We start from the raw sequence: 120,212 nt of genomic DNA on the forward strand, positions 1-120,212 counted from the left end.
GGAGATACATGCGAAAAAAGAAGAGTGTTTGTTTGTTAGCTTTTTATGAATTATACCTTTCTCCGTTAGAGACTGCACAGTTATTTGTTTTAGACTGTTTCTTTCTCTGACAGCACTTTAAAACACACATTTTTACTATGAAACATTTTTGGATATAAATCGTTTCTGACACTCGGCCCTAGACTAACAACTAGTCTCTGAAATGAACATATTTTACTGAAAAAAGTTCATAGTAAAAAAAAAAATATATAATGAAAAGGAGCCCTGAGACTTTCTTCATTTTCCTGAAGCTGTGGAAATCTAGACTTGCCACATTTTCTAGACTTGCGCGGGCTTTCTTGGATATATTTGTTTCAGGGTCTGCACGACAGACTAACTCGGCCCCGTAATACTAGTATACGGCGGCCGGTGGTGAAGCCTATTGGTTGAAGCGTGCACTCGTCACTCCCAAGCGCCGGTTCGATTTCTCACGTGGATACAAACTCACTCACTAAAAATTGGGCAGTAAAACCCTAATTATAGTGCTATTTGACATTCATGAAGTGAGTGAGTGAGTGACATAGGCGGATCCAGAGAGGTGGGTGCGCCCCTCCCCTTTTGTCCTGAAACGTTAATTAAATGACTTTTGCAAACGGGTGAATATGAAGCGTGGTACCCACCCCTACCCTTCTCAAGAGCAGGGGACACAGGCGGCTGTTGAGTGTTACTTTATTTCTCTTATTAATGTCGGGTTCGACCCCGACCGCGTCATACCAAAAGACGTTAAAATATGGTACTTATTGGTCCCTGCCTGGCGCTCGGCATTAATGGGTACAACAAGGACTGGTCGGCTCGGAGTCAGTATAATGTGTCTGAGTGGGGTATTCATGCTTCACTGCGGTATGGTATCTCAGTGGGCTAGCACTATAAAACGAGCTTAAGTCTGGGCTAGTACAAGCAGCCGCACATACACATACACACGCACGTCGTCATATGAGCGAAATATTCTCAAGCACGACGTTAAACCCAATTTCACCTCATCTTACTAATGTCGGACTAAGTAGTTCGCGTGTATTGATATAACTGAATTAATTTTGAAACGCGTTCACCCACGCGACTACCAGGCCACACGACGTAACCAACAAATTCACGTTTCCACTGGGCCACAACAAGCGAATCGTGTACTGGGACCCATTCCGCCCCGGACACTAAAAAACTGCTAACCGTAAATGCAATATGATAAAAATAGATCACCTGAACATACGACCCTTGAACACGGAAGTAATTTCATTAATGTATGTGTGTGCGAAGCAAGATGCTATTCAACGACACAGTGTTCTCTTCGTGAGATATATATAAACGGATCCAATTTCATAGACAACCACTTCATTGAACCGTAGCGGGAGCGACTTGGGCCGACACCGGTTGATAAAGCGCCATCTGCAGGCACCTGTTGAGAGTTTAACCATGGCGGGGATACACGAAGGTCCCGAGTATGGGATCGGAGACTTTGTACTGCTGCGAGAACTTACATTCGATGCTTTTATGGAAAATCTTAAACTCAGGTAGGCATTTGTTGGTGATAGTATGAATATGTGTGAATTTCGTCGTATGACAAGTTAGAAAAACTCATCATACCGCGCTCTAAGTTCATGTTGACTGGCGAACTTCATTTGATAGTGAGTCACCTCTTGCCGACTCCAGCACATTACATTCCACAGCGAAGATTCACACGGACTGACGAGCTCGGAAATACAGTTAATTACTTTGTACCAATGGTCCCAACACTGAATATGGTGAAAGTTTTCTTGCCATCTCGTCGGCTTTGTATCAATCGGACAGGTGAGCAGCCATACCTGCCGTGTTCAGTTTTTAATTTGAAAGTGCAGGTTGACATTTTTGACGTCTTGGACTGTGTGAAGAATATATTATCAATTGTTATATTTGACATACATAAAGACTATCAGATCTAAGATACCATAGAAAAAATAACTTCATGTACTCAAAAGACATATTACCGTAGTTACTCTGAAATGTGTGACAGTATTATGACAGAATTGGTGTTCTTTAAGTGATGTTTAGTACACGCACAATCACCTGCTTACACACATGTGTACACACACACACACACACGCTCGCAGACTTACACACATGATAAAATTACTTATAAATTCAAAACAGGCTGAGAATAGTAGTATCATGAAGATAAGATCACCTCATGTTTAAATATCTTTCAACCTTCAGGCTTGTGTGGGTCAGTAGGGTAGCCCAGTGGTTAAAGCATTTAACCGTCACGCTGAAGAACCGGGTTTGATTCCCCACATGGGTACAATGTGTGAAGCCCATTTTTGGTGTCCCCTGCCGTGATATTGATGACATATTGATATTTAATAAAAGTGGGGTCAAAGTAAACTCACTCACTCACAGTCAGGCGTTTGTGTTGTAGGTCTCTCCGCATCAATAAATCTACACCTCTATGATTGTCATAAGCCCATGTGTTAAAGAGTGTGAGTTAATATCTTGGAGTTGGACCGCTTTGTGGGACGAGGCCTGTCACTAGACCAAACTATAGCATTTCCAGATATAATGTTTCTACAGTTCTATATGAAGTAGGGTCACACTTGCTTCAGTATTCCATCAGTTATTAAACACAGGGTGATTAAAACTGCAGAACATTATCAACATACCACTTGAAATGAGTCACTATACAAGGTTAATAACTCTAATGGGCCAAGTGACCGCCTCCGTGGTGTAGTGGTTAGAGCGTCCGCCCGGAGAGCGGAAGGTCGCGGGTTCGATCCCCCTCGTCATACCAAAAGACGTTAAAATATGGTACTTGTTGGTCCCTGCCTGGCGCTCGGCATTGATGGGTACAACAAGGACTGGTCTGCTCGGAGTCAGTATAATGTGTCTGAGTGGGGTATTCATGCTTCTCTGCAGCATGGTATCTCAGTGGGCTAGCACTCTAAAACCAGCTTAAGTCTGGGCTAGTACAAGCAGCCGCACATACACATACACACGTATGCACGTCGTCATATGAGCGAAATATTCTCGAGCATTACGTAAAATCCAATCTCACCTCATGGACCAAGTAAGAGTAATTAGGCCTAAAAAAAAAATATGTCGTGGTTCCGATTAACAGACCGACCCTTGAATTCTGGTGCCAACCCTAATTTTTTTTATTAGGTGTGAATAAAATAAGCTTTCAGATACCATTGTTTTTTTCCCATCACCAGCGGACATCAGTCATTCTGATAGAGAAAGTCGACATGATGGCCGCAAGCTTGATTGAATAACCAATTACACATTGATAAATGTGTTATTAGTTCGTACTTTGCTACTAAAAAAAATGTATTAAAAAAAAAATTCTTCCTACCTACCTACCCTAATTGACGTTCATCTTCATCACTACCGGACGATGATTGGAGCTCAGATGTCAGAGAACTCTCCATTGAAACATCCTTACTCTTGCTTTCACTGATGATGTCTGAAACTAGGTTTATATGAGACTGAGAGTCTTGTGTCCGGGGAAATTCTGATGGTTTGTCTCACTATGATATTGCTTCTTGCTCTGAACTGAAAACATAAAATCCAACGTCCTCTGTTTCTTTTGTTTCTTTTTTGGTCATTTTCTGCCAAGTCAGTATCAACACATTTTTTCTCAGTATCCAAACAAGCAACAAAATGATTTGGTGAGCAGTTCTTAGTATTTGTATTTGTACAATGTGTCCACATGATGCAGACAGGTTCCTCCTCCGCATCATTCAGAGGGTGTATTGTTTCATTAAGTACATGTCTGTTTGTAGCCACATTTTGGATTTTGGGATAGATAAACTGATCTGGTCGTTTCAGAACATTTGGCAAACTAAACATGTGTAAAACTGATGAATATTCTTTATTTCTTGTTGTTTTCATCACTAAATGTCTGTAACGCTGCATGTTGTCACCCTCTGCAGACTGACTTTCGGATGACGTCAAAATATACTGTAACAGTGATCCGTTACCTTTGGCTTCAGAAACAGTTGTCAGTTTTGATTCATTTAAGTAATGTTCTTCATTGATGATAAGATCAAAAACACCTCTCACTCGAAGTTCAGTATAATAATCTTTAAAACCAAAGCAGAGTTGAGACGCTGACCTCCAAAAACAGTTTCCATCTCCATAACATCTGACTGGGGTAAGATGTGTAGGAGCATCATCTGGATATAACATTCTAGCAACATGATCAATACTGAATTGCATATTGCTATAGTTTGGCAAATGATTTAAATCCAGTTCAAATTTGTTTGTGTTTGACTTTGCAATTTCTCCACAAAGAGTGTCCCAGCCCTTGTTTGCGGCGTTAGAATACTTCACAAGAAGGTCTTCATAATAACTTATTCTCTCTATGTTTGGTCTTAAATATCTGAAAAATAAGAAATTGGCGTCACTGTCATTTTTTCCTTATGATAATCATATTTTGGGTGCTGACAAATAGAATAATAGTTTACTGAAATACAATTGTTTTATACTATAAATATATTATATTTACATTCCTACGCCTATGAGTAACATAGGATACATCTTGGGGAGATATTGGCCATATCATCCCCCCTGCTGTGTGATTACAGACATTTAGTGTGCCATGTCACCATGACCTGTATAATATTGTCAACAAATCCATGGCAAGTGTTACAATGTAGTTACAGGCAAAATGATCAAGTGAATAGATTTTAGGCTTATTTATTTCACCCTGATTAAGATTTGAGGCCTTGAGGAATGTTTGTTAAAGACCAGATACATATTTTGTATCTACTGCTTCTAAACACACATACTTTTCTGTGAAAGGAGTCAATGAGTTAATTTTATATTCTATTCACAACACTCTTTTTCTCTGGATTTTATTTGTTTAGGCCAGACCAATTTTATTTCTTGGTTTATGGATTTTTGTCCTCAGAAAACCTAAAGGCAGGAGGAAAAAAATAAAATAAAAATCACCAGTCAAAGTAATATTACTTTTAAATACTAAAAGTGTTTTACTTTTGGCAATTCATGAAATGTATATGGGGCAAAAACAATTTCTTTTTTTTCTCTCTCTCTCTCTCTCTCTCTCTCTCTCTCTCTCTCTCTCTCTCTCTCTCTTTCCCCTCCCCTCCCCATAATAAAAATAAATAAATAAATAAAATAAATTCTTTTTTGTAAGTTTACATGTTTGGCCAATAAAACATTGATATTTTATTTTTTGAGCTGGGAAAATTAATTTTTGTTTTTTTTCTTATTCTCGAAAAAATATGACCGGCTGATCTGTAAAACAAAAAATATAAATGGTCTGGCCTTATTTATATTTGTGGGTTTAAACCCAGACTAATTAACCTGAAAACTGTTTGAAATCAACTGGTGCTTACAGATCTCTTGTGGTCATTACGAATGATGTGTTTGTAATTATCATGAAAGATAATACCTTTTGATCCTCAGTAAGTTCCCTTTTCAAAGCTTCCTCATGGAAGCAACATCTTCACATAACTCTTTTTACAGACATAGCACCTGATTTCTCTCACTCATCAATAAAATTAAATAATGGTTATTTTCATAGCTAATAGTTCAGGGTATTTAACGTAATGGAATAGAGATGCTATTCCCTGGATACATGAGGATGGTATCATAAGTTTTAACATACTATTCCGCAGTTCATTTCTGAGGATTATTGAAAGTAAATTGACTATACTGATATAAATGAAAAATATGGTCCCCCCTTTTTTGTGAGTGTCAAGACTTGTTAACCCTTCCCTGCTCGTGGTGTAGTGGTTAGAGCGTCCGCCCGGAGAGCGGTAGGTCGTGGGTTTGATCCCCGACTGCGTCATACCAAAAGACGTTAAAATATGGTACTTGTTGGTCCCAGCCTGGGGCTCGGCATTAATGGGTACAACAAAGACTGGTCAGCTTGGAATCAGTATAAAGTGTCTGAGTGGGCTATTCTCAGTGGGCTAGCACTATAAAACCAGCTTCAGTTTGGGCTAGTACAAGCAGCCACACATACACACGCATGCACGTCGTCATATGAGCAAAATATTCTCAAGCACGACGTAAAACCCAATTTCACCTCACCTTCCCTGCTCAAAAGAAAAACTCATTTTTCTCACTGATATACTTATCTCATGACTTGTGTATGAAACATATTTTTACTTGACATTGCTTGATGATATGATATACCACATCACTGATATTTTACCGTATGTCCCAAATTGTTGCCAAGCTAACAAGATACATGTTGTGAACATGGGGGCAAGGTGCTTTCTGATCAAAATCGGGGACTTCTTGAGAATGTTTTATAGCAGAGTGTTACTTATCACTTGTTGATCATGACACCATATAGGAGAAGGATATATTTTCAGTGAATAATTTTAAGTACTAGTAAATATGACCAGTTTCACATAGAAATACGTGAATAGATGAAGAAATATAAACTGAAAGTATCAAGTTATTTATTAAACTATTTGTTAGTCATGATTAGTCATGGATTTGTTTAAAACTAAGCATTACGTTCAAAGGATCTTTCTTATTATGATGAACGTATTTTAGTGAGTGAGTATGATTGCACATCTCTTGGCATTTTTCCTGCAACATCATGGTGTCATTGTACCCATGTGGGAGTCAAACCAGGTCTTCACGATAATGTACTAATGTGCTAGGCTAACCCACCGTCCCTGATAGTGTCTTAGAAAGTATGGGTTTGGTTGGGAAAAGATTCTAGCAGTAAAACCAAGCAACCTGGGCAACCAGGTTTTGATATACTTCCCTTGTTTGAACAGAAGAACTGAGTATGCATTCCAGTCTTGAAGATCCGTAAGGATCAGGGTCAGTAACCCATACTTGTCGAGGCAACTAACAGGATCGGGTGGTCAGGCTTGCTGACTTGGTTGACACGTCATCATATCCCAATTGCTTAGATCAATGTTCATGCTGTTGATCACTGGATTGTCTGGTCCAGACTCGATTATTTACAGACCGCCGCCATATAGCTGGAATATTGCTGAGTGCGACGTAAAACTAAACTCACTCACTCCAATCTTGTATTGTCAAACATTCCCATACAAACTTATGATACATCACACAAACTAGTAGGAAATGATGAAGTACAAGTCTGAAACCTCTTGCTACACCTTAACAAAGTTGCACTGGTGACAAAGTTATCTAACACCCTACAAATAGCTGTGCAGAAGTTGTGTCTAGGGCTGCAACGGTTCACCCAGACCTCGATTTAATTTTTCGATATTGCACCCTCGATTCAATTTTGACGTATACCTAAACAAACTCACTCTTTAAAATGGAAAAGGAGCCTCATTAAGATGGGAGATTCTGAATCCGAGGAAATCTAGCCTTGCTTCATTTAGGACTTCAGCACTGCAGAAGATCCGAGTTGAAGGGGAAAATGGGGTTCACTGACTGTGAGGCAGACACGGACCCCATGTTCATACCTGTGAATCCAAAATTGTAACTAGGAGTCATCTGGGTTACACCCAGGTACATTATTGGTTAAATCATCTGAAGGAAATCTGATATCGCTGTTACATTTGTTGATTGTAATGTCGATAAGGTGAACATGTAACTACAAACACTCAGGGAACTGTGTATTGAAGCACTGAATTATTGATCAGTATTGATTTGGAATGTCTCAGGGATCAATATAAACCCATATCAGGGCCAGTCGAAACTATAAATACATTATAATCTCCCTCAGTGAATAAACACAGCACTGAAAGATTGCCAAATTTTGAAAATGATGTGGAACATGAACCTGGACATGTCTCTTCAGCATCTTCAGAAGGTGGTGGGGCGGTGGGTAGCCCAGTGGTTGAAGCATTTGCTTGTCATACCGAAGGCCCGGGTTCAATTCCCCACATGGGCACAATATGTGAAGCCCATTTCTGGTGTCCCCTGTCATGATATTGCAGGAATATTTCTAAAAGTGGCGTAAAACCCAATTCACTCACTCACTCACTCAGAAGGTGGTCTATAGTCTTCCTACTGTTAATGTTGCATGGTCTTCAGTGGAAAACCTCCAACCTGTCCTAACTTGAAATTCCAAAATCACATTATGTTTACAGTCAAACACTGTTGTGTCAAACTTCGATGTGTCAAACCTGGTATTCTCGAAGTGATAACTTTGTGCATGTGTATTCTGGTTTTAGTCATTATATTGTGGTTGTGTTAAACTTTAGATAAATTGATGTATTGGTGCTGGTCCCTTGACCTTCGATACATAGCGTTCCACTGTATTACTACTGGGATTTCTGGGTTACAGTAGGTATCCCAGCAACGTAAGATGGTCGTCAGTGGCAACATTGTTAGGTTATCTGTGTGTCATCATAACCATCATGGTTCATTTAGCGTAAAATAAATATATCACTGTGTTTTATTTTCTATACTTGATTATTATACCACTCAACTTTTAACATAGACGGTCATGATAATCAGGAAGGAAGAGACATTGCCATATCAGTGGCAAACACTTGTGTATCATAAAAATTCCCCTAAGGCCTAAACAATTTTGTTGTGGTTTCGATTACCCGACTGACCCTTGAATTCTGGTGCTGACCCTATTTTTTTTAAGAGGCATGAATATATAAGTCTTCAGATACCATTGTTTTTCCCCGGCAACGACGGACATCAGTCTTTCTGATAGAGATAGTCCACTTGATGGCTGCAAGCTTGTTTGAATAAACAATCACATTGATAAATGTGTTATTAGTGTTCGTACTTTACTTCTAAAAAAAATGTATAAAAAAAATATTCCTACCTACATACCCCAAATTTTAAAGAGGTGTAATCGGAACCACAACATTTTTCTTTTATTTGGCCTAATTTGGAGTTTGATTCTACACACATACAATTCGTTATGTGAAGCCAGAAATTCATTAAATCTCACATTGAGGTCGGAGAAAGTTTTTTTTTTATTTTCAGACCTCTCTTTTAAAGCTGACAAGGGATAGACACCATTAGTCAAAACATCTAGACTAAGTTTTAATTCAGAGTAGTTGCTAGACTTTGGCAGAAATCATCTAGTGCCTCTTAAATTGCACTAGTCCCAGACAAACTGACCAGTGGTTCAGAATCTTACTAAAATCATATAACATTCAGACCTAGGCATGTATGAGAATTAAAATTAATGATGACAAGTATCTTTTCAAAGTTGGCCAAAAAAGTTAACTTTAGTTTTGCTTTTCCTAGTTTTACAAAGACAATTTTTGTTTTGCATACTGTCAGTCGGCATGCTATCAATGAAAGTGTAGATCCAGGCTGATTATTCTGAGTTTAAACACTCTTTATCCCAGGACAATACTCTACATCTCTAACTCTGACCGATTAATGACAGCATGTTGACTGTGGGAATCAATACAGCAACAAGAGGTCCTAGCAAACACATGGCAGACACCACATGGCAATTGTGTGGTGGAAATGGATATTTGATCACGATCCCTTAGTTGAATAATGATCTCAATACATTCATGATCAGGGCTGAATATGAACTGATGATGTATATTAAACAGGAATGGACACACAACAAAAGCTGACAAATGTGACATGATCTGTTTGACTGCTGGAAGTGCCCCCTCTGTTCTCCTTACACTGTTGGTAATGCTGTGGAGTTAGAATAATCATTACTGTATGTGTTTGTTTGGAGCTTACAAGAATATCGGTCCTGGTTCAGGTTCAATATTGACCTCATTCCACAGCATGACCAAATACTCCCATGAGAGGGTAGTGTCTCAGAATATTCCCAAAACTTAGACCCAGCTATTTTTTATGATTGTTTGATCGGCATTCTAGAAGTTGGTGAGTCAATGGTATAGCATACAAATTTATGGATAACACACCTTGTTTATTGCACAGAGCGACATTTCGGTGTACATTCTTACACCATTTTCAAGCTAAAAGTGACTTTTACTTTCACTTTGAGCTTGAAAATGGTGTAAGAATCTAAACTGAAACATCGTTCTATACTATAAACATGATGTTTTCCATAAAGTTGAATGCTTTCTTTATCATTTTTGATGACACTACATTTTTTATGCTACCTTGATTTTCAGTAAATTTCAAAGTTTGCCAGGTTATTTTAATTTCTTCAGATTGATATGTCTTCAAAGTAGAATTTTATTTCAAGTGTACCATAAACACTGTGTGATATAAAAGCAGTTGCCAGGCCGCCATTAGTACCCACTGACTTCCGAAGCTGCAGACCCTGTTCAGGCCCTCAATATCAAAGTGGTATGAAACTTAAAATGTTTGATTTTTTCTTTTATAAGGAATCTGAATGAAATTACTGAAAAAGATGAATGCTTTGTCAAACAAGAGCCATGAACCAAATTCTTCAACCCTTTTTTGTCTTAAACATTCTTTTCCTTCAGTTGACGTCCTACTCTGTTTGTTTCTGCAAAATATCTTCCGTTGATTGATTTGTGTTTTTTCTTCCACCGCATGGTGATTTGTGGTGAACTCTGCACAGCACGTTCTGAGATTAAGGCCTAAGAAAAAAAAATGTTGTGGTTCCGATTACCCGACCGACCCTTGAATTCTGGTGCCAACCCTAGTTTTTTTAGAGGTATGAATAAAATAAGCTTTCAGATACCATTGTTTTTTCCTGGCACCAGCGGACATTGGTCATTCGGATAAAGAAAGTCAACATGATGGCAGCAAGCTTGATTGAATAACCAATTACACATTGATAAATGTGTTATTAGTTGATTTATTTGTAAAAAAATGTAAATTAAAAAAAAAGAATTCCTACCTACCAACCCTAAATTTTAAAGAGGTGTAATCGGAACGACAACATTTTTTTTGTTTGGCCTAAATGCAACCGTTCTGCCTAGACAGTATCAGCTTGTATTATTTACTGGTTAAGTAAAATACCAACAGGAAGTGATTGCAGTGAGGCCAAATAGAAAAAATGTTGTGGTTCCGATTACACATCTTTAAAATTTAGGGTAGGTAGGTTTTTTAAAGTAAAGTACAAACTAATAACACTTTTATCAATGTGTAAATGTTTATTCAATCAAGCTTGTGGCCATCATGTTGACTTTCTCTATCAGAATGGCCGATGTCCTTCGGTGCCCGATAAAACAATGGCATCTTAAAGCTTATTTTATTCATACTGCTTTGAAAAAATTAGGATCGGCACCAGAATCCAAGGTCGGTCGGGTAGTCGGAACCACAACATTTTTTAGGCCTGAGTAGCTATACAAATGAATGTTCAATTTGAAGTGTATGTAAAGGGACTGGTTGTACATATTTGTCATGAAATTCAAACCAGAGAACTTTTAAAATATGCATCCGATCGTGACAAAAGGGGACAAATCCATTTACAGCAGGCCATTAAGACCTAAATTTAAAACAACAGGATCGATGTGAAGTCTTCCTACCGGTGACCTGTGGGCAGAAACTGGATACTTTCTAAGGCTGGCCATAAGGAACTCAGAAGGATATCATCAAAAAGTGTTTTAATGATTACTCTGACCCAACCTCAGACAAGCTGAGTGTCATGTCACCAAGCTAGATGATAAGCAGTTCTTAAGAATGTTCGTCATTTCCTCTTCTTTAATACTTACGTCATGCCACTGCTAGCTTCAGGAAACACTTTAGCCAACACAAAACAATATTATACTTAAGTGAAGTCTTCCTTTCTTAAGGATGCTGTAAAATATGCGGTCGTGTTTTGTCTTATATCGCAGGACTTTCGATTAAACGTATAATTCAGGAGTTGAAAATTGTATTTATTTATCTTTTTATGTCCCTTTTTTATACAAAGTCAATATAGTCCACTGTTTTAGACATTTCCTGGAATTTTGATAATGATCTTCCAGATGTAGAGAGAATATGAATTTATTCGTATTTATTTGTTTGTTTTCCTAGTTGTTCAAATTGCTTCATTCAGAAATATTCCATGTATAGTCATGTCACTATAACCTTCTAGCGCCCTAACAGGCAGCTTGGGTTATCCGGGGTAATAAGAATCAGATTCTGATTAAGCGCTGTGAGCAATCATTTGGTGTTTGGAGACTGTGCGCTATAGAAGATGACTTTTTATTATTATTATTATTTTTATATGGTCTTAGCCTAACAATACTTCAGTCTAGACCAAACAATCCAGTGATACTGTGAGCATTGATCCATATCACCAGGGTACAATGACACACAGTCAAACAAGGCACCGAACTTGACCACCTGTCCTCAAACTACCAGCATAGGTTGCTAGGGACCCGTTCTAATGTCGCAATATAGCTGAATATTGCTAAGTGCCGTGTTAAACAACAACGAAAACAAAAACAAACCCATTCTAACCTGGAATGCATACTGGGGTGATTTTTTCGTAATGATGACAAATATTATTGTACGATATAACAAAGATACAGAAAGTGTAAGAGAATGTGGGCTCCCGAGGGGATGTCAAGGTCAGGGTTTTAACTTTTACCTTGACACAAATATGGGGGTCTCAGGGACCCCAATTACTAGTTTCATGGGCCCTTGCAGGCAATGTTAGCTTCCTGTAAAGTAATGGTGTAGAAAACTGTACATTTTGAAAATATCTTTAGAGCCTGGAATGAATCATTGATCATGTGGACTGATGGATGAAATGATGCACGTTACTGCTCTGACAGAAACAACCAAACAATAAGCAAGGTCACTGATGTGTTGTGGGTACAGTGAATGGTATTGTATGTCCCTTTGGATTTTCTGCATCCATTCTGCACATTTCCGTGTCACGTAAAACCCTGCATGGAATATAGTGTGAGTTCATTTGTTCAAATTAAATATTTGCCATGAACATTTATCTCTGTCTTCTGATAATCGCCAACCAACTGCAAGGAATGCTTTAAGATTGACTTCCCAGAATGGCAGCTCTTATGAAGTGTTATCTCAAGCATGTCAAATTAAATGTTAATTGGAAGGCCCTTTGGGATTCCAAGTTAGAATTGGTCCAAAGCTGTCTAGGTTGTAAGAGTTTGTACTTTAAATGCCGCACACAGCAAGATTCCAGCTATATGATATCAGACAATCCAATGATTGGCATCCAGGGCATTGATCAATGCCATTAAGGATGCCATTGTATGCATCAACTTTTTCTGCCTGTTTTGACTTGCAAGGTTTCGCTGAAGACCAGTTCTAACCTAGGTCTTCACAGAGTCGATTGTAAAAGGGCATAAGATAATCAAGTGTTTTAGGCTTGATAGCATGTCACTGTATCCTGTGTCAAGGATCATTGCTCGTAATATTGATCATTAGTCCAGTCGCCACTGTATATAGTCAATGAATAGGTTTTTCACCACTTTAACAATTATTCTGGTCACATCACAATGTGTTAGCTTCACAAGGGCAGAAAACCTGAGGATGATAACGCTTAGGTGAAACCCAAGTACATGGGAATGGTGCAGACAAACGAAGATTCATCTTCTTAGCGAACAAAGATTTGAACCCACATTATATTGAATATTTCTGAGTGTAGCTTTCAGTGAGTGAGTTTACTTTAATGCTGCTTTTAGCAATATTCCAGCAATATCATGGTGGGGGACACCAGAAATGGGTTTTACACATTGTACCCATGTGGGGAATTGAACCTGGGTATTTGGAGTGACGAGCAAATGCTCACTAGGCTACCCCACCGCCCCTTGTAGCTTTTAGCTACAACCAGAGACCATATGATAAATTTTTATTCTCATGTGGTCTCTGCTACAACTAACAAAACAAGTACACGTACAATACATAATGGCAGGTTTGTATGTACTGTTCCATGTTGCAGGTATGAGAAAGGCAAGATCTACACGTACATCGGGGAGGTGGTCGTCTCCGTCAACCCATACAGGCCAGTGGATTTATACAACCAGAGTTTCGTGGAACAGTACCGAGGACGGGAGATCTACGAGCGGCCTCCACACATCTTTGCACTGGCTGACAATGCCTACAAGACCATGAAGAGAAATGCAAGGGATACCTGTATTGTCATTTCAGGTAAGTCATTTACGGAAATCAAGAACCTAAACATTGTGTAGATTTGGGTTAATTCATCCACCAATGGCTTCAATAATGCTGGCATTGTTTATGTAATTTTCCTTTATGGAAGTATTGCATCATTGAAAATTCAATATCTCCCATTGATCAGTGAGTGTTGACATAGGCGAATTGGACTTAAGTACACCTTTCCCAGGTAAAGACAACCATAACATTCAGCCTACCATTGTTGTAACACCTGTCACTTCATCGGTTATGTAAGAGCATCGATAGGGACCATCTCTTAGATATTTTGGAACCGCCTCCGTGGTGTAGTGGTTAGAGCGTCCGCCCGGAGAGCAGGAGGTCGCGGGTTCAATCCCCGACCGCGTCATACCAAAAGACGTTAAAATATGGTACTTGTTGGTCCCTGCCTGGCGCTCGGCATTAATGGGTACAACAAGAACTGGTTGGCTCGGAGTCAGTATAATGTGTCTGAGTGGGGTATTCATGCTTCACTGCGGCATGGTATCTCAGTGAGCTAGCACTATAAAAACAGCTTAAGTCTGGGCTAGTACAAGCAGCCACACATACACACGCATGCACGTCGTCATATGAGCGAAATATTCTCAGCACGACGTTAAACCCAATTTCACCTCACCTCACCCTAGATATTTTGGTGACTAAATATAGTCATATGAACATTAAGTGTCCAATTTTCTCTTTGATTCTGTGGCCAATGAGGGATGTCTTGTGTTTTCCCGATGCAGTATTGTTAAAATTTCATGTATAAAGTGATGCCCCGTATAAGGCGACCCCATTGTACAAACCTTCAAAATTGATGTTAATTTAAATGCCCAACTGTAAAGCAACCTTGAACATCATCAGCACATACACGATCCCCATATTTGCATTTAAATTGTGTTTGTTTTTCTTTGTTGTTTTTTGTACGTCATACTTGCTAACTCTAGCACATGGCACCATTTTGTGTGTTGACCTTTTTAGCTCTGAAGTAAGATTGAAGAAGGGTCTCTTTCCTGTAATTTAATCAATAATTATGTAAGTTTCAGTTTTGGAGGGCTAGTTTTGTTAAACTATAAGCATGTTTCTATTTAACAATCACAACAGGAACTGATGTCGGGTTCACTGGTAGGGTCATGTGAATGGTCACATGAGCAGTTGATTGGGGACGTCTCAAGTTATTAAATTTCTTCTTTTTTAACAGCAATATGATTACATATGTATTTATGGAAATGCAGGCATGATTTAAATGAAATATATTTGTAAATTAAACTTTTATGCCATATTGTATCTGAAAATTTGAGATGATCCCGCTCATGGTTACTTCCAGCTCTGTAGGACTGGAGAGCCTGTTTTCACTGTGTCAAGACTGGTTCGATTCCCCACATGGGCACAATGTGTCGCCCATCTGGTGTCCCCCAGAATTGCTGGAATATTGCTCATTTAAACTCAGTCAGTCAGTCAGTCCAGCTTGTAGTGCTTGAGACTGTTTTTTCACTGTGTCAATATCGGGAGAATGCTCATTGTATGAGGAATAATGAACAAGAAATTCACATGCATTGGGAGTTTATATACCAAAATAATCCATGGAATAGTTATTTCAAACAAAATCCTGTCAAGTTTCCTGTCAAACATCAGTGGCTATCAGACATTGGTTGGTAATGCCAGTCAGGAAATATTTGAGATCTTCCACCCTGTGTATAAAGCAACTCCCCAAAAATCTGATCAGACTATAAGCTTTAACATCTGGAATGAATTATTCATCTCAGTTAGGTTAATATTTGCTTACAGAATATTTTCATGGAAAACTCATTATATTTTTCCACATTTATACGTCAGGGAAAATTGATATAACATCAAGGATGTTACATGCCCACTTCCTATGATGATCTAATCAAGCAAAAGCCTATTAATATGTTCACTTAGTTCCCCATCATGCTGTAACATCTTAAAACATTAATCTTGCTGCAATCTGGCTTCATTTCCTGTCTGCTGTTAGTTAGTCTGCACATCGTGTACCGTCCGTTACTTGTGAGACATTTGTTATCAATCACCTGTTGTTGATGTTAATCATCTGCCGATAACCTCATGTCATATCCTGATATAGATACACCTCTCATCACTTCATCGTACTCATTCCAGCTTGAGAGCAGTGTAAGAATGTGTGTAGGTGATGCAGTAAAACAGAACTTGTTATTCATAAAGTGCATTTGCTTATTACCTGTACATGTCCAGGTTAGAATTGGTCTTCAGTAACCCATGCTTGTCATAAAGTCGACTAACGGGATCGGGTGATCAGGCTCGCTGACTTGCTTGACACATGTCATCGTATCCCAATTGCGTATATTGATAGTCATAACACAAATCACTGGTTTGTCTGGTCCAGACTCGATTGTTTGCAGACTGCTGCCATATAGCTGGAATATGGCTGAGTGCTGCATTAAACAACAAACCAAGCTTTTCTTATTTACTCATCATCTGCTAGAGAGTGTAAATCAGCTAAATGTATCAGTATATACTCCAAATATAATCAGTATATATTAGTGGTGGTCCGATTAATTGAAATAATCGAAGATTGGTCACAGTGACTCAACGACCAAGCAATCGATCATGTTTTCTCATAATCGAACACAAACAATTCCTGAACACTTTTTGCATTAACAATATTTTCACAAGGTTGGTTTTGTCTGTTACATTTCATGAGAACTACAAGCTCGTTCCAAGTCATGATTGAATTTATCTTCAAGACCCCAAGAGAGTTATGTTCCTAACATACTACTGTATTCATACTTTCAAGATGTGAAATTTGCCAAAAACCCCCAAAGAACTACATGTTTTTTCTTTATGTTTTTGTGCATTAACAAAACTAACCAGGAAAAATTCCTAAATGACGCTAACCAACTATTTTCGATGATTGATCAGTTGTAATGAAGCAATCATCAGTTATGAGAGTTTTACCAATTCCCAACACTAGTATATATTTCAAGTATGATCAGGAACTGCTCCAAGCCATTCCTTGACCACACTGACATGGCACCAAGATGTTGATGATGAAATGTGCCTCAGTACGGTTCCAGAGGGGTGGGATAGTCTTGTGGTTAAAGCATTCACACATCAGGCTGAAAACCTGGGTTCTATTCCTCACATGGACAGTGAGTGAAGCTCATGTCTGGAGTACCTCACTGCACTGTGTTTTTTCTAAAATATCGCTAAAAGCTGTTAAACCACATTCACATTTTTCAATACATCAATCATGATATGATGACATGTTTTCGAAGAAAATAAGAATATCATGACTTGTTCTTGTTTTACTAATGGAAATTGTCTTCCAAATGAAATTTTAGCTTTTCTTGCATCCGTTAAGCATTTTTTATTTTTTTTTGCTACTTCCAGGGGATGGTGATTAGAGGAAACAGTAAAAAGATTAGTTTCACTCATGTTTACGAGAAAAATAATTGTTCGCAAGGACATGCTGGTTGTCCTGGACTTGTGAAGAAATGTTTGCCTCCATTTTCAGCAAAAAAAAGCATGTTTTGAAGCACTGACCGACAAAATGTCCTGTTTGGCACTCAAATCTCAGTCTTACACCCCCACATAGAATATTAACTGTAGGAGTGGGGGAACTGTTCCACAAATATTGCTCCCAACATATGTAGGCCTCATTAAGGTATTGAACAAGTGTACACAATAGGGTATTAATGTTTTGATACCAAAAGCACATACAGCAACTTTGTCGACTTGTTCGCAAGTTCTCCATTCTCAGATGTGATGTTAACGCGAATATTTAAAACATTGATGCGGTCATTTTGAACTCTTGTAAGTGATCAGGGATTAGTTAGTTTGCCGAATGGTGATGTGTAAATGCTTCTCTTTGTAGAAAATCTGTTTGCTGAGTCAATAAATGTCTTTTCAGTATAGATTTGGTATATTTAAAGTAAATCTCTGTGTTGTCAGTGTTTCCTTAAAGGTACTGTATGTGCTAAAAAATCAAATAATCCATAGAGTGTTTTTTACCGACACAGTGTCAATTTCTTTGTGTGTGTGTAAACTACAGCTTGTTTAGCAGGCTGGAGCTATTTGTTGTGAGTTTTGCCCCAATAACCTGTGTTATTTGCCACCAAATAAATATTTGTAACCTGTGTGTTGACAATCGGTTCCCTTCCCTGAGGTCGAAGTAGCAGAAAATAGCTTGCAGTTCATGCTTTCCTGCAGCCTGGCCTGTCTGAGAAGCTGGTGGCAGCTAACTAGCAGGGTGATAATGAGCCTGGCACTGGTTTGGGCAGGAACCTTATACAGTTGGTGCTGTGTGATCAAAATTAATGTGTTGTTGCTAGAAGTGTTGCACATACAAGACATGACGATGCTGGGATTGGTAATGGTGTAAAGATGGATTCCAGTTGGTCTTGTGTTTGGATGTGGAGGAAGGGACTTGTTGCCCTGAAGGTAGCAGTAATTCTCTGCGGCAGTGGTGTACTTTGGAACAGCCATGTTCTGTTCCCATGTATTTCAATGGCGCTGTTTTGTTTGTGATGTTGCTATGATTACTTCACCTTTGGCATAATGTGTGATGGGGTCGGAAGGGATGTGGGGTGGCCTTGTGGTTAATGTGTTCACGCGTCACGCCGAAGACCTGGGTTCGTTTCCCCACTTGGGTACAATTTATTAAGCCCATTTCTGATGTCCCCCGCCGTGATATTGCTGGAATATTGCTAAATGAAAGCACTCACTCACTCACTCACTCACTCACTCACTCACTCACTCACTCACTCACTCACTCACTCACTCACTCACTCACTCACTCACTCACTCACTCACTCACTCACTCACTCACTCACTCACTCACTCACTCACTCACTCACTCACTCACTCACTCACTCACTCACTCACCCACTCACCCACTCACTCACTCACTCACTCACTGTCATGTTGACCTGTATACATTTAAATCTGGACCAGACGAATCACTTTTCCAATGTATTTTCCTTCATTGTAAATGGGAACCTGTTCTAACCCAGCCCTCTCGGTAGTTCTTATGCCCAAATCTGCTTCTCTAGTGTAGAGGCCAACTTGTCAGAAATCTCATACAAGCTGTCGTCAGTGGCTCCTTGTGGTACATATCACTTAAACCAAGAGGTACTGGTTACCTTTCTAGTCACAGATTAATTAGGTTTTCATCAAATTTGCATACCTTGAATATTTGTTGAACATTTAAAATAATGACTCCCCAATGATAAGTTGTTAATATCCACATGTTCTGAAACTCCCGGCTGAAATACTATTGCTACCTTGACATGAGTGAGTGAGTGAGTTTGATTTTACGCCGCTTTTAGCAATATTCCAGCAATATCACGGCGGGGGACACCAGAAATGGGCTTCACACATTTTACCCATGTGGGGAATCGAACCCGGGCCTTCGGCGTGACGAGCAAACGCTTTACCCACTTGGCTTTACACCGCCCCGCTACCTTGACATGACGAGAGGGTGCTGGATTGTCTGAATACAAGAACAGAACATCTGAATGCAACGATTTACAGGTTACTGTGATGTAGGATAAGTGAACAAAAAAGTAAGCATGAGTAGTTTGGGATGCTGCTATGAAGCGAAAATATTTCGGAGTGCAGGTTTATACAACCTATAAACAAATACAATAAATCCAATGAAATTTACAACTCCAAAATTGTATTTCAAAGGATGATAATTTAAAGTCATGCAATATACAACAAAACACGATAGAACAGTTTTATGGTGCCTTTAATAAAGGAAAACTTCACTTAAGTTTAATCCTGTTTATGTTGGACGAAGTGTGGCCTGGAGAATGTGAATTAATGGGCTGACTTCCTGATACAAGAAAGTTGTTAACCTGTGATGTAAACTGAGAGGGCACGGATGTTTACAGAAGGATGGGACTGCTCACTGCAGAATGACTTATAAACATATCTCCAGTAAGCACCTCCAAGGCCAAGTAACATATATCAAACATTAGACTAATGCTTAGTCTCTGAATATATATAATTTTGATAGTAACAAACAAGCCCATTGAAATTGAAAAGGAGCCCCAGGGAGACCAGAGATTCAGAGACTTAAAAAATCTGCATTGGGGCTACATGTGGTGGGGTCATTACCAATTTGAAATCACATCATGCAACCAACAAATAACGGCATAAGTGACAGGCATATTTATTGGCCCTCTTGTCCTATCTCTATGCTGTCATCACCTCATGTGGGCCAGTCAAGCCCCGACTGCATATCATTTTACAATTGGGAAACTTGCAGCCCACAATGTCACTTGGAGATGTGCACAAATAGGTCCCTGCAATATGTTGACACAGTTTTACTGTTGAGCAATTAGATAAAAAGAGATACTCAAAACACACCAGAGTTTCACACAATAATCCTATATCAGGAATAAGAAAAATAACCCTTGTTTTAATTACAATTAAAACCTTAACCGCATTTACAATTGGGCTGCTATGTGTGGACCCAAGTCAGGCAATGAAACAATACTTTCTACAACATAACATTCAGGAGGAACCTTTCCCCAAGATTTTGCTTGATTTGTCTCTTCAAGACCAGAAACTGTGCACAAGGCCTCCACTATAGCTTCATGTCACCCAATGTGCTTGTTAATTAGGAGGGCGGTGGGGTAGTCTAGTGGTTAAAGCGTTGGCTTGTCACTCCGAAGACCCAGGTTCGATCCCCACATGGGCACAATGTGTTTAGCCCATTTCTGGTGTCCCCCGCCGTGATATTGCTGGAATATTGCTAAAAGCGGCGTAAAACTAAACTCAGTCAGTCAGTCAGTCAGTTAATTAGGAGTTGACAGAAGAAAATGTGAAGCAAGATTCCAGATAGACTAACAACTAGTCTCTGAAATGAACATATTTTACTGAAAAAAAGTTCATAGTAAAAAATAAAAAATATAATGAAAAGGAGCCCTGAGACGTTCTTCTTTTTCAGAAGCTGAGGAAATCTAGACTTGCCACATTTTCTAGACTTGTGTGGGCTTTTTTGGATATATTTGCTTCAGGGTCTGTATGAGAGACTAGATTCCAGACCACTGGTGAGGATGTTGATCCGGCCAGCCATGGTAGTTAGATATGTTTACTTTGAGGAAATCTAGACTTGCTGTATTTTGGGCCTTAGCGCTGCAGAGAGGGCTTGGCAGTAGGGAAATTAATGTGGTTCAGGGACTGTGAGACAGACTAATCAAACATGATCTTGAGGGATTGGGGAATAAAGGGATTAAGGCCAGTAGATGTGAAACAGTGGTTCACATGAGTATAGGTGCCTACTAACACAGGAGTAGCAGTACAAACAGAAAACAAACAAATTATGTGGAAAGGCCTTTGTCCTTCCTGGGGTACAGGTATGGCTGCAACGATTCATCCAGACCGCAGTTCGATTCGATTTTCGATATTAGACCCTTGATTTGATCATTTTCAATATGATTCTTCATACAAGTAAAAACATCAGATTTCATTTAACTCGCAGAGTTGGCTTTTTTAGCGTGAAATCCATCGTCAACTTTGTGATGTCTACTGGATCACTGGATTGTCTGGTCCAGACTCGATTATTTAGAGACTGCCACAGTTGGAATAATGCTGAATGTGGCGTTAACAAAAAAACACAACAACCAAGGCTACATCAAAGGCGCCAGCTTGAACTCATCGCCTGCGCTGCGAATCCACGTTGTATCTGTCTTCACCTCTGTGTATCAGGTTTAGGTGGAGGGGGAACTCCTGACAATTAGGAGATAAACGCCACACACATACAAGATTGATTGAAATAAGCAAGTTTTGACCCATAATAGCTTGGAATGTACAAGATTGGATTGAAATTAACAGTTTTGACCTATAATAGCTTGGGAAGTACAGATTGGATTGAAATAAACAGTTTGGACCCATAAAAGCATGGAACGTACAATATTGGATTGAAATGAACAGTTTGGACCCATAATAGCTTGTGAAGTACACGATTGGATTGAAATAAACAGTTTTGACCTATAATAGCTTGGGACGTTTCATGTTGATCTAAAATTATCTCAAAACTAGGACAGAAATGTCAATTTTTTCAAGTGCGCAATAGGATACACAGAATCGTGTTTAAGTGTCCTGATTGGAGTTCAAGTGTTTCCACAAGTGAGAATTATCACGTGTCATCCTTTTCTGGAAAAAGTGATACATCATATCTGTCATTGTGAACATTTTTAATATTATGTCACAGTTATATTTTGTCCCAGAAAAGAAGTTTGTTTTGTTTGTTTGTTGTTGCTCTCAGCAATGTTCCAGCTATATGACAGAGGTTTGTGAATAATCAAATCTGGACCAGACATTCCAGTCATTAACGCATAAACTTATCTTACATAAAACTTTGTATGCAAAGTAACACAGATGCCAACCACTCTGATTTGGTCGGAGTTACTCTGATTTTTTAATACAAAATCTGCTCTCCGATTTCTCCTTAAAAAGCTCAGATTTTTAAGAAAAATTTTGAAATAATTTTTGCGCTATACAATTTCATGTCACCGGTGATTTATTTGAGTGAACACTGGTAAAAGCATTGAGAAGCTTAGTGTGTCATCCAAAGGTTCACAAAGTTTTTCTGAATGCATGTCATAGTCCGTATGAAAGTGAAACAAAATGGCAGAACCGACCACGCGCCTCACCCCCAACTCACACCTTTGGTGCTCAGGCCTGGCTTTCAGCCAGTCATGACTCTGTTTTCCTTAGATTCAGGGTTGGCATCTCTGAAGTAACAATGTGCAATTCCAAATGGAGCCCAGAGCAATGCTGAATTTCAGAGCTGAGTCTAGACTTGCTAGATTATTCCAGACTTTAATTGGATTCATTTTTAAATGTATTCTGATGGACCTGAGACACAGACAAGTGACAAGCAAAACAAGGATTTTCAGATAATAATGTGTTTTAAATCATTGTTAGTCTATTATGTACTATTTTATGACACTGATCATAGAACAGGTTCAATATTATTTGTGATAACTCTGCTCTATGCAAATATTAGTCAGCCCCTTAACCATTCATACCTACAGCACAAGGAAGTGGCCAGCAGGCTGTTGATAAGAATTATATGTAAAATGTCATACCAGTCTGCCACAGTTTTGAGCGTGTCAGGGAGTACTGATAAGAGATCTGATAAATGATGAGGTCATGTCAGTAACTCCTGTGTTGTTGGGCAGGCCATATGCAGGATATTTACGTCAATAGAACCTTATCCACGCCCATAAGGCTCTAGTCTGCCATACCGACCCTCAACTTGACTAATTTTTTTTCTCTGAATACATATAATTTTGATAGAAACAAACATTTCTTTTTAAACTGAAAAGGAGCTCGCATGAAAAGGAACCTGGGCAAATCTATGCTTGCTTCATTTTGGGCCTTAGCATTGCAGAGATGGCTAGGCAGGAGTGAAAATAATGCAATTCAGGGACTTTGAGACAGGTTAACCCAGAAGTAGTGGTGGTGTGGCATTGTGAGTAATGTGTTCCCCCCTTATGCCAAAGATCTGGGTTCGATCCTCCACATGGTCACAATGTGTGAAGCCCATTTCTGGTGTCATGATATTGCTGGAATATTGCTAAAATACTCACTCACAGACCTTGAAAACAATATATAAACAACCCTTGCAAGTGCACAGTATTTGGCACGTCTACATTACTGCAGTTTCTGAAAACGAAAGTCTCTTGGCTCCTTTTCATTTTTTTTTATGACAATAATTATTTTTTTTCTATAAAATATGTTCATTTCAGAGATTAGATATATGTAAATGATAACATTGAAAAGTTGAGCCTAAAAGACTCAGGGCCGTTGCTACCATTATGAAAAAAAGCCCGGGCTTACATGTGAGTTTGAAAATGAAAGGTGGGCAAGCTCTCAATACAATCTAAATATACAGCTTTCGGGCTTACACGAAAAAAATGGCTTGCCACGTGCCTGAAAATCAACAGTTTTTGCAGAGAGACTGGATAGATTTCATCTCAAATACGAAATCATTGTTATATAATAGATATCTTTTAACAATATATATCTAAATGAGATGACAAGGAAGAGCAATTTAATATCAGGATTGTATGGCGCTACCAGTCTGTGCTGAAACCATTGCTAGAATATTCTAGTTTTATTCACTTGAGTTTTCTGGGGATTCATCTCAGCTCATTTAGGTCTTGTAGTTCGGACTGTTGACATGCAAATCAAGTGTCACACAGTTGGTGATTATCTTGTTTCACAGTTTATTCCTGATTTCCTCATCACGGTAATACATGGGAGGAAGTTACCCTGACTTTACAGGTCACAATTTACTGCTTTTTATTCCTGATGTTACAAGGTGAAGAGTACTGTCCTTTACACATGGCAGTAGGGGTTTATCTCAACTTGGGTGCTTCAAGGCTCATACTTGACCCCAAATCTGCAGCAAATGTAAATAAATAATCCGAATTGGAACAAGAACTCAACATGTACATAAGGCTACTTAGTAATAGTGTGTTTATATCAGGGCTCCAGATAAGGGCCGTATCGGCATTTGTACGGATAAAAAATATGCATGATACGGGTGGAAATAATTTAGAAAATGTAGCACATACGCACCACAGCAATGCTGTACAGTCTTGGAATCATTTACAGACGTATTTATCTGAAAGAGTGTTGTTTTATTGTTTATTGACCTGTTTACACAAGACGAGCAATGTTGTGGTGCATATATGAAACGGAACACAAGATTACTGATACGCCATTAAATTCCATTCAGTACTCAAAATGTACTCTTAAGTTTATCCAGTACTCCTATATTGAAAAAATAAGGAGTACGTACTCCTAATGTTGAAAAATTATCTGGAGCCCTGTTTATATGTTGTATCATGTGTATGTAAGTAATATTTTGCATCCTCCAAATTTATTGGAGAAACTCCCTTCTAATGCCATAAGACTGAGGGACGCATCTGTGAAGGTCTAGGTGAGATTTTGTCTGCAGCACCTATGCTTGTTTAAGAGGCAACTAACAGGATCCAGTGGTCAGGTGTGCTGACCATATAGATTATATATACATCAATGCTTATGATGTGAATCAGTGGATTGTCTACTCCAGACTCCATTATTTACAGGCTGCTGTGTGTGGCAGGGATATAGCTGAGTGAAGCACATAGTCAGTACATGATCCCACATACGTGATAGGCCATGGTGAGATCTACAAGTTGGTTTACTTTGTTTGTTTGTTCTTTAATGCTGCCCTCAGCAATTTCCAAGCTATATGACGGGGCCTGTAAATCATCAAGACTGGACCAGACAATCCAGCGATCAACATCATGAGCATTGATCTACGCAATTGGCATATGGTGACATGTGTCAACCAAGTCAGCGAGCCTGACCACCCGATCCCGTTAGTCGCCTCTTACAACAAACATGGGTTGCTTGTTACCAAGTCTAACCTGGATAGTCTCTGGTCCCTCACCAAGTACTCATAGTATATGAGTTCATGATGTCTGTATCTTTAAATAATACCTTATCACAGCCTATTGACATTTTTTTTAAAGTTTACTGCTGAGCATTTTGTTGTTTTTTCATATATTTATTAATCATGGTGATCTGTGAAAACTGCTGGTAAATTTTGGAAACAGCTGAACTGACTACCTTGACTAAGATTTGCCCTCAAAGCCACGTTACCAAAACCCAACTATATGACTTTAGTTTGGTTATTAGAAGTGACATATTCACTGTAACAATTAATTTACCCAAGAGAAGTAAAGGGCCATCCAGTTCTTTCATATTATTAGCTTATCTGACATGCAAGGAATTGTCTTTTTGAGTCCTGGGTTAACAGAATTGAGGGCTGTGAAAACTCTATGCCTAACTTCTCTGATTCATTACATGAGTTGGACAGTGTGATAAAAAATTAACTGCAGTTGTCTGCAAATGACCATTAAATAAATTGAAACCTTGTTCCATAAGGGGCGGTGGGGTAGCCTAGTGGTTCAAGCGTTCGCTCGTCATGCCGAAAACCTGGGTTCGATTCCCCACATGGGCACAATGTGTGAAGCCCATTTGTGGTGTCTCCCGCCGTGATATTGCTGGAATATTGCTAAAAGCGCGTAAAACCAAACTCACTCACTCACTCACTTGTTCCATAAAGTACAGGAGTTAAGATGACCTTAGCACCAAGATGGCTTTGTAGAACAGGGCCAAGGCTTTTAACCACTCTCAATCAAGACATCATTTCTTATTTTGATTGTTGTTCAATGCCACACACAGCAATATTCCAGCTATATAGCGGTTGTCTGTAAATAATCGAGTCTGGACCAGACAATCCATTGATGAACATCATGAGCATCGATCTACGCGATTGGGATGTGATGAGGTGCCAACCAAGTCAGTGAGCCTGACCACCTGATCCCGTTAATCACCTCTTACGACAAGCATGGGTTGCTGAAGACCAATTCTAACCCTGATCTTCACAGTTTTGTAACTTGTGTAAACCTCATGAGTAAGTCAACAATACAGTGGATTGTTTACTTCCTTGTTTATACTTCAGTCACACTTCTTTGTGGTTCGTCAGGGTGATATCCCCCAATATATGTAACGAAATATGCAACAGTTATAAATCATGGCTGGCAAGACTGGTTTTCAAACCAAATGGTTTGTGTTTGATTCTGAAATAACATGAGTTCAAACTTATTAAGTCACAAAAATATGAAAATTGTACATCAAGGCCAGAAAAGTGTTGGCAGCAGAAAAAAACTTCTGTCGTAAAAATTCAATAATCTGGACAAATTGACTAGGTCTACACAGAGACCATATACCGGTATATGGTCTCTGGTCTACAGGAAAACTCGATTTGACTCTATTAAGTAACCTGTTATGAGTAAGACACAGTTTGATCATGTTGATAATTGGAAAGCTCGGGGATTATTGCCAGAATCAAATTTCTGAAGTAATAGTGAGCTCACATGTTTGAGGAATGAGTAGGGAAGAAACGGGTTCAGCTTCCTACTTGTCCGAAGATACTTCCTTCAGCCGTGTTAAGCGATACATATATTATAAAAGGATATTTGTACATGTCACGTTTATATTGGTTTATATTTCATTTAATGGTCAATATTATTACCTCAACTTTTGACACAAGAGGAAACAATTGTGGTGATTGATATGACATATTCTACTCAAAGAAGTTAAGGAACTCTGAGTCTCTCATGTTACTATAGGTAATATGTCATGGCATTAAAGAATAACTGTAGTAATAAGAATTGGTGGTCTTAACTCCTTTTGAGTAGTATATATTAGGGCTGGGACGGGTAACCCGGGACGGGTGGGTAATGAGTTGGACCTGGGTACCCGTTATGATCATGCGACTTATAGATTAAACAATGTAATATGTTATTCTTTCATGATTTAAAGGTTGTAAAGTCTTTGAAGATTTAGACACAATTACAGTCACCTCTTTTGAATATAATACACGGTTAAGATGTTGAAAAACTTGATATTTTAGCCTCAGAGCTGAAGAATATATTGTCATTTCTTACAAATTTGATGTCAGGAAATATCATAACGGGTATCCGGGTAGGGTAGGGTAATAGGGGTTGGGGTACCTGGGTAGAATATTTGGACCCCTCCCAGCCCTAGTATATATCAATTCTTTCTGTTTTTGATAAATATGTAGGATATGAAATCTGATATTTCATTGGTGTGTGGATATGTATCATTTTCTACGATTTCACAGTATAGCGGGATGTTTAGTATTTTAGAATTCCGACCTAGATTAACACATGTAACATACACTGAAAATGTTCTCAAGAATTTCAGGAATTTCAATAATGTACCAGCTTACAATGCCCCACCTGATTCCTTACGTCACTGTGCAGTTCAAGCATCAAGACAAATAGGAAATCTGTGAAAAGTTTACAATGTTCAAATTAAACAAATAGCTGGGAAATACGTCTGTAGGACAATTCAAGCCCTTTGTTGTGAGAGACAAGTGTCGAGCACATTGACAGCATGTAACACTAGACGTAAACCACTGTTTACTCTGGTGAAACACGACTTCAGAGCTCCTGCTCGTGCCTGTTTCACGGAAGTAAGAAGCTGTAATAACGTGTGGACGGCTTCAATAAATGCTGGAATCTCACGCCCTGGTCTGATATTTTGTTCTTATATCCCATGACTCGGCTAGTGGAGCACCCTATTGTTCTTTGATGTGGGCGGAAACAGGAAACCCATGCATGTCATTGACACTGAGATGAACCTGATCTGGACAAGCACCTCTTGTGAATTTCTTTCCTTAAATGTAGCTGGTCAGGCTCGCTGACTTGGTTGACACATATCACCAGTTCTCAATTGCACAGATCGATGCTGATGCTGTTGATCACTGGAGTGTCCGATTATTTACAGACCGCCGCCATATAGCTGGAATATTGCTTAGTGTGGCATAAAATTAATCTCACTCAATCACTCACCTTAAATGTAGCAATTCTTTGTTTCCATTGCTTGGAGATATACTACTCGAGAAGTTAGGGACTACCCGATTCCTTCAAATTACAATATACCCGTGAAGGTCCGGGTTAGAATGTGCCTTCAGTAACCCATGCTTGTCAGGCTCGCTGACTTGGTTGACACATGTCAGCGGTTCCCAGTTGCGTAGATCGATGCTCATGCTGTTGATCACTGGATTGTCTGGTCTAGACTCGATTATTTACAGACCGCCGCCATATAGCTGGAATATTGCTGAGTGCGGCGTAAAACTAAACTCACTCACTCACTCAAATTACAATAAGTCTGCCATTGCTTTAGTCAGTATGTCATGTATTATCTGTGTAAATGAATAAGTTTGGTTTTATGCTGCTTTTAGTACTATACCAGTAATATCATGGTTGGGGACACCAGAAATCGGCTTCACATATTGTAAGGATATATGGAATCAAACCCAGGTCTTCGGCGGGACAAGCAAACGCTTTATCCACTGGGCTACCCCACCACCATGGTACAATCTGTAATGCCATGACAGATTAACTATAGTAATATAAACAAATTGGATGATCCTTAACGTTTTGTGAGTAGTATCAATTTTCTTTGAGTGGCATTTATAGAAGTTGGAAGTCAGAGATAGAACAAGTATATATGGATGACAACTTCTTTTGTTCTAGAGCACGACGTTTTGATACAGGTTCGTGTATCGTTTTCAAGTGAGAATGGTACAGGGAGAGAACAGGTGATGTTAATTAGTCTTGTTGTATATATATCAAGGTGGGCCTTGTGTAACATTGGCTTCCGAAGGCCTCTATGTTTATCCCTGTAATCCTCTGTTATCCCTTTATTTGTTATCATCACATTGTTATTCCGCCTTGCCTTGTTAATTAGTCTTGTTGTATATATATCACCTGTTCTCTCCCTGTACCATTCTTACTTGAAAACAATACAAGAACCTGTATCGAAACGTCATGCTCTAGAATAAAAGAAGTTGTCATCCATATATACTTGTTCTATAGTATCAATTTGTCAGGTCACATCAGAGACCGATGGTTATGAGAATCTTAGGGACTCTGCCTATGTCTGTCTACTTATGTATTTACTCTTAGCTTTGTTTGCCAAGTGATTGACCTAGTATTCAACAGGGGTAGTCGATCGTCACAATGCTCACTCAACCCACCCTGGAATCAGGTTTAAATCTTTACTAGAGTTGGGTATTGATTATTAGTTGAAGACTGAATGGTTTCAAATAAGAATTGGGGGCAGTGGGGTAGCCTAGTGGTTAAAGCGTTCGCTCGTCACACCAAAGACCCAGGTTCGAATCCCCACATGGGTACATTGTGTGAAGCTCATTTCTGGTGTCCCCAGCTGTGATATTGCTGGAATATTGCTAAAAGCGGCGTAAAACCAAACTCACTCACTCACTCAAATAAGAATTGAATGATTAATGAGTGAATGAGTTCAATTTACACTGCTTTTAGCAATATTCCAGCTATATCATGGCGGGGGACACCAGAAATGGGCTTCAAACATTGTACCCATTTGAGGAATCGAACCGGGTCTTTGGTGTGATGAGTGAACGCTTTAACCACTAGGCTACCCTACAGACCCTGATGATTAATGAGTGATCATGCAAGAAAATAATAAACTCAGTACTAAAGTATGTACATGTATCCAGAATATTGCTGATGTGGTGTTAGATAACATTCACTCTATGTTTAACAAACAAACTCTCTATCGCTGAAATATCATTTTGCTAGGGTTATGTAAAACCATTGATAATTGGAAATATGGTCGATGGGAGGAATTATCAATGATTATGGAGATGATTGTGCTGGTTATCTGTTAATAAATGTATCACCAGGGCTACAGATAAGGGCCGTATCGGCGTGTGTACGGATAAAAAATATACACAATACGGTAGGAAATAATTTAGAAAACGTAGCAGATACGCACCACAGCAATGGTTTACTGTCTTAGAATCATTTACAGACATACTTATCTGAAAAAGTATTGTTTAATTGTTTATTGACCGTTTACACCAGAGTAGCAATGTTGTCATGCATATATGAAACGAAGCACAAGTTTAATGATACACCATTAAATTCCATTCAGTACTCTAAATGTACTCTTATTGTTTTCCAGTACTCATATATTGAAAAAAATACTGAGTACATACTCCTGATGTTGAAAAATTATCTGGAGCCCTGTATCACCCCTCACCAATGATGTGAAAATTGAAATACAAGAATCGGTACTTTTCTGAGAAAGTGTAATCCCACATATAACATGAAATAAAAATGTTACTTTATTTATTACACTCAGCCACAACTCTTTCTGACCGCTGGTTAACCAGATAACCTCGCTGATATCAAGATACAAGTCATGGTGTAATGTTTGATCACTGATGATAACGTTAAGCTATTATTACACAAAAAACATGCATGTAGGAAGTGTAAACACACATACAAGAACCACACCCCATATAACCTGTCCCAATATGAATAAACTGTTTGTTAATGGCTGTACCAGTGTATTGAGGTCACGTGACCATGAGGACGGAGTCTACCTTATCAGCTGTGTATATTGTTCATAGTGCGTGTTAGTGTTGTGCAATGGTGGTACCACCCAGGGGAGGTTGATGCAATGTCACCTGACGTGAGTCAACAGCCAATGATGTCCTCCACAACTTGGGCTGTGGCCGCCAAGTCATTGATTCTTTATTTCGGTATTTTTGACCTAGTGGCCTGTAGTACTGATCTATTTCTCATAATCGAACACAAACAATTCTGACATAAACATATTTTTATAGTTCTAGTCATTGTGCATCCTCAGCAATCCAGAGATTAAAGGGTGTGTCGGGAATTCACGACCCAAAAAAGTAATGGTCACCTGATTCTTTGATATTACAACATATCTGTGTGCGAGAATCAGATGATTCTTTGTAAATAACAACTATGCTTTGGGGCTGCTGTTTTATTAAAATGGACATCACCAGTTCATGTGTATGCGTCTGGTGATCCTCAGTAAAAAACGACCATTGTATGCAGGGCTCCTATTCCATTTAAAGGACATCACCAGTTCAAAACATATATAAAACATAACACTCCTGAACACATTCAAATTCATTTGGTGTAATTGTCTTCAGTGAACGGGCGTTAGGGTAGCCTAGTGGTTATAGCGTTGGCTCGTCACGCCGAAGACCCGGGTTCGAATCCCCACATGGGCACAATGTGTGAAGCCCATTTCTGGTGTCCCCCGCCGTGATGTTGCTGGAATATTGCTAAAAGCGGCGTAAAACCAAAACTCAGTCAGTCAGTCAGTCAATCAGTCAGTCAGTCTTCAGTGAAGTACTTTTATAATGAACTGATGTATGTACGGAACTGTTTGTGGGGTTTTTCATGGTCACACGTTATATTTTAGTTGAAATGTATGTAAAGAACTACGGTCATAACAAACTAAAATTAGTGGTCCCTCTGAGATATTGCTGAGTGTGGGCGTTAAACAGCAAACACAACATTTAATTTAATCACACACCTTCTCACTTCTCAAACTGTTCATGACCCCATGAGAAAGTAATGCAAAATTATCAATGTGCATGTTGGTATATACATGCAGCCTGTGCCAATTTGTGCCATATCTTAATGATCTACACGACTCTAGTATTGATTCAGTATGACAATGTTGCATTGGCTAGGTCATGCGGTTGTAGCTCCAGTCATGCTCTGGTAGGCTTTATAGCTGTCATGAAATACCAGGGTATTGTGTTTGACCTGTGACAAGGCAGTATAATAATCTGACTGCAATCATGACAGCAAAGGATCTAAATCATCAGGGCATGGTGACATGCTATTCAGCCTGATGGCCACACCCATTTTACTGATATGGCTAAGCAGCATGAGTAAAGATTCAAGATGTTTTATTGTATCAGTGAGTGAGTATGGTCTTGTGTTGCTTTTAGCAATATACCAGCAATATCATGGTAGGAGACACCAGAAATAGGCTTCACACATTGTACCCATGTGGGGAATCGAACCCGGGTCTTCAGCGTGACGAGCAGATGTTTTAACCATTAGGCTACCCCTCCGCCCTTTTTATTGTATCAAATGGCACGCTATGGAATATATACAAGTAGCTTAGAACTACCAATATGGTGCTTGGAGCAGTTTTGTGAGAGAGCTGAAATGAGTATGCCAAAATTACAGACACCAGAAATGGGCTTCACAGTTTACCCATGTGGGGAATCAAACCCTGGTCTTCAAGCGTGGTTAGCAGACATTTTAACCATTAGGCTACCCCTCCGCCCTTTTTATTGTATCAAATGGGACGCTATGGAATACATACAAGAAGCTTAGAACTACCAATATGGTGCTTGGAGCAGTTTTGTGTGAGAGCTGAAATGGGTATGCCCAAATTGATGCCGCTGTTTCTTCATGGTGTAGTATCTACTCCTCGTATTACTGAGTCAGCACATTTAGTCTTAGGTTTTACCTAGATTTACAGAAGTGGGAGACCAGGGGACCCACTAGACTAACAACTAGTCTCTGAAATGAACATATTTTACAGAAAAAAGCTCATAGTAAAAAAATATAATATAATAAAAAGGAGCCCTGAGACTTTCTTCATCCTGAAGCTGTGGAAATCTAGACTTGCCACATTTTCTAGACTTGCGTGGGCTTTCTTGGATATATTTGCTTCAGGGTCTGTATGACAGACTAGGGACCCACATCAATAAATGTTACAGGGTCCTTGATGGTTCAGTCCCTGAACCACATTATTTTCCCTACTGCCAAGCCCAGGTCTGTGCAGTGCTAAGGCCCTAAATAACGCAAGTCTAGATTTCCTCTGAATCTCTGGTCTCCCTGGGGCTCCTTTTCAATTTAAATGGGCTTGTTTGTTACTATCAAAATTATATATATTCAGAGACTAAGCATTAGTCTATTGCTGGTAGTACACGGATCCTGTGAAGTATTGAAATGGTGTAGTGTACTGTATGTTCAGATAATGGAATGTATCAGTGGTCATGTAGACAGTGGCCATGACTGATGGGTGAAATAACACACAAAGATAACTACTCCTGATGTGCTGTAGGTACGCTCTCGGTATTTTTGTGTGTCACTCCAGATGAGGTATTTGGGGTTTTCTGTGTCCATTCTCTACTTTTGGGCAAGGCATAAAACCCTGTGTATGTCGTCCTGTATATCTGTATGTGCATATAGGCCCAACTCAGGTAGAGTCGAGTGCAGTGTCTGTATGTACATGGTTTGAGACAGTCCCTAATTTGTTTAAGATGAAGTAAGGTATCTCTATGTACATGGTTTGAGACAGTCCCTAATTTGTGTAAGATGAAGTAAGGTATCTCTATGTACATGGTTTGAGACAGTCCCTAATTTGTGTAAGATGAAGTAAGGTATCTCTATGTACATGGTTTGAGACAGTCCCTAATTTGTTTAAGATGAAGTAAGGTATCTCTATGTACATGGTTTGAGACAGTCCCTAATTCGTGTAAGATGAAGTAAGGTATCTCTATGTACATGGTTTGAGACAGTCCCTAATTTGTGTAAGATGAAGTAAGGTATCTGTATGTACTTGTTTTGAGACAGTCCCTAATTTGTGTAAGATGAAGTAAGGTATCTGTATGTACTTGTTTTGAGACAGTCCCTAATTTGTGTAAGATGAAGTAAGGTATCTGTATGTACATGGTTTGAGACAGTCCCTAATTCGTGTAAGATGAAGTAAGGTATCTCTATGTCCATGGTTTGAGACAGTCCCTAATTTGTGTAAGATGAAGTAAGGTATCTCTATGTACATGGTTTGAGACAGTCCCTAATTTGTGTAAGATGAAGTAAGGTATCTCTATGTACATGGTTTGAGACAGTCCCTAATTTGTGTAAGATGAAGTAAGGTATCTCTATGTACATGGTTTGAGACAGTCCCTAATTCGTGTAAGATGAAGTAAGGTATCTCTATGTACTTGTTTTGAGACAGTCCCTAATTTGTGTAAGATGAAGTAAGGTATCTCTATGTACATGGTTTGAGACAGTCCCTAATTTGTGTAAGATGAAGTAAGGTATCTCTATGTACTTGTTTTGAGACAGTCCCTAATTTGTGTAAGATGAAGTAAGGTATCTCTATGTACTTGTTTTGAGACAGTCCCTAATTTGTGTAAGATGAAGTAAGGTATCTCTATGTACTTGTTTTGAGGTATCTCTATGTACTTGTTTTGAGACAGTCCCTAATTTGTGTAAGATGAAGTAAGGTATCTCTATGTACTTGTTTTGAGACAGTCCCTAATTTGTGTAAGATGAAGTAAGGTATCTCTATGTCCATGGTTTGAGACAGTCCCTAATTTGTGTAAGATGAAGTAAGGTATCTCTATGTACTTGTTTTGAGACAGTCCCTAATTTGTTTAAGATGAAGTAAGGTATCTCTATGTACTTGTTTTGAGACAGTCCCTAATTTGTGTAAGATGAAGTAAGGTATCTCTATGTTTTTGAGACAGTCCCTAATTTGTGTAAGATGAAGTAAGGTATCTCTATGTACTTGTTTTGAGACAGTCCCTAATTTGTGTAAGATGAAGTAAGGTATCTCTATGTCCATGGTTTGAGACAGTCCCTAATTTGTGTAAGATGAAGTAAGGTATCTCTATGTACTTGTTTTGAGACAGTCCCTAATTCGTGTAAGATGAAGTAAGGTATCTCTATGTACTTGTTTTGAGACAGTCCCTACTATGGTGTTGGTTACAAGGAATGTAAGTATATCTATTCTGCCCAACATCTTAACTCCACAGTACTTTGAGGTCAGCCCACTGGCCACACCAACAGTAGATCAAACCACTGACCAGAACCATGCTATCCATATCTGGGGACCGTGTCAAAACACTTTTTGTTAAATAATACAGTAGTATGTTTTCCTTTCATACTATTGTGGATTCTGTTTTAAAATCAAAAGCATGAAATTATTTTTGCATGTGGTAATGTTTCATAGTCTTACTCAGTCTAATTCACTGTGACTTGTGGTGGCTAGGTAGCCATTTTCTGGAAGCAGCTGGTGGTCCGGTCCTCTCAGGGTTCAAGTTCCAAGATATGTACATTGAAGACTGTATCACCTTTCACGTATCCTTGGTTGGTTCTATTGCGATGTTGCTGAACTTGTGCTGAGATTAGCATAATGCCACCCTGACTCTCATCCTTTATTACTTGCTGCAGAGAAGCTGAACTGAGGTGTGGGCTTGTTGGCCATCCCAGCAAATCAGATTCAAATTGATGAAATACTAAACTCAGTTGTTATGATATGCCTGTTCTTGATAACCCATGCCTGTTCTTGATGGGGCACGGTGGGCGAGCTGGTTAAGGCGCCAGGCAAGTGATCCAGCGGGGTTGAGGTGTCGGGATCGAGCCCACCTGTGACCGGGTGTAAAAACCTTGGAGTCAACTTTGTGTGCAGACTCTCTCAGTGTTGTCACAACCCCTAGTGTACAGTACACAACCCCGTGCACTTAAAAGAACCCACGAATCCGTTGGTATTTGACCAGATGGTGGCCACATGAATACGTGCAAACACCTAGTTGCGGGTACAGCAACGTGCAGTGAACATGGACAAAGTACTGTGACTATGTGTCCCAGTCCACCCAGCTGTGAATGGGTACCTCGTTGGGATGAGAAAGCCACAATAACTCGGTGCGCCTAGTGGCTGCAAGAGTTATATACTCCCAAGAGAGTTGAGATTGATAATGCGATGTGCCGTTGAGATTGACCTCCAATGATCGAGGGAAAACATACCAGCGCCTCGAGCATGCACTAGTGCGTGGATATGTGCGCTATATAAATATCCTATAATAAATAAAAATAATAATAATAACCCTGCACCACCTGGTAACAGCATCATATTGTGTCTCACTTGGCAATGGCTTTGGTGCAATAAAGTCTTCATGTTATTGAGTTATTTGTCAATCTTTGTTGAACATCTAAAACATGTTTTTTGTTAAAAAAATATTTGCTACTGCTAATGGAGGTAAGAACAGCCTTGTGGATAATGCATTTGTTGACCATGGTTTGATTCTCCAAGTCTCTCTGTCTGGTGTACTGCTTCAGCTCGAGAATTAAACAAACTTGAGTGAATTAATTAAATCAATGCCTTCCACCTATTGCTGTTCTGTTGCTAACCCGACACGGGAACTCAGTGGGGTGGTGGGGTAGCCTAGTGGTTAAAGTGTTGGCTCGTCACGCCAAAGACCCGGGTTCGAATCCCCACATGGGTACAATGTGTGAAGCCCATTTCTGGTGTCCCCCGCCGTGATGTTGCTGAAATATTGCTAAAAGCGGCGCGTAAAACTAAACTCAGTCAGGAACTCAGGAACTTGCTGAGGAACAAACAAGGGCAACAGGGTAGCAAGGCCTGAGATGTGGTGTCAGTATTCAACAATAGATACTTGTGTGTACTATTGATGAGATTCACACTGTCCCATGCTGCTGAGGACAGTGACTAACAGGGCAGATACTGGTTGTGCGAGATCACTAAACCATCTGACTTCCTGGGGCACTTGATGTCACCTTCCACACAATTCATCCACAGGAAGACGTGGGATGTGACGAGACAGTTTCAGTGGGAGGACCTCTCTAAACCTGGTCTACAACTTGGATGTTCACATCCGACAATGAGTAATGGGAAAAACCTGGAACATGATTGGTTAGTTTCTGATGGGAACCTTGTCGATACAGAAGATTAGATAAAACTTATGGACATAAGTGTATTTACTTGGTATTTTAAAGGAGATTTCAAATTGAAGTTATTTTGCAGCTTTACTAGAGGAATTGTGGCAAATATGCAGTCTCTACATGTAATTCTTTAAAATGGTGGGTTGATGTTTGAAACCCATTAATTTAAAGCTTTTTCTATGACTGGAAGGGGTTGTGGGGTAGCCTAGTAGTTAAAGCGTTCGCTCGTGATGTCGAACGCCTGGCTTCAATTCCCCACATGGGTGCAATGTGGGAAGTCCCTTCCTGGTGTCCCCTGCATGATATTTCTGAAAGAATACTAAACTAAAACCCCTAACTTACTTACTTTCTCTGACTGGTAATTATACACCCTATCTTGGCATAAGATCCCCTAATGAAGACTGGATGGTCCAATTTCTGACCCATTAATAGAATGTTGTATCCTGATCATTTAGACTGATCGTAGTTCCAACTATCAACCACTGGTTTGATTGTAAATGGACAAATTTCAAAAACAAAGTTTGATGTTGATCAACAAAGCATTTGTATAGCTATGACAGTGTAAATTATGAAGTTTTATACAGAATTATGTGTGCTAACATCTTTGAGTCTCATTGTTCTAATGCATCTCAAGCATTGTGTTTAGTTGAATTGAGTGTTGGCATACTACTCAAAAAAAGTTAAGAACAACCATATCTCATTTTATCAGGTGGTCCTTAATGTCTTTTGTGTAGTATACATGGATTATAATTGCTGAACTTGCTAGACTGAAAGAAATCTGTCTATTCTTGTGCTTTGGACAAGGAGCTTAATTCAGGAATGTCGCCCAGAAGAACAAGGGTTGGTATAATGGCTGACAGCAAGAGGCTGTGGGGATGATAAGGTGTATGAGATACCTGTGGAGGAATGTGACCTCCTGCCCATGTCAACAGTGTGATGATAGTGACAGCTGCGTGACAACATCTCACCAGTGACCAGCTGACTGGGACATGCTATATTTACTCCATATGCCTTTATCACAGCAGTGTGGGCACTGAAAATAGATGGCCATTATCCTGGGGATCATATCAAAACTGGTTTGGTCTTTTTTCAGTTTGGACTGTGAATATTTTTCGTGTTTATTGAGCTGTAAACCTGAAAACAACTGTGTCCATATTAATTTTATAGATCCTAAAGGCAAAATCGTTAACTCTATAAATGAGTAAGTCAAGCATATTAACTTCACCATTACAGTACATAGACCTGCACAAAGTTTGTGGAATATATGATGTGTACAAATTATTTTTGTGAAACGACACACCAAGGCAAGAGGTGAGGTGAGGATGAAATTGGGGTTTAACGTTGTGCTTGAGAATATTTTTTCGCTCATATGACCGCTCATGCGTGTCATGTGTAAAACATGTCGGCGCTGCTTGTACTAACCCAGACTTTGCTGGTTTTATAGTGCTATTTCTATCCCACTGAGATACCATGCCGCAGTGAAGTGGATGAATGCCCTTCAGTCTCTTAGACACATTATACTGACTCCGAGGATGTACCAGTCCTTGTTGTACCCATTAATGCCGAGGCCAGGCAGGGAAAGTGTTAAGCTCGTCAACAAGTACCATATTTTAACGCTCTTTTGGTATGCCCATATCTGGTCGAACCCATATTGCTGGAATATCTATAATTTGCATTAAACCATACTCACTCACTTCTAGCTAAGTGGAGGAAATCAGACATGGTCATTCCAATTCATGATCCAATGAATGGATAAGTGTGTTCTTGATCTTGATTCTCTTCTCCTTGGGGAGTATACAACCCATGTTGCATGGGAGGTTAGAAGGTTAACCATCATCCTACCGGGTACCCATTCACTACCAAATGAACAGAGGCATATATCAAACATGCACAAGGGAGACACCACATGCTACAAGGGCTAAATCCTGAACATGCATGAGTGGAGGAACTCGTGAAGATCCGAGATAGAATTGATCTTCAGAAACCCATGCTTGTCATAAGAGGCATCTAACGGGATCAGGTGGTCAGACTCGCTGACTTGGTTCACACATATCATTGTATCCCAATTGTGATGTTCTTGGTGTTGATCACTGGATTGTCTGGTCCAGACTGGATTAATTACAGACCGCCGTCATATAGCTGGAATATTGCTGAGTGTGGCGGAAAACTAAACTCACTCACTTTTAGTGTGGGGGCTGGCAATGCAGGGTAAAATTTGACTGGTTTCCAGTATTCAGCCAGATCTTTGTTTACCTGGCTCCGTATCATCAGGGAAAATCATCTAAGCTGATAGGACGCCACAGTTTCATCCACTCTCCTTACTTCCTGGTCGGAGATATAATGGAAGCACAGACCCTGTAATTGTAGGAGGAAATTGGGCTGGTGTTATGAGGAAGCACCTGTATGTATTTGTCGAAGAATAACATGCAGATATATGAATCTAATAATCGAAAGTGGCCCAGTTCATGATGACCAGAGGCGATATTTCTTTCATTAAAAACATCAGCCATGCGAAACAGTTATTCATGTGAAAGATGAACCCAGTGAGGTTCTTGCATTTCATAAACATTGCATACAGCGGAACTCCTCTTATCTGTACCTTCCAGATTCGGGAACTATGCCTATTGGACAATAGTTACATGAAATGAAAGGTTATGCTGCATAAAATTTATGCAGTCAGGTTTCTGGATCTGAACTATGAATTTTGATTTTCAACAGTACAAAATACACATTGTGGTCCTCTTACTATACCTGAAATATTGCTGACATTAAACAAAAAACATACTGGACAACGACCCTTCTTGACAATGTTTGTTTTGAAATTCATCACCTTGCAACGTCAAAGGGGCGTTTTTTTTATGTAGGTGCAGTTATAACCTCAGCGCCATGAGCAACCACTTGGTGATTGGATATAGGGCGCTGTACAAATGGACTTATTATCATTAGATGATTATTGTTCCCCGCCGCAACGCGGAACAGGGGACTATGTAATCAGCGGCGTCCATACGTACGTCCGTCCCTGATTCTTGTTAACGATATCTCATGAACTGTTGTACCCAATGTCTTCAAATTTGGTGACAGCCTACATTGGGAGATTACCCAGACACCAGTCGATTTGGGTGACGTTGACCTTATTTTCAAGGTCACCACGACACTTTGACCGCTTTTCAAACATATTTAAACGCGATATCTCATAAAACATTGCACCCAATGTTTTCAAGTATGTTGACAGCCTACATTGGGTGATTATGCAGACACCAGTCATTTCAGGCATCTTGTATGTGACCCAAAAATAAAAAGTAGTAAATATAGATATTCCATTCTTTAGCGGCGGGGGACATTGCCATATCAGTGGCAAACACTTGTTATTATTAATTATCGCCTGTTTGTTCACGCTCGCTCTCATTTGTCCACTTCATTCGCTCTGAGGTTACAATGTTGTTACACTCTTATAGTCTTATGCATTATATAATGGTGTTTGGGTGTGATGGTTTTTGCCTCTGTTGAGATTTGCTATGGGAGGTAACTGACAAGGGACTTAGATTTTAGATCTCCTAAAATAATTCTTTTTTTTGAGCAATATTCAAGAAAATGCAAGTGTCTGGATGACAAGGTTCTACTGTTCAATCCAGGCATGATACAGCACAAATAAATTGTTATTCCTCTGAATACTGACACTGTCAGTGGGCTACATTACAACAAGTCACAACATTTGCTCATGCGGACGGATTAGTATCGCGAGATTTCATGGACAGATTACTGTTGTAATGATTTGATGTATCATCAATGTATCATCAGTTGTTGAATTGAAAGAATTTTTCCATTATGTTTTACATCATTAGCATGACTTCATGGACAGATTACTGTTGTACGCTTCAGTGGCGGGGAAGAATTAGTTGGCCGTCTGCTTGAAATATATTGTGCTCAGATGCAGGCTGTGATCATTCCACAGCCCATTTATTTTCATATTTGAGATTGTAACACGTGTTAAAGATTTCCCTGTTAATACACCTTTTTTGGTAGTTTGGAATTCTTAAAATATTTTTGGCAGGCAAATATTAGACATCATCGCTAGAGAATAAATAGTCTTTTGCATCACATATATCCATTGCGGGGATGGGGAGGAAATATTAGACATCATCGCTAGAGAATAACAGTCTTTTGCATCACATATATCATGGGGAGCGGGTATTGACTGGTTTCCTGTCTCAGATGATGGCCAGCTTCACGTAGGCTGTGATTGGAGCACACTTTAGGTGGCATTGAATGGCCTGGGCAACAAATGAAAACAAATATTAGCATTTGTTGGAAAAGTGAAATTGATATGACTAAAATCAGTGTGTCGTTTTATCACTCAGAAGTCCAAAGGTCTTGAATGTTTTCATTCTTGCTTTGCATCAATAATGAAGGTGCATCTGTCAGTGCTTACAAGTCACTATATTACACCATCACTTGTGTTAGGCTATGAAGGGATAAGGGTGGTAGGGTAGCCACGTGGTTAAAGCATTTGCTTATCATGCCGAAGATCCGGGTTCGATTCCCCACATGGGTACAAAGTGTGAAGCCCATATCTGGTGTCCCTTGCCATGATTTTGCTGGAATATTGCTAAAAGCGGACATAAACCCATACTAAACCATACTCACTCACCCATTATGAAGTGATAAACAGGTTTGTAAAATGATTCACACTTGAAGGAGGCTTGGAGTGTCACCTGTTCATCTTTGAGGGTTTACATGGTTATGCAGTACATCATCAACTGTGTTAGGCTGTGAGGGGTTGTACAGCAGTATACATCACTTTGTCTGACCATCACCTGTGTCCAGCTAGGGTTTAAACAGCTGTACATTACACCATCACCTGTGTCCAGCTAGGGTTTAAACAGCTGTACATTACACCATCACCTGTGTCCAGCTAGGGGTTAAACAGCTGTACATTACACCATCACCTGTGTCCAGCTAGGGGTTAAACAGCTGTACATTACACCATCACCTGTACCAGCTAGGGGTTAAACAGCTGTACATTACACCATCACCTGTGTCCAGCTAGGGTTTAAACAGCTGTACATTACACCATCACCTGTGTCCAGCTAGGGTTTAAACAGCTGTACATTACACCATCACCTGTTTCCAGCTAGGGTTTAAACAGCTGTACATTACACCATCACCTGTGTCCAGCTAGGGGTTAAACAGCTGTACATTACACCATCACCTCACCTGTACATTACACCATCACCTGTCCAGCTAGGGATTAAACAGCTGTACATTACACCATCACCTGTGTCCAGCTAGGGGGTTAAACAGCTGTACATTACACCATCACCTGTGTCCAGCTAGGGATTAAACAGCTGTACATTATCACCTGTGTCCAGCTAGGGGTTTAAACAGCCATGTCACCATCACCTGTGTCCAGCTAGGGTTTAAACAGCTGTACATTACACCATCACCTGTGTCCAGCTAGGGTTTAAACAGCTGTACATTACACCATCACCTGTGTCCAGCTAGGGGTTAAACAGCTGTACATTACACCATCACCTGTGTCCAGCTAGGGAGTTAAACAGCTGTACATTACACCATCACCTGTGTCCAGCTAGGGTTAAACAGCTGTACATTACACCATCACCTGTGTCCAGCTAGGGTTTAAACAGCTGTACATTACACCATCACCTGTGTCCAGCTAGGGGTTAAACAGCTGTACATTACACCATCACCTGTTTCAAGCTAGGGGTTAAACAGCTGTACATTACACCTTCACCTGTGTCCAGCTAGGGGTTAAACAGTTGTACATTACACCATCACCTGAGTCCAGCTAGGGTTTAAACAGCTGTACATTACACCATCACCTGTGTCCAGCTAGGGTTTAAACAGCTGTACATTACACCATCACCTGTGTCCAGCTAGGGGTTAAACAGCTGTACATTACACCATCACCTGTGTCCAGCTAGGGGTTAAACAGCTGTACATGATGAAGTGATAAACAGGTTTGTAAAAAGATTCACACTTGAAGGAGGCTTGGAGTGTCATCTGTTCATCTTTGAGGGTTTACATGGTTATGCAGTACATCATCAACTGTGTTAGGCTGTGAGGGGTTGTACAGCAGTATACATCACTTTTGTCTGACCATCACCTGTGTCCAGCTAGGGTTTAAACAGCTGTACATTACACCATCACCTGTGTCCAGCTAGGGTTTAAACAGTTGTACATTACACCATCACCTGAGTCCAGCTAGGGTTTAAACAGCTGTACATTACACCATCACCTGTGTCCAGCTAGGGGTTAAACAGCTGTACATTACACCATCACCTGTGTCCAGCTAGAGGTTAAACAGCTGTACATTACACCATCACCTGTGTCCAGCTAGTTGTTAAACAGCTGTAGATTTCACAATCACCTGAGTCAGGCTATGTGGGGGTGGGGTGTACACAGGGATTACAACAGTGTGACCATCACCTGTGCTAGGTTGGGGTGTACACAGGGATTACAACAGTGTGACCATCACCTGTGCTAGGTGGGGGTGGGGTGTACACAGGGATTACAACAGTGTGACCATCACCTGTGCTAGGTGGGGGTGGGGTGTACACAGGGATTACAACAGTGTGACCATCACCTGTGTCAGGCTAGGTGGGGGTGGGGTGTACACAGGGATTACAACAGTGTGACCATCACCTGTGCTAGGTGGGAGGTAATAACGTGTCAACACTGCCCTGCTGTAGGAGCTTTACCTCTGTGTTCTATGTTTGAGGCATGTAACAGTGTTGATGTTGGGCACACAGTGGATCTATATCATCAGCACAACAGCCTTGGTGGTGTATATCCCACTAGGCAAATTTAACTTACATGATGGAGCCAGTACTCTTTGTCATGTATTTACATACATACACACACTGAAATATTCCAAGGTTATTTTGGATATAAAGGTACATTTACAATCTTGTTTATGGACATGTTGGGGGTATGTTATTAGTTTCTTAACAATGTTAACAGTAAAGATGAATATTATATATTAAAACAGCAAATTATTAATCTTATATACAGTGAGACCCCGGACATCCTGACACATTTGTCCGGATTACTGAATATCCGGATATCTGGATTTCTGTCATCCAGGCTTAGGTGTTGAAACGGTAGCGAGCATACCCTTTTGGTTTAAAATCACTTCCAAAACAGCATGGTCATTTTGATTTGCCAATTACAATTCACTCTGTGCCAGATAGCCCTACTGATCACCACCAATACCCTGTTGATGGGTCATTAATCCGGATTAACACTTCACACGGTCAGCCGTAGATCAAAGCTTCGTGCGGATAAGTGAGTTAATTTTGTGTTGGTTTAGCCGGTTGGTTTGTAAAATTTACCGTCCGGGAACAGAAACCGCATATCCGTTATAGAAAGTCACTTTTATAGCGTAAGAGATTGTTTTTTTTGTGAAACTTGACCGGAAGGCGAGGTTTCCAGATATTTGGGGTCCGGGTATCCAGGCTCTCACTGTATCTCAATATTTTCCAGATATACATTTTATTTATGCCAGATCCAGCAGTGAAGAGCGTTTTAGGTAGTCTCTCTCCCAAACCAAGGGCAATAATTGAAACATTAAAATGGCATAGAATGCACTGGATAAACGAGATATTTGAATGCTGAATACCTCGATTGTCCTGTACGTTTCATCCTGTTGTGTTCTGATAGATACCCTGATACACAATATACAGTGGAAGCCCTCTAAACCGGCAGCCCTCCAATCTGGCATGCTCTCAATATCGGCACTAGAATTTGGTCCCGGCAGAAGCTAGTTCATTTATGATCACTTACACGCCCTCTAATCCGGCGTCAGTCTATTCCGTATTTTGGCACAACAAAGACTGCCCAATTGACTGTTTGTACAGTAATTAACACTCTCTAAACATACGGTACCTCGGCTCTCCTTTTGATTGGCTGAACGTGTATTAACAACACAGTGGATTACCATCGTCATTCACCTCATTGATGTTGTCTGATAAAAGGAGTATGGATAAGGATTAGGCCTAAGTAGGCGAGGTAAATTGTTGAGTGACACGGGTCACTTGTATCATAAATTAATTGTCGCACACAGAAGATTTTTCTCATGATGAAAAGGGAAACATTCTCTAAACCGGCACGCCCTCTATGCCGGTCCCACCGAATGCCGGCTTCCACTGTATAACAACAAATGCAACTACAGCACAGTATTTGTCCCAACAGAATGGAATTCAATATGCGGGATGAGGTGTGACCGTCAGAGTAAGAGAGAAACTTCAGTTCCTCAGGAATAGTACAAGGTCGTGGGGTGTACTCATATGTTAATGGCATAATCTCCACAGGTGACGAGGATGTTGACTTAGCATTGTGCTGTGTTCAGCTCTACGTGATACAGAGTCACGTGTGTGATGCACCAGTGGTTGTACAGGCTCCCCAGATAGACTGGAGGATACCATGCTGATGTGGCTAATGATGAGTCTTGTCAATAGGGTACTTTTCAACCAGGAAGCTGGCAAGATAGATGTTTTTGGTCATCGTCATCATGATTTCACCTTTTGATCATTGCAGATTGTGATTTTAGCATGACTGTCAGATGTAGCATGACTGTATTCCTGTTATCTCACAGCAGTGCTTCAGTTTAGACCTGACAAACTAGTGGTTGATGTTGTGAGCAGAGGCCTATGGTCTCAGGGTGACATCACATGCAGTCAGCAATGTTACTGATTTTGATCATCTGTTTCATGAAAATAATTTGTCTTCACCCCCATATAAACAAGAATTCTCTGGAAAAAACTCACACTCACTCTGTCTCTCTTTCCCTCTCTCCCTTTCTTCCTCTCCTCTCTCTCTTCCTTTTCTTCTCTTTCTCTCACTCTATCCCCTTCCTCTCTCTTTCTTTCTCTCTTTTCCCCTCTGTCTCTCTCTCTCACACACACACAAAAAAAGAGGCTCACATGCATTTTTCTACCCCTATACACTAATTCATTTCACGCTACAAAGAACCTTCGCCTTTAACACCTTAGTGGTACATCATAATCTGCTCAAAATCGGGGCGGTGGGGAAGCCTAGTGGTTAAAGCGTTGGCTCGTCACGCTGAAGATCCGGGTTTGAATCCCCACATGGGTACATTGTGTGAAGCCCTTTTCTGGTGTCCCCCGCCGTGATGTTGCTGGAATATTGCTAAAAGCGGCGTAAAACCAAACTCAGTCAGTCAGTCTGCTCAAAATCTCACAAAGTATGTCAGCCTGGATAAACTGTTGCAATCCAATTGTGATCCCAGTGTGACAGATGCAAGGAACACAGTACATAGATATTGAATAAATAGAAAAAACACTTACCTAATCAATAGTATGACAATGTTAGGTGATTTATTCCACACTGTGTCACAGTAACATGCCACTGATAGGAGAGGTTTGGCCCCATGGTAAAGTGTGTGCCAGTCATGCTTTGATTTCTAGGTTTGATTTCTGTACAGGTGTAGTGTGTGTGGTACTCCTATTCTTAGTGTTTCCAGAAAAGATGTTGTTGGGGCAAATTATATGAAATCCTGGAAATATACTGTTCATATGGCTTGACAGATTCATGAGAGATATATTAAAGAATGGTATATTCTTAGCTACCTCTGACTAGTAGTTAGGCAGTGTCTCTCTCTTTCTCTCTCTCTCTCTCTCTGTCTCTTTTTTCTCTCTCGCTCCCTATCCTCCTTCCCTCTCTTCCTCTCCCTCTTTTCCTTTCTCCTCTCTCCATATCTATCTCTTCCTCCCTTTTCTTTCTCTCTCTCTTTTTTTTCTCTCTGTCTCTATCTTTCTCTTTCTCTCTTCCCTTTTTCCCTCTCTTCCTCTCCCTCCCTCTTTTCCTTTCTCCTCTCTCCATATCTTTATCTCTTCTTCCCTTTTCTTTCTCTCTCTCCCTCTGTCTCTCTCTCTTACACTTTTTTCTCTCTCTCTTTCTCTTTCGCTGTCTCTCCCTTCCCTTCTTCCCTCTCCCTCCCTTTTTTCCTTTCTCCTCTCTCCATATCTTTATCTCTTCCTCCTTTTTCTTTCTCTCTCCCCCTGCCCTCTTTCCCTCTCCCTCTCACTCACTCACTCACTCACGCCCTGGAGACTGATACGGGGTCAGGTACCACAGGTAATGTGGTGCCTCCTGCTGTGTGTCAACACATGGTGGTATTGATCCCGCCAGATAAGCCACATCAATAAGACTTCACTGTTTGCTTACACTACTGCACCTAACTATAACTACCACACCTGTAGTGAATGACTTCCTCACACTAGTACTGAATGAAACCAGTGCCTGCTTGTTTGGTACAGGTTAAACAAACTAACAGCAATAGCAAACCAAACTCAATAGACATACCCTTTTTCACTATTTTTATCAGTAATAATATTTTTATGGTTCAAGATTGTCTGTTTTTATAATACAATTATAGAGAGCTTTAAGTTTAACATTCCTTTGAAAGCTTGTACTTTGTGCTGATATTGGAATTGACTGACTGAGTTTAGTTTTACACCTCTTTTAGCAATATTACATCAATATCACGGTGGGGGGACACCAGAAATCGGCTTCACACATTGTGCCCATGTGGGGAATCAAACCTGGGTCTTCGGCGTGATGAGCCAACACTTTAACCACTAGGCTACCCCACCGCCCCAATATTGGAATTAAAAGCATTATAGTGTTCACATCACAGAGTCCAGGAATCATTGCCAGTGTACTGCTGTGATATATCCCGTTCATGTAAAACATGGGATCATAAGCCTGTAAATGGGGTCAAGCTTCTACAGATCACACCGTTTTATTGTATATTACTTATATTTACTTTCACTTACCATGCTTACTGTTGAAACTGTGTAAATGGCAAAATCAACACTTAAAAACATGTCAAGTGTCCTTTGAGCATGTATAAGGCATAAAGCGTGTCAGGACATAGACAAGCATATAGTCCCTGATAGAAAGTGGTTATAACATGATATAAGGTGACATATAAATCGTTCCACAAGGGGACTTGTGAGTATTAAAGGCTTCAAGTCTGTTAGAGCCAAGCTTACAGTGTGAATATTCTGTCTCCTGACCCAGGAGAGGTCATATATAAAATAGTAAATCTAAAGTTTGGTATACTTCAAAATTCAATGTTATAGGCTCTATTTGGATATTTGTTTTTGATTTTGTAGATGCATGTATATGATATGAAAACTTTATTGCTGGGACTATGTGTAAGTCTAAGCTGAAGAGGGGATGAGAATAGAAAGGGGGTGATTGTTTCATGGAGTCTGTCAGATGAGTAGTAAGTGCCCCACTAGACCTTTTACGCCAGATATGATAATGCATACATTATAGAAATGGAAAGTAAATTATCTGTACGTTATGAGTTCAACATGTCAGTGATCCGTGACCTACTACGCTTACTGCATGATCGACCCCGACCTTGCATCACCCAGGTTGACATTCTTGCCGCTGTTGAATGGGGCATTATTCAGATGTACAGTAGTGTTGGGAATTGGTTAAAATCTCATAATTGATGATTGCTTCATTACAACTGATAAATCATCGAAAATAATTGGTTAGCGTCATTTATGAATTTTTCCTGGCTATTTTTGTTAATGCACAAAAACATAAAGACAAAACATGTAGTTCTTTGGGGTGTTTTTTGGTGGCAAACTTCACATCGTGAAAGGATGACTAGTATGTTAGGAACATAAATATCTTGGCTTCTTTGGGATAAATTCAATCATGACTTGGAACGTGCTTGTAGTGCTCATGAAATGTAACTGACAAAACCAACCGTGTGAAAAATATTGTTAATGCAACAAGTGTTCCAGAATTGTTTGTGTTCGATTATGAGAAAACATGACCAATTGCTTGGTCGTTAAGTCACTGCGACCAATCTTCGATTATTTCAATTAATCGGACCACCACTAATGTACAGTGTGTGTGTGTCTGTGTGTGTGCGTGCGTGTGCGTGTGTGTGCGTGTGCGTGTGTGCGTGCGTGCGCGCGTGCGTGCGTGTGTGTGCATGGTGGTGTGATGGAGATTAAACATGTCATTAAGATTGTGGCTGCAGCATGTTTGAGCTGCATGGCTGGAGGTGAGGTATGTGATGATGAGTGCTGCACACCCGTCATGTCAGCATGGCTGGGAATAGCCGGGTCAGGATTGGGTAAACAGGTTTTACTTGTAGAGATAGGTTTCGGAAGATATGGATGTCAGGTTGAACTATGTTACGGGTAGTGATAACAGGATGGAAGGTTGGTGATGAACCAGGTGCTTGGTGATGCTGAACCATCTTCTACACATCCAGCTGATTCACAACCCTTCAGCTCAACCACCAACACAAGCAGTATAAGTTGTGTGGTGGATGCCTCTCCTTGGAGGATAGGCTCTCCCCTACCATGAAGATACAATTCCACTTCCATCAGGGTAAAATCCCATGACGATAACCTCCCCTCCTATGACAATAACCTACCCCCTCCCATGACAATAACCTACCCCCATGACAATAACCTCCCCCCATGACAATAACCTCTCCCTCCCATGAAGATAACCTCCCCTCCCATGAAGATACCCTTCCACTTCCATCAGGGTCAAATCCCATGATGATAACCTCCCCTCCCATGGCAATAACCTCCCCCTCCCATGAAGATAACCTCCCCCTCCCATGAAGATAACCTCCCCTGCCATGAAGATACCCTTCCAATTCCATCAGGAAACCATCCCTTGAAGAGAACCTCCTCCTCCCATGAAAATAACCCCCCTCTTCCATCAGGGAAACCATCCCTCAAGAGAACCTCCTCCTCCCATGAAAATAACCCCCCTTATCTTCCAGGAGGATAACCTCTTTCTCTCCCTTGAATACAGATGCCCTTCCAATGAGGATACCCCCACCCCCATTCTCCGTTGGGATGCTCTCCCTCATCAATTATGATACAATTCCAAATTCCATGAAGACAGCGTCCCTCTCTTGCAAGGATAAACTCCTCCCTCCCTTGAGAAGACCCACCTGTCTCCCTTGAGATAGTCTGTCTTGCAGTCCCAGAACCAGATAATTTTCCCTACTGCATAGCCCTCATTGCAGTGCCCTAAATGAAGCAAGTCTAGATTTCCTCAAGTTCAGGTGATGGGGCTCCTTTTCAATATGAATGGGTTTATTTGCTACTATCAAAATTATATGCATTCAGAGACTAAGCCTTAGTCTACCTGTGAGGATACCAGATCCTTGTTTTTGGTAGTTACTAAAATGAGGCTTTTCAATAGAGTGTATCAAATTGAACATTCACTCGATGACACGAGTCTGGTATGCTGATCCAACAATCAACACAGCAATCTATTTCATGTTTCCTAGAAATGTAATGAATGTAATTACTCATAGAGCAAGCAAACTATTATGAATATCATAATCAAAACATTATTAATCAAAGCATTAAATTATGACTGTACACCATAAACACTATAATGTTTAGGTAACCCAGTGAATATAAATACAGCATAGATGGACATGCCCTGCAGAGTTAACTCCCTTTCCACTGCTTCACAAGATGCTAGGTTGGCTTCCATATATTCAACAGTAGAATCATAGTAGCGCAAAACCTCTGTTCCTTCCTGAAAGCGTGAAAAATAACTACTCTATTCTCTTGCATCATGGATAAAACAAACTTCAAAGTTGGACCTACCAACAAGCACCTGCAGAAAGCAATTAAATTATGATATATATGTGCACAAATGGGAAATAGACATACAATATATTACATAGTACAAGCAAGACAACCCCCCATAAAGTGTGTGTTGTAATGGTTCTCTCACACTGGACAAACCCATACCCCCCTACCTCCTTCGCCCCATCTGCCATCCACACGTTTCCGATGGAAACAGGGTGGTGGGGTAGTCCAGTGGTTAAAAAGTTTGTTTGTCATGCTGAAGGCTGTGGTTCGATTCCCCACATAAGTACAATTTGTGAAACCCATTTCTGGTGTCCCCTGCCATGATATTGCTGGAATATTCCTAAAAGCGACGTAAAACTAAACTCACTCACTCACTCACTTCGATGGAGACTGCAAAAAACTGAGTGCATGCACACTATCTTTGTTACAGTCTGCATGATTTACTGTTTGGTTCCAATGTGGACCTGAATGTTTCGTCATTATTCACATTTTTCAACAGTGAGGCTAACAAAGTGTTTGATGTTTCAGGCGAGAGTGGTGCAGGAAAGACAGAAGCATCCAAGATTATTATGCGATACATTGCTGCTGTTACCAACGTGAGCGGACAGAAGGAAGTAGAAAGGTGAGTGAAATGATTACATATATTCAAACATTCACTTGAAAGTCCACAATTACATTGGGATAAGGTGATGTTGGGTTTGAATCCAAGATTTGCCCAAATTATTATGTGTTGTTTGTCAGAACTGTCTGACGTTATAAAACACTGCATCACCACACAGAAGGTGAACACATGTTGTTGATACAAGCTTGCTTGTTATCCCCCGCAACGCGTTTTGCAGGTGTGTGTGTGTGTTTGTGTATTAAAATGCACTCCGTCTGTGCGTGGGTCTGTGCGTCCGTGCACATTTGTCTTTTCCGGTCTAAAACCGTTCAATATTTCTTCACCAAACTTGGCACATGGGTAGATCTGGTGGTGTACTGGTGCCTTTTGGTAGTTTTGGATTTCTGAATAAAATATTTTTTGGCGTTTCCATGGCAACAAGTTTCACTTTGACTGAAATTGGTGGTAGTACTCTTTTCCGGAGCAGAACTTAAAAACTGTTCACTGTTTCATCACGAAATTTCATACATAGATAGATCTAGTGGTGAACTGGTGCCTTTTGGTAGTTTTGGATTTCTGAATAAAATAACTGTTTTTGCATTTCCATGGCAACAATTCTGGCTTGAATTTGGTGGTAGTGCTCCTTTCTGGAGCAGAACTTTGAAACCTTTCAGTACTCTCCTTCCACTTAGATATATACACGCCAAAACATTTGACAGAGTAACTCGTAGACATATTCATGAAGAGTATTTTGCCATTGCGGGGGATATTGATGACTTTGTCTTCTTGTTTATCAATAGTTTACATATGTATGTTTTTGTTAGATCAGTGTGAAGAACAATGTAACATTTGACATAGTCTTAACTAGTTGACATATTCATGAAGAGTAATTTACCATTGCGGGGGATATTGATGACTTCTTGTTGGAAATACTAGGAATCTGTATGTAGTGAGACTTGTGCACATTTTATGTTATTTTATTGTTAAATTCAGCATGTTATAATTTGAAATTATGTTTCAGGGTAAAAGATGTCCTCATCAAGTCCAACAATATTCTGGAAGCATTTGGAAATGCCAAGACCAACAGGAATGACAACTCAAGTCGATTTGGCAAATACATGGACATCAACTTTGACTTCAAGGGGGATCCAGTTGGTGGTCACATCAATAACTACTTGCTGGAAAAGGTAACTGTGGGAAGTGGGAAGGTAACAGCTTTCTCGATAGCTGTCTGAAGAATGGGAGATAACTGTTGTTTGTACCAGCCACTAATTTTTTACCAATTTCTGTAACATATATGTTTGTGTTTGGTCTTTGAATTACTGCTTCATGTATTTCACTAATCCAGTATAGGCTCCAAAGATTTGACAGAATTTTATCACTCATGATGTTTGTATTTCAGAGTCGTGTTGTGTACCAGCAGGATGGCGAGCGAAACTTCCACTCCTTCTATCAGGTGAGTTTCTGTTTCCCCATGTGGAAATGGGTTATAATATGTTCCCTAGCAATCTGTGCTGGCCTACAAGGTGACCATATGGGTGGTGTGATCTCGACTGGACGAGAGCTTCTCATCCTACCCTGACTGTCTGGATCACAGATCCCACTACAGAAGGATCTTTTCAGTAGCCCATGCTTGTCTTTTAAAGCTACTAACAGGATCGGGTGGACAGGCTCGCTGACTTGGTTCACACAATTCATTGTATCCCAATCGATGATTGTTCCTATGCTGTTGATCACTGGATTGTCTGGTTCAGACTCGATAATTTACAGATCACCACCATATAGCTGGAATATTGCTGAGTGCGGCATTAAGTAACAATCAACTGGACTCAGTTGTTATTTGGTCGTTGCTTCTCATCATACCCTGACCATCTGGATCATCTGGATCACTACATGAGTGACATTCATTTTCTTCCTCCCTCCAGTTACTATCGGGAGCACAAGATGCCCAGCTGAGCAAGTTAAAGTTGACCAGAGACCCCACGCAGTATCATTATGTGAGACAGGGAGGGAGCGCTAAGGTGAGACACTTTCCACATAGTATCATTTTGTGAGACTCTTTCCGCACAGTGTCATGATGTGAGACAGGGAGTGCCAAGGTGAGACATTTTCCACATAGTATCATTTTGTGAGACTCTTTCCGCAGAGTGTCATGATGTGAGACAGGGAGCGCCAAGGTGAGACATTTTCCACATAGTATCATTTTGTGAGACTCTTTTCCGCTTTGAGTGTCATGATGTGAGACAGGGAGTGCCAAGGTGAGACACTTTCCACATAGTATCATTTTGTGAGACTCTTTCCGCTTTCCACAGTATCATGATGTGAGACAGGGGGAGTGCCAAGGTGAGACACTTTCCAACACATAGTATCATTTTGGAGTGAGACTCTTTCCAACAGTATCATGATGTGAGACAGGGAGTGCCAAGGTAAGCTAAGGTGAGACATTTTCCACATAGTATCATTTTGTGAGACTCTCTCAACAGTATCATTATGTGAGACAGGGATGTGAGACAGGGGCAGTATCAAGGTGAGACATTTTCCACATAGTATCATTTTGTGAGACTCTTTAAGCTGCTCCAACAGTATCATTATGTGAGACAGGGAGTGCCAAGGTGAGACACTTTCCACAACAGTATCATTATGTGAGACAGGAGGAAGTGCAAGGTAAGACACCTCCACACAGTATCATGATGTGAGACTGGGAGGAGTGCCAAAGTATCATTATGTGAGACAGGGAGGGAGTGCCAAGGTAAGCTGCTCTCCAACAGTATCATTATGTGAGACAGGGAGAGGGAGTGCCAAGCTGCTCTCCACAGTATCATTATATGTGAGACAGGGAGGAGATGCTCAAGGTAAGCTGCTCTCCACAGTAACAGCATCATTATGTGAGACAGGAGGGAGTGTGTGAGACAGGAGGGAGTGCCAAGGTAAGCTGCTCCAACAGTATCATTATGTGAGACAGGGAGGGAGTGCCAAGGTAAGCTGCTCTCCAACAGTATCATTATGTGAGACAGGGAGGGAGTGCCAAGGTAAGCTGCTCTCCAACAGTATCATTATGTGAGACAGGGAGGGAGTGCCAAGGTAAGCTGCTCTCCAACAGTATCATTATGTGAGACAGGGAGGCCAAGTGCCAAGGTAAGCTGCTCTCCAACAGTATCATTATGTGAGACAGGGAGAGCCAAGGTAAGCTGCTCTCCAACAGTATCATTATGTGAGACAGGGAGTGCCAAGGTAATTATGCTCTCCAACAGTATCATTATGTGAGACAGGAGGAGGCTGCCAACAGTATCATTATGCTGCTCTCCAACAGTATCATTATGTGAGACAGGGGAGTGCCAAGGTAAGCTGCTCTCCAACAGTATCATTATGTGAGACAGGGAGGGAGTGCCAAGGTAAGCTGCTCTCCAACAGTATCATTATGTGAGACAGGGAGGGAGTGCCAAGGTAAGCTGCTCTCCAACAGTATCATTATGTGAGACAGGGAGGGAGTGCCAAGGTAAGCTGCTCTCCAACAGTATCATTATGTGAGACAGGGAGTGCCAAGGTAAGCTGCTCTCCACAGTATCATTATGTGAGACAGGGAGGGAGTGCCAAGGTAAGCTGCTCTCCACAGTATCATTATGTGAGACAGGGGAGGAGGTAGCCAAGGTAAGCTGCTCTCCAGTATCAGTATCATTATGTGAGACAGGGAGGCCAAGGTAAGCTGCTCTCCAACAGTATCATTATGTGAGACAGGGAGGGAGCCAAGGTAAGCTGCTCTCCAACAGTATCATTATGTGAGACAGGGAGTGCCAAGGTAAGCTGCTCTCCAACAGTATCATTATGTGACAGGACAGGCCAAGGTAGTGCCAAGGTAAGCTGCTGCTCTGCTCCAACAGTATCATTATGTGAGACAGGGAGGAGTGCCAAGGTAAGCTGCTCCAAGTGCCAAGGTAAGCTGCTCTCCAGTATCATTATGTATGCCAAGGTATTATGTGAGACAGGGAAGGAGTGCCAAGGTAAGCTGCTCTCCAACAGTATCATTATGTGAGACAGGGTGCCAAGGTAAGCTGCTCTCCAGTGCCAAGGCTAAGCTGCTCTCCAACAGTATCATTATGTGAGACAGGGAGTGCCAAGGTAAGCTGCTCTCCAACAGTATCATTATGTGAGACAGGGAGTGCCAAGGTAAGCTGCTCTCCAACAGTATCATTATGTGAGACAGGGAGGGAGTGCCAAGGTAAGCTGCTCTCCAACAGTATCATTATGTGAGACAGGGAGGGAGTGCCAAGGTAAGCTGCTCTCCAACAGTATCATTATGTGAGACAGGGAGGGAGTGCCAAGGTAACTTCATGGACATATTAGACTGCGTGGTCAGGCTCAGTTTCGTAGATGTTTGTGGGTTATTTTTCCCCAACATATTGCTTCTAATATCTCTTACTGGATCGTCTGATTCAGGTTTAAATATTTAAAGGCAACCATCATATCACTGTAATACTGCCAGTGAACACCAAACAACTTGGGTTGACCCATGTGATGTTAATGTGCCAATTTTTTTGGTAGGTTGATTCCATCAATGATCGGCGTGACTTAAAGTCTGTGATGGATGCCATGAAAGCCACAGGGTTTGCCTTCTCACATGTGGAGACGTTGTGGAGCATCGTGGCAGCAGTCATACACCTGGTGAGTATGGAGCATGTGGTTGGTGTCTTCAACGGTGTTGCAGTCAACATCGATCTGGACCCTGTGATTCTGGAAACTCTTGGACTGTTATTGATGTAAATATTCATTGATAAAGGTTGACCATGCACTACCAACTGTTCACAAATCAGGCCACAGTTAAGCAACATTGTTTGTGAGAGTATTTGGATGGGTGACAGTGTTTGACACCATGGCTCCAGTGTTTCTAGGGCTTTGGTCCTGCCCAACTCCAGTCACTTGTAGCACCCATGGTGTCTCCTGAGACAAGAGTCTCTGTTTGAAATATGCCTTTATTCACCAAGCAGAGGACCGCCTCTGTAGTGTAGTGGTTAGAGCATCAGCCCTGAGAGCGGAAGGTCGCGGGTTCGAACCCATACCACGTCATACTTAAGACGTTAAAATATGGTACTAGTTGGTCCATGCCTGGCGCTCAGCATTAAGGACTGGTCGGCTTGGAGTCAGTATAATGTGTCTGAGTGGGATATTCATGCTTCACTGCGGCATGGTATCTCAGTGGGCTAGCACTATAAAACCAGCTTCAGTCTGGGCTAGTACAAGCAGCCACACATACACATACACACACGCATGCACGTCGTCATATGAGCGAAATATTCTCAAGCACGACGTTAAACCCAATTTCACCTCATCTCACCTCACCAAGCAGAGACTGGGTACCGAGTAGGAAGAGATGCAATGTGACGACCTTCCAGCTCCCTGCAGACAACTTGGATTGTATACTCCTCATGAAGCTGAGAATACACATCGGGTACACATAGATCCATTGAACTGGGTAGTAATGTAGCATGTGTAGGTTCTAATTTGGCATGTTACATATACTGACTGACCGACTGAGTTTGGTCTTGCACCGCTTTTAGCAAAATTTGGTTAATACCAGAAATAGGCTTCACACAATGTACCCATGTTGGGAATCGAACCCGGACCTTTGGTGTGATAATAAAAATAATAATGTATTTATGAAGCGCCTAATATCCACCATGGAATGATGAGCGAATGTTTGACCACAAGGCTACCCCACTGCCTAAGTTACATGTACACACATTACTGCATACCTGTTGCTCATTTCTTGGTGTTAATATAGATGTTGTAATTAGTGACTTGTGTTAAAGAATCCCGCTCCCTGCAGTCATGCAAGTACTGTGTTTGTATGGTTCCGTACAAGAGTTGAGTGTACAGGCTGTGTCATTGCTGTACTCTACCTCCAGGGCAACGTGGAGTTTGATGTGGCAGAGGAAGACGTAGCATGTGTAGGGAACCAGTCGGTCAGCAACATCATCGCTGGGCTTCTGGAGGTGCGACCGGACCAACTGGAGAAGGCACTGTGCTCACGCACCATCGCTGCTGGCGGGAACGTTGTGGAGAAAGGACTCACCAAGAAGGATGCTTACTTTGCCAGGGATGCCTTTGCTAAGGTTGGTGAAAGATAACTTGTGATGGAAAGCCCCTTAAAATAACTGTAATTGCTTCTTATGGCTCTGGCTTGATGTATTATTATTATTACATTCTTAAATATTTTTTTAACTTTATTAAAAGCAAACTGGATTTATATTATTGGGTATGAAAATGGGAACCTGTAGTGAAAAAATAGGAAGTGACAGCATATTATTTTTTTATTGAAAGTGAGACAATGTTGGTGAATTAATTCAAACCTGAAGTAAGCATAAGAGAAGAAGTCAAGGTTTAGGATGGAATGTGATTAAGAAGTTAACAAAAATATGATACCATGGTATTGCAGCCTGTAAAAAATTTAGTGGGATATTGCTAAATCCCAATTATGTTATTAGAGACTTATCCATCTGGCAGTAATGTGCATTCATTTTCAAACAGTGACTTATAATAACAAATATGAACAACTGAGCAATATTAGAAGAAGAACTTTAAAGAAACGGAAATGTGGAAACGCTTATCTTGAGATGGTCACTGTGTGACATGTGACTGTGACTGTGTTATGACTGCAGGCCATCTATGACCGCATGTTCTCCTGGATAGTTGGCCGCATAAATGAGGCAATCGACCCCAAGGCCAGCGGAGTCCGATACACCAGCAAGGGTACTGTCATCGGCGTGCTCGACATCTATGGCTTCGAGATCTTTGACAACAACAGGTATGTCAACAAATTAAACATTTTGTTTGGGGTTATACCGTAGTTGTTGTGTTGGTAAAAAGAACTGGCATATATCGTGTACATTGTACCAAACACTGAGGAAGATATTTTTCAGTCTGAGAATGAAAAGCACTTGATGTGTTTGCATGCATGCATGAGAATATAACACTATCAGTCACAGTAGTCTGGCTCTTAGCCTTCAGGCCGTAGTTTTATTCCTTGTGTGTAGAGTGAGTGAGTGAGTGAGTTAGTTTTACGCCACACTCGGCAATATTCCAGCTATATGGCGACGGTCTGTAAATAATCGAGTCTGGACAAGACAATCCAGTGATCAACAGCATGAGCATCGATCTGCGCAATTGGGAACCAATGACATGTGTCAACCAAGTCAGCGAGCCTGACGACCCGATCCCGTTAGTCACCTCTTACGACAAGCATAGTCGCCTTTTGTGGCACGCATGGGTTGCTGAAGACCTATTCTACCCCGGATCTTCATGGGTCCCCTGTTTGTAGAGGGACAGAGGGGTAGCCTAGTGGGTAAAGCGTTGGTTGTCACACCGAAGACACAGGTTCGATTCCCCACATGGGTACAATGTGTGAAGGCAATTCTGGTATCCAAAAGAAATCAAAATAGATACGCTTCAGTTTATTTTGCTTGCAAGTCCGACTGTACTGTTGTTGAAAGAAGTAAAATGTTGTGGAAGAAGTAAAATGAAAGCTTAATCTGTATGATCAAAAGGCTCACTGATAACTTCTTATTAAGATGGAAAAGTAAAGAAATAATTGTGTGATATGAAATGATGTTTGTGTTTCAGCTTTGAGCAGTTCTGCATCAACTACTGCAACGAGAAACTCCAGCAGCTCTTCATAGAGTTGGTGTTGAAGCAGGAGCAAGAGGAATACATGAGGGAGGGCATCGAGTGGCAGCATGTGAGTTGTCTCCCCTTCTGTATGGGGGATTTAAATAAATAATACGTATCAGATCCTCCCCATGTTTGCATCTTCAACTGTGAACTTGTTTTTCTTTTCCATTTGAATATCCGAGATGCAGCCAATCACTCTGTGATATTGCCAGCAGTAACTTTTTGTACTTGAAGAGCAGGTGTGGCTCAGTTGTCATGCTCACCTATATTCGTTTGATGGAGTTGTGTCCCTTAGGTATAACAGGAACCTGTGATAGAGTGTAATAATCCCAGATCCAACGTGGCCATACTGCTTGACTTTTCTGACCTGTGTCATTTTGGACTTACCTCTCACATCAAGCTTTTGTGCAGTCATGTTACTCAATCTCATTTCTGATTATTTCTGATCAGATTTTGCACTCCAATACAAAACCTGTCTGTTTGTAGATAATTCCTACAGAAGGGAGCATCAGATGAACCCTGATGAACCCAAATTTTGGCCTTGATGGTTTCTAAACAAACCACTTTTTAAGTTAAAACTGAATATATCTTTCCTCAGTTTGGGTTTGAAATCTGTGTGAAACTAGAAAACAAATTGTCAAAGATGTGTTTGGGGTAATAGTTATCTCCCTTTCCATAATTATCTGTTTCTGTTGGCGTTGAAGCAAAATGCATTTTCAAAAACAAATTAGGATTTTTTCAGTTTGTTTATTCAGGTATTTTGCCACCATTTTCCATCAGTACCTTTGCATGTTTACATGGTTGAATTACCAAGACAGGTTTCTGTTGCAAAGTGTAAAGTGCTGAAATTTTTTTGACTTATAATACGATATTGATGAATGTTCTACATTTTCAAATGCATGTGGTCAAAGGTCTTACGAGATATGCATGGCCTCAAATTTTGTGTGGAAGTTGGAACCATATACTTCAAGTGTTTCATTCTGTACTTACTGTTGTAGGTGGACTACTTCAACAACAAGGTGATCTGTGACCTCGTGGAGCAGCCCCATAAAGGTGTCCTGGCCATCCTAGACGAGGCCTGTCTCAGTGTCGGCAAGGTCACTGACAAAGTAAGTATGGTGGTGCCCTTCAGTTGTTGAGAACCTTCTGCCTCTGAGTTCCTTTATTTGTTGTTTAACGCCTCACTCAGCAATATTCCAACTTGAGTCTGGACCAGACAATCCAGTGATCAACAGCATGAGCATCGATCTTCACAACTGGGAAATGATGACATGTGATCAACCAAGTCCATGATTCTGTCCACCCAATCCCATTAGTCGACTCTTCTGACAGGCATGAGCTGCTGCAGACCGATTCTAACCGGAATCTTCATGGGTTCTGCCTTTGAGGGGCTTTGGGGTAGACCAGTGGTTAAAACGTTTGCTTTGTCACGCTGAAGACCTAGGTTCAATTCCCAACATGGGTAAAATGTGTGAAGCCCATTTCTGATGTCCCCCTGCCATGACATTGCTGGAATATTGCTAAAAGCGGCATAAAACCTAACTCACTGACTCACTAATTAAACACATCCATGTCACAGATGTTGGAAGCAAGCAGTACTCACTCACTCCCTCTGTTGTAGATGTTCCTTCAGGCCATGTCTCAGAAGCTGAACCACAGTGACAGATTCACCTGCAGATCGGTGAGTCATTGGCAGTCACTGCTTAAACAATTCTGCTGACAATTATGTTTTGCCTTCATTCATCTTAATTAGGAGATGTTTGTGCTGACAACAACGTTATGATGTTATTTATCTTATGAAGGGATATGTTTGTGTCGACATAACTGTTATGCTTATTAAAGAGATATTTGTGCTGACAATAATGTTATGCTGACAATATTGTTATGCTGACAATTTTGTTATGCTGACAATATTGTTATGCTGACAATAATGATATGCTGACAATAATGTTATGCTGACAATTATGCTGTTGTTCATCCTATTAACCTAGCAACATACTCTAATATCCTATGATCACATATTCATCTACTATCTTATTTCTTGAAGTTGTTTTTAGTTTTACTTCCCAAATATCAGTGACAAAATAAATTACTCCACTTTTCTTCAATCTTTGACTCCAAGGACCCTCAATATACATATGTGGGTGTCATCCAGTAAAACCCTGACAAATACTTTTGCAGCTTGTGCCATCCGACAAGTCCCTGGAACACGACAAAGACTTCCGTATTAAGCACTACGCTGGTGATGTCACCTACTCCGTCGACGGCTTCATCGACAAGAACAGGGACACTCTCTACCAGGACTTCAAGAGGCTTCTGTACAACAGGTAGGACCATTATTTTGTTTCTTTGTTTTTAGCTGGTGCTATCTAAGACAGTACTCAGCAAATATCATGCTATTTGACTGGTTTGTAAATATTTGTGTCTGTACAAGATAATCTACTGACTGACATGAACATCAATCAAGTCATCAACATGCATCTAACTAGTCGGCAAGCCTGACCCTTTTTGAATACCTTTCATGAACTATAGTTTGCTAATTAATTTACGTTTGATGTTTCTGTATAGGAAGTACATGGTCAGATATTGATGACCTTGTGGAGGTTTTGAGGTTTCAGGGCTCGATTTAGTGCTTTGTTACTTGCACTGGTGCTAGCAAATATTACAAAGTGCAACCTAGTTATTAGTCTAACTTGCACCAGGTGCAGGTCAATTTGTGAGTGGGTAAACTTGTGAATAAAACATCTAAATAGTTCAATAGCATATTTCTTTCATTACATATTGCAATAGAAGCAGTGCAACTGGAATTTGGCTGGTGCAACTAGGTTTTTATCTTAGGTTGCACCTGGTGCAAGTAGGTGAACATCTCTTAAATCGAGCCCTGGGTTAGAGTGACCTGCAGGCTGTTAATTGAATCATTACTTGGTGACTTGGTTGATCGGAAGGTAGGGAGGTAGCCTGTCAGTGTGGATCTCCACAGTATTGATCACTGGTTTGTCTTGATTCGTGTATTGATGAGACACCATCATATTTTGGGAATATTGCTGATTGGTGTGTTCAAAAACAAACAAAAGACATAAAAGCAGTTATTGCCTTGGTTTACTTTCATGTTTACCATAAACATCCATGATTGATAACGTAACATATAAAACCTGGTGCTTGAGGGGCTGTGTCCACTCATCACACTGAAGACCTGGGTTTGATTCTCCCATTTCTGGTGTCTCTCGCCATGATATTGCTGGAATATTGCTAAAATTATCACATACATACTCACACCTTTTCCTTGATTGTTACAGTGACAATGAGCTGATCAAGTGTATGTGGCCAGAAGGGAAGCTGTCTGTGACTGAGGTTAGTTGTTTTTAGACTTGATGAACTTTAACACAGACACTCTAAAATCTGACTTTGTTAAAACATTTCTCAAAGTCACCTGATGACAGTAAGAGAATAAAGTAAGATCAAAATTAAGTTATTAAGAACGAACAGCTGCCTATTACCATTGATGACCATATCTCTATGTGTATAAAAAATCTTTCAGATTAAGTTGTATTTTGTTTTAAAATCAATTTACTGTTTATACTGACTTAACTGAATTCTCCTGCAACATGCATGAAAAACATTCATATTCAAAATGTAAACAATGTATTTTGAGATAAAGGTTACTGGACTATTTCCGTCATTGCACTCCAGACCACCAAGCGTCCCATCACTGCCGGTACCAGTTTCAAGAACTCCATCATCTCCCTGGTCCAGAAGCTGGCCTCCAAGGTAGGAGTCATCTTGACACTTCAATAGCAGGGTCTTTCCCAGCGTCAGGGAGCAGTGGAGTAGCCCAGTGGTTAAAGTGTTCGCTTGTCACGCTGAAGACTGGGTTTGATTCCCCATATGGGTGCAGTGTGTGAAGCCCATTTCTGGTAATATTGCTGGGATATTGCTAAAATTGGCATAAAACCCAACTCACTCACTCTCCAGCTTCAGGATCTGTATACCCGTGAAGGTCCGGTTAGAATATTGATCTTCAGTAACCCATGCTGGTCGTAGGAGGCGACTAACAGGATTGGGTGGTCAGGCTCACTGACTTGGTTGACACATGTCATCGGTTCCAAATTGCGCAGATCGATGCTCATGCTGTTGATCACTGGATTGTCTGGTCCAGACTCGATTATTTACAGACCGCCGTCATATAGCTGGAATATTGCTGAGTGCGGCGTAAGACTAAACTCACTCACTCACTCAGGATCTGTACCTTCCCCTGGCTTCTCAGCGTATAGACTGTGTACAAGAGGGAGAGGTGCAGTTGTGGCTATCAAGTTACTCTTCATACATTATGTGATATGGTGTATGAGGATTCTTTTCCTTTTGTACAGATTTTCATTTCATGCGTTTAGTATTGATATATCCTGAGAATTGGTTAGAATTGGTATTCTCAACCCATACTTGTTGTAAGAGGCAACTAACAGGATTGGATGGTTATACTTACAGACTTATTTACAGACTGCCATCATGAAGCTGGAATACTGCTGGATGTGGCATTAAGACAAACCAACAAAATGTCGTGTTAAATAAACTTGTATAGTATTGTTTTGAGCAGACATATCTTTCACGCTGCGGTTTTGCTGTGCAAGTCTTTCTTATCATTGATTTCAGGAATTCAGCAGTATTTCTGCATCAGAGACAACCTTGAACATTGTTATGTTGTTGCGTTTGTTTGAGAATAATGAGGCTACTTTTTAAGGCATACATTACTTTGAACTCTTACTGAGATCTATGGATCTTCATGTGTTAAACCCATTTCTGGCGTCCCCCGCCGTGATATTGCTGGAATATTGCTAAAAGCGGCGTAAAACCAAACTCACTCACTCACTCACTATGGATAGCTTGACACGCTGTGTGACCTTCATTTCAGGAGCCCCACTATGTCCGGTGTATCAAACCAAATGAGATCAAGTCCCCAGTGGTGTTTGACGACACGAGGGTGAAGCATCAGGTCATGTACCTGGGCTTGATGGAGAACGTCCGTGTGAGGAGGGCTGGGTTTGCCTACAGGATGGGCTACACCAGGTTCCTGCAGAGGTGAGTTTGTCATGGGCTGATGAGAGAGAGAGGAGGGCTGGGTTTGATGTAGTGGTTTGAAGTTAAGCCCTCACCGAGTTCAGCCGATTGTTGGTTCAAAAAGTCCTCCCAATAATGATGTATTTTTGTCAGTACTATACCAACAAAGGTGGATTTCATCAATGAGAAAAATGTTGGCTTCATTTTAGCATCCTCAAACTGTAAATGGTCCGACTGATATCACCACATCTCTCATTATTTACACTGTTGCAAATGAGTTCATATTTTCCTTATCCTGACTCATGCTAAATGCTTGTCTCCTTCCTCTTGCGAATGATAGTGGAACACTTAAAATCCCTTGAAGTTCCCTTCTAAACAGCGGACGTAAAATCATCACTCACCCACGAGTAGTCTCCCTTGCCTCCTTTGGCGCCCTTTTTGGTCACATGACCAGCTATGTTTGTCACTCTCTCCTGCACCCTCGAGGACGTTTGTGAGAGCACCTGGGTCCCTTAACACACATATCCTTTCTATTTTGGACCTTTTACATCTAAATTGCAGCTGTATACGGTTTTTGGATTGTATATTATCAAATGGTTTGATATTATGTCTGAATTATACGTTGTTTGCCATGTTTTTCATCTTATTTACAATTGATGAAAACTTGTATTCGTTGTAGGTACCGTCTGTCTGTGGCTGACCTGCATATATTATGTCCTGATTGCACTACTACATGTTCTTCCAGCTCTTGCTGTAAACATTGTCAGAAACTAACTACTTTTGAATTTATTAACTACCTTTTTTCTCTTCATAGACGTGCAAAGGACTGGGTAAGAAGGTATTCACAAGTCATGTCTGGTAAATCAAGTGATTGCGCTGATAACCGTGTGTTAACTACTGCTGCCGATGTTCATAATTCGAGTGAATTGCCGAGCGTTTTACGAGGGCAGGTCACTGTTCCAGTGATTAACTCCGTCTCGAATAAGTAGAGATAATGGAGCTGTCCTCATCGCAGCTGAAGAAGGCGAGATCTCATCGCAGAAGAAGAAGTCTAAGAAGACGAGATTTCTCTTCAGCGTCTCTTCACTGAAGTCTCTACACAGAGGGACGATGATCCCCATCACTGCTAATATTGTATCTCCAGAAGAAGCAGATGTGTATGATGATTCCCCAATCATCATACCTGAAATTGCAGTCATCAGCAAGAAGAGATAGCAGCAGCCTCAACTTCTTCACAGCTACATCGGCAACTGTATCATTATCAAATTGATAGAAGACCTATCAACACAGAACTTCAACCCGGGCACCAGCAACGAGATCGATGATGATGTCGCGTGGAACGCCGCGCAGGAGAAAGCTGCTACGAAGACCACTACAATGACTACTAGCCTGCACGAAGGTTTAGCAGCCTCTCCAACGCATCTGGATGAAGAGGAAAGCCTGCGCGAAGACCCATGCATCTGACGATCTTCACCGTCTGAAGCTAGAAGTCTGGACAACGCTACCAACGTCAGCTCAGTCTTAGACGTCCCCGGAGGAGCCTCTAAGAATTCTCCACGCTGAAACAGATCGAAGCGTTTTCCAGAACCCTACAGACGCCGCAGATATGAATCGTCATCACCGTCGGACTTAGACTCACATCGGGAACCTGCGCACAGGCACTCCACATCTCACAGAGGGGAGATTACTTCAAATCAGCGTTTGCGAAGGCCTAGAGAGATATCTCATGACTCCAGGAGGAATACACGGTCACACTGGGACCGTTCACCTGCACGCAGCTCTACGTACAGATCTACATACAGAGACTTGCATCATTATGGATCTTCAGACAGGGAAATGTTCAACTTCACCGTCTGAAGTTAGAAGTCTGGAGAACTCTACTAACGTCTGCTCAGCATAGCAGACTCCTCCGATGACAGCCGCCCTGCGTGAAGGAATATTCGCTATGCAAGCTCTCTCGGATAAAGGCCTGCACGAACGGTTACGTTCGCGAAGATCTTTACTGTCAGAAGTATCAGCAGTTAGAAGCCTGGAGGATTTAACGAACGCCAGCTTAGTGTTAGCAGTCCACTATGGAGCCTCCACGCAGTTTCAGTGTCTCAGCAGGAAGGATTCTAACACAGAAGTAGATCCAGTCGTTCTCCAGGATTCTACAGACTTTGCAGATACGGATCTTCCAACGTGGACCTTCATCAACCTGCGGCGCAGGCACTCACGGGGAGGATTATAATCAAAGAACAGCCTTCGCGAAAGTGCAGGGAGCACGGAATAACAGAGTCAGCATGTCCCGCCGTTCAATGCTGGCAGATTTCCCCTTCATCATACGGAAGCCCTTCATGATAACATCAGGGTTTGAGATTACAAGATCATCAGTGAATCCCGTAATAGATCTTCAAGATGGAAGATAAGAAGATAATGCAACTGGACTCTACGACTAGATGTTGGCAATGTTGGATCAACGCGTGGCTGTAGGAAGAGACGCACACCTGAACTAACGATGTCAGATAACATCCGATGAAACACTGAAGATTTTCATCACATGGGCTTACAAGATATCAAGGCATTGTCACAGTTCCTCAGTGAGACATCGGTTACGGTCAACTTTACAGAACATCTGCACAAGATGACCACTGCAGCAAAGATTATGAAGTTCAATACAGTCACAACAGACAGGGAACAGTCTGCTTACATCGGTTCTATGCGGCGAAGTTTTCGCGCGCTTCCGCACTCAGCCATCTATACACGTGTTCACTCGTGAAACTCCGGCACAAGCCGAACAGAGAGGTTACGGACAAGGCCAAGTGTTGACGAAGAAATCAACGACTGCACAAGATTCTACGAGGATCATTTACCTGCAACACCGGTGACGTCATATCTGAAATCTGATTGGTCCATGAGAGACAACGCCCTGCACAGAACTCGGTCATAGTCACGTGCCAGGAAGTTGTCTACAGTTGTATACACCTCTTTCAACATGGGAAAGGCTCCATTTACAGTCCAGTTAGCAGGGTACAGCGTGGTTCGACTATCTTCACGGGTCATAGAGGACTTACCCTCTCAGCAGATTCCATATTGGTTATCTGGGGACTTGCAGCGACAAGCATTAAACGGTTTCTGCTCGCGGCAGCCAGTCGACTATAAATAGTCTTCACATCGATGGCAGTCCCAGTACATCATAGATTTTTGCTGATCTAGAGATGATGTATTATGCATCATCGCTGCACATTGTTCAGATTCTGGTGACAACATCTTCATTACATATTACCGGAAGATTGATGAGACAAGCTTCAAGCCATGATTCCAGATTCGATCGTCCCTCCGCTTCCATGACGGACATGGCAAGGGTTCCTAGATCCACTTACCTACCATGTAGGACATGATTGCAGTAGTTGGCTAGTAATCTCCTAATCGGAGTTGGAACCAAAACAGGATCTTCAATTTCTGGGTATATGGCTCATCACACCACAGAGGATCGTTGGGTCAAGATACAAGCCAGGGCATCTCAAGCAATACTCTCTCCGTTGACACTACGAACTTGACAATGTCATTTACATGGCAGACCGGACAGACAGTTCCACGTCCCAGCACTATCTCCGATCCTCGGACCAGAGGACACCCAGGACTTATCCTTGTGTCCTGTCAGAACCCTGAAGATATATCTTCAAAAGACTAAAACAAGGAGAAGAAAATTCAAGCGCCTATTCATCCCCGTGTCAGCATAGACGTCTGAGAAGTCTCAAGAACGGCAATATCATTTTGGATGAGAGCCATTATACTGAGGGCCTACAAAGCAGCAGGACTAGAACCTCCACGAGCTTCCAATCCACACGAAGTCAGAGCAGTGACGTCCACTATCGCTCTGCACAGAATCTGCTCGATATCATCTATAATGGAGGGCTGCTTTTGGAAGTCAGACACGGTGTTTGCCAACCACTACCTCAGAGACATTGCCACCGAAGACATCTCAGGCATTCTCCAATTTGGGCCACTTGTTGTAGCACAACAACTAACGGTTCCACAAAGGCGCTGAGAAGGATCTCACCCTTTATCACGTGACTTGTGAAAACCAACACTCTGGAGAGTAAATGGTTGAAAGTCCATGCGCACGTCTAGGACAGACTAGCATTAGTGGTTAGACCCTGTACTTGTACAGGAATTACTCGTACATGAAGAATTGTCGCATCTCCACTTGATGCACGCATCAGATGGAAGATCGTCACAGTGCCGTCATAGTTCCCATGGGGGGAAAATACAGGACGTAAAACATCAGCCAGTGAATCCAGGAAGTGGCCTGACCCACCACTGATTCCGACGGAGTCAGGATAAGGAAAAATATGTAATTTTCTGATTAAAATTGATATTTTATACTTATCAGGACTCATGAGGTCAGCCCTCCCAACCTCCCCTCTCAGGGCATTCTGGATTTCCCTGTAAATCCAGGTGTCGGGCGTACAAACAGAGAGAGTGAGAAACATAGCTGGTCATGTGACCAAAAAGGGCGCCAAAGGAGGCAAGGCAGACTACTCGTGGGTGAGTGATGATTTTACGTCCGCTTTTTAGAAGGGAACTTCAAGGGATTTCAAGTGTTCCACTATCATTCGCAAGAGGAAGGAGACAATCATTTAGCATGAGTCAGGATAAGTATAAAATATCAATTTTAATCAGAAATTACATTTTTATCATGTTATTGTGTATGGTCAAACTGGTGAACTGCGATTTCAATAATTGTACAGTGTCAAGCAGTGGGGTATCAAATTTCATAAATTATCAGTATCTCCATCTATCTGTAGGTTTATCTGTATTTATGTTTTGTGCGTTGTGTTCCAGGTATAAGTGTATAACATCCAGAACGTGGCCCAAGTTCAGGGGATCTGATTTTGATGGAGTCAAGAGTATCATACAGGAGCTGAACTATGAAAGTGACGTCAAATACGGACGCTCGAAACTATTCATCCGATCCCCGCAGACACTCTTCTCACTGGAGGAAGTCCGTGATTCCAAGATACCACCAATAGTGCTCTTCCTGCAAACGGTGAGGATTACTGAATAGTAAAATTAAAATCTCTGAAATCAACTTTTATGCTCCTTGGATTAAGATTGTATATCCCCGCTAGTGAAGGTCATGGCTAGTGAAGGTCATGGCTATTGAAGGTCATGGCTATTGAAGGTCATTGCCAGTAAACTATAAGCAAACTTTGATCACTCTGTGTCAGTGAAGGATGCGTGTGTTCTTGAATGCTGATCTGACAAAACTGTGTGTTTGTTTCAGCATTGGCGAGGTGGCTTGGCCCGATCACGAGTGAAGAAGATGAGAGCCATCTACTTGATCATGGGACGCTTCAGGAAATACAAGATGCGGTCCTACATCATGAGCCTTGTTGAGCGTTTCAGGTAAATGTGTAGACATGGTAGAATGTGTGATTCAGCTCAGTAAGGAACACTTCCCATAGGATTCTAGGGACAGGCTGCTGTGAGAATTAGCTCAAAAGAGATGTTTTGCACAATTAAGGCTTGACATTTAGTTTCCCGTCCAAATTTGTAGATTTGTTTGTAAAGTAATGTTAGTTTCTTTTAGGCTTGTGTTCACTTTGTTGTTTTGATCTTTGTAATTGAAACACGTAATAAGTACTAAGGGAAGAAATGTAGGAATGTATCGAGTTTAGATGGTTGTCAGATTTCTATGAAAGAAGACATGTTCAAAATAGTTTTTCTTCAAAATATGATATGATAATTATCTGTTTCCTGATGTCAACAGGACAGTGTTTTGTTGACAAACATTTTACCACTTTTGATATGTAAATGGAAGTGTTTGATGGAGTTAGTAAAGGGTATATAAAATATTCTAGCATGACCTTGACACTGTTGGAATTAGCCGGTGTGTGGGTATGTTTCAGGAATGTGAGGAACAAGAGGGATTATGGGAAGAGTGTCCAGTGGCCACGCCCCCCGTCTGTCCTGGAGGGACTGGTCAGCATGCTGCAGAGAATACACAACAGGTTGGTCCACAGGAATAGTCCACACGGATAGACAGTCCACACAGTAATTCCACTCAGACAGTCCACACAGACAGTGCACACGTGGGGTAGTCTGGTGTTTAAAGACCTGGGCCCTTATTCTCGAAACGTTCGTAGCCCTAAGAATTCTTAACTTTGATCGTAGCCAATGTGTTAAGAATGGGCTTAAGAAGTTCGTAGGTCTACGAACGTTTCGAGAATAGCTAGCCTGGGCCCAGTTCCACAAACTGATCTTAGCACTGAGATGATAGCATTGACTTACAACAGTAGTTCTAAGGTCGCTTTGTGGAATGAGGCCCAGGTTTGATTTATCTCATGAGTACAATGTAGGAAGCCCATCCCTGGTGTCAGCAGCAGTGATACTGTTGGAATATACTCGCTCGCTCACTCACTCACTCACTCACTCACTCACTCACTCACTCACTCACTTCACTGACTTGATAGAGACATGTCATTGTATCCCAATTGCGTAGATTGATGCTCATGTTGTTGATCACTGGATTGTCTGGTCCAGACTCAATGATTCACAGGCCGTCTGCCATATAGCTGGAATATTGCTGAGTGTGGCAGTAAACAACAAACCAACTAACCAATCTTGCTGTAACTTATGCTGTTGTTCCCTCAGGTGGAGAGCAAACATGATACTACGCAATATTCCCAAGGAGGATCGGCCAGCTCTCCGCCTCAAGTGTGCAGCATCTGATGCACTCAAGGGTCAGAGGTTAGATTACGGCCTGAAGCGGAAGTGGGAGAGCAACTACCTATCTTCGGTAAGGGTCAAGGGGAGACAATCCTATCCTATCTGCTCCAAATTCTATACAGGATTTCATTTCTTGGATTCCAAACTAACTGCCTTGGTAGTCTTACAGAGAAAATATTTTTTTACTTTTTTGAAAACTTTTTGTTAACCTTGTTTCTCTATGTAAACAATGTCAACCTAGGCAGTAGAGTCTCTATATAAGTGCTGTTTAGTGTAATGATAGTAAGCTCTTCAAAGCTTTTGTTACCCTTGTCTCTCTATGTAAACAATGTCAACCTAGGCAGTAGAGTCTCTATATTAGTGCTGTTTAGTGTAATGATAGTAAGCTCTTCAAAGCTTTTGTTAACCTTGTCTCTCTATGTAAACAATGTCAACCTAGGCAGTAGAGTCTCTATATAAGTGCTGTTTAGTGTAATGATAGTAAGCTCTTCAAAGCTTTTGTTAACCTTGTCTCTCTATGTAAACAATGTCAACCTAGAGTCTCTATATTAGTGCTGTTTAGTGTAATGATAGTAAGCTCTTCAAAGCTTTTGTTAACCTTGTCTCTCTATGTAAACAATGTCAACCTAGAGTCTCTATATTAGTGCTGTTTAGTGTAATGATAGTAAGCTCTTCAAAGCTTTTGTTAACCTTGTCTCTCTATGTAAACAATGTCAACCTAGAGTCTCTATATTAGTGCTGTTTAGTGTAATGATAGTAAGCTCTTCAAAGCTTTTGTTAACCTTGTCTCTCTATGTAAACAATGTCAACCTAGGCAGTAGAGTCTCTATATTAGTGCTGTTTAGTGTAATGATAGTAAGCTCTTCAAAGCTTTTTGAGGGAAGTCTTGGGCCCCTGTTTGCAGAGCAGGTAAAGTCCATTTTCTATATCATGTACATAAATTTTGTTGACTGTTGTGATTGTACCAGTGACTTGTTTCTGTGGTAGACCAAGGACAACAGCTCCACGCATGACTTTGTGTCCCAGATGAGTACCCTCAAGGGTCAAGACCACTACAACCGGGTGCTCTTCTCATCATTTGTCAAGAAGGTAAGATGGAGGGAATGGTGGAGCTGTAGAGAGGAAACACTTTTGTTATGATGGATATGTGTTGCTGTGATAGACACACGTTTTCTGTGATAAGTATGTGTAACTATGACAGATCTGTTTTCTCAAGGGGAGGACATTTGCAATATGGAGAATACCAACAGTGAGAGATACTAGTGTTGGGAATTGGTTAAAATCTCATAATTGATGATTGTTTCATTACAACCAATCAATCTTCGAAAAATATTGGTTAGCATCATTTTTCAGATTTTTCTATTCGGGTTGGTATAGCAGATAACTATAACGTGATCGATCTTGCTACTTTAATGTGATAACTAATATATCATGAAGATAAACTTCTGGAGTCTTCAAGAAATATTCAGTCATGACTTTTCAGTGAATATTCTAACAATTAAACCTATTTTCAGGCACTGACAACTTCAAAGATATGCTCCGTCGTCAAGTGTTTCAAAAACTAAACCAATACTTCCAAAATCGTTTGTGTTCGATTTTGAGAAAATGTGATCGATTGCTTGGTCGTTTGGTCACTGCGACCAATCTTCGATTATTTCAATTAATCGGAACACCACTAATAGATACGTGCTGCCATGATAGATATGTGCTGCCATGATAGATATGTGTTGTCAGGGGCAGGTAATCCATGAAGGCAAGACACACAAGGATAGATCCAGATGTAGGTTTACCAAAATGTGAGCCTTGAAGATACCAACAATGATAGATACATGCTGCCATGATAGATATGTGTTGTCAAGGGCAGGTAATCCATGATGGCAAGACACACAAGGATAGATCCAGATGTAGGTTTACCAAAATGTGAGCCTTGAAGATACAGAAGATACCATCAATGATAGATACATGCTGCCATGATAGATACGTGTTGTCAAGGGCAGGTAATCCATGATGGCAAGACACACAAGGATAGATCCAGATGTAGGTTTACCAAAATGTGAGCCTTGAAGATACAGAAGATACCAACAATGATAGATACATGCTGCCATGATAGATATGTGTTGTCAAGGGCAGGTAATCCATGAAGGCAAGACACACAAGAATAGATCCAGATGTAGGTTTACCAAAATGTGAGCCTTGAAGATACAGAAGATACCAACAATGATAGATACATGCTGCCATGATAGATATGTGTTGTCAGGGGCAGGTAATCCATGATGGCAAGACACACAAGGATAGATCCAGATGTAGGTTTACCAAAATGTGAGCCTTGAAGATACAGAAGATACCAACAATGATAGATACATGCTGCCATGATAGATATGTGTTGTCAAGAGCAGGTAATCCATGAAGGCAAGACACACAAGAAGAGATCCAGATGTAGGTTTACCAAAATGTGAGCCTTGAAGATACAGAAGATACCAACAATGATAGATACATGCTGCCATGATAGATACGTGTTGTCAAGGTCAGGTAATCCATGATGGCAAGACACACAAGGATAGATCCAGATGTAGGTTTACCAAAATGTGAGCCTTGAAGATACAGAAGATACCAACAATGATAGATACATGCTGCCATGATAGATACGTGTTGTCAAGGGCAGGTAATCCATGACGGCAAGACACACAAGGATAGATCCAGATGTAGGTTTACCAAAATGTGAGCCTTGAAGATACAGAAGATACCAACAATGATGACAGGGCCGACTAGTACAAGAGTAACATAATGCATGAATTGAAGATGGCTTTGTATGACCATGTTGACATTTAGGCCGCCAGGGTTGAAAGAAACAAGAACAACAGTGACAGCAACAATAGAGTGCAGGTATTGAAGAAGATTCTGTCAGGAGTTGATACCAACGGGGATGACAGGGACAACATCAACATCAACACCACCAGTGAAATGAGTATATTGGAGAGGACTTAGTCCAACCCTGTTCATGTTTATGCCAATGAGCTTTCCAGGGTCGACAACAACATCAACAACAACATCAACACCACCAGTGAAATGAGTGTATTGAAGAGGACTTTGTCCAACCCTGTTGATGTTTGTGCCAATGAGCTTTCCAGGGTCGACATCAGCAACAACATCATCAACAATTCCACCAGTGAAATGCCAGTGAAATGAGTGTATTGAAGAGGACTTTGTCCAACCCTGTTGATGTTTATGCCAATGAGCTTTCCAGGGTCGACAAGAACAACATCATCAACAACACCAGTGAAATGAGTGTATTGAAGAGGACTTTGTCCAACCCTGTTGATGTTTATGCCAATGAGCTTTCCAGGGTCGACAAGAACAACATCATCAACAACACCAGTGAAATGAGTGTATTGAAGAGGACTTTGTCCAACCCTGTTGATGTTTATGCCAATGAGCTTTCCAGGGTCGACAAGAACAACATCATCAACAACACCAGTGAAATGAGTGTATTGAAGAGGACTTTGTCCAACCATGTTGATGTTCATGCCAGCAAGGGTGCCAGGGTGGACAAGAACAACAACATCAACAACACCAGTGAAATGCCAGTGAAGAATTGTATGTCCTGTAGATAAGCCGACCTAGAAACTTCATTCATCTTCTGGACAAGAACAACAACATGTGAAATGCCAGTGAAGAATTGTCCTGTAGATAAGCCGACCTAGAAACTTCATTCATCTTCTGGTCGTGGTCAGTCAGTTTTTTATAACTTTGGTCTGCATTATTCACAACAATCACAATCATGTTGCATCTGCCTATTTAAGCCTTTTTATAAAGCAAAACCTGCAACTAAAATGAGACAGTGCTAGAAAATATTTCTCTTGGTAAAATAATAGTTTCAGATATTATGTTTTTCCAATCACTGCATCAGAATTCATCTTGCTATGTTATTGTCACCCGCTGCAATGCACAACGGAGGACTATGTATTCAGCAGTGTCTGTAGGTCGCGATATCTCATGAATTGTACCCAGTGTCTTCAAATTTGGTGACAGCCTACATTGGGGGATTACGCAGAGACCAGTCGATTTGGGTGACCATGACCTTATTTTCAAGGTCACCTTGACACTTTGACCACTTTTCAAACTTGGAATAAATGGAATATCTCATAAAACGTTGCACCCAATGTCTTCAATTATGTTGACAGCCAACATTGGGCAGACACCAGTCATTTCAGGGTGACCGTGAGCTTATTTGTGGTGGGGGACATTGCCATGTTAGTGGCAAAGACTTGTTGGGTGTCTTTTAACTTAATCACTGTTAGTCGCAGGGAAATGTGTGCACAGCTGATTGCTAATACACACACTAATCGTAATCCAATGCCTAGCAAATATTAAATTAGAACTGAAAAGGAAAATAATCTTGTATAGTGATGTTTAATTGCAAATTTGATGTTTTTACTGACAAAGTCGTCTTCTTTTGTTCAATCACGCAAGGCAATACGATGTTGTTACCATATATTACTGTAGATAAGCTGAATTTTGAGGACCAAAAATAGCAGTCTGTAGAAGGTCGTTGTCTTATCTATGGGTTACACTTTCATCAAACCTTTTTTCAGGGGGTATGAAAATGACATTGTATTGCTTCATGTGAACAAAAAACAAGGGAAGACAACTTTGTCAGTAAAGACGTCAAATTTGCAATTAAACGTCACTAGACAAGATCATTTACTTTTAGTTCTAATTTGTTTTTGCATATTGTCTTATATGCAGGGATTAAGATTACCATGTGTAACTGTCTCGTACACAGCGCCAGAAATAGCAATCAGCTGTGCAGTCCACAGGTTCCTTTACCAGTGAGTTAAAACATACCCGATAACATAACAAGATTAATTCTGATGCAGTGATCTTAAAAATATAGTATCTGAAACTATTATTTTATAAAGAGAAATATATTCTAGTATTGTGTCATTTTAATTGCAGCTTTTGCTCTGTAAATGTAAAATATTTATAATCATAACAAAGGTTATGCAACAGATTTTTTGTGTATTGTCAGGTAGTTTTTACGCATGGAACAATTTGACCTGTCACCGATCACGCTATTTCCACTGCGAAAGCAGTTTATTGACGTGATCATCCAGCTACACTAAATATGACTTTTGGTGAAACAAAGTATGTATCCGTATCCATTTTGAGTCAACTACACTTCATTTCGAGACGCGTGTAGACGCAATATGTTGTGATTGCTGTGAATAATGCGGGCCAAAGTTATAAATATCGGAGGGACACATGATGTCACTGCAGTTAATGTAAACATTTTTTAACATTATGAGTAAAATTACTGTCTCGTTGTTGATACCAACAGTGATTGTTATGATATTAAAAATAAAACAAACACAAGTTCCCACATTAGGGGTTAGTAAAATCTTTATTAGATACTATTCTTACCAAACATACTTACATTTTACATCCAACACAGTAACTGGCAGTTGTCTTGTGGTCTGAGTTAGCCGTGATTAGGAACCCATTGCAGGGGGTCGGCTTATGTATGAAACATACCATTTTGACACTGATATTAAGGGTCAAGTTAGGGGGTCAGCTTATCTATGAGATCGGCTTATCTACGGTAAGTTCACCGAAGTTCCTGAACTGATTGCATTATTACGTTTGTTCAGACTAAAAGCTTGGGACTTGAATATAGTCCTTAAGGATCTGACCAACTTACGAACCACTTGAAGAAACCGGATTCAAACATCTGACTCAGAAAGTACTGTTTTTACTGGCCTTAACTACAGCCACCAGAATGTCAGAGATCCATTCTAATGAATTCACTGCACCAGATTTGAAGACAGACTCATGCATCAAAGCACCTTGGCCTCCAGAGGGATTTTATTGCCCAAAATCAACTGCCAGGTTCAGATGAGGGATAGAACCACTCTGTTTAACGATCATAACATTGACTGAGATTCCATGTACCTCTGTTTTCATAAGAAATCAGAACATCAATGATGAATGATTGTATAAGATTACAGATCATTCTCTTAACATGTTAATCGTTCATAAGCTAGCTGGAATCTGAATGCTAAGCGAACTTACCAAATCCACAGATTCAATAAGATTCACACCTCACATGTTTGGAGGTGATGATCTGAATGATCCTAACTGTGGAATTAAAGCAATAGGTTTATGTCAGGATAAGGTAAAATATAGGAGGGGGGGGGGGTAGAAATACCATTTATACTTATCCTGACTCGTATCCTATAGCACCCACCCAACCGTCCCAGCTGTGCAGTTTCATACTCAGACAAGGTAGGCAAGAGTGTGACAAGGAGCCGAAGATTGCTTTGTCCGACCACATTAATGTTGAGGCTGACTATGACAACAACAGCAATGATAGAATTTATGTTTTGATGATATGTTCAAGTTGTTCCCCACTGCCAAAGTAACATTTTTTTGTTCATTTTTTTTTCCATTTTTCCCCCACTCTACAACATACATGTTATAGTCATATATGTGAAGATGTACATATTTTTACTTTCTATCAATTGGTACATATAGAATACAGGTAGGCATTTTACATTCGGACATATATGTACACACATAATATAGTCATATATGTGAAGATGTACATATTTTCACTTTCTATCAATTGGTACATATAGAATACAGGTAGGCATTTTACATTTGGACATATATGTACACACATAATATAGTCATATATGTGAAGATGTACATGTTTTCCCTTTCAATGTTTGGTAGATGTGAAATACAGGCATGTGACTTGTTTATTCAGGCCAACAAGTTCAACAAGACCGCTGACCGGGGTGTGGTCATCACAGACAAATACATCTACAAACTTGACCCCAAGAAGAAGTTCAAAGCCATGAGGAAGGGGACACCTATCACAGAGGTGAGTGTCATGTATTTTTACCAACAGAATGAGCATCAGTGGCACAGCTGTTACAGCAATTCACTGTGAGGAGTTGCTCCCCTTGGAAATACCAGGAGCCAGTGATCATAGGTTTGTTTCTCAGTTTTGCTCCAGTTGGTGTTTATTGGTATGTTGGCACAATACACATGGTTAACATCCTAACACCTGCATCACATCACACCTAACCACACCTAACCACACACCACACCTAACCACACCGGTGTCCTCCCATTTGTGAGAACTCCCAGTTGTGAGACACATTAAGTAATGGTTCAGTGCACATAGGTGGTGTTTCCACATCCCTACAATGAAAGTGGGATCAGCCCAGCCCAGTACCTACAGGAGGCATAGTTTATTGATGAGTTGATTAATGAAATAGATTATCAAAGATTATATTTACACAGAAGAAATAGTTCATTAAATATTTTAATTATGCAGAAGAATATGTAATTATGATAACACATTTTTATTGACTATTATGAAGTTTGAAAGTCATTTTGGTTTGAACATATTTTATTACACCACGTCACAGTCTATACACACTCAGACATGGTTTACATGTACCAGACCAAAACCTCAAACTGTTTCTCAAATTGTATGACACATTAATCCATGAAAAGAATCATAATGTTTTGTTGTTTACATTAGCATAAATTATTTATCATAGCATCAGTCAAAATCATGGGTTTTTTTAAATTACACAATTGATGTGTCCATTTCAAGGCTTCAGGTTCATACATTTAAACTTGCTCCTGGAATTGACTTATATAGAGAGTGGAAATGGATGTGTTGCTCCCCAAAAAGAAACAGTTGTAAATATACAGTTGTTCCACAGAATCCTTCAGGGCTGGGGAATGGTTGAGAAAGGTGTGACCAACTTCTTTCAATGGCATTTTGAAGATGAAATGATGAACAAAGAGATAATTCTATGGATATAATATGAAACTGTATATCAGTAGAATTGTCCGTTCAAGGTGCTTTCCAGTGGAACAAAATATTTGAGTTTGCCATTGTGCTGATCTTCATTTAAAGATAAGGGGCGGTGGGGTAGCCTAGTGGTTAAAGCATTCGCTCGTCACGCCAAAGGCCCGGGTTCGATTCCCCACATGGGTGCAGTGTGTGAAGCCCAATTCTGGTGTCCCCTGCTGTAATATTGCTGGAATGTTGCTGAAAGAGGCATAAAACCCAACTCACCCACTCACTCACTCATTTAAAGATTGAGTGTACTTTGTTGCATATATATATATATATATATATATTATACATTTGTTGAATTTTTTACCCTCATGTTTTATGATCTGTTTTAACTTCCTTTATTGTCTCCATGTCCAGATAACAGGTGTGACTGTTTCTCCAGAGCGAGACCAGCTCATTGTCATCCACCTTTCCAGTGGCAATGACCTTGTCCTCTGTCTCCAGAGCAAGGTCAATGAGGAGAGAGTTGGGGAGTTGGTTGGGTCACTTGCCTCCTTCTGGCGCAGGTAGGTCAAGGTCAAGGTCAACAAGTTCAGGATATCAAAATGTTTGACACTTTCAACACTTCCCCAAACATTAAAAGTCTTCACATTTCATTAAAACACATATTAAACTGTATTTCTGTTTGAATTGTGCTTGGGTGATGATTCAGAAGGCAAAGGTGTTTTGTAAACACACTTTCATGGCACAGTAACACAAGAATAGTGTTGAGTTAAGCGTTAAGCATGTCTCTCACTCAACCAACAATTCTGGTCCTATAATGTGTTCATCCACCATGTAGAGGTAGAGTACATAATTTTAAGTTTTCAACTGAAAATATTGAAAATAAATCAGTATTATTTCAATTGTACTGAGTACTCTAACACTTCCTCTACTCCAAAATAGAATTATCTATTTTTTTCAGAACATACAAAAAAGAACTGACAGTCAACGTAGCAAAGAATGTGTCCTGCATGCTTGGGAACAAACGTCGAAATATCTTTATCCGATCTACAGCAGTTAATGGTGGGCCGGTGTTCAGGAAGGAAGGAGCAGACTTGGCACTTATGTGGCCGTCATCGTAGCAACGTCAGATCACAGATCAATAGCCTGTTGTCAACACTGATGTGGCCGTCATCATAGCAACGTCAGGTCACAGATCTATAGCCTGTTGTCAACACTGATGTGGCCGTCATCATAGCAACGTCAGGTCACAGATCAATAGCCTGTTCTCAACACTAATGTCGCCGATCATCATAGCAACGTCAGGTCACAGATCAGTAGCCTGTTGTCAACACTATTGTGGCCGTCATCATAGGAACGTCAGGTCACAGATCAGTAGCCTGTTGTCAACACTGATGTTGCCGTCATCATAGGAACGTCAGGTCACTGATCATTAGCCTGTTGTCAACACTGATGTTGCCGTCATCATAGGAACGTCAGGTCACAGATCATTAGCCTGTTGTCAACACTGATGTGGCCGTCAACGTATATATATCTATACTACTGGACACAAGTAATTGTGTATATATACACAGTTTGAAATGAGCATGTCTGAAATTATAGCAAACCATTTGCTAAGTATTTAAATTCTAACAGAAGTATACGAATTTAAAGTTTGATGGTTTCAGATCATATTATTATGTATATTAAAGATCACAATGCCCATATATATTCCAGCTTATTGTTATATAACAGCTTATATATTTAAAACCTTTCCAAACTTATCTAGGGCAGTAGGGTAAGTGTTTGCTTATCTCAACAAAGCATTTCCTGTGCCCTCTCATTAATGTTGCTGAAAATGGTGTAAAAGCTTATCTAAAACTATGAATAAAATATAGACCCAGTTATTTTTGTCCACTAGTATACATGACAAGATGATACATGTCAACATTTGTCCATTTACAAAGTTCGACTATGCTTGTCGTAAGATGCGACCAACGGGATCGGGTTGTTAGGCTCGCTGACTTGGTTGACACATGTCATCGTATCCCAATTGCGCAGTACGATGTTCATGCTGTTGATCACTGGATTGTCTGGTCCAGACTCGATTATTTACAGACCGCCGCCATATAGCTGGAATATTGCTGAGTGCGGCGTAAAACTAAACTCACTCACTCACCCATTTACAAAGTTACTGATTCTCACACAAAATCATTCATTGTGTGGTGGACAACACTGATTTATGGACAATAATAACACTTCTCTCCATTTTGCAGTATAATATTTCATATTGAGGTTTATTGATGTCATGAAGTGTGATGTATTAGATGCAGGATGATTATGCAGATTCTTTGGAGATGTTTGCAGTGCTCATAATGCATGTTTGCTTTATCGATCTGCACAATTGCAGTATCAGTATGCATGTTTGCAAAATCGATATTCATGTTTGCGGTATCGATATCATGTTTGCAAATCGATATATGCATGTTTGCAGTATCGATATGCATGTTTGCAGTATCGATATTCATGTTTGCAGTATCGATCGGTATGCATGTTTGCAGCATCGATATTCATGTTTGCAGTATCGATCGGTATGCATGTTTGCAGTATCGATATTCATGTTTGCAGTATCGATCGGTATGCATGTTTGCAGTATCGATATTCAGGTTTGCAGTATCAATCGGTATCGACATATTGTGATATATCAGCATATCGTTATACTCCTGATATCACTGCAATGTATCAATGTTATTTTTACAGAGTCAATATATTTGTTATTTTATTCATATTGTACATATGTAACTTGGTGCAGTTTCTAATTTTATGTCAGCAAGGCAACAGAGAAGATGTTTGTCATATCACCAGTGCATGCTTCGATCCATGTATGAAATATCATCAGGGTATTTCAATTCAGGACATCTTAGTCCTTCAAGAACTTCATACCTTCATCATGAAACTTACTGATTGCTGCATTCACTACCTTTGAAGTGTTTTTTGATGTAATGCTTTTTTGCATGTTCAGTAATGCCTTACATGAGTTTGAAACTGGGCTGACATTGAAACAAATATACCAGTACAGCCTGTGCAAGTCTGGAATATATGATAAGTTACCACGGTTTCTGAAAATGAAGAAAGTCCTTAGGGCTCGATTTTAGTATATTTTATGAAGAAATAGAGGATCTGTTTCTTTTCTGTGTAATATGTTTATATCAGAGACTGGATGTTAGGCTTGTTTGAAATCTGAATAACACCTTGGAAGAAGTACTTTCTGATGTTCAATAATGCCTTACCCAAGTTGAACAATGCCTTAAGCCAGACTTTAACGTGGACAATGCCTTGGTTGAGAGGAATGTGCCTTACATTGCTGAAGTAATGGTGACTTATTGGTGCAGAAATCAACAAGAGTGTCAGACATCATTTATGTGTACACATTGTATCCACATTTAATATCATAACCATTTCTCTGGGAGACATGCAGTCAGAAAGCTTTTGTCCATCCATGAAGGAAGCCTTGGTTGATGTACCCTCTGGTAGTTAGACCCACCTGAGGACCCATTTACAAGTCTGTTACCACACACCCCATTCTACTGCACGTGTCTTGTACATGTATGCTTTGGTCCATAAGGAAACAAACATGGAGTTATTCCCCCTGATCTTTTTTTTTTGGTGTGTGTGTGTGGATAATATGGTATATTGGTGTCCTTCGTCTTTATTAATGATTTGAGAATTGCCAAATATGGTATTTTGCAAATGTAATGCTAACTGTTCGGGTGTTCGAGCAGCTAAATGCACCTTACATATTAGCTTTGTTCATTGAAAATAATGAAATGGGTCTCAGCTAATCAAACTTTGTTTACATATGTATAGTAACGTAATAGAAAGTGTCCAAATTAAGCTTGTACTGATGGTTAAAATGTATAACATTGTTTGACCAAACACCTCAATTTGTGACCGTTAGATGTAGACGTATTTAGAAGAAAATGATTTTGTGGTTTAGCAGAAAGTAACGCCTTTTGCAGTCAGTGGTTACAGCTGTAGGTTTGGTAGTGACGTGTGGACTTCCCTGAAGTGATGCAGTGTGGTTGTATGAGGTGACATTGATGTCCATATATAGGGTTTCAATCCCTGTGTGGATTGGGTGGTACAAATGGCCCCATACGCCTGTTGATAGAGCTGATGAAGATGGATCAGGACTTTTGTTGACTGAATAAAACTGTGGGTCAGTGCTCATGTTTTCAATCACCAGTTTTCCTCACCAATGCTTAACTATTTACAGGCTTGTGTGATTCCTGCGTATCAGATGCCATTCAACAACATTCTCTGATGTTAGGGGCGGTATGTAGCCTAACAGTTAAAGCGTTCGCTCATCATGCCAAAGACCCAGGTTCAATTTCCCACGAGTACAATGTGTGAAACCCATTTCTGGTGTTCTCCCAGTAAACCCAGACACAGCTGCTTCTAGTTGCCATAGTGTAGATTTCATGTCTGTCATTGTACAAAGTGTCCATACAGATTTGTCGTTTGACTATTGTACATAGTTGTAATATTTCATGGATTATGAAGATCTGATAGAAATACGAATCATTAAGTGTATGAGTGGTGTTAAAATGTCAGTCAATTTTTGTGTATTTTTAATTTCTAATTTCAATAGGTATATATGGTTTGGTTATGGCTCTTCACAAGAGAGAGATGCTGTTCACCTTAATGAGATCTCTGACTTGGATACTATATTTGCTGATTTGAATAGTATGACTTTAAGACAGATAAATAGTATAGTCATTTATTTATTGGATGTGTGGTCAGGAGTGTGAAGTAAGGTGGGTTTTAAGACTTTATCATCATTTTTTTCTTACTTAAACTTTTTATCGTCTGATATTGTTGCACATGAAATCCCCAGGCTGTCAGTCGGTTCAATGTTATGAATGAGAGCCTGAACACACCTACGCAGGTCCATCAAGTTTTAGCAAAATAAACATGGAGATGCATATCATATCTTCAGTAGTTTGAAACCAATTCATGTCAAGATCTGGGGCCTATTCCTCAAAGCGATCTTATCGCTTACCTCCTATACTTTGACATGGGCTTACAATCATCATAGCAGTAAGATGGCTTTGTGGAATGGGGCCCTTTGTTACCATAGTCTGCTTAATCATATCTGGGGGTAGCCTTGTGGTTAAAGTGTTGGCTCATAACGCCAAAGTCCCGGGTTTGATTCCCTACATGTGTACAATGCATGAAGCCCATTTCTGGTGTCTCCTGCCATAATATTGCAGCAATATTGCTAAAACTCTGGGTAAAACTAAACTCACTCACTCACTCTAGTGTTGCTAAACTTAACTTGTACACAGGAACATGTCACCATGTTGGGGAAGAGAATAAACTATATACTTCACCCCAGTGCCAGTATATAACATGTGTATTTACCCTGTAATTCTGATTTCTGTGATTACTTGCTTGGCTACTTGTTCTACAATCAATATATTACATATGTGCCTTCTATGACATTAACTTTGTTACTCTGACACCTGCTGATCCACAGTCAGTTTTATACATATCTAACCTATATAGATGTGCTGGAGTTTTTCACAGCACACTTATCAACTGTTATATAAGTCTATTCATATTATGTTACCACATATTTCTTTATATATTGTACCGATTTACTTACATTGCCAGGTTTATACTGATGTAACTTTTGTAATGAATTATTACATTATCATTATGACACACAAGGGGCAAGGACAGGGAATTCTATGGAGTTGTGTCCCTTAGTTGTGTATGGATCCAATGATTATGAATTTGTTCCCAAATCCCAATTGTTTTGATTGTCATGTTGTCTTTGTGCAGTGTCTTTATGGGTTGCATTTGTCACATCAGGCCTCTGGCCCATATTTTGTTGACAAGCTGTGATATAACTGAAAGCAGTGTAACTCAACTCTTCCATGGCAAAAGAGACCAACACAAGACAAATATTGAAATGGTTTTTCCCAGATATCTAGCTGATACAAATTAACCAGGTGTTGTTTCCATGCATGTTTTCAGGATTGTCTTCAAACTTACATAAACAGTAAAAAGAAATCCTGAATTGTTGGTTCATTATATTTACTAATTTAATTCTGACCACGAGGGGGAATTCTGACCTCACTTGGTACTAGAGCCTATAGAACAGTCATTGAGTTCATTGCTAAACGGAAAGCATGTGTCATGAATCTTTGTGGATTAGTCCTGTAGCAACAAGGATAGGACTAGAGATAAAAGAGCAGTGTCATGCTAGAGGTTGTTGTAGAGATATATAGAGATATGGTTTGCTTCATAACCAGATTAAATGTTGCATCTGCAAAAATTTAGGCAAAATTAATTTGTGTTAATATGGACATAGAGGATTGATATGCTTATATATATGAAATTATTATGAAAATAGTTTCGTGTTTTGGTTTAGGAAACAGAATCTATTACTGCAGGGACATACCTCAGGAATTTGATAGGCTGGAGATCTTTCCTGTGTTGTAGGGCCCTCACAAGAATTGGATTTGATTCCAGAAGAATGTCATGTATTTGCCAGGGTGTGTGGGCTGTGTAAAAATAGGATTACAGTGAATGAGATTTTGTTTAGTACAGCAGTGAAGTGATTTGTCATGTAAGATAACAGTGAGGTGTTTTTGTAATAACTTGGTTTACAAATCCCAGAGGAACAATTTTACATGTGGAATACATAAAACTTTAAGTCTCCTAACCTTGAGGAATATATGATTTTAATCATAAAAAAAATGTTTTCCACAAAAGATTCCATTTTTCTAATTCACTGGATTTATTTTTTTCAGAAAATCTGGTATGTTATTTATCCATTTCAACCACTGATCATTTTGATGTTTAAAAACACTCCACAAAATTCAAACTAATTATAAATTATTCCTTTTGAATCGATGGTTGAGTAGTTTTCTTGTAATGAGCCAGTTTGCATGGTGACTGTTTGCATTATATCAGTATACTGGCGTATGCAGATATTGCGATATATATAATATGATATAGTATGACATATATCACCCCATGAAGACATTAATCAGTGTGACCTATACAACAGGATGTGCCTAGTGTCGTGTACTTTCTAACACAGGGTGTTACACATGGCGTGTGATGACCAACTTTATATCTGTAACAAGCTTGTCATATAGCCAGTGCTGGGACAGTGACCTGTGTCCATATCTATTGACTTACATTTATTGTTATATACTTCTATAATTGTACAGTTATTATTTAATAAATCATAAAATAAATATGTTGTTTGTTCTGTTTACATTTAAGTTAATTTGTTCAGACAATTATCTTTCACAAAATCTTGGAATGACATTTGAAGTGATACACTTCCATTTCATTGATTACAGCTTCAGAGGAGATGTTGGGTCAGATTTTGGTGTAGTATGCATAGAAGGAGTGAGGGAGTATGGTGTTACGCTGCTTTTACTGGCAACAAGGATAATTTGGACCTGCGCAGAGAACGCGTTTACGAGAAGTAGGTGGTGCACGGCAATGAGCAAACCCATTTGGTTTGTTAAAGGTAGAGCAGATGTAGGCTAGTGCATGTGCATTACATGACGATAAAAATGAATCCGCGCGTAGCTGTACCCACCCTGCTCATAAGACTCTCACGTGGTCGGTGTAACAACTCCATAATATTCGGATATATAGATATATATTTCGAGAGAATTAAACATGTCAAAGTTAGGTAAGCACATTCTCAGACCCGAGTAGTGGCATACAATGTTATTAAGTACATGGAAAAGAATGTACATTTACAAAACAGGCACAGTTAAAAGCTAGCAATGCCACCGGTTTATCTCCTCACTGAGGCACATCCGAGCAGAAGGTGTCGATCATGGCGCCTCACCCATCGCACTACACTTGATCGCAGACAACCTGGGGCCCTTTCGCTCACAATGGCAAGCGCCAGTGAGTGGCACTCATACATGCTAATACGGGTCAGGACAGTGCTCAACTTAACCTTGTTTGCCAGTAGCAATATTTCTGCAATATCACGGTGGGGGACACAAGAAATGGGCTTCGCACATTGGACCCATGTTGGGAATCAAACCCGGGTGTTTGGCATGATGAACGAACGCCTTAACCACTGGGCCACCCCACCTATATGCAGGAGGAGGAATCAACACAAAAATGAAGAAAGATAGTATGTTGCACGACAATGCAAAGATACATCCCATATATTTATTATGATGTATTCATGAAGGAAATGTATTTTACACAAGGAAGACAACTTATTTGACAGGTGTCAAAATAAACCAAAACTTTGTGGATAACAACTTCTGTATTACACTTTCATAGTGACATGTTGGCGTTGACTGAAATATGACTGACTGACTGACTGACTGAGTTTGGTTTTACGCCGCTTTTAGCAATATTCCAGCAACATCATGGCGGGGGACACCAGAAATGGGCTTCACACATTTTACCCATGTGGGGATTCGAACCCGGGTCTTCGGCGTGACGAGCCAACGCTTTAACCACTAGGCTACCCCACCGCCCCTGACTGAAATATGAACACCGTACATACTTGTATATAGCAGACAAGGGATTAACATTAACAATACTTATACACAAGAAGGGTTAACACGATTAGGTTAACAGATAACAACAGAAGGATAATATTAAAACAACATGGACAGAGAACACACAAGGAAACCAAATAAAATGGGTTAATAAAACTGTCTATAATAAACTGAATCAAATGAATGAAAAGAAGAATCTAAATTGGTCATCTAAAAAAAAACCTACACCATATATATTATTTATAATAACCAATTATATTATGTTATAAAGATAAAATATACTATACACAATTAGATGCAGTATAAGCTTTCACCTAAATTTTTTTGGGGGAAACAGTCCAACACTGGAAAAATTATAAAAGATTCAATATCAATTTAAAACATAATGCCACTATGTTAAAATGGACCTCAATGTCAGATCAGGATTTTGTCAAATTGTATATGGTGGCCTCAGACAGAGCTGATGTAACATAACTACATCTCAACTTAAAAACCTTATTACCAATAATATTGCCTGTTCTTATGGCCGCCATTTTGTCTTAGCACATAGCGATCATGAAACAAAGCAAACAAGTTTCAAACTTCACTGAAAAATATTCATTTGTGGATTTTCTGTCTTCTATTGATGTCAAGGTACTGACCATAAACATTAGATTTGATATAAACCCATGCCACCTGTTTACCGATCTGGTCATGTATAATGGAACCACAAAGTTGAAACACCTTGTCAAAGGATCATAATACCCATTTTTATACTGAATACCCAATAATTTGTTTTGTAAATTCTGTAATATCAGGGCATAAGAAGATGAATTTCATGTTTTGTTTGACTGTGAGAAATATTCAGCTATTCGTACAAATATATTCCATCTCATCTAAATATGTATAGTCTTCTAAGTACCAAAAATGTCAAAATTATTAAAAATATAGCCATATGTTTTAGAAATATATGTAATTCACGCTTAACGTTACTGTCACGTGATACTGAAATGTATTTATGTGTACTTAACTTTATTGTACTCTTGGCCACAAGGACCTTATACTGAATAAATTCTGTTCTGTTCAATACACAGACATATCATAACGTCCTTGCTTAAGGTTTACGAAGTTCTAAGTCAGACACCTTGGTAAAGATCTGCCCTGTCTCAATTACTGTTGCCATACATGTAACTTCCAGCCAGCGTTGATCATTCAGCTTGTCTTCATAGTCCTCAGCTTTAACTTTCATTTTGATCAGCACAACTGCAATGTCAAGTAGTAGCTTTAGTACATGCAAATACCTATCACTTATGTTTTGTTCTTCTTTAGAGTGGAACACGGGTATAGGGAGACGAGCCTGCCACTTGACTGGACGTTTATTGAGGACTTTTCCATGTTACATAACTGCACAGGATCATGCTTACCTGCACGCAAACACATTAAACAAGGGATGCCTGTTGTCGTACAATAGTTTGTAACTGGTTCAGGGACAGATATTAACAAGTCCCTGAGAAAAATGTGGATATAACAAAACCTAATCTAAGTACCATAATGGCGCGGTGGGCGAACTGGCTAAAGCGCCAGGCCAGTGATCCAGCAAATTGAGGTGACGGGATCGAGGCCACCTGTCACCAGGTGAAAAACCTTGGAGTCAACTTTGTGTGCAGACTCTTTCAGTGTTGTCACAACACCTAGTGTACAGTACACAACCCTGTGCACTTAAAAGAACCCAGGAATCCATTGGTATATGACCAGATGGTGGCCACATGAATACGTGCAAACACCTAGTTCCGGGTACAGCAATGTGCAGTAAACTTGGACAAAGTACTGTGACTATGTGTCCCAGTCCACCCAGCTGTGAAGGGGTACCTCGTAAGGATGGGAATGCCACACAATAACTCGGTGCGCCTAATGGCTGCAAGAGTTGTATCTCCCCAGGGAGTTGAGATTGACAATAGGATGTGCCGTTGAGATTGACATCCAGTGAACGAGGGGAAAACAAAGCGCCTTTGAGCAGCTGTGCTGAGCTGGATATCGGCGCTATACAAATGTTAGCATATATATACATGTATATATATATGTATATTTATATTTAGCAGCTCACAAAAATGATGAGATCATAAACTTGAAATCGGAACATCAAGAGCTGAGAAACGATTAAAGAAGACTAACAAGATTGATGAAACTCGCCGGAGAAGAAACAATCCATCAAAGTTCTCCTTAGGATAAACAACAGGAACAAGGGAGGAGGGAGACATATGTCTGCATGTTGAAATGAAGAATATTCTTGTCAATGTTTGCTTGACGCTTTACTCAGCAATAACGGTCTGTCAGTAATCAAGTCTGGATCAGACAATGCAGTGATCTACACAGTTGGGCTAAGGTGACGTGCATCAACCAAGTCTTCAAGGCTGACAAGAATGGATTGCTAAAGACAAATGATAACCTGGTTATTCACAGGTTCTAGTGAAATCTAACAAAGATCACAACAAAACCCACAAGATGTTAGAGAAAGCACACTTACTGCTCTTGGGCTTGACCATTACATCCATTTCCTGTTCTTTGATGAGAGTTGTAGGCACACCGTTGTCATTCTTTGTCCGTGCGGCCATAATTATCGGAAGAGTTCTCTTTGAAGTGCTGTGATTCTCCAATCGAAGGGTCATATCAAAATCTTGGCCAACAAATAAGTCCTTACTATGACGAAATGTAAATACGACATCCTGTAATATAATACACAGAAAAATGGGATAATGTAGTCGAATGTAATGACATGAAGGACACGTGCTTGTAAGAGTTACATCTGACACATGAAGAGGGATAATGTTGTCCAATGTTATGGCATGAAGGACGCTTGCTTGTAAGAGTTATATCTGACACATGAAGAGGGATAATGTCGTCCTATGTAATGGCATGAAGGACACTTGCTTGTAAGAGTTACATCTGACACATGAAGAGGGATAATGTCGTCCGATGTAATGACATGAAGGACGCTTGCTTGTAAGAGTTACATCTGACACATGAAGAGGGATAATGTCGTCCTATGTAATGGCATGAAGGACACTTGCTTGTAAGAGTTAATCTGACACATGAAGAGGGATAATGTTGTCCAATGTTATGGCATGAAGGACGCTTGCTTGTAAGAGTTATATCTGACACATGAAGAGGGATAATGTCGTCCTATGTAATGGCATGAAGGACACTTGCTTGTAAGAGTTACATCTGACACATGAAGAGGGATAATGTCGTCCGATGTAATGACATGAAGGACGCTTGCTTGTAAGAGTTACATCTGACACATGAAGAGGGATAATGTCGTCCTATGTAATGGCATGAAGGACACTTGCTTGTAAGAGTTAATCTGACACATGAAGAGGGATAATGTCGTCCTATGTAATGACATGAAGGACGCTTGCTTGTAAGAGTTTCATCTGACACATGAAGAGGGATAATGTCGTCCTATGTAATGACATGAAGGACACTTGCTTGTAAGAGTTACATCTGACACATGAAGAGGGATTATGTCGTCCTATGTAATGGCATGAAGGACACTTGCTTGTAAGAGTTACATCTGACACATGAAGAGGGATAATGTCGTCCTATGTAATGACATGAAGGACAGTTGCTTGTAAGAGTTACATCTGACACATGAAGAGGGATAATGTCGTCCTATGTAATGGCATGAAGGACACTTGCTTGTAAGAGTTACATCTGACACATGAAGAGGGATAATGTCGTCCTATGTAATGACATGAAGGACGCTTGCTTATAAGAGTTACATCTGACACATGAAGAGGGATAATGTCGTCCTATGTAATGACATGAAGGACAGTTTCTTGTAAGAGTTACGTCTGACACATGAAGAGGGATAATGTCGTCCTATGTAATGGCATGAAGGACACTTGCTTGTAAGAGTGACTGAGTGAGTGAGTTAAAATTTGAAGTCACTTTGGCAATATTGCAGCCATATCGTGACTCAAACAAGATATAGATTAACAAAAAGTAATGATAGATTATAAAATCCTGTCAACAAAGAACAGTTAAACAACTAGAACATCACAGATATAAATGTATAACTAGCAATTAAATCTAAAACATTTTTACTACAGAGGACAACACAATATAAAAATAGGCCGTTGGTTATTATAAGAAATGTTAGCCAAAATTAAAATAACAAGAATACTACGTTTAAAAATCCTGGTAAGTTTAAATTGACTTTCAAAGTTTTGGGACTTACGTACCCTCTCAGGGGGACAATAATTTCACGATACTTCAACCCCCCTTGAGGGTACAGCCACTAACAATCTAAGTTATTAATCAAAATTACCAATCATTAAAACACATATTTATCAAAATTCATTAATTAAATCAATTTCTTTTAAAAAAGCAAAAATTAAATGAAGATGAACAGTATTAAAAAGATCCTTAACAGTTTTAACATTGAAATATTTATCCCTGATGATGGAGAATTCAACACAGTCAAGCAGGACATGCTTGACTGTGACTCTCTCATCACAAGGGATACTAAACGGAGGATCTTCACCTTTTAACAAGTATTTGCGAGTGTACCTTGTATGGCCAATGCGACATCGTCCCATGATGACCTCTTCAAATCTGGACTCACACCCAAGTAGGTGTAACCAATATAGGGTTTTATTTCATGTAATTTATTAATACCCACCTGGGTGCCCCACTTCTTCTGCATCAGATCGCGGATGTAACTTCTAATGCTAGCTTTGTAATCAGAGTATGGGATAAGAATTGATTTGTTGAGTGCTGCCTCAGCAGCAAAATCAGCCAGTGTATTCCAACGCGGCTGGGTAACCAACAAGAGACTACGTCGCATTGGCCAGTAGCAAGCTCATTGTACAATTAAATAATTTCTAATAAAAGTGGATGCTTACAAGAAAGATTTTTAATAGCCTGAAGACACGAAAGAGAATCAGAAAAGATGATGTATTGTTTATATTTACGGTGTTTATTTATATATTTAAGAGCTGTTAATATGGCGTTCGCTTCTGCTGTGAAAATAGAGCTATTATTTGGTAGTCGAGAAGATATTGTTCTGGATCCAATAACAGTGGCACAAGCCACCGCGCCTCCATCCTTGGATCCATCTGTAAATAAGGATTTATATGTATTATATTTATTTCTTAATTGACTAAATTCTTGTTTATACTGTAAATCAGTTTCGGATTTTTAAATGTGGTTAATGTTAAGTCAACGTCTGGCCTCACCAATTGCCAAGGAGGAGAAGAAAGAAGACGAGAAGGAGATATATTCTCCAGCTCAATTCTGGCAGCAGCAATGAATGGTTTAATTATGTGTCCAAGAGCAGAACAAGAGAAGACTTTTTGTTATAGAAATCCTCATAAAGAGGATTGAAGACACAGTTAAATTCAGGGTTAGATTCGTTAGAATATAGTTTGGTAACATATTGTAAAGATAATTTTATACGGCGTTGGGTAAGAGAAGGCTCATCTGCCTCGACGTAGAGACTATCAACTGGAGAAGTTCTAAATGATCCAAGACAAAGTCTTAGACCTTGGTGGTGGATAGAATCAAGTAGTTTAAGGTTGCTTTTGCAAGCTCCGCCATATACGATCGAGCCATAATCAAGTTTAGATCGCACCAATGATCTGTATAAGTGAAGGAGGGTAGTTTGATCCCTTCCCCACTTTGAATTGGAGACAACATTAAGCTTTAAGGGATTTAATATGTGGCAGGAATGTTAAATAATAAATAGAAAATAAGACCCAAGAATTTGGCCTCCTTGACGACTTTGATAGGGGTGCCATTTAAAGGTAGTTCAGGGTCTTTATGCGGTTTGTATTTTCTACAAAAATGTATGCAATTAGTTTTCGATTTAGAAAATTTAAACTCGTTTTCAAGACACCATTTATTTATTTTGGTTAAATATAACTGCAGTTGCCATTCAATAGTATGCATATTTTTACCACAACAAGAAATATTAAAATCATCCACAAATAATGATCCATCAATTGAATCATTTAAAACCTTGGATAAACTGTTGATCTTGATACTAAACAATGTTACAGACAAAATACTGCCTTGTGGGACTCCCTGATCCTGATTATAATGATCAGACAGGGTTGGACCGACTCGGACTTGAAATTGCCGGTCTGTTAAAAACTGTGATATAAAAAGAGGCAAACAGCCTCTCAAACCAAAATCATGTAAATCCTTCAAAATGCCATGCTTCCAGGTCGTATCATAAGCTTTCTCAAGTCCAAAGAAAATTGATACAGCATGTTGTTTAGTTACTATAGCATTTTTAACAAAGGATTCTAAACATACCAAATGATCAACGGTACTACGATTTTTCCTGAAGCCACATTGAATATTTGTTATAAGGTCATTGGTTTCAAGATACCAAGTTAATCTATTATTCACCATACGTTCCATGGTTTTACAGACACAGCTAGTTAGAGATATTGGTCCGTAATTCGACGGATCTGTATGATCCCTGCCAGGTTTTGGTATTGAGACTACAATGACATTACGCCACGAAGGAGGAAACTCTCCAGACGTCCATATTTGGTCAAATATATCTAAAAGTGTCAACAGACATGGTTCAGGTAAGTGTTTCAGTAGCTGATAATGCATATTATCATCACCCGCTGCAGTGTCATGAGCTTCGTTATACTCTTCACCGTTATTTGATTCGAAATTAAGTTTTGTCTTTTCCTGTTGTTTCTGGTATCTCTGAAACTCGGGGACATAATTTGCCGATGAAGAATTTTTGGCAAGAGTTTCGCCAATTTTATTTGCAATATTAGTCTTGTCAGTAATTAAATGATCACCTTCTTTAAGATGGTGAACAGCAGATTTTGAACCTTTGCCTTTAATTCTTTGAACCATGTTCCATACCTGAGACATTGGCGTGCGTGAATTAATTTTTGAGACATAATTTCTCCAAGATTGTCGTTTGTTTTGTTTAATGGCACGAAGTGCCTTTGCATTAAGTATTTTAAATGTATTTAAGTTATGGACAGTTGGATGATGGCGGAAATAATGCTCTGCCTTTTTCCTCGCTTTTCTGGCTTGTCTACAATCTGTATTAAACTATGGTTTTCGTACATGCGGAGTCGTAGAGGACTTTGGTATACACTCATCAGCTATTTAATTTAAAACGTCAGCAAAAGTTTGAATGGGATCAGTTATATCACTGAAACATTCAGGTCGCAGTTTCGATTTACATATAGTTTGATATAAAGACCAGTTAGCCTTCGAAAAGTTCCATCTTGTATACGATAGGGAATCAGATGGAGTTATTTCTAAAAGAATAGTTGGGAAGTGGTCACTTCCACAAAGGTCATTATGAACAGACCAATCAAATTCATTCAGGAGGTCAGAATCTGCGAGAGACAAATCCAGAGAAGAATAAGTGCCAGCTGCAGGATGCAGATAGGTGCTTGAATCATCATTAAATATGAACTCATCATTATTCGAAATGAAATCTTCAAGTATTTTGCCTTTAGTATTAGTGTTAGTACTGCCCCAGAGTGGATTGTGACCTTTTAGGTCACCCATAATAACACATGGTTTCGTGATTGAAGATCAGCCTGTTGAAGTGCCGATGAAGGCGGAATATACATAGAGCATAATGTAAATGCTACACCCAGAGTAAGTCGCACTGCAACAGATTGGAGATTAGTGTTAAGTGTAACAAGGCTGTGAATAACATCCTGCCGTATTAGGATAGTAGAACCTCCAGTGGCCCTATCACCCAGTGGGGAAAAATAATGATGGGCTTCAAACTGACGTAAGCTAAAATTATCTGTCCGTTTCAGATACGTCTCTTGCAGACAGAACGCTGATGGTGTTAAATCCTGGATCAATAGCTGTATTTCATTAAAATTTGTCCGTAGTCCTCTACAGCTCCACTGCACGATATGTTTAGATAGACCTATCTTTTAGGTGGATTAATAGGGGATCTACCCCGCACCGTTTTCGAGGGCGACCAGCTATGTGCCCTAGAATGGACGTTTTCGGACACGTCCATGTCCTCAAGTGATCCGTATTTGTTAAATAATTTGATTTTATCATCTGACCCTTTTGGGGCTCAGCCACTTTGTTTCTTCAAAGAATCTGGCTTCGGTTTGCCTTTGTTTTTAACTATTTGTTGAACGTTTGACGTTGATTGAGACCTTTGAGTCGACTGAGAAGACGTGTCACGGTCATAAGATGGTTCTGATTGGATTTGGGGTGTGTCAAGAAGTGTTTCTGCAGTTTGTGTAGATATTGCAGGTGACAAAATCTTCGGAGAATGTGTTTTTATCCAAGTCAAGTTCGTCTGACAGCTGGCAGATGATTTAGTTACTGTTGGGGTTGTCTCTGAAGATGTTTTGGCTTTGGAAGCATAAGTTTCCTTTATTACCGATCTCAAGACAAGCTTTTTGGCATCAGCAAAACTGATATTTTGAGTAAACTTTATCTTATTTATCTCCATCTGCTCTTTCCACATGGGACAATATTTTGAGAACGATGAGTGATCACCTGCACAATTGGTACACTTCTTAAAAGTACTGACACAATCTTCTGTTGTATGTGTCTTCTCACCACAGTGAGCACACACAACAGACAATGTGCAAGTATTAACACTGTGTCCGTATTTCTGACATTTGAAACACCGCAGAGGACTTGGGATGTACACGTCAACTTTGACATTGCAGTAACCTGCCTTGACTGATGGTGGAGGATTTGGGGCAGAGAAAGAAAAGAGATATGTATTGGTTTGCACAGTTTCATTATTTTTACGGGTTGTAAACCTTTTCACATAAAGGACTCCTTGGTCTTTCATCTCCGTTACAATGTCAATTTCCATCATATCTGCAAAGAGACGATCTCGGTCTCATACAATACCCTTACTGGTGTTCAGTGTTCTGTGTACAGAGACCATAACCGGAACTCCTACAAACAGCTCTGTGGACAGAAGGGTGGTTGCTTGCTGTTTTCTGTGACACTCGAGTAATAGAGCAGTAGTATATACAATGATAGTCCGAGATCAATTCCAAGAAAGGTCGCTGTAAAGCTTTATTTCATAAATAAAGCTTTTGTCAGGCCCTTAGACCTCGCCGCCATTGTATATACTACTTTTGAATCCCCAGTTAACTTCCCGGACACTATGACCGCGAACTAGCACTTTCCTGATCACGTGCCCACCCTATGTCGTGTTGACAGGAAACAGTTTAATGCTAGCTGGTTACAGAATACTATTGGGATTACTTGGTAAGTGTTAAATATTTTGCTTGGGTGGCAGCATTGTGCCGTACGGTATGACTAATAATTCCTCTCGAAACCTCTCCCTGGCCCATCTCTCAAGTAGTACAAGTTTGGCTCATAAGGTTTGGTGTCCACTTTATCTATGTTGTAAGTTTTGACTGACCATGTTGGATCAGTGGCTCGTTTCTGAGTGTCCCCGTCCCCTTCGTGTTCCCCCGGCTGGTAGAGGTACCTCACGAGGGCCCTATTGGGTATCTGTTTCTCCTTCCCACGCGATGGTGCAGCCGATTCAGCCACCACTGATTTCAGTTTGATAGCGTCTGCTGGTTTCTTGCCGATGAGACGGGTGGTTTCGTGGTTGATTGCCGACACCACCTGAGGTAGCTGCGCTACCCATCCCGTCGATCATTTTTCTGGGTTGACCATCTCTCTCGCGTACTGGTGCCCGAATAAGCGCTCGGCCAAAGTCCGATTGAATCTCTCGACTATGGCTTGGCTGCGATGGGCTCCGGCCGCGCGACGCCTGACCTTGGTATCGTGTTTGGCTAGCAGTTGTGACACAGCACCCATGAACTCCCGCCCGGGGTCGACTTGCAGCTCTGTGGGCCATGTCAGCTGACTGCGTTTGTATATGCATTCGAATCCGCGGGCTACTTGGGCCGCATCCTTTGTGGTCAAGGGCTCGGCTTCTTTGTAGCGGCTGGCAATGTCAACGACGGTTAGGGCATACTTGTACCTCCTGTCGTGGGGTAGGAACAGAAGGTCAGCCTGGTGGGCGCTATTGGGTTTGTTAATGCCGAACTTTCTTTGGGGCACAGGGCTTGTTTTTCAAGCCACGCTTTGGCCTCGTCCCGGGGGTACTCACGCCATTTTGGCCAGCTTATGTATGGCGCTAGATCCTTTCCAGTACCCACGCGGGCTGTAGTAAATAGCCTCAAACTTTATTTGGTTCCGTGACATCGTTGTCGCCCCGACAGGGTATTTATATATACACTTATATTCTTGGTTCAATTTTCTCATGCCCGTACCCGTACGTGTTGATCCCATTGGTGATAGGGACGTCTTGTTTATAGTCAGTTCGTATGTCCTGTGCCCGTCGCTTCTAAGCGTGTTCATTTGAACAGGGCTTCCTTGAATCTGGCGTGTTTGATGTGTTGTTTAACCACATACTTTTTGACACCCTTTGCCTTTCGGATCTTTCCATTGTCGGCCTTCAGGAAGGAGTACATCTTGGGTCTCAAGCCTATGTACTCGGCTATGGGCGTGCCGGCACACTCGTCCTTCATCTTGCCGAGCACTTTTTTATTTACTGTGCTGTGTATGGCATGGTCCTTAGGGTAGTCACTGGTGTCGTACAAATTGAGGCGTTTCTTCATGTCCTCGTACACGTCCTCGGTTCGAATCTCCATCAGCAGGGAATCAGTGTCAGTGTACATCACTTCAAACCTGTCACCGTACTGCTTCTTGAGCTCGTTGTAGTAAAAGTCGTACATCAGGTGTTTGGATAAATCGAGGATGCTCATCCCCATGTAAACAGGCCGGTTGAATTTGATGTGGCTTTTCTTCATGTGCATGGCCACCAGGTCGTCGGTGAATATCTTGCTCTGGTTGAATGCCGGGCTGGCTAGCAGTTTCCTGAGCTTGTCTTCCTCTTTCGTCTGAATCAGCTTCACGGTCACACGTTTCCCCAGGTTCTCCATCGTCTTACCGAACACCGAGTTGTTCATGAGCTTGTAGACGTTTTTCTCAAAGTCACTGGTGGCCAGCTTTCACAGGTCCGTGTTCATTCTGATGTAGGGCTCCATCCAAGGGCTCTGGTCGAACACGAGCACCCTGTGTATTTTGGTCAGCCTCATACCCAACGACAGGTACAGCTGTAGGTTGCGATAGTGAACGATGTACTTGGTCTTATTCATTAAGTTAGGCACGAGTTTTTCAACGTCTGCCACCCGCCCAACCAGCAAGTTATGTTGGCACTCGGACATCCAGTCTGGGTTAACCCTCAAACGGTCGAGGGCCAGGGGGTAGCTGTTGTGCGATGTGTGCAATGCCTTGGGGTATTCCAAGTCCACTTCGAGGATATAGCCTTTGTTCGAATCCGGTGCAATGCTCATAACATCGATCTCGGGTGATGCCCATTCTAATCCCCCTGTGGGTAGATACTTGCTCATGGCCCAGCCGTGCAGGTTGTTGGCATCGAGGTAGAGGATGTGAGTGGTTGGCTTGCTCGAGTCGTAGCCCTTCCCGTACTCATTGTTTGCTTTTGCGTAGCGTTTGGCAGCCATGGAGATCCCACTTCGCAAGCCTTTCTCAATGAACAGGTGCATGTCGTAATCGGTGAGCAATTCCAGATTAACTCCGGTTTTCTTCAGCAAGGCATCCCAAGATAGACCTGGGCTGGTGTAGTTCCATGCAGGGTCGAGTTGATATTGCTTGAAACACGTCCTCCTAAACGTCTCGAACAAGTTGGCTAGCAGGAGTACGTCTGTTCTCAAGTACAGGTCGTGGTAGTCACCCAGATTCTTACAGCCCAGTTTATTCCATACGTTAATCGCGTGCGAGTAATCGTCTTGGGTGATTGTCGAGTCGGTCAGGTTGCTGTAAAATCGGTCGATGGGAGGCAGTCGGGTCTCGGTGAACTTGGCCCAGCCATCCATGTACGTAGGGGTACACGCCCTTCGCGATGGCCTGCATGATCAAGTGAGAGTCGTACCCTCTCATGTTGTGGAAGACCACGGGGATGTTTATTGTCTTGGGGTTGATTCTGAGCTTGAGGTTGCACGCGTTGTGAGCGGAGCCTCTATACTTACCGGTGACATGGCAGTGACCTCTCACCTATTCGCCGTTCAGCGGTTTATCACACACATGACAGTGAGTGCTGCAGCCGTGAGCTAGCCGGTCGGCTTGAGCCATACGCATGGGAGCGACTGTGTACAGGGCATTCCTGATAGTTTTCTCTTCCTCCTGCAAACACTTTAGAAACTTTTCAGACGCGTCGGGACCCCTGTACACTACGTGAGCTTTCGTTTCCTCATCACATCGGACGACCACGTATCCAAACCCACAGGCCTGGTGCTCCTGTATTTTTTGTGTGGCCCTGTCGGCGGCAGCCTCAACAGGTTTGACCAAGGTTTTGAAGTCGGCGTAGATGATGTAAGGTACGGGCATCTGGTTCTTGTGGTTGTCGAATTTTAGGACATTGTCTCCTTCCTTGGGCATGTCGGCCCCACACCTTGGCAATCCTTTATGCTTCCCAAATAGTTTAGTTCCTCATTAACTTTGTCAGCGATTAGAGGCTTGGCGTCGGTCATGTCTATGTTCTTATCAACATGCATGCCCCAAACTCTCAGATGGTTACCTACAGCGTGCTCAGTGCGCATGAACTCTAGATCAACAGCTTTATTCTGACGCAATAGTTCAATTAGGTCGGCTTTCCTCATACGAGAATAACCTACTAACCTCTCAAGCCTCCTGTTTGAGTTGTTTCACAGTGTGGGGACGAACGAGGTCGTTCAGCCGTTCAATTAGGTCGGCTTTCCTCATACAGGATAACCCGTCAGCCCCAGCTCTTTCGCTTGGAGTTTTAGTTGTTTTACCGTGGGAGGGGGTTGTATGCCGAGTAATCTCGACAACTCTGGTTTCCTCATTCGGGAGTAACCCGCTACGCCTCGTTCTTTCGCAATCTGCTTGAGCTCTTGGACAGTAGTTATTGTTATACCAAGGTGTATACAATCTCTAATTGGGTGTTCAGTGCCGAGTAAAAAATGAAAATATTTAGAACAACCGTATCGATAGCCTTCTCGTTTTATTATTTGCAGAACGTAAGGGATACACGTATATATATTAGCTGATTCAGTCAATACTTGTTCTCTGAAGACATCCAGCTTTGTAGTAACAATCATTTGGAAGTTGATGTGCCCCAATTCGTTTATTTCCTCTTCAAGTTTGCTAATGACCAGAGGTCTGATGTCATCAATACTACATTTACCCGGAAACATCAACCAGCTTCTCAGGCCAAAAGCTGGGGGTGGAATTCGTATGAACGCAGGCATTATTATACCTAGGTGTACACAGGCTCTAATTGGGGCATCGGCAAGGGAGGTAACTCCTCCAGCTCTAAGTAAAAATAATGAGAGCTACACCTCCATACTAAGGAGGCGCCTACATTCGTTTATGTAGTCCTTTTTCTTCTCGTAGATAAGCTGGTGCCTGACTACGTTTGTCCCGTTGGCTTAACAGTAGAGACATTTCACTCCAATACTGCACACGGAACACGTGTAGTTTATGAAACACCTCCTATGAAAACAGCAGTACCCCTCCATTTCACTCCCATACCGCACACGGAACACGTGTAGTTTATGAAACACCTCCTATGAAAACAGCAGTACCCCTCCATCCTACATTTCCTACCGCAGGTTTCGGTCTTCCCCCTAAGTATGTACTGGCATCTGTACGGGGCAGGTCTCATCTTTGGTATACTCATATGGGGACTTAGTCTAATTGCTTTACAACCAACGCAGTCGCTGCTATACCCAGCGCAATGAAGGCCAGTTCCCGGTCCTTTTGCCCCGGGGATGGTGTGTAGTACTGACAGAGTGTGGGCTTATGGAGTGGTTCTAGCTGTTTATCGGTAAGCAGGTATAATTCTCTCGCTGCGTCTTCAACGTTCTCGAATGTTTTAATGGCATGGTTCTCACGCTTAATGTAATCGATCCTCTGTATATGTTTCTTCGCGTACTCGGCTTGCGCGGCTTGCAGTTTCTCTACGGCTATGTTGTGCCGTTTCCGTTCCGCTTCTATCTCGGCCGCCGTAGTTTCGAGAAGAGGAAATTACTCCCTGGAAATTGCCAGGGCGTTTATTAACACCCCACCAACCATCATGGCGATCGTAGCCATCCTATATATAGTTACATTTACTTCAAAATAATTTCCGGTATGATCCCTTGTTTTACGAGGATGTCCTTGGTGGCCATCGCCATACCCAGGTTCATTATGAGCATGCCCATATCCTGCAGGTTGAAATCTAGCTTGATAGTCGGTTGTTAAAGCATCATTTTGGTCAACCGAGAGTCCCCTACGGCTAGACTGGCGACCACAGTGGCGTGGTATGCATCGTTGACGAACGTTTTCCCCTCAGACAGTATGTATATGATATAAAAATATATATTTATAACATGATATGTGGGTTGACCTCTAATTGTGGTTGTGGTGCTGGGGATGGGGGTGCACGGAGGATAGGTCCAGGTGCCGGGTCGGTAGTTTCGTTATCTCATCCCACTGCTGGTGTGCCTTCATACGGGCGCTGAACAGCTGGTTGGGCACGCCCTTGATGGTAACTTCCACCTTTTCAATTGCAGGGTTGAAACGGCTCGTAAACCTCCACGGGGACGATCAGGATACCTTTCATCGATCGTTCCGGCACGTTTAGGTTATGTTCCACAGCGTGTCGCTCTTATCCCGTATGATCGCCCTATGCCTCAGTATGCGGTCGTACAGGATGGCCACCTTCCCCCGAGTACTGGTTTCGAACCTGCCTGGCCAGCTCCGGGCTAGGGACCATGTCGAACTCCAGAGAGATGTTGTCGATGGTGTAACTGGCCTCATCACCGTTCAGCGTACGCACGACTTTGCTGTAGTCGTTAAACGTGAGCTCGTATTCAAGCCTTTCCCCAAGCGGCCTGGTAAAACAGCGCGTGTCCCATGAGCAACTCAAAGTCGTGCGGCACGCAGAACCGGCTCCCGTACGCTTGGGCGATGGCCTTTTCACCCTCTGAGATCTTGTCTAGCTGGTCTTGCGTGAAGCCTACCCCACGCGCAACCGAGTCAATTTGCTGATACCTTGGTACACATCATTGACGTGCTCTCCATCGCTTTTCCAGAGGTCCCCGTAGCAGTAAAACACGTTGATGCTCAGCACCTCGCTGCCGCTGATCTTGATGGTGGTTTTATTGATGATGGCCCGACCTACGTTCCGCACTAGCTCGCGCTTGTCGTTGTCGGAGGTCAACGTGAGGTTGAACGTCAGTCGAACCTTGCCTGGTACGATGAGGTCATTCTCCCCAGGTTTGGGAATCTAACCAGCAGCGTTTGGTTCTGGTCTATCTTGCTGGGATTGTTGGTGATGGTCACTGACTGGCGCACGGCTCTGACGCCTAGAGGCTCTCTTGATCTTCGGAAAGGACTATCCTACCATACATTGTTATACAGATAAAATATAAAAGTTTAATATAAATAATGGCTGAAGGCGGCCATGAAGACATCCCGATGGATGATTTTGGCGCTGGTGCGTATGATGGGGATTACGATGACACCTCATTCATGGGCGACACCGTTAGCAATATACTTTTAAACGCGTGGAAGTCAGATAGGTACTACATCAATCCGTTTGGGCTAGACTATATGAAGTTTACCATAGATAAGAAGGGCACACTGCGATTGAAAGCTCATCCGGAGATCGATCCCGTGAATAAGCGCACGAGAAAACCGCTTGCCTTGTCTATGCTAGTCAGTCGTTATGGTGGGCAACTGATCTGTGATGAACTAGGCTTCATAGATTACGGTGGCGCACGGCCTAAGCTTCCCCCGAAGGTCGTCCAAGATCTACAAATCATCATTGCCGAACTCAGCGGTGAAGGTGATGCCAAAGAAACATCAGACAGTATCGAAAAAATATTGGCCACGTACCATGACAAACCCTTGCCTGGTTTAGAATTTCCTGTTCGAGAACTGCGAGGCCTAGACGGAGCCTTGAAGCATGTACACGGAGAACTCGTGAACAACATGGGGAAACTGAACGAAATCGATGAGCACATCACTCGCGAGAAAATAAAACTCACCAAAACGAAAGACGAGTCTCTGAAAACCATCATCGAAAAACGATTGCGTAACTTGCAAGATGAGAGACGGACTTGGCTGGAATCCGCTTCCTCAAACTGGGAACAGCTTCGATCCCAGATCAGCCGCTTGCGGGAAACCATCGATCAAGTCCTAAATGAAGACACCACGTTGGCCAACAGGATCCGAATCCTCTTCCTAGAGCAAGGGATTACTATCGCCAGCATTCTTACTGCATTGGGCTTCATCATATCAGCCCTAGTCATGTCGCCGATGCCTGCCGGCGGCCTCGGGAGTGGTGGTACACCAGGTGGTGGTGATGTTGGAGGCTGGATAAAAACACCTGAAATCCCTCGACCGCGATCGCCCTGACCACCAGCGCTGTTTTACGGTCGATGTGCTGCTGATTGGGGGTTGGGGCTGTGGGGGTTAGGGTTGAACCCTAGGCTCTGGGGGTGGTACGACTATACCCGTTTCACCGGTCTTGGGGGGTAGTACGTGGGGGACGTTGACATCGGGGTTGACACCCAACTTTTGGTCTGCCGTGGCTACGACGATTTTGTTGTTGTAGCCCACCACTTTGTTGATTCTCAGTCGCATGTCGCTCGGAGCCATGTACAGTCCCATGTCGAACACGTAGTCAAAATTTTGACCGGGCATATTCCAAAACGTCTTGGTATCCTCGGATGGCACCCGGTAGATCGACCAGGGAGGCTATGGCATCCTCGACGTTGGACACGAACTGTTTCTGCGTGTCTAAAGCAGTACCCGTACCGATGATACCGGAACGCGTATTCCGAGCGCCCAGCACAGCCCACACGTACGTTTGAATCGAGTCGTTCAAGCGTTCGATACCGGCATGAGTAAAGCCTCTCGAGTGTCCAGCATGAACTTTTCCCAGTCATCCGCGGGCCCCTGCTCGAACCTCCAGACTCGGTAATCCTTGCTGTTTTCAAAAGCCATGTAACGGTCATCCAACTCGTTTGTTGTGATATGATCCGACTTGTACCCCCATTCTTTCATCTTTTCGCTGGCTTCCACGAGGGGCATATTGTGAACGATGGGGATGCCCAACCTGTGGTTCGGGCCCGGCAAACGCCTATCCGTCTTCGGGTCTAGTTTGAATTCGTTGCAAATTCGTTCATAGGCCCGTCGATCGTATGGGTTGTTTACTGCGTCCCATGCTTTGTCCTGTGGGAGCGGGGCGCTGATCTCTTTGAGGATACGTCTGACCTGGTAGTACACGTGGAATGTGAACACAGACTGACCCAGCGGTCCACGCCGAGTGTCGCTCAACGTCAAGCCACACCCAGTCGTCGCACACCAGACGGCAAAGTTGAGTTGATTCTGCCTGAACTGCATAGGGGTGTTGAACCAGGCGTGGACTACCTTCGCGCTAGTCACCGAAAACCTATACCTGTCAAATACATATATAAACTGGGTGCTGAAATACAGCCCAGCAGCGACCACGATCTTGATGTGCGGGAAATCTATGTCCAGTTTAGGGTAAAACACTCCCAGAGGGTAAAACACTCCTGGTTTGCACATTTTTAAAGTATTGTATAATGGGTATATATACTCTAACATGTACGTAACACTTCCAGGAATAATGAGCGGTGAGTCCGTTCAGCTGATGCACGCAATCGATAACACGTCGGGTCCACTCGAAGTTGCACTCTGCGATATCACCTACCTACCGCAATGGACTAACATCGACGCCAGCAACAACAAGCTGTTCGTCAGTGGCACCCACAACCAGATAACTGACAGCTAATACAGCGTGTGCTCGCTAAGCGACTGAGGTCTTCAAACCCTTGGGAGCCGAACTCAAGATGAACGACTCAAACGGCACAGTGGTGTTAATCAACAATAAAACCCACAACTACCGTCACAGGCACAAAGTTACCCGACCTAGTACCGTACCGAGAGCTGTGCATTCATCTCGGTCAGTTGAGCACAACGGACAACATTCAAGGTGGTCACCCTTCCACGATACTGAGAGCCGTACCGGTGAAAACGGAGAAATACAACGACGGTAGAACCAAGTCATTTTCACCGCGGCAGTTTAAGAGGTTAACTCGGGGCAACATCCCTGAGTTGGTAATATCGGTTTTAGATATAAAGCATAATCCTGTGAATATAGGATACCTCAGCATAGCGCTGCACATAAAATGACTAGCGTACAAGGACCCAAAATGAAGTTGAAATGCGTCAATGTTGGGATCTCCTTCCTCGGGGACACACGCGGATTCGACAACCCCGGAGTAGATGGTAAACCTTCTAAACGCCTTGCAACTGAAAAACAACATTTACAAACACGTTGAAGTCCCCTCCATTTGTAGAACTCTAGGTGACATAGTAGATACCTCATGAGTGGCCCTCATCACTCGGTTCGACCTAGTCCGCATCGGTGATGAAAGATGGGCTGTATCCCACTCGTTCGGAGGCAAACCGTTCGACTTAGAAGATGTTGAGACCACAACTGTCGCCCGAAACAAGCCATATATGCTCGTCTTCACCGACGACGGCAAGTTGGTGTTGTTGCCCTCTCGAGTGGATTGGTTTCTCAACATTAGTCTCGGCTCCCCCTACGTGTTCACGGAGAACAAAGACAACTACCTAAACAAAGTCATGAACAACGGAACCCTGCTGGTGGCTTACGTCCCGGCGCAGAGACGTAGCGTAGTCATCAGCCCAGTCTCGAGTGCTACAGCCCACATGCTGTCGAGCAAGCCCGGGATGCAAAACGTGGCATTGCAGGTGGTGTCTGAATTCGAAGGCCTGGTCAATACCTGGAGAGTCTACTGGCAAACTCCACGCTGGTCATCCAAGTCTATCGAGGGGAACCATCGCAGGTGGGTGAAACGGCACCAGTATCAGGCTTGCACTGTTTACACGCGGGTGGGTGTCGACTCCCACACCAATCTGCAGGGGGTCACCGTGACCGTGGAAGACACGATATCACTCACCAAGATCTTCCTACCCGACAACATGCACTTCATTGGGGTGAAGTGCACCCCTGAGAAATTATCAGAAAAACAATTGGAAACTATCTCGTAATAGTATTATAGCAATGCCCAATCGTCATCGACCCAACGCCACACTTAATGATCTAGGAGACACGGAGGAATTCGATCTGCCCGGCGAGGAAGACGCCTTGTACGTCCTACGCTTAAAAGACAACGTGTATAGGCGGGCGGCAATGTCCGATCATCTACCCATCATCACACTTGGGGGTCTAGGAGACACAATGGGGTTCGATCTGCCTGGCGTAGACGGCACCTCGTATGTCCTGTCCTTAAGAAAAGGCGTGTACGTGCGGCAGCGTCTGCCAAACGACTTTATAGAGCCCAAATGGTTGATCAACATGACCCTCACCGCACCTTATATCTCGTTAACCAAAGATAGGGAGGTCCCCAAAATTAGGAAAAACGGTATCTTGCTTGGGGTTTTCGTTTCGAAGTATAGGATAAGTACTCAGCTACCATGGGATCACACGAGTAACATGTTAGTTGTTTCAGGTCGGGAGGACGAGTTAAGGTTTGACGTGCCCGATTCCCAATTGGAGGTTATGACTGTGAAACCAGGCTCCACATTCGCCATAGAAGTCTACCTCGGATCGGTTCTTGATAATACAGAACGGCAATTTTTACCTGGGGTGACAATACGCTGGGGCGTCACAAGCAGGCTCCAACGTTGCTGTATCATCATACCACCGGATCTCTCAACGGGTTCAAAAGTCCCCTCAGTAAGCACCTTCAGAGGCTCCTCCGATGATGTTCATGTGGATGCAGGGTTACCTATTAGTCTCTCGCCTATTTCCCTGTACGATGATCTAAACCTTATAAGCTTCAAATACACTGAGCAAAAATTAAATGTGGTACGATTTAAAGATCTTTTTTAGAATATATTATATGCACACAGGATTGGCCTGTACCCAGTCGTAGAGGAAGTCGAGAAGACCCTGGAAACCGTAGACGGGTTCCGCTTGAGACAATTATGTGATGTAAAACGCCAACTAAAACAAGACCGCAACACGCGGAAAGCACTATGCAAGAAGTACCATAGAGCTTTCAATATCGTGGATGGAGCGGATACTGTCCTTACGACAACCAGCATGGGACTAGGGGCGGCAGGTGTTGGGTTGTAAGCCACCATCGTGGCCGCACCTATAGTGCTAGGCATTGAAATAACAGCTGGGATGGTAAGGGTGGCAGGGTTGGTGTTTAAGTTTGCATCCTGCAGACTGCACCGTAAAGTGTTGAAACACGACGAGATCAGGGCAAAGCTGAACACAGTAAGTGAGCGTATTTCCACAGCCCTCACTGACAGTAAGATCTCAGAGGAGGAATTTCGTTCAATCCTCTCTGAACTCGACAAGTACCGTAAGATGAAACAAGAAATCCGGTCCAAGTCTCGTAAGTCTGCTATCAGCGAAGACGAGAAAAAAAAGTACACAGAACAGGGGGTACGAAAAGCCCAGCAAGCCTTCATTGCGAACACCAAAGAGATCATAGGCGATTCACATTAAACTGTTTCTTTGAAGTCAACATAACATAGAGCCATCACGTGACCAGGAAAGTGCTAGTTCGCGGTCATACATAGTGACCGGGAAGTTAACTGGGGATTCAAATTCGCGGTCATAGTGATCGGAAGTTAACTGGGAATTCAAAAGTAGTATATGCAATGGCGGCGAGGTCTAAGGGCCTGACAAAAACTTTATTTATGAAATAAAGCTTTACAGCGCCCTTTCTTGGAATTGATCTCTGACTATCATAGTATATACTACTAGAGCTCCTGTACGCAAACATATAATGTTTTTAATTTCACCTGCTATGCCATGGACACCTTTTGATATTGCAAACGGATTTAGCTTCAATGGAGTTTTATCAAGAGTCTCAAGAATGAGAAAACGTGGCCAGTAATCAACGGATGTTGAGGGTCGCTGTTCGTCGTCATCAGTATCGAGTGGACGCTTCGTTTTTGTTTGGGGTTTCGTAAGCCATGTTGAGTTTATTTTGATTCGTCATCCGAGCTCCCCACCCACCACGAGTATCATAAAGACGATGCTGATCGCAAGTGGATTTCCAACTTGCAGCACCAAGGATACCCGGATGATATACTCAAGCAGAATAATCAACAAGTAATTATTCCACCTGATTGGCCCATGAGTCACTGCCTTCTGGTGGAAATAGGACTCTAGGCAAAATACTAAATTGGAGTTGTACAGTCAAAATACAAATATATTATCATGAAGCCGAGACAACTGACAAATGTTTCTAAATAATTTTAGAAATTTGTACAACAAAATTTACATGTACAGGGCTTAGCATGACCAGCCGATTGATAGAACCGGGCCAGTTCTACCACCCATCTAGGTGAAGAAAGGGGCGAAGTGGTGTGTTGGGCAAAGGAACGCTGTTCCTGGAACCAGTGCCCTCAACCACCAGACTTCCGTCCTCCACCAACACAGGGGCGCAACCCACGGCAAACGGATTGGTGGACAAAATATACTCCCGGGTCCACAACGGGGGTTTGAAGAGTGCTTAGTGTTACCCAGCATCCATCACGAGGAGGTGGCTCTTCACGGGTGCCTGCTTGTAAGAGTTACAACTGTCACATGAAGAGGGATAATGTCGTCCAATGTAATTACTTGAAGGACACTTGCTTGTTAGAGTTACAACTGACACATGAAGAGGGATAATGTCGTCCTATGTTATGACATGAAGGACACTTGCTTGTTAGAGTTACATCTGACACCTGAAGAGGGGTAAAGGTCGTCCTTTGTAATGACATGAAGGACACTTGCTTGTAAGGGTTACATCTGACATATCAAGAGAGGTAATGTTGTACAATGTAATGACATGAAGGACACTTGCTTGTAAGAGTTACATCTAATATATGAAGAGATCATGTCCAATGTAATGGCATATGGTAATGATGTTGAGTACAAGCTATCATTGTGTATGAATTGTCTTGTTTGAACAATTGATGTTACAAATATATTGTATACAGGGTTAGGGTTGTACACTTATCCTCCTGACCCTCTGCTGTGCAGGGTTAGGGTTGTACACTTATCCTCCTGACCCTCTGTTGTGCAGGGTTAGGGTTGTACACTTATCCGCCTGACCCTCTGTTGTGCAGGTTTAGGGTTGTACACATATCCTCCTGACCCTCTGTTGTGCAGGGATAGGGTTGTACACTTATCCTCCTGACCCTCTGTTGTGCAGGGTTAGGGTTGTACACTTATCCTCCTGACCCCCTGTTGTGCAGGGTTAGGGTTGTACACTCATCCTCCTGACCCTCTGTTGTCCAGGGTTAGGGTTGTACACATATCCTCCTGACCCTCTGTTGTCCAGGGTTAGGGTTGTACACTCATCCTCCTGACCCTCTGCTGTGCAGGGTTAGGGTTGTACACTCATCCTCCTGACCCTCTGCTGTGCAGGGTTAGGGTTGTACACTCATCCTCCTGATCCCCGGTTGTGCAGGGTTAGGGTTGTACACTTATCCTCCTGACCCCCTGTTGTGCAGGGTTAGGGTTGTACACTTATCCTCCTGACCCCTGTTGTGCAGGGTTAGGGTTGTACACTTATCCTCCTGACCCTCTGCTGTGCAGGGTTAGGGTTGTACACTTATCCTCCTGACCCCCTGTTGTGCAGGGTTAGGGTTGTACACTCATCCTCCTGACCCCTGTTGTCCAGGGTTAGGGTTGTACACTCATCCTCCTGACCCCCTGTTGTCCAGGGTTAGGGTTGTACACATATCCTCCTGACCCTCTGCTGTCCAGGGTTAGGGTTGTACACTCATCCTCCTGACCCCTGTTGTGCAAGGTTAGGGTTGTACACTCATCCTCCTGACCCCCTGTTGTCCAGGGTTAGGGTTGTACACTCATCCTCCTGACCCTCTGTTGTGCAGGGCTAGGGTTGTACACTTTTCCTGCTGACCCTCTGTTGTCCAGGGTTAGGGTTGTACACTCATCCTCCTGACCCTCTGCTGTCCAGGGTTAGGGTTGTACACTTATCCTCCTGACCCTCTGTTGTGCAGGGTTAGGGTTGTACACTCATCCTCCTGACCCTCTGCTGTGCAGGGTTAGGGTTGTACACTCATCCTCCTGACCCTCTGTTGTGCAGGGTTAGGGTTGTACACTCATCCTCCTGACCCCCGGTTGTGCAGGGTTAGGGTTGTACACTTATCCTCCTGACCCTCTGTTGTCCAGGGTTAGGGTTGTACACTTATCCTCCTGACCCCCTGTTGTGCAGGGTTAGGGTTGTACACTTATCCTCCTGACCCTCTGTTGTGCAGGGTTAGGGTTGTACACTCTCATCCCTCCTGACCCCCTGTTGTTGTGCAGGGTTAGGGTTGTTAGGGTTGTACACTCATCCTCCTGACCCTCTGTTGTGCAGGGTTAGGGTTGTACACTCATCCTCCTGGGTTGTCCAGGGTTAGGGTTGTACACTCATCCTCCTGACCCCCTGTTGTGCAGGGTTAGTTAGGGGTTGTACACTTATCCTCCTGACCCTCTGTTGTCCAGGGTTAGGGTTGTACACTCATCCTCCTGACCCCTGTTGTGCAGGGTTAGGGTTGTACACTCATCCTCCTGACCCTCTGTTGTCCAGGGTTAGGGTTGTACACTCATCCTCCTGACCCCTGTTGTGCAGGGTTAGGGTTGTACACTTATCCTCCTGACCCTCTGTTGTCCAGGGTTAGGGGTTGTACACTCCTGATCCTCCTGACCCTATCTGACCCCCTGTGTGCAGGGTTAGGGTTGTACACTTATGTACACTTAGGGTTGTACATCCTCCTGACCCCCTGTTGTGCAGGGTTAGGGTTGTACACTCATCCTCCTGACCCTCTGTTGTGCAGGGTTAGGGTTGTACACTCATCCTCCTGACCCCTCTGTTGTGCAGGGTTAGGGTTGTACACTATATCCTCCCCTGACCCTCTGTTGTGTGCAGGGTTAGGGTTATCCTCCTGACCCTCTGTTGTGCACATTATCCTATCTGACCCTCTGTTGTGCAGGGTTAGGGTTGTACACTTATCCTCCTGACCCTCTGTTGTGCAGGGTTAGGGTTGTACACTCATCCTCCTGACCCTCTGTTGTGCAGGGTTAGGGTTGTACACTTATCCTCCTGACCCTCTGTTGTGCAGGGTTAGGGTTGTACACTTATCCTCCTGACCCTCTGTTGTGCAGGGTTAGGGTTGTACACTTATCCTCCTGACCCGCTGTTGTGCAGGGTTAGGGTTGTACACTTATCCTCCTGACCCTCTGCTGTCCAGGGTTAGGGTTGTACACTCATCCTCCTGACCCTCTGTTGTGCAGGGTTAGGGTTGTACACTTATCCTCCTGACCCTCTGTTGTGGAGGTTTAGGGTTGTACACATATCCTCCTGACCCTCTGTTGTGCAGGGTTAGGGTTGTACACCTATCCTCCTGACCTTCTGTTGTGCAGGGTTAGGGTTGTACACTTATCTTCCTGACCCTCTGTTGTCGAGGATTAGGGTTATACACTTATCCTCCTGACCCTCTGTTGTCCAGGGTTAGGGTTGTACACTTATGTGATGCTGACATCAACATGCTGAAGTTTGTATTATCAGAAAAAAAAAAAATTGAAATTTCACGTTTGCTTATTTTCAAAAGAATCTGTCTTTAATGATCAAAATCTGTAATGAAAGGGTTGTTGGACATTTACTGTAAGGTACATGTTACTCTAGAAGTATATTCCAGGGTTAACCTGTGACATTACACTTTCTCAGTATGGTACAGATTCTAGTAATTGTCTTACTTACTCTGACGACTTCTCTGCTGCCATCGTTCTTTGTGTTGGGAATATTCATTCCAAAACTGTAACAAAGATAATGTACCTACTGAATATCATGGGAACTGTTACCACCCCACGGGTAATATTGTTTGGATGAAACAGGAGGAGACATCCCATCAGTGAATTGTATCGCAATGTTATGGAGGCCATTGTGACTTCATGCCCAATCATCAGATGCCACAGTGATGTGATATCACTTGTCACTAAGCTCTGTCAGCAGCTTCTGAAGCTGGGTAGCTTTACTTTTTGAACTCATGATAGGTATAGTTACTGTTCATACACTGGTTTAAGACGATGAATAGAAAGAATATAACCACGTGTTGCCTTCCACTGATTTACTTGACAATAAGGAGACAAGTGGGGCCGACTGACTGTATCATGTTTAGATCTATTCATAAAGATTCAGAGTGACAAAAAACTCTCAACAAGGCATGACAAAAGGGATCATTTCATCTTTATAATAGTCAACTTCTCTTTCATGTCGAGCAATATTCCAACAGCTCCAGCCTTTAATGGTGTTTACATTTTGAGGTACAATTAAACGTGCTCTTTTCATAAGGATTTCAAAGAGCGTCATGCCACTCTTGCTCAGTTGTTTGATCAAGGTTTCATTATTCCTGACCTCAGTAAAGCTGCTATGAAGGGTTTTTTTCGTAGACAATTGGAGAAAATTTCAAATTTGATGCATCAGTGACAAAAATGATGTCCGATGCGACTCACTGTTCCCGAATTATTTCAGGTGAACAATTGACTAGACTAGCATATGTTTATGACGGATGTCACCGGTGGGGCAGGATACGCCCACCTTGTCGTGACCACCTGGTGTCATCACTATTTCATAGTGATTCATACACACATGCTCTGTCATACCATCGCATGGTGACAATCACTGGATTGTCAGGTTCAGACTGCTGAAACAAATGTCTGCTCATGATATAGTCACAACTGTACAATCGATTCTCACATACATAAAATCAGGGCTCCAGATAATGTTTCAACATCAGGAGTATGTAGGCCTACTCCTTATTTTTTCAATACAGGAGTAATGGAAAACCATAAGAACTTATTTAGAGTACTGAATGGAATTTAATGGCGTATGAGTAATCTTGTGTTTCGTTTCAGATATGCACCACAACATCGCTACTCTTGGGTAAACAGGTCAATAAACAATAAAACAATAATTTTTCAGATAAATACGTCTGTAAATGATTCTAAGACCGTACACCATTGCTGTGGTGCGTATCTGCTACGTTTTCTAAATTATTTCCTACCATATCGAGCATATTTTGTATCCGTACATACGTCGATAGGGCCCTTATCTGGAGCCCTGAATAAAATTTGTGCTGGAGTATTGCTTCAAACAGCCGAAAGAACATGGGTTGCACACATTCAATCTATGGGGTAAATGAAACAGCCAAAACATTGACCACTGGGCTACCTGACAGCCTCCAGTACCGAACTTGAGGTTATGTATCTTCTCAATGCTAGCGTCAAACGCATTCGACAGGAATGTAGCATAATGACATCCCCAAATATTACTTTGACCTACATATATGAACCTAGACTAAGGCTTAGTCTCTGAATATATATAATTTTGATAGTAACAAACAAGCCCATTTATATTGAAAAGGAGCCCTAGGGAGACCAGAGATTCAGAACCTGAGGAAATCTAGACTTGCTTTATTTAGGGCTTTAGCACTGCAGAGAGGGCTTGGCAGTAGGGAAATTAATGTGGTTCAGGGACTGTGAGACAGACTAATATGAACCTTATCCCCATGGAGTTGAGATTGATAATATGACGTGCCGTTGAGATTGACATCCAGTGATCGAGGCAAAAACAAAGCGCCTTTGAGCAGCTGAGCTGGATATCGGGGCTATAGATCTACACATCATGTGTGTGTGTGTGTGTGTGTGTGTGTGTGTGTGTGTGTGCGTGCGTGCGTGCGTGCGTGCGTGCGTGCGTGCATTACCTCTTTACAAGGTAGTATTTACTTGTCATGGAATGCATTCTCTCTAACTATATAAACTGTAAGTAGATTACGTACCTTAAAACGAAAAGTCCGAGAATTATAAGCGTATTGGCCAAATTCTTCTGCACACAGCCACCCGCAACCGCCATTGTTGATCTAGGGTACTGTTACGTCGACGATGACTTAACACGTCATCACTGGCCGCATGGAACTCTGGGTATGAGATGTATAGATCTAGGATGAAACTCGGGCGCGTTGAATCGCTGTGCCACGCTGCTTGCTTTCCCCGTAACGGACTGCTCTATGAGCGCTTCATTCAATGTGGCATCGCCCAATGCAACATATCACCCATACTAGCCACACTTTTGGCAGACGAAGCTGCCCTAGATATTTCTTGCAATAATTTTTAATATGCGCAACATCTCACGAAAAGACGATCTAAGATACATTTCGAAAGCTTTTTACCAGAACCCCTCAAAAACATCTACCGTCAAAAAAAATGTCGTTCATAACTACGACGATGTTGCCTTCAGATCACACTACAGAAAGACCAGATCATCTGTAGAGGCACTAATACATGATAATAAATGTATTTAATTATAAACATATAATTCATAATGATAATTATAAATAATTATCGCGCTGGAGCGCTCCCGCTGACTGGTCATATCACTGCCTCGGTAACGCTCCACTGCGCTCGTGGGTCACGAGATCATTACCCATAGGCGCCCGACTCTGATATATTTATAAGCATGACCTATATATATAAGATATAACACTATATCTTATATATATAGGTCATGCTTATAAATATATCAGAGTATGACAAGTAAATACTAAGTATGTCCTTTTTATAAGCATGACCTATATATATAAGATAGTGTTATATCTTATATATATATAGGTCATGTTTATAAATATATCAGTGTAGGGCGCCTATTTCATTACCCTAGCTCATTGCATGCCAGTTTGTAACATGTTTAGTCGAAAATGTGCGCCCGGAAAATTGCACTACTCTCCAAATTACATATGTGAAGCGTTCCCACCTCAAGCACTTTACATTGTGGCATCGTACGTTTTCGATATATCTAGGTGTGTTGCGCCACTAAAGTCTTATGTATTGTATCCGTATGCTTGTTTGTCCTTCATCCATCAGTGTACAGCCTATAATTGTGTACACTATTGTTACCGAAAGGAAATCCTACTTCTCATGAATTGGTGTCTCAGTTTGCTCAAATCATGAAACATTTATTGAAATGATTTGTTTCCTGTAGCTTTACTCAAGTCAATCAGAATATATTATAAGTCAATCAGAATATATTTCAGAATATATTATAAGTCAATCAGAATATATTATAAGCCAATCAGAATATATTATAAGCCAATCAGAATAAGATATAACACTATCTTATATATATAGGTCATGCTTATAAGCATTATAAGTCAATCAAAATATATCATAAGTCAATCAGAATATATTATAAGTCAATGGGAATATATAATTCCAATATTGTTTTAGGTGTTAATGGGACATATTGCTGACAAATCTCCATATATGCGGACAGTATCACTACAAAAGAAAACTTTAGCTGCTTTGTGGATCATAGAAATCAGGAGTCTTGTCGAGGTGTTGGGGACCGGTTTGTCATAGAGGGGGAAAACTGCAGAGAGTCTTTAAATGCTTCTGTCAGACTGTCCTGGTGATGAGAGGTGAATATATCAAATGGCCATCAAGGAGGATTCGATTATAAATATTCTAGAATTGGAATAAAGGTGGAGCAATCCTAATACAGTCGCTGCTATTGATTGTGTACCCGTCAAACCACCTAATCAGAACACGGGTCGTTACATAAGCAGGAAGGGTAAAGCTTCCATTAAGACTCAATCTGTGTGTGATCAGAAATTCCGTTTTATGGACATTTACAGTGGCTGGGTTGGTTGTTAAAGAACCAATAAACTTTGTTTTTTTTGTTACTCTTTAAACCATTACATATGAAAGATTTGTGGTTAGTCTTATGCGGAACACCAAATTTATTCTTTAAAAACTTGTGGTTAATTAATACCGAGCGATTAAATATGGCCAAAAAGTCGCCTGCTTCCCTCTCGCCCGCCAACGAAATGACAGACAGGTTACGTAACTCTGTCGCCAGAGCACTGTAGTGACGTCATATGAGGAACGATTTTCAGTTAGTTGTATAGAAAGTGTGTAGCACGCTCATCATTTTGATGATTTCTCGACATCAACGACGACATGCCGAATCGTTGTTTTGTCGTTAATTGCTCCTAGGGGTCGGGCGATGGTGTCCCCATGCACAGATTTCCACAGGACCCCGCAGTTCGTGCTAAATGGGTTATGTTTGTGAGTCCGAAGCGAGCATTGTGGAAGCCTGAAACGATATCTTACTTGTGTTCAAATCGCTTCACGGAAGTTAAAGAATCAAAACTACTTACTAGTTGTATTAAAATATGTATATGATTGATGACCATAAAGATTTTCCATGACACAACTAGTAACATAACGATTTCTTCCTCGGAAGTGAGGTTGTGGTCGAAGTAACAATAATATTGTAAGTAGTATTATATTGACACCCACCTAGCTGCCAGGAGAGAAATTGTTATGTTATACGCTATGCCATGCAAAATCCTATTGGCCATCAATAAAATACATATGTTACTACCAGTAGAAAGTAGTTTTGATTTCGTAACTCAGTGAAAACAAACCTAAATAACATGTATCCTCAGACTGGCGGATGTTCCCGACAGGGCGTTTAATGAGATTATAGTTTGTTTTCATCAAGTTAGAAAATCAAAACTACTTTCTACTCGTAGTTAAATATGTATTGGAATCATAATCAAATGGATTTTGCATGACACAACTTATAACATAACGATTTCTTCCACGGAAACGAGGTGGGGGTCGAAGTCACAATACTGCGCGATAAATTTCTTACTACATTCACATGGTTAATGTCCACTCACCAGTATGTAGATACTAGTCAATGTGCGTCTTTATATTTGGCTTATAATCCTAATTAGTTTATTATCATACTTGTATGCATTTTGAAACTAAATAAAAAGCAGACGATCTGCTGATACTTATAGTGAATTTATAACAGAACTGTAATATCTAGACATTTTATAGTTTGCCAATGTGAATCATAATTCGCACACACACCCTAGTGTATGTCTCATTACACTTCACGGCGAAAACAATGATTCTGTTGAATGCTACGACAAATGAATAAAAAACAAAATGCAAATATTAAAATTAAAACAGATTAAAGTTATAGGAACAATATCAGGCCATTACCTTGTTTGAGGAATGTATCCATCAATATCCACAAAACTGTTCCAAATGATGTGTCTTTTAACAGTTTAATATACGAAAAAGTGATAAATCTTTTCAGGTATTGGTGTATAGTCTCATTGGTCACCCAAGATAGCACACCTGGCAACTAATTGCATAATGTCCGCCTTTCTTTAAAAACAGTAATTTAGTTAGCCAATAATGGGCAATCAATCAATGTATTGCCGGTTAATCCTTTGAAAGAAGGACGTTGTTTTTACGCAGACACCGACACGGCAGAGTGTATTCAGTATAGATTAGTAAATCTACATACATAAACACTACCTTTTGACAATTCCGCTGTGTAAGATAAAAGTAATTAAACAATCGGTTAATCCTTTGATCGATGTTTATAATGTTGAATATTTACTCCAGACACAAGAAATGCCAAATGGGAACCTTTGTCGGGTAATCTAAGTGCGTTACCACTAATTATACCTGTTATAAATTCATTAACTGACCATCAAGTGAATGATGACAAATAACATGTGTAGGTTTATACCACCTAACACGGGTTACAACAAGGGAGTATTAATTGCTGTATTGCATGTGAAAACTTATGGGCCGACACTGTTTTGAGAATACAAACAGATTTTGACATGACATGATTAAATATCGAGGTAAAAAAACACAGAAATGGGATAAATTTGGATCAGTCATTATACAAATAGGGCCTAACGACACCAATCGATTTTGACAGAATCGTCTATAAAAACAAGTTGTAACTCGGAAACTAGGCAAAGCAGGAGACAAAATTAAATGACAGTAGATTGTGAGAACATATAGCTTTCATTTTCCACAACAATTGTCACGATTTCAGGTTTATACAGGCCTGTAAACAAGATAATTTACCCCCTAAAATGTAGATGAATTCTGAATCGGCCTTCAAAGCTATTCCTCATATGACGTCACAGAGACGCGCCGCTCTGGTTGGTTGAAATTTCGTTCGCGAGTGAGAATTGTGCACTGTTGTCAAAAAGGTCGATTTAAGTCAATTAAAGGTCGAAATGAGTAGTTTTAATGACGGGGTTTCATTTAAAACGATGCCAGTTAGTGATTTATGCATTTGTACCCCGTAGGGTATATGTGATCTTTAACGATGGTTCTGAAACAGCCCATTGCTTTACATCTTGCTCCTCAAGATTTCTTGCCAAAAAATGCTCACATCATAGGGAATGGTGTTTATCCACTGCAGATCGGGCAGATGACCCCATTGAAGGATAACGGTCATTTAGCGACTTTCAGTTCAGCTCGATCAGTGATTGCAAGAAGCTTTGCTCTACAGAAGGGTAAATGGAGAAGACTCCCATACTTGGACAAGGAGTTGATGGACAAGCTTCCCAGAGTCATTATAACAGCTTGTGTTCTTCACAACTTGATTATCGACTTTGAACAGATAGAAGACAATGATATTCTTGCTGATAGGGATACCCAGGAGGGTCAACATGAAGTTCTTGAGGATGTAAGAAATGCATGGAATCAGGTTTACATCATTTATGCAAGTTGCAACTCTGTGTCATGCCCCTTAGTCTTTGTCCTTCATCCACCTAGGGTCCATGTATTTAGCAAAGGTACTGTAAGTCCTCATGGTCCCTAGTATGGCGATCTACCTTCAGTTGTTGGTGATCTATAGCCCGGTTTTTATATTGTATTGTCCTGGATTGTAATACATGTTTTATGCTTACAAGCTAGTTTTAACTTTCTATCTGTGATAGCCTAGTTGTTTTACTGTCCTTTGTTGACAGATTTGATCAAATAACTTCTCTCTATTATTACAGTATATGTTGTAATAGTCACGATATGAGGGGCGGTGGGGTAGCCCAGTTGTTAAAGCGTTGGCTCGACCAGCGGAAGATCTGGGTTCGAATCCCCTCATAAGTACAATGTGTGAAGCCCATTTCTGGTGTCCCCCGGCGTGATGTTGCTGGAATATTGCTAAAAGAAGCGTAAAACCAAATTCAGTCAGTCACGACATGGCTGCAATATTGCCAAAGTGACTCTAAATCGTAACTCACTCACTCACTCACTCTTTGTCCTTCTGCCTGATTGTTGAGCACCTGCTATGTAAGACCACGTTCCATCTCCTCAAGGCGAAGGTGTTGGAGGAACTGAATCGTCGCCCCTGAATCGTCGCCCCTGGCCCCTGCAAGAATACAGACAAACTTTGAGGTTGCCACCATCAGAACCATCGAGACGGAGTTTCCAAATGTCCAGACCAAGGGATGTTACTTCCACTTCTACCAAACCCTGTGGAAGAACACTCAATAACTAGGTCTCCTAGTTGCAGACAAGGAGGATCCAACTGTGAAGCAATTCATCAGGAGGGCAGCTGCCCTTACCTTTCTTTTTCAGGAACGGGTTCAAGACACCAGGATTGATGCCATGAACTCCTCAGATTTTCTTGTGATTAAATAAGGACTGTTGCTTTATAATGTGTAGGTAACAGGTACTAGCTGATCTGTTCCTTGAACCGTACATGTTGTTTTACACCGCACTCAGCAACAATATAATATGTCTGCGATCAGTAAATAATGAACCAGACATTCCAGTGATCAACAGCATGAACATCGAGCTTCTTAACTTGGACAGGATGACAGGTGTCAACCAAAGACGTTTATACGTCCTTGTGTCAACCAAGTCACCGAGCCGGATTGTGACAGGGCTGTCAGTGAAGTTCAAGTGAAGTGTTCAAGTGAAGTGTTATGAGATTCTGTTAGCAACATTAAGAATTTCACACACACACACACACACACACACACACACACACACACACACACACACACACACACACACTACACAAACACTTAGATATTGAATTTGATAAATAGAGCTATGAATGTGTC

At 41.3% G+C, this 120,212-nt stretch overlaps 2 protein-coding genes across 3 annotated transcripts; one reads left to right on the forward strand and one right to left on the reverse strand.

Annotated features, from left to right (window-relative positions):
• Positions 1 to 1,310: 1,310 nt before the first annotated feature.
• LOC124260570 (unconventional myosin-Id-like) lies at positions 1,311 to 85,889 on the forward strand. Of its 2 annotated transcripts, XM_046694894.1 has the most exons (26): positions 1,311 to 1,544; positions 13,751 to 13,959; positions 51,314 to 51,407; positions 52,408 to 52,573; positions 52,789 to 52,842; positions 53,312 to 53,407; positions 55,926 to 56,045; positions 57,287 to 57,493; positions 58,040 to 58,185; positions 59,001 to 59,115; positions 60,047 to 60,157; positions 60,670 to 60,729; positions 61,230 to 61,375; positions 62,345 to 62,399; positions 62,739 to 62,816; positions 63,955 to 64,121; positions 68,928 to 69,132; positions 69,370 to 69,491; positions 69,995 to 70,096; positions 70,740 to 70,884; positions 71,802 to 71,903; positions 77,581 to 77,697; positions 79,051 to 79,199; positions 79,598 to 79,766; positions 79,825 to 81,066; positions 81,290 to 85,889. In XM_046694894.1, exons 1-24 carry the CDS (start codon positions 1,447 to 1,449, stop codon positions 79,755 to 79,757), a joined length of 3,024 nt encoding a protein of 1,007 aa, XP_046550850.1. In that variant the 5' UTR covers positions 1,311 to 1,446; the 3' UTR covers positions 79,758 to 79,766; positions 79,825 to 81,066; positions 81,290 to 85,889. The 2 variants fall into 2 exon arrangements, with proteins under 2 accessions (XP_046550850.1, XP_046550849.1); XM_046694893.1 differs by having other exon boundaries at positions 79,598 to 81,066.
• Positions 85,890 to 87,824: 1,935 nt separating this feature from the next.
• LOC124260574 lies at positions 87,825 to 114,322 on the reverse strand. The gene is made up of 4 exons (XM_046694896.1): positions 114,099 to 114,322; positions 112,022 to 112,076; positions 89,680 to 89,878; positions 87,825 to 88,418 (listed from the first exon to the last, which is right to left on the reverse strand). The coding sequence occupies exons 1-4, from the start codon at positions 114,170 to 114,172 to the stop codon at positions 88,270 to 88,272; spliced, it is 477 nt and encodes a 158-aa protein (XP_046550852.1). The 5' UTR covers positions 114,173 to 114,322; the 3' UTR covers positions 87,825 to 88,269.
• Positions 114,323 to 120,212: the final 5,890 nt, after the last annotated feature.

Source organism: Haliotis rubra, unplaced genomic scaffold, assembly GCF_003918875.1.
Source record: "Haliotis rubra isolate DU_JTF1 unplaced genomic scaffold, ASM391887v1 Scf77, whole genome shotgun sequence".
Taxonomy (NCBI): domain Eukaryota; kingdom Metazoa; phylum Mollusca; class Gastropoda; order Lepetellida; family Haliotidae; genus Haliotis; species Haliotis rubra.

Excerpts from the sequence above, each read along its gene's own strand:
- LOC124260570 (XM_046694893.1), top strand. The coding sequence starts at position 1,447 with ATGGCGGGGATACACGAAGGTCCCGAGTATGGGATCGGAGACTTTGTA. Across the intron at positions 52,843-53,311 it reads ACTTCCACTCCTTCTATCAG|TTACTATCGGGAGCACAAGA; the intron begins GTGAGTTTCTGT and ends TCCTCCCTCCAG. Across the intron at positions 69,133-69,369 it reads TAGTGCTCTTCCTGCAAACG|CATTGGCGAGGTGGCTTGGC; the intron begins GTGAGGATTACT and ends TGTTTGTTTCAG.
- LOC124260574 (XM_046694896.1), bottom strand. The coding sequence starts at position 114,172 with ATGGCGGTTGCGGGTGGCTGTGTGCAGAAGAATTTGGCCAATACGCTT. Across the intron at positions 112,077-114,098 it reads CTCGGACTTTTCGTTTTAAG|TTTTGGAATGAATATTCCCA; the intron begins GTACGTAATCTA and ends TCTTTGTTACAG. Across the intron at positions 88,419-89,679 it reads AATGGTCAAGCCCAAGAGCA|TTGTGCTGATCAAAATGAAA; the intron begins GTAAGTGTGCTT and ends TTGACATTGCAG.